Source organism: Lemur catta, chromosome 3, assembly GCF_020740605.2.
Source record: "Lemur catta isolate mLemCat1 chromosome 3, mLemCat1.pri, whole genome shotgun sequence".
NCBI lineage: Eukaryota > Metazoa > Chordata > Mammalia > Primates > Lemuridae > Lemur > Lemur catta.
In genome coordinates this window covers 114,008,335-114,149,523 of record NC_059130.1, presented here as the reverse complement: position 1 = coordinate 114,149,523, position 141,189 = coordinate 114,008,335, and the positions used below count along the sequence as shown (strand labels likewise).

General features: G+C 54.5%; 1 protein-coding gene across 4 annotated transcripts; it reads left to right on the top strand.

The window, feature by feature from the left end:
* Positions 1-31,411: 31,411 nt before the first annotated feature.
* On the top strand, positions 31,412-130,894 carry PAX7 (paired box 7). Of its 4 annotated transcripts, none has more exons than XM_045546477.1 (9): positions 32,058-32,219; positions 34,793-35,028; positions 35,608-35,737; positions 36,629-36,763; positions 85,006-85,205; positions 91,741-91,906; positions 93,636-93,838; positions 122,462-122,708; positions 130,665-130,894. In XM_045546477.1, the coding sequence occupies exons 1-9, from the start codon at positions 32,135-32,137 to the stop codon at positions 130,778-130,780; spliced, it is 1,518 nt and encodes a 505-aa protein (XP_045402433.1). In that variant the 5' UTR covers positions 32,058-32,134; the 3' UTR covers positions 130,781-130,894. The 4 variants fall into 4 exon arrangements, with proteins under 4 accessions (XP_045402432.1, XP_045402431.1, XP_045402433.1 ...); XM_045546478.1 differs by having other exon boundaries at positions 32,135-32,219; positions 36,635-36,763; positions 130,665-130,780; XM_045546476.1 differs by lacking the exon at positions 130,665-130,894 and having other exon boundaries at positions 31,412-32,219; positions 36,635-36,763; positions 122,462-122,963.
* Positions 130,895-141,189: the final 10,295 nt, after the last annotated feature.

Below are 141,189 nucleotides of genomic sequence, written 5' to 3'. Positions count from 1 at the left end.
TAATTTTTCTATTTTTAGTAGAGATGGGGGTCTCGAACTCCTGACCTCAAGCCATCCTCCCGCCTCGGCCTCCCAGAGTGCTAGGATTACAGGCGTGAGCCACCGCACCCGGACTTGTAATTTCTCATGTATCTTTTCAGAGTTTCTTCTGCATATCCATGCAAATAAAAATATAGATTCTTGGCCAGCCCCCTTTTGACACAAAATGTAAAATAGTAAACACACTTTCTCTTTTTTTTTTTTTCTTAACCGTGGTATTCTGTTGTGTAGATGGACCTTAATTAAATCAACTAGTCCCTTATTGCTGGCCATGGGTTGTTACTAACCATCTGCTATTGTAAGCAATGCTGTGATGAACAACCTTGTATACAGTTGTCATTTCACACGTGTGCAAGTATCTCTGTAGAGTAAATTCCCGCAAGGGAATGGCCAGGCCAGAGAGAACATGCATTTGAAATGTTGATGGATATCGCCAAGATACCCTGAGACATTGTCCAAGCCACGAAATAGGAGAATGTCTACTTCTCCCTCGGGCTCACCACCAGAGGTGTCATCTTACATGCAGATTTTTGCCAGTCAGGTAAGAGAAAATGACATGTGGCTGTAGTTCCAGGGAGCGTTGATATTACTATGAGTGAGCTGAATTTTTTTTCCTATGTCTAAGCATATTTGGCGTTCTTTTCTGTAAATTGTCTATTGTATCTTTGGCCCACTTTTCTGTTGGGTGGTTTGACTTTCTCATCAGACTCCACAGGTTCTTGAGGATGGAGATTAGCCCTTTGCCTCGGATATGAGTTGCAAGTATTTTCTCCTAGTTTGTCTTTTTTTTTTTTTTACTTTGCTCCTGATGGGATTTTTTTTTTTTTTTTTTTTTTTGGCATGTAGAATATCTTTTGTTCTAGAGAAACAAATTTATCAGGCAGGCATCATGGCACGTGCCTGTAGTCCCAGCTACTCGGGAGGCTGAGGCAGGAGGATCCCTTGAGCCCAGAAGTTCCAGGGCAGCCTGGGTGACCTAATGAGACCTTGTCTCAAAAGAAAAAGAAGTAAATTTATCAATCTTTTTTTAGTGTCTTTTAGATTTTTGAGTTATAATTAGAAAGTCCCCCCACTTTAAAGTCCAAAAAAAAATCTCTTCCATGTTTCCTTCTAAAGTGTTTAAATTTCATTTTCATACTTACATCTTTGATTCCTTTGTTATTTACTTTAGATACAAAGTAGGAGTCCGTATTCTTTCCCCAGGTGCCATCCAGTTCTCTCAGCACCGTTCATTGAATAATTCAGCATTTCTTTCTTGGTTTGGTATAGTAACCTTACCAAATACTAACTACCCATTTGAATGTAGGCCTAGTTCTGGGTTTTCTGTTTTATTTCATTATCTGCTTGAGAATTCATGAGTCAAAACCATATTGTTTTAATGATTGAAGCTGCATGTTATCACATGGCTGGTCCTTCTCCTGAGCACTCTCTTTTTCCAGAATTTTCCTGGCTTGGCTTACCAGTTAATTTTTCACATGAACTTTAGGATAAACATACTTTGTTCAACAAAAACTGTTGATGTTTTTATAAGAATCAAAGTATATTTATCAATTAGCTTAGTAGTAAAATGTCAGGGTGTTGAGTCTTCTTGAAATAGGATATATCTTTCCACTTGTTCACATCCTTTTGTCTTTTAGTGGTTTTGTTAATTAAAATATTTATTGCAATAGAACATATACACAGAAAAGTCACAAATCATTAAGGGTACGGCCAGATGGATTTTCACAAAGTGAACACCCTGGTGAAATTGCCACCCAGATTGAGAACTGGAACATGATCCGCACCCCAGAGACCCTCCTCATTCTCCTCGGCTTACTATTCCCGCTGCCCCAAAGAAACCACGCTCCCCACTTCTGTCATCATAGGTGTCGTGTGTGTTGAACATTATACTCTAAATCAAACTGTATGTGCTCTCTGGCGTCTGACTTCCCTCACTCAACACTATGCAAGAGTCACTCGCGCTGTCATGCACAGTGGCTCTTTGTCCATTTTCATTACTGTAGGGTTGTCAGAGTTTGAGTCTATCACAACATGGTTAAGTATCCTAGTTCTGACAGAAATTCGGGCTGTTAGGAAGAATGTTATAGTATCGGTAATACTACTGCTAATTAGGAATGGGAATTAATAATGGTAAATAATAGCATTAGGAATAGAACACTCTTGTCCATGTCTTTTGGTTCAAACATGTGCTCATTTCTGTCAAGTGCTCCCAGGCTGGGTCATATGGTACGCGTGTGGGAACTCGACAGATACTGCCAAATGGTTTTCTAAAATACTGGCATTCGTTTCCACTCCACCGAGTTGTCTGCTCAAATTCGTTCTTCCCTTCTTGCCTGGCCTATAGTGAGACTACACTTCCTTGGTTCCCTTGCATTTAGAAAGGTCACGTGATGCTGAGTCCTCAGCTTAGGCCCATGAATGAAGCCTGTGTGCCCCTTCCCTACTCCACAGTGTAGGGGTGCCCCTTCTCCACACTACCCCCTCTTCCCTCCCTCTGGAGCCCACAGTGACCCAGCATCAGCCATGCAAGCAAGGACAATGTCCTAGGGGAGGACAGAGAAACACGTCGGAAGGTATCCTGCTTCTTGAAGACCTCTTTGGGGCAGAACTGCCCCACCAACTAAGCAGCTCACCCCAAACTGCCTACGCCTGACAGAGTTAGACTTCTTTATTCTCCAAGCCATGTATCTTAGTGTCTGTTTGTTACAGGAGTTAGATCGTCCACCCTCAGTAATAGAGAAATTGGTGCCAGAAGTGAGGTACCAATATGTGACACTGTCTTAACAGCCAGGCAGTAGATGACGGTTACTAGTCACATTATGAAGATTTTCTATGTCCCTTATCTGCCATGTACTGAGGAAACTTCATTGAAGTGGGTTTCTCCTTGTACCTCAAGTAATTCCCCTTTATAAATGCACCCGTGTTGTTTAGAACATAGATGTCCCTAACTCTTATCTTCACTTGTGTATTCTAAAGTGCCTTTTTTGGTCTTATTAAATACTTTTTTCATCTAAACTCCACATTGTCTAATATTAAGATTATGATATATTAAGATTTTTTTTTTATAGAGATGGGGTCTCTGTATGTCGCCCAGGCTGGAGTGCAGTGACTATTCCCAGGCACAATCATAGTAGACCATAGCCTTGAACTCCTGACCTCAAGCGATCCTCCTGCCTCACCCTCCTGAGTAGCTGCGACTACAGGTGCATGCCACTGCACCTGTCTTGATATATTAAGATTTTTGTCTGCATTTGCCTAGTATGCCGTTGCCCAGCGTTCGTGTTCGACCACTGTGAATTACTTTGGTTTAGGGGTGCCTCTTGTAAAAAGCACTGACTTAGAGTTGGTTTTGTGATCCAATCTGAATTTTTTTCTTTTACTAAGCAAATTAAACCCATTTACATTTATTAACATTTCTACTATCTGTGTTCCGTCATATTATTTTATATGATTTTTCCTTTTTATGGGTTTTTTTTTAAAAAGTCTTTGACTATGTGGTTTGTTCTCTTTTTAAGTCGTTCTGCTACGTAAGGAGTTTGATAGTTTTGTTTATTATAATCACAGTATTCTTAGTCCACCCTCGCTCAGCAAATGCGAACATGAGGGTGTTCCTTTTCTTCTTGCCCGTCGCCCCCCCCAACACACCGAATTAGGCGCTAAAGTTGCCTTTCTAGCGCTTTCCTGTGTTCTGCCGCATGTGTGGATACGACTTTTTTTGATCTGGCAGCTTTGAATGATGTTCTTTGATTTCCAGCTGCTACAGATGAGGCACTTTGTAAATAAACTCTCCTTCCCGCTTCCTTCGCCCGGGCCTGCCCATTTTTCTCAGAAGTGTCATTTCCGACGCCATCAAGGCCGCCGGCAGCGCGCTCCCCTCTCCTCCTCGGCTCCCCGCACTGTGACAGCCTCAGCTCCACACTTAATCACCGCCGGCCGGCCGGTGCACCAGTCCGCTGTCAATCAAGTTCATCCTCTAGAAGTTTCCTCCGGAGAGACTCCCCGGGAACGACATGCATCGAGTTCTGCGCTGTTCAGAATTGCTGGTGGGTGGCGCTTTTGCTTAAAGGACAGCCGGGCTCGCTGCAAGATCCTGCGTCCCACGTCCCTTCCTCCATCGGATCTTGGTCGCTCTGCTCTCCCAGCTTACAGGGCCGCGGTGTCGCTGGCGACGGGTCCCTTTCTGTCACAGAGCGGGGAAAGAGTGAGGTAGCCCTGGCCCATGTGCAGGCGCCGCCTGCTGTTCTCGAGCTGTGCAAGAGACCCTGTCTCTTCGGGGTGACAGTCACGCCATTTCTACGCTCCCGCCGCCCTTCGCCCCACGTGGCCCCTACACCCACGGCGGCCGCTTTGGACCTTCCTCTGGAGTCTGCTTGTCCTGACTTCCAGCTTTGCGGTAGGTGGAGTCTGTAGGGGTCTTACCCACCTTTGGCGCGACATCCGGTGGGAGAAGACGACAACTGCCCTCGCGGCCTGCCGCGTTCCCGTCAGCGTCCCGCCGAGTCACTCCGCGCCGCCCTCGCATGACCGCGGCACCCCGGGCGCCACGGACAGAGGGGACAGACCTGCCTTCCCCGGGGGCCACCGCTTCCTTTTCGGAACCGGGACCAGGGAAGCCCCGAAAGCGGCCGCTGCCTCCCCTCCCACCGTCCCCCGGGAGGACACAAGGTCCTCCGTGTCCGCGCTTCCCGCAGCCGCAGATTCGACCAACTGCAGCTGGACGATATTCAAATGTTCAATAATAACACAATAAGTAGGATAATAAGGGATAATGCAAATTTTGAAATATAGTCCAACAACTATTCACATAGCATTTACATCGTGTTAGTGTTCTAAGTAATTAGAGATGATTGAAAGTATGCGGGAGAGTACGTGCAGGTCCCATGCGAACGCTACGCCGTGTTAGGTCCGGGGCTCGCCCCTCCGGAGTTTGGCGTCCCGGGAAGTCCCGGAAGCAATCCCTCTCGGATACCAAGGGCCGCCTACATTGTGAGTCTGGAGAAAGTAGAGTCGGCAAAGCGGGAGGACGGCGATGGAGGTTGCAGATTTGGCTAACGCAGACTTCCCGCCTAAGGGATGGTTGAGCCGAGAGCTGGCTGAATGGTGGGGGGCCGGCCATGGGGACACCTAGCGGAGGAACGTTCCAAGCAAAGGGAGCAGCAAGTGCAAAGGCCCTGGGGCAGGAGCGATGACAGCCTAAGGAACCACAGGAGGCCAGTGTGACTGGAGTGGACCCAGCGAGGGGCAGGTGAGGTCTGGAGGGTAGACCTGGGCAGGGAGGACCACCGTGGGCCACGATGCTCTCTTTGGCTCTACTCTAAATGTGTTGGAACTAGTGCAGGTTTTGAGCACTGGCGTGACCTAAGCCGACTTACTTTTAAAAGGACCATTCTAGAAGCCCCATGTAGAGAATAGAGTATCAGAAGACAGGAAGTAGAAACAGGGCCGGGCTCACATGAACAAGTTTCCTGACTTCCTGCGCAGCTGAGCTCTGCGAGCCTCGGGCCTCTGCCCTCACTGCTGTGATGGGATCTTGGCCGGGCCAAGCCCAGTGGCAGGAGGGGAAAAGGGGCCCGAGGACCAGCTGACCTCCCTAAGGGCAGGGACCCTATCTCCTCAGTCCCTCTTTCCCCACTGCAATATTTGCCCTCTAATGACCAGACAAGGAAGCCCCGACCATCAGGACCTTTGTGGGCGTGTGGGGTCCCCGGTGCAGCACCCCATCCATGGCAGGCAGCTCTGGGTCAGCCCGATTCCAGAAGAGAAAGGGGAGTTTGACCACCAGGTGGCAGCATTGCTCCGCCGAGAAGGCAGCCCCCAGCCTCCTGCGCTGGGAGTGTCCGCGACCCAGAAAGAAGAGACTTCACAGGAAGTCCCAGAGCCTCTCTTGGCCCTCGCTTTCACGGATGAGGATGGCAGTGATGAATATGGTGGCGATTCCGGGGGTTACAACACGATAAATACCTTTCACACCCATTGCTTCACGTGACCCTCACAGCAAATTCTGTGAGCCGCACAAGGGGACCTGCCAGTCCCTTTCACAGGTGACATGGAGACCTGAAGAGAGGACTGTAGCCGGCCTGAACCCCCCAGCGGCAGATCCCAGGCCTCCTGTCCCATCTTCCCGCGCCTTCCAGCGTCGGAAACAGCGGTGGTGAGGGCAGTGGAAGTGGAGAGGGGAAAGGTCACCTTTACCTGGGCCAGGTGACAAGCATTCCTGAGGGGGGGAGGAGAGGAGCATTGAGAGCATCACACACAGCTGGAGACCCTTTTAGGGGCCACTCGAACCGCGCCCCATCAGCTGGTGGAGGGGTGTCTAGAGTCAACCCACATGCAATAAAAATAGGATCAAGAGAGAAGGCAGTGGAGGAGGAATTGCACTTGCCACTGCCTGTCCTTACAAACTCTCCACTAACAGCATCATCATTATTTGTCAACACCCAAAAAAGAGGGCGTGGCTTCCTCTGTGCCTCCCCCATAGACCGAGTTAAACCCCCTTGTTGTAAGGCACCTCATAGCTCTCTGTTAGCACAGATCTAAGTGACACTCTCAGGTCACAACCAGAGCAAAATCTCATCCAAAAAGAAGCAGAACTGGGCTCTGTGTGCTCAGCATTGTTCCCTTGGCTCCCAGGATGGTGAGTGGCACATGGAAGGTGCCCCAAAACATGAATGAATGAATGCATGAATGTCCTGGCCTAATCTCGGAGCCTCCATGAGGTCCCTCCTCCCTCCAAGCTCTTCAGAGCCCACAGCAGACAGCAATCTGCTGCTGCTTCAGGGGCGACTGCCTTCCGTGAACCCGGAACTGAAGTTGGTTCCGTGTCCAAAGCTTCCTGGGGTGGGTTTGAGCCTGTCCCCCCAGCTGATGGGCAGACAGAGCAGAAGGGGGGTGACCCAGTGCGGCTGCCCCATCCCCACTCCCGGAGTCCTGCCCAGGCTGCGGGACGGAGGAGCCTGGAGCACCTTGCTCGTAAATTACGCTTCGGACAGTCTTCTGGGGAGCTGGGGGCCACGCTGGTGTGGAGCCAGGGCCGTCCACAGTCTCCCCGCAGGAAAAGTGGATCAAGGATAGATAGACAGGGCAGTGAAAGGGGAGGAGAGAGGGGGGTGGGGAGAGAGGGGAGAAGGACAGGGAAGGGGGAGAGAAAGGAAGGAGACAGAAGGCGGGGAGTGGGGCGCAACCCAAGGTGAAGAACAGAAGTCACAGAGAAGCATCACGGGAGACAGAGGGGTGGACGGAGGAACAGCTGAGACACCTGTCCAGGCAGGTCAGCCTGTGTGGCCCCCTCTTGCCCCTCACGTGTACTTTGCCAGTCCTGGGTGCTGAGGGGGGCGTGTTCACACCATCTGTCTCTCGAAGACAAGACTGATGGCCTCACTGGTCCTCACTACCAGGGGAGGAAGACTCTTCCCAACCAAGGCCCAGACTAGGGAAGATGTTTGCCCAAGGTCACCCAGCAAACCTGGCAGCAGATCCAAGGACTTCAGGACAGGAGGCTTGGGCCACTACTCAGGGATGTTCTTGGGTCCCCTTGTTGGAGCAGGAGACCTACTAATCCTTGAGGACAGGCATGCGGAGGACACACATCACACCTCCTCTGTTCCCACTGTGGCTGCACCATCTTGGTTCTCGCCCCTGAGACCCATCACCATCTCCCCACCAGACTGTGATGCTCCTGCGGAATGAGCTTTAGCCTCCAGGGGGAAGAAACGCTTAAACTTTAAGCCCTAAGATCGCAGAGGGGCACACTTCCCCAGCTGGGATGCAGCAAACCTGACTTCAGATCCCAGCTCCGCTACAGACTCACTGTGTGGCCTTGGGGTCTCCACAGGGTGTCTCTGGGCCATGCTTTCTCAGAGGAGAGTGGAGTGATGGTTCCTAAAAGAGTGTTCCAATTTTATAACAGTCCTGACCCCCACCCCCTTTGGAAGAAAGCCCAAGTAGGGTACACTGAGTGAGCACTGGCTTGGGAATCTGGGCCCTCCCTGTCCCAGTAGACATAGCTCACACCTCACTTCACAGGCTCCCTGGGGGCCAAGAGCACTGGTTAAAATGCAAGCGTGTCTCTCACCACTACTGCATATCAGCTTCCCCACACCAGTGTGGGTTAGGCTTCTCGACTGTGCCCATTGTACAGATGAGAAAAATGAGGCTTGGACAGATGTGATTTGCTGACGGTGACCCAGCTCAGAAGCAGCAGAGCAGGAGTCAGATGGGCGAAACAGCCCCAGCACATCCCTGCTCTACCCACAGTGCAGTGGCTGAACCGACATGGGAAGAAATTTGAGGTGGAGACATGGAGGATAATGGTCTCCCTGTATTAGCCTGGGCAACATAGCAAGACTCCATCTCCCCTCCCCCCCAAAAAAGGAAAGAAAGAAAAATATTGGTAGGGCATGGTGGTGTGCACCTATAGTCCCATTTACTCAGAGCCTAAGGCAGGAGGATCACTTGAGCCCAGGAGTTCAAGGCTGCAGTGATCACACCACTTCACTCCATCCTGGGTGACAGAGTGAGACCCTGTCTTTACAAAAAAAAAAAAAAAAAAGTTTTTGGAGACTCTAGGAAAGCCCTTGTCCCAAATCTCTATTGTGTAAAAAGATTTTTTGTACAGATGGGAAAACTGAGGCCCAGAGGAGGTTACATAGCTCTGGGCATCCTTTCTGCTTCATCCATGGGACTAGGGTTGCCAGAAAAAATATAGGACAATACTTGGGAAACATTTATACTAAAAAATTATTTATTATTTACCTGAAATTCACATTTAACTGGGCATTTTATTTGCTATATCTGTACTTCTATTTGCTCCATCTGGCTGCCCTCTCTGAGACCCCACTTCCCAGTCCCACCATCCTTTAGGATTAGAATAGGTGAGAATGCCAGGTGCGGTGGTGCACACCTATAATCCCAGCACTTTGGGAGGCTGAGGCAGGAGGATCACTTGAGGCCAAGAGTTTAAGGCTACAGTGAGCTATGATGATGCCACTGCACTGCAGCCTGGGTGACAGAGTGAGACCTTGTCTCAAAAATAAATAAATAAATAAAATAAGTGGGGATGACCCAAACCCTTCCTTCCTAACCTGAGCCATACTCACCTAGAATCCTGGGCCTTGCAAAGAACAAACATTTGAACAAAAACTTAGGAAACAATTATTTTCCATAAAGCATTGAAGCCGAGCCACCTCCACTGCACACCCCAACTCTCTGGGGTCGTAGGGAGGCCTCTGTTTTGGAGCAGCCGACGGCTCTTGGAATCAGTCGAGAACTTACTATGTGACCTCAAGAGAGCTCCTTCACCCTCTCGGCCTTAGTTTCCACATCGGTGAAATGGGAGCCAGTTCCTCCTTTCCCTGCATCCCTGGCCCGAGAGACCACAGCTCTGGAAGCATCTTCACACTCCTTGTCGTGTGCCTCTAGACACCCAGGCTTTGGGCTCTGCAAAGGCTTTATGTCCCATGCTCCGATGGGCAGGTGGGCTCTGAGGGGCGTGCTGACCGACTGTCATGCACACCCCGGGTATATGTGTCTCATGTCCCCAGCTCATCAGAATCCTCACTGATGCTAATTAAACATGGTCCATGAGCCAAGCCCACGTGAGGTGCTCTCTGTGAATGATCTGGTCTTGTCCCCACAACCACCTCGCCCCCACAAGCACCTCCATCATCCGAAGGCTCTGTGCTTCCCGGGCGTGCTGGCTGCCTCCCCTCCCCTGCAGGTCAGGAGGCTCCCGCGGCCAATGGTCCCGGCTGCTCCGTCCACTGCTGCATCCAGGGTGGAAAACAGGGCCCAGCACATAGCAGGCACTCAGGATCTGGCCGTGGAATAAGTGAATGAACAACACTGTGAGGCGAGCGCTGTTATTGTCCCCCTTTTACAGACGAAGAAACAGAGAGATGGAGTAAGTTGCCCAAGGTCACACAGTGAGTTCAACCCAGGAAGCCTGACTCCAGAGCCTGTCCTGTGTACCCACCACCCTTCCCAGTGGGCACGCAAAGAATAATCAAGGAACACATGAGTGAATGAACACATGAGTAAATGAATGCATGAGGGAATGAACGCATGAGTGAGCCCCTCCCTCTGTCACCCAGGTCCCTCAGGGGCAAGTAACCCCTACAAATCTGGGAGCAGACAGTCAACCTAAGACTTCGGATCTGGACGTCAGCTGCTCCTGGGACCCACTCAGAGACAGACATCGATGGCCCTGAGGCACACAGCATGTTGGCAGGAGGCCAGACATCTGTTCCGGGGGTCCCTGGCCTTTGAACCCAGCCCTGCCCCACTCTGAGACCACTGTGGGTTTGGGGCACAGCCGTGGCGGGGGTTAAACTCCAGGCCTGCTGCTGACCAGCTGGGTGACCTTAGGTAAGTCACGTGCCTCTCTGTGTCTCTCCTGTCGTGAAAGGGGAACACGGCTACCTGACCCGCAGGGCCGTTCTGAACACGGCAAAGTGAAATCGTGGACGAGCCCACCTGGAAAGCCAGCCCCTGCTCAGCGACACCACCATTCCCCTCCCAGCGCCGCCCCACAAGCACTCGCTGGGGCTGACAAACCCCAGAGCCAACCTGCCAACTCCGCCAAGGAATCGCGGGGAAGTAATTGAGGTTAATTCCTCAGCCTCTCGCACATACCACCCACCTCTCCTCCCAGCAGGCTGGGGAGGATTTATGAGTTAATGGCGGCATTGTCATGTAAAGGGCTTTGAGATCCTTGGAGAGAGAGCCCTGGGGATGTAGGAAGTATGAAATGGGAGGCATAATGGCATTAGCACCCAATTACTCCGGGCCGCAGCTAAAACTGAGAGCTGTCTTCCCCCAGCGACCCTTCCGCTCACCCCTGGAAGGACCAGGCTGGGGCAGGCAGGTGCTCTTGGCTCAACCCTGAGCCCTTCCAGCGTGCTGTGTGGCCTCAGGAAGCTCACAGACCCTCTCTGGGTATCTTGCCTCATTAGCTGTCCTGAGGGTGCCTGCTAATCAGCAGACCAATCGCGGGCACTCAGCCTCTGCCCCCACGTGGTAAGTGGCCCTGCCTGGGGTAGGTGAACCTCACACAGGTGTGGACTCAGAGAGGAAGCCAGGGGTCTCAGCTCCCAGCCTGAGTTCCTCCTCTGCCCCTCCTTTCAGCCCGAGCTCTCACTGCGGCCGGGACACACGGACAAATAGCTGTTAGAATCTTTGGTAGGAATAGCTCATGTGCTGCCGTCCCTGATACCTCCCACAGCAAAGCACTTAGTCCTGGCCACAGCTGTCTAAAGTAGCTGCTATGATTATCCCCAGTCTCTGGGAGGGGAAACTGAGGCCAGAGGGCGAGTCCTTGCCCTCCGTCCCACAGCTAGGAGCCAGGTGAGCCAGGGTTCGAATCTGGAAAGCCTCGCTCCAGACTTTCCCCAGACAAGTTCAGAAGAAGCCTTGGAAACGTCCCAACCTCCTTCCCCAGGTTCTCAGGCTCAGAGCTTCCCCACCCATCGGGTTCCCACTCCCTACTGATGACAGAACCGCGGCAAAGCGTCAGTGAGCACGGACCACACTCCAGGCTCCGTGCCGGGCACCACCTAACTCACAGCCCAGGACACGTGGTGTTCGCACCCCCATTTTACAGGCGAGGAATTTGAGGCATGGGGAGAAGAGATTTGCCCGAGGTCCCATAGCTACAATGTGACCACTGCACCCTCGACAGGGCCTCCTGATCCTTTCCCTGATTCCTTCGAGCACGTCTTGCCCTCCCCGTCTGCCTGCTCTGGCGTGTGTGCGCGAGAGGGTGTGTATTGCAGCTTCACCCCGACTTTGTCGGGCCATCGGGTCTGCCCTCATCACTGCTGGGTTCCCAGTGCCTGGAGCAGCGCCAGGCACACAGTAGGTGCTCACAGATGTTTATAAATAAGGGTTGGCAGGAAGTGTTTTGTCGGCTGAGGAGCCTTCTGCACGGGGCGAGAACCTTAGTCGTGAGCAGCCCGAGCTCTGGAGTGAGGGACGGGGCAGAGGCTGCTCAGAGACGGAGAACCAGCGCCAGGCCACGGCGCCATTGCACCCTAAGCCGCACGATTTCCTGGGCCAGACGTGCAGCCTGCCCCAGCTGGCACCACTGGCACCCATAGGAGGAACTCAGATCCCTCCTCCCGTCAGGCACTGGGGGGTCTCTGGGGCCCTCCTGGGTCCCAAGTCCTTGCTGCTGACCAGTGGGCTGCCCGTCCCCTTTGGAGCAATACAGCACTTCTGGACGTCTCTAAGGCCTCCTTCCCCGGAGGCTGCCGGCCTGCTCTGTCTTTTCCCAGGTCCTCATCTTCCTCCCCCAGCTCCCCTACCCCTCCCTGCCCGCCCACCCCCACACCGCCTTCTCCACCCATCAGAAGTTAATTCCTTGGAAACTTTCCGTGGGAGCAATTTCCACTTCTTATTACGCCCGCTGCGCCGGCCCAGCTCGGTGCTATCTGGCTCCGTACAGCAGGGAAGACGGTCTGACACTTGCCTGGAATAGCAGAGGTGACGGCGCGGGGGGGCCGGCTCCTGGGATTACGATAAGGGCTCGAGGGCCGCTTGGTATGCCAGCCCCGGCCGCATGCGCTGCCTTCCATATTGGGGTGATAAAGATGATTCTCCATGCTGGTCCCTATCTCCTATCAAGACCAAACATTCAAATGCAGCCCTGCGTTTTAGACTCCACACCACCCTGCAAGATACCACCTCCTCCAAAGGAAATGAAACCTTATGATTTGAAAGGAAAAAAAATTAATTGAAGTAGCCAGGTCATTCCCTCCCTATCGACTCCTGGATTTAATGAAAAAATGGAGACCGTTTTGAAGCCAGGTGTGCTTGTGGGGTGCAGAAAGAAAGAGAAGGGGACCAGGAGGTATTTATCTGGTCGGCTTTGAGAAAGCTCCGTGCAAACCATCCAGAGGGTCCCGGACAAGGGCACCCTCTCCCAACCCACTTGCAGGTGCCTTGGCCTCAAAGTTGTAAAATCCCAGCCTTGGAGGAAGACCTTGACCCAAAAGAGAGCTGCCCGGTTGGAAGGGGTCAGGGCGGAGGAGGGAGCGTAACTCCACTTCCCATCTTAATAAAATTTTACCAAAGGAGACCGAGGCTTCAGGAAGGTTTGGTTTCTTTTATTATTATTATTATTATTATTATTATTATTATTATTATTATTATTTTAGGGTTTCAGAATTGTTTCCTGGGTTCGGAGTCTGTCAGCAGAATATTTATTGTACTTTATGGTGCATTAGTAACGAGATTGTCTTCCGTTTGCACGGCCGACTTCAAACCCCCGTCTATCTGAAGGAGAGGGTATTAAGTAGGAGGATTCATTTTTTGCCAAAGTCAGCAGTTATGGCAGAGATGCCCCAACTCCCGGAACTCCGGCTGCCGAGGCGTCGCCCGTGGGGCCTGGGGAGGGGAGGGCAGGGGGAGCGGCCAGGCTTTCGGGCTCTGTGCCCCGGCTGGGCCTGGCACCACTGCCATCCTCATTCGTCTTGGCCGCTGCCGTCCACCCCCGTGCCCGCCCACCTGGCACCTCCTAAACTCTTCAGATGGATGCCCGGGGGGGCCCCCTGTGCAGTGGGGAGAGGCCCCCCTGCCTCGGTCTCCCCACCGCCAGCAGGCACCACACCCCAGCGTGGCCTCAGCACCAGCCACAAATTACAGCCCAGACAACGTGGATTGCTGGCCTGGCCGGCAGGAAAGGGGTGAGGGCCCCCACCCCCGGGGATGGGGAGGCGGCACCATCCCCCGCTCCTGTGGGAGCAAAGGGACAAAGGCCCGGAACAGAGAGGCTGGCTGCCCAGCCAGCTGCCCTGCCCAAGGCAGCTTCTCCTACAGGTTTTACAGGTCTGCCCCGGAGGCGGGCAGGAACGTGGCCACAAGCCATTAATTACAAATTGGTTCAGGGAGGGAAAGGCTGGAGAAGGGCTTTCCCCAGCCCAGCTCCAACTCCAGGAATTCCTGCTGCTTCCAGGATGGGACCCTCACGCGCCCCGCAGCAAGCTGGGGCTGGGGGCACGAGAGCCCAGTGTCCGCCTCTCTGGGTGTTCGCTGGCCGCCCCTTTCGGAGCCTCGCTTTGCCCCATCTGTCTACCACGGGGTTGGATCAGAGCATCTCTGGGGACATTCCTGATTCTGATGATAATAAAAATGAAAAGAGCTGCCACGTGCATTATCTCATCGAATTCTCTCAACAACACCGTGGGGTGGGTGCCGTTGTTATCCTCCCCATGCAGATGAGGGGACAGGAGAAGCGGGTGGAGTGGCCCCAGGGGAGGCGGAGAAGGCCTTGTCCTTGGGCAGGTAGCGGCAGTGCCTGGCCCGGTCCCGCCTGACTCCAAAGCCCTCCCCGTGATTCTCAGTATAACTGCCTCTGAGGATTCTGCATGTCAGGATTATACACTGATCTTCCAACTTTCCTCATCAACTAAAACTAAATAAAGAAATGTGTCTAGAATCTTAAAAACTTCGGGATAAGTTCCTGGACATCAGCAGTACCCTTTCCGTGCCTGTGCAGACATCGGCTGGAATACGGGAAAATCCAGGTCTCAGTCTTTATTCTAGGCGGTGGGGAGGGTGTGGGGAAGGTGGCCAAGCCCAGTTAACACCATGGAGGCACCACTGGCCACCATCTTCCCTCCTCGTCCAGGGCCCCCCATCCCACCAGGCCCAACTCTCCCCCTTCCGGACCACCCTCCAGAGCGGGCGTTCTCGACCTCGGCACCGTTGACATGGTGGGTGGGATAACTCTGTGTTGTGGGGTTGTCCCACGAGTTGTAGGTTGTCTAGCAGCATCCTTAGCTTCTACCCACTAGATGCCAGCAGCACCCCCAGCCCCTGTTGTGACAACAGTTTCCAGGTATTGCCAAGTGATCTCTGGAGGGGACAAAATCATCCCCCAGCTGAGAACCACTGCTCTAGCAAAGTATGGGGCCAGTGTACCCTGGTTCAAAGTCCCCTTCTGCCACTTAGAACCAGAGTACACTGGTTCATTTGTTGCATTTGGCAAGCCACTTAACCTCTCTAAAGTTCAGTCTCCTTGTCTGTAAAATGGGACCATAATGACACCCAAGGACACGCTCTGAGGATTCTGTCAGGCAAAGCCTGCGAGGTGCACACAAGGCCTTAGCACAGCACCTGGCAAAAGGAAGGAAGCCTGTGCTTAACCAGGGGGAATGGTCATGGGTTGGGAGCAGCATTAGTGTCACCCAGAGAAGACAAGCTCCGAAGACGGAAGCCACCAGAGCTGGGTCTGATGTCTTCTTGGATTGGGCACCACACAGGCTGAAATCTGTCTGCAGACTTTGAGACCCTGACTCTGAAGTCCCTGGTAGTCACATTGCCTCATCCTTTATCCAAAGAACTCACATCAAGGTTTGCTTCCTTTCATTAGATCATCGGTTCTCAACCAGGACATTTGGCAATGTCTGCAGACATTTTTGATTGTCACAACTGGAAGGAGGATTAAGGGGAGATGCTATTGGCATCCAATGGACAGAGCCCAGAGATGCTTCTAAACATCCTACAATTCACAAGACAGCCCCCAAAATAAAGACTTGCCCAACCCAACATATCAATGGTGCCCAGGATGAGAGATCCTGCATCAGATTGATTCAACCCCACTTTCTTTCCCTTTTTACCTTGGCCACCAGGAAGCTCAGAGCTAAATTATATACTCATCCACCATAGTTTCTCTCATCCTCAGTTTCTGATTCAACTTTTTCTCTCCCCAAGTCCCATCTTTAATTACTCTATATATTCTTCTTTTATCCTTCTTTCAATAGGCCTATAGGATTTTGGGGGTTTTTATAATCATGCTTTATTATTTTAGGGAGAAGATAGTATATCAAACAAAATCAAAACCAATCTCTGTTGCTTTTTTTTAGGTGATTTTTAATGTTTTTTATGGTTTGCAGAGGTTTTTTTTTTAATTATTTCATCTTCTCAACAGCCAAATACAGCTAGCAGGTGAGGAAACTGAGGCTGGGCCAGGAGATGCTGCAAGTGAACAATAAAGCTGGGACTTGCACACAAATGAAATGAAATGTCAGAGACTAAACAAATCATATTGACCTGCTTAGATGGACAACAGTAATAATTCTTAATGTATTCATCTGAATTAACCAATCACTCCCTACAGCAACATTGTTTAAACATAGCACCATTTCCTTTTTAAAGATAAGGAAACCCAACATTCCCAGCCATTGTGCATGACTGAGTTAGACAGCCTGGTCCAAAAGCCAGCGTGACTGACGCTGTGGCCGACACAGGCTGAGTTACCCAGATGACTGCCACATCTGAGGCTGCCCGCTCACTTTTCAGCAAGCCTCCTCATCACAGCGCTCCCTCCAGCAGGCTGCCGGACGGACTGCCAAGCCCCAAATGGCAGACACGGGGACATCCATACAGCAGATAGAAGGAGTAAAGCCACGAAAGGAACAAAATACTGATTCCCGCAATAACGCGGGAGAACATGAAAACATTACGCTGAACGAAAGAAGCCAGACGCTAAGGATACATACCGTATGGTCCCGTTTCTATGAAATAGCCGGAGTAGGCAAGTCTATAGAGACAGAAGGTAAATTAGTGGTTGCCTAGGGCTGGGGCAGGGGCAAGAACAGGGAGGGACCGCTGATGGGTGCGGGGGGCCTCACTTTTGGGCGTGACGACATTCTAGAACTAGAGAGAGGTGATGGTTGCACGACATCGTGAATGCACTAAATGCCACTGAAATGTCTACAGTGGATCAAATGGTGTATTTTATGATATGTGCATTTTACCACAATAAAAAATGTAAAATAAGAAGAAAGAAAAATAGGAAAGAAAGAACCTGACTGACTGCCCTCCCCCAGACCAGGAGAAAGTGTGAGCATCTTTCTCTTTCTTTTCATTCTATCTCTTTAATATTGGAGTATTGTTTGCACAACAAACCAACCACACACACCAAAAAAAAAAAAAAAAGAGGAAGAAAGGGAAAAAGAAACAAAAGCTAAACCGCTGAGCAGCTGAGGTCCTGCTGACGTGGTGCAGAGGCAACAGGTCAGAGCCGTGCCCTGATGGGTCTGTCAGAGGGTTATTTTGTCTACACAACACGGCACAGCTGGTTCAGAGTGCGGGTTTTTGTTTTCTTTTCCCTCGCCTTGACTGGCTGCTTTAACTTGGTGAATAAGCAATTTGAGAATGACTGGGGAAAAATAATATTTTTACTCAAGCCCAGGTTTCCAAATTGCCCAATTAACAGAAGAGGGGAAAGTCCTTTCTTTGAAGGATCTGGCCCCAGGCATTCGGAGCCAAAGTGAGTTTTGGTCCCACTCCAAGCGATGGGAAAATGACTTGACAGGAGGCCCACTGGGCCTCACCCCTCCCCAGGGCCGGGAGAGGTTTGTGTTTAACAGGTGCACTGGGGGTTCCTCACGGTGTTATTTATGCTGGGGGCAGGGGAAGCAACCTACAGAGATCTCGACCGGGACTGCGAATGAAACTGTGCTATAACCATACAACGGAACATTATGGAGCTATTAAATGTGCTGTCTGCAAAAATAAAAACTAAGGACAGGAGGAAATATTTTTGCATAAATTCGACTGAAATAGCACCTGAACCCACACTACGATTGCAAATGTAGGTACAGGGGACACAGTGGAGGCAAATACGTGAAAATGCAGGGGATATTCCATTCCGGCCTGGCTTTGTTCTGTACTACATACTTTGCAAAGAGCGAGTGATGCTTTTATAATCCAAAAACATTTTTGTTCAAATATTTTCAGGGAATATCAAGGACCAGCCTTCCCTTTGAAATGGCTTCCAGCTTGCAAATGGCCTAGACTCTTCTTTGCTCTACGCCTGTAACTGCAGCCGTGGTGGAGGAGATTTCGGATCACAGGCAGAGAAGCAGCTGGGCTGCGGGCTGCTCCTGGCCGCCTCCCAGAGACGCGGCCTCGGCAGAGACGGAGAGAAACCCAGCCCTGGAGAGGCGATGGGGAACGGGCTTTCTGGGGACACACAGCCTCCCACCAGGACTTCCTTCTCAGAGAGAACCCAAGGTCATTTCAGATGAGAGTTTCGGGAGCTCTCCCCGCGTCTCGAATCCTGCCTCTGCCCCCTGAATGGCTGTGTGTCCCTGTGCAAGTCATTCGAACCACTCCCCAGTAAAGAGAGAGAATTGTTCAGGGATGTCCAAATAAGCAAACCCTGGGACTCTGATCCCACCTGAGATGTTACCCCTGCATTCAGGCCACTCTGTCTGGCTGCTCAGTCCCCTGGACAGCCCTGCGAGGCAGACTCTGTCTACTGAAGAGGAAACAGGCTTCAGAGAGACTGAACCTCCTGCCCAAAGTCACACGGCTGGGAAGGGCAGAGCCGGGGTTGCCACCCAGATCCCTGGCCACAGAGCCCGAGCACTTCTGACTTCTTTCATGGTTAGTGTCCATGTTGTCCCTCTGACCACACAGGAGCTTGAAAATCAATAGCACATTTGGTTCAGTAAGCATTTGTGAAGAATCTGTAACAACAATTAATAATAATAATAGACATTTATTGTGCAACTAAGTGTCAGCCACTGCACCGAGTGCTTTTCATACACTACCTCATTTAACCCTTTCAGCAGTGCCCAAGAGGCAGGCGTGACTACTGTCCCCACTGTACAGATGAGCAAATGAACACATAGAGAAATTAACGGACTCACCCAATGTCACGCAGCTAGCGAGTCAGGGGGCTCTGACCCCAGGGGTGTCCGGTGTGTTTAAGATCATTAGCTCCATGGCTTGGAGGGTACAGTTGGTCTCTATGCAGGACCAGGGGTGCTGGATTCTAGAATGACTGTTCACCCCGGGGACTTTCAGCCGATAGGGCCACTGGAAATCTTGAACCCTGGCCGCTGCTGACAGCCGGGCGGCAATGCCCTGGCCCAGAGCACGGGTACATTGTCTCCCTTTACCCAGCTGTGGCCAGTGGCCAGCAGCCAGCTGTGGGGCGGGGGACACTGTGGCCCAGATGAAGATCAGTGAACATTATGCAGCTGTAGGAGACGAGGTGAAATACTCTTTTCCCTGCAGACCATGGAGGTGGCCCGTGGAGAAAGTGTAGGTGTCCTCTTCCCAGTCCTGGAGCTAGAGGCAACCGGCTCAGTCACCTTCGCCCTCCACCCCCCAACACACACACTCCTGCCGCAGGTTCAGAGGAACCAAAGCTTAGCACAGGAAGTGGAAGGCGGGGTTCAGGAGGGTCCCTCTCCCATCCCCACCCTTTGGGATTTACTTTTCACTCAAAGGGAAAATAAAGAATTTTATTTTAAAGGGCTTCCAGTTCATCCCAAGGAAGTACTGCTTTAATGTAGCTTTAACGTAACACATGGTGTCCATGAGTAGATGAAAAAACGTTTGACTTCCCAGTAAGTACATTTGAATAGCCCATATTTTGCGCTTCACAGCAATTCAGTATCAGTCGATGCTTTTTGCTAATGTATATCTCAGAGAACAAAGAAAACTAAAATATACTCTTTCTATCTGCATCAGCCCTTCCTTTCTGTGGACATCAGCCCACATCAGTCTTTAGGGCACACACACGTGCATGCATGCACACACAAACACACACACACACACATTCTCTCTTTACAACTCCATAGATTTCTTCCTAGAATGATTCAATATATAAAACACACCTCCATGAATCTTCTCAATAATGTCCAGCTCTGGAAATTCAGAACAGAAAAAAATGCTCAGGTTTCAAGTCAGGGCTGCAAGCTTAGGGACCATCTGGCGCCATAAGTAAAGAGAGGAGGACACTGAAACCCAGAGGGGACGTGACTTACCCAAGGTCATAGAGTGACTCTGTGCTGGAGCCCAGGTGGGTGCCCGGGCCCCCTGGCTCCTACGGCAGAACTGCCCAGAGAGGTGCAAGAATAAAAGTCATTGTCGAAATTGCAAGGAGACAAATACAACTTCTCCATCCCTGAGGAAGGCCAGTGCAGGGAATCTCTGCCGGCACATTTGCCACAAAAAGTTTTCAAAGACTTTCCTAACCTAATATATGTAAAGAAATCTTTGGAGAGTCATTCCCCATTAATCAGCTGTCAGCAGTGTTCTGGGGGAGGGGAGGGGAGTGGAGAATGGAAAACACTAACTCATTTCCCAGAGCCTGTCTTCAGGATTTCAAAAATGAGTTTAGCAGAGCCAGCCACTTTGGGGGCATCTGAGAAAATGAGAAATGCTTCTAGCACCCTCAAATACTCTAAACCTGCCTAATGGTCCCACTGATTTAGTGACGCTCCCACTTTAGCATGCACCGGAATCTTCTGGAACGCTTGTTAAAACATAGATTGCTGCCCCCACTCCCAACCACCCACTCAGAATTTCTGATTCAGTAGGTCTGGGGTGGGGCCTGAGGAGGTCTCACAATCCCCGGGGGATGCTGATGGTGCTGGTCTGTGGCCCACATTTTGAGAATCACTGTTTTATGCTATTGAAGCTGTTTGGATGGTTCAGACAAAAGGTGCAAAAACATCCTTATTGACCCAGGAGCAAAACACCATAGCAGTTGGGCATAGGACTCAAAGTGGAGCCGGCGTGGTTGGTATTGGTGTCCAGGAGGTGTGTGCTCCTGGGTGCTGCGTTGCAAATCACACCAGTGCCCCCAACTCCCCAAGAGGAAGGGGACAGGGAGCTGGCACAAGCGTCCACAGGAACATCCAGAGTGGCCACGAGTCTCTTATTTCTTTGCCTCAATACTAGGTTAGGGGACAACTAGTTGTTCAAGCCTGAACGTGGGTCCCACGTCAGTCTCCTTTCATTGTCATCATTTTCACATAGATGTTCTTATTTTGAAAAGTTATAATCCTCATTCAAAAATTTTACAAAAGGCTTGGAGGCGAAAAGAAGAAAATAAATGTCACCCACAACCTCACCCCTTAGCTGTCCTCACTCTCATCATATGGGAATACATTCTTCTGGCTTTATTTTCCTACACGTAAGTATAATTTTTTTTTTTAAAGTAGGGTGGTGCTGTTTGGGAAGTTGATTTTTTCACTCAATATTTCAGGAGCATTTTGCCAGGTCATTGGAAATTCCAAGAGGTTGTACAGTTCAGTTAAGAACACAGACCCTGCAGCCAGACTAGCTGAAGGCACGTTGGTACACAGCACCTACCTACTGGGAAGGGGACTTCAGACAAGTGACTTCACCCCTTAGTGCCTCAGTTTCTTTGCCAATATAATTGGGAAGCAAATATTAGTACTTATTTCGAACAGTTGTGAAGATTAATAGAGCTAATCTAGGGAAAGCATTTAGGTTGGCTGCTAGCATGGAGAAAAGAAATATTATACATTGTTACCTCTCGTTATGTGTTCTTGGAATGGTTCCAGACCATTCCATTAGATGGATGTTTCATAATACATTTGTCAATATCCTATTGTTGGAAATTTTTATTTTTTCCAATTATAAAAAACTACTGTGATGTACTTAAATCTCTGTACGTATGTGTGGTAGATTCCTAGACATACAAAGTGATAGGCCAAGGACGGTTCTAAACATTTCTAGAGCTTTTGAAACATACTTCCTAAGTTGCCCTTCAGAACGCCAGTACCAAGGTACACTGTGTGTAACAGTGGTAGTTTCCAGACCTCTCAGCAATCCTGATAGTATCATTTCCTCCTTCACGACTGCCACTTTGATGGATGAACATGGTATCTCACTGTTTTAATTTGCTTTTCTTAGATATCCAGTAAGACTGACAATGTTTCATATGCATCCAGCCCTCAAGTATGTCTTTCATAAACTGCCTGTCTATATCCTTCACCCAGAGGTTGTTCATCATCCTCATTGATTTGCAAGAGCTCTTTATATAGCAAAGATGTTAACGTTTTGCAGCAGAGATGTAGAAAGTGTTTTCTCCAATTTGTCATTCGCTGTCAGTTTAATTTTCGGTGGTTTCTTCCCCCTTGTGTTCGACTTTGTTCCCTCAGATCCATTTGGAAACTGGCCAGGGGAGCCACAGCCGCCTCCCCCTTGGCGTCTCCCCTGCCCAACTCCACCAGCCTGGGGCCCTTTTAAGCTTGAAGCCCAGGGCAGTCCCTTTGATTTATGCCCCCTACATAATGAAAAACCCCAGATTGGAAAGTGGTCTATCGGGTCTTTCCAGAAGTCTGAGATGACCCCAAATCCACTGGGCTCCTACCCCTGCTGACTGCCTCATAGGTCACAGGTCACAGGTCATCACGCCCCAGTGACCCCAAAAAGGGATAACTCAAGCCCCCTGGTGATAACAGTTGATGCCAGCCAACTGGCTTGGCTGCTTGTTCCTCTAAATTTCCCTAATAATTTTTGGTGGAATGTAGGTTATAGCCTAGGACTGAATGAGGAAAAATACTATTCAATTGAGGATAAGCGATAAGAACTACCCCTGACTGAGCCCTGCTAAGTGCCAGCCACTGTACGTGCACTATCTCTCCAGCTATCCCCACAAGCTAAGTGTTACTGTGCTCATGTCTTAAAAGAGGAAACGGAAGTTCAGAGAGGTTAAGTCACTTGCCCCAGGAAACCCAGCTCCCCAGGATTGAAACCAAGATTAAGGTTTAGCTCATTGGGTTTCAAAGCCCGCATCCTCTTGCTGAGTCCCACCCACTAGGGTTAACCCCTGACTTTGCCACGTGCTCATTCTGTGACACCAGAAAACCGCTTCACCACCCTAGTCCGCGGTATTCCTTCATCAGGGGTAACAACAGCTAGACTCCATCCCACACCGTATGGAGACAAGAATCCATTCTTTTTAAACATGGAAATGAAAACCCCATAAACTGTCAAGTGTTCAACAAAGGTACCAATAGCACCTTCTTAGATGAATTCACAGAATATAGCCATTTTTTACTTAAAACCTTACAACTTATATCACCCGCATATAACCAGATGTTTACATTTGTAGAATGGATCACCAATCCCTCTTCCCACCCTCACCATCACATTCATTCATTCATTCAACAAACGTTCACCATTTTTCAGGTGCTGGGGAGAAAGAGGACTGTGTCTGTGACCCGAGGAGCTCACGCTACCGCACACACGTGCACACATGTGTTCTCACCGCCACTGCGTGGTCCTGTTGAGCGTCTTTCTCATCCATGGCTTGGAACCTTGATTTTCCAAGGTCTCAGAAACACGGAATCCTTGAATTCACATGAAACCAGGTCCCTGATGAGCCCAGCCTTCCTGACACGTGGCAAATCTGCGTTCACCTGAGTCCCCGTACCTGGGGCTGCAGGCGAGGCAGGTGTGGCCCTGCCCTCCCAGGACCTGGCAGGGATCCACCCCCACATGGGCCCCAAAGAGCGTTCTGCAGAGGCACATACGACACCACTCGTGACCCAACTATATCTGCCCAGCAAAGTAGGGTCTTGTTCTCTTTTAAGCCAACACATTAACAAGGATAAATCTCAAAACCACTATGTCAAGCAAGACAAGCAAGTTTCAGAATGATGGCTATAGGATACTATTATATAAACTGTAAAAACTATATATTTTAATGTAAATAGGTAGTAAAATTATAAAAGCATACAACAGAAACTCACTCTCTCACAATTCCAAAGGTGAGAAGTTCTGAATTACAATCACTGGGCCGAAATCAGGGTGTTGGCAGGACGTGCCTTCCCTGGAGCCTCTGGGGAGACACCATTCCTTGCTTCTTCCCGCTTCTGGTGGCTGCTGGCATGCCTGGATTTATGGCCACATCACCACAGTCTCTGCCTCCATGGCCATGTCACCCTCTCCTCTTCTGTCTGTGTCAAATCTCCCTTTTCTTCTCTGCCCTGATGGCACTTGTGATTGCATTTGAGACCCACCCAGATAATCCAGCATAATTTCCCCCATCTCAAGATCTGTAATTTAGTCACACCCTCAAAAACCCTTTTTCATTTCAAGGTAACAGTTACACGTTCCAGGGATTAAGGCCTCATATCTTTGGGGGCCGTGACTCAGCCTGGGACAGCACGTATGGAAATGACAGACGCCAACTTCGTGTCTGGGGAGAGAAGAAAGAGAGTGAGGCAGGGAAGGGGTCTATGAGGGTGGCAACGGTATCAGTAAAGAGTTGATACATTTTAAATATGTATCGAAATAAATAAATAATAAATTTAAAAAAAAAAAAACTTCAGCCCTGCCACCTCCTAGCCGTGTGACCCTGGGCAATTCACTTCACGTCTCTGGACCTTAATCTCCTCCTCTGTACTATGAGGATACCGATGTCTACTTTGTGGATTTGTAGGAGGACTAAATAATATGATGTGTGTAACGTGCCTAGCAGAGTGCTCTGCTCCTTGTGAAGTAATGAGTCACCACAATTATTATTGTTGCTGCCTTTCTGAAAGTGAGAAGTATGTTCTACAATAGCCCCGTGGGCGCTCGCAGGACACACACACACCCACACACACACACACACACACACACGACCCTTCCTGAGCGAGAGAAATAAGTTTTTCTGCTCCGAGCCTGGTTTCTGAAACTCAGCATTGGCAGGGGGTGGGGTGCTCGGCGAGCCGTGTGCAACAATGGCAGGAGCGGGGGTTGGGGGGGCCCTTTGCAAAGGTACTTTTTGATCTGCTCTAACTGCCACTATAGAGAATTAGATGGAATTCATTTTTATGATGAAGGAATTAATGGTTATGGAGAGAATCGGGTTCAGGTGGAAGACTTGAATCCAAAGAAGGGAATAAAGCCTTGAAATTCAAATGAAAAATTATTATATAAGCATAAAGGAAACCTATTTTACACCTGTAAGACTAAATGTATAAATATGAACCAACTGCTCCCTCTGGGAAATGGGGATTGTGCTTTTAATTCACCTAGACAAATATGCAGTGCATTCTCCCTGCCACCTATACATGTCAATGAAGACCTGGCACCCGCCGGGGGCTCCTGGGTCCTCCCAGACTGGCCACCTCCTCCCTCAGGCTAAGCACCTTCCAGCCAGGCAAAAGCCCTTCTGGCCTCCCCAGAACCCTCAGAAAGCAGGAGAGCTACCCAAACTGCAAATTCCTTGAACAAGGTCATCTCAGAGGCTCCCTACCAACGTGAACATCTCTGATTCTACTGTCCCCCACCCCCAGCGGGACTCCCATGGCCATATATAAAACCTTATGGTCATTAGAATGTTTCCATTTCATTCATTCATCCAGTAACACCTTCTGAGCACCTACCATGTGCCGGTCTCTGTGCTCAGTTTTGGGGATCATCTCGTTTACAAAAAGAGAAACTGAGGCCTCAAGAGAAAAATATAGAAGCAAAAAAGAGCTTTGGAGTCTGGAGGCCTAAGTTAAAATCCTTTCCCTACTGCTGATAGCTGTTTGACCTCGGACCAGTCTGAGCCTCCCTGAGTCTCAGTTTCCTTCTCTGCCAAACAGAGGCACCGGTACCCACCACCGGGGGTAGTGCTCCGATTAGACAGGCTTGCCGCCAGCGGTGTGGCGCAGAGCAGGCATTCGGAAACGCTAGTCATGAATGTTGGTGCCCAAGGTCAAAGAGTGACAGGATCATTCAACTTCGCTCCATTTGAGCACTGCCTGCATTCTTCTAGACACGGAGCTCGGCCCTGGCATTGCAGAGACAAATACAAAAGTGTCCCCGGGGCTGACTCCCACGGGAGAGGAAAGCAAGAGAGCCAGCGGGCACTGAGTGCCAGCTGCAGACCAAGCACGTGGCTGGTGTTTTCCTCAACTCCCATCGCTGGTACTTAGGACAGCACAGATCAGCCATGTCCCGAGCTCCGTCGGAGCATCATTCACCACACATGGATGGCCGGTCACCCTCCGATGTGGGAGGGGCAAGGCTCCAGCTAACCTATAAGGAAACCTTAGCTCACAGGGCACACCAAGGTCCAATGTCACACAGTCAATCACTGCCACCGCAAGATTTAGGCCCAGGTCTTCCAGCCGTTTCCCAAGACCAGGTGTCCTGCTTGTGCTAAGATCATTCATTCACTCATTCATTCATTCACCCACTGGCCATTTATTGAGCACCTACTATGGCATTTAGGAGAGAGCAATGAATACATGCACAAGTACCCTTGCCTTTAGGGAGCTTCCATAAGCTGCCACCAAGTCCTTCGCTCCTGCACCCAGGAAAGGAAAGAGCCCTTCCCACTGAGTGAACCATGATAGAGGAGGGGGCTTCTTCCCAAGGAGAGGAGGAAGCAGGAGCCCTGGGGACCAAAGGAACCCAATTCCATCAGTTTCCTCTTAGCCACAAGCCAATCTGAGGTGGAGTACAGGCAGCGTTTGATCTTTTCATCCTCATTCCCATCCTACCCCACCCCCTAAAAAGCCTGGGGGCCTGGAGAGAAAGTCAGTCTGGGCTTGTGGACTTCCCTGGAACCTGTGCACAGCCCTGAGCTCCAGGCCAGCCGGCACTGGGCCCGCCACCCGCCTTTGATTTGTTTAATGAAAGTGCTTTGCCAATTGTGTAGATGCTCAGCTGTGATAAGGTAATTGTCCAAGGGTAAAGTCTACAACCCATTAATGTTGGACTCGGTGCAAATTGAACTTGGAGAAGTGATCTAAAGGGGCCAGAGAAGGTAGCCCAGCGCCATTCTGCCACTTGGTCTTTTGATCAGGCAGCCGGGAGCTTGGAAGAGGCCTCCCTCTGAGGCTCTCAAATGGTGCCAAGAAACAGGAATTCCCATCACACACACGCCGCCTCATATCTGCACACGAGCACAGGCACTCACGTGCACACACATGCACCCCTGCACACGAGTACCTAGGCGGGGACGCTCACATGCTCTTGCATACGCTTACACAGGTACACACATGCTCTCAGCCTCACACATACACACGATGCATTCCAGTACACACAGTCACCTTCTTCCCAGTCCACTCCCTTTAGGCCACTGGGGCCAGATTGGTCGGGAGGGGCATCCCCCTAGTCCTGAGAAGGCTCTTTTCCCACTCCAGAAATGGAAAGGAAAGAGAGATTACTAGTCACAGGCAGAGAGGAAAGGTTTTTACAGATAGATATTGGGACCACGCCGGCATCTCTGAGAGCCGGTGGGAAAGTGGTTAGCAGGAGAGGGAGACACAGGGCAGGAGGAGGAAGCAGAGGCCCAGCGGTCCAAGTGAGTGAGAGACGCATCTTGGCACATGTCTGGTGGTCCTCTCACTTCAGCCTCACTTGTCCTCATTTCCAGAACCTCAAGACAGGACCAGCAGGAGCAGGAGATAAGCAACGAGGAGGAAGAGGAAGAAATGAGGAAGAAACGAGAGAGGAGGAGGAAGAGAAGAGGAAGAAGAGGGAAGGAAAAAATGAGGAGGAGAAAGAAGAGGGGGGAAGAAGGAAGAAGAGGGAGAGAAGGAGGGAGGAGGCTCACCTGCGATCCTACTTAGCAGTAGGCCTGGGAGAGCCCTGGCTGTTGCCTTTACCTTGAGAACCAGAAGCCAACGCACACTATTTTATTCTACTGGGGAAAGTAAAGGTGTCAAGCAGCAAAGCATTTCGGTTCCCCTTTCCGTCCTATTCAGGACTGGGCAGATTATTTCAAGGTCACTCTCAGAAGAGCACTACTTCTTACAAGAAAAAAATAATAATAGAAGATTGGGGGAGTGGAGAAAAGGTGTTCTGTTCCAAGGGTGCCCCTTCAGATGTGGCGCTGGGGAATTGCGGCCTCCGGAACCTGGAGGGAGCCTCCAGAGAGTCCTTTGTTCATGGATATTTCATTTCTCTCCCCACCCCCACGGCTGCCCCCTCCTCTCTCATTATCAAACATTTGAAGACTGAATAATTCCATTTGTCGATGTCTTTGGCCTCTTCCAGCAGAGCAGAGCAGGCCAGAGCCTCTGAAAATGCAAAAGGCCCCTGCCGAAATCAAAACCCCTGGTTTTCAAGGTGGATTTATCACCCTTTAAAGGAAGATTTATTGGGTAATCGCTTTCAGAAAGTTCTCATTGCACAGGAGTCTGAAATAAAGAGCGTCCTCTCTCCTGAGCTGGGGGACAAGGGCACTGGCCACTTGGGGGCAGGGAGAAGGGAGCCCCATTGTGGCCTAAGTCTTACTCTTGCCATAAATTCACGGTCTGGGGAGGGGGCAGCCAGGGAGGCCAAGTTTCCCCAGCTGAACTCAACCTGGGCTCTCGCTTTGGTGCCTTGGGCCTATTTCTTTCTCTTCCATTTTATTGGGGTTTGGAGGGTTTGATTTGGAAACTTGGGAGGAAGAATTCCTATTAGCATTGTTGTTGCCCTTAAAAAGGGGGAAGTGGGGGGGTAACAGAGATTTAGACCAGACAGGGAGAGGTGGAGGTAGGGGACAATTGCCCAAGCCCACAGTGCTGGGAGACAGTGATTCTTGGGGGGTGGGGGGCTGGGCTGGGCCTGGAGGTGCACCCTCAGATCACGTGGAGGAAAAGGGTCCCTTCCCCAAGGTCTTTGGCCAAGCCCATCTGAACCAAAGGCTCTTCCCAGGGATTCAGGTCTGAGCTGCAGCCTGAGAGTAGTGGAGGCCCGTACATACCTCAGGAAACCATGGAGATGGGGGCGGCAGTGGGTGACAAGACAGAGTCCCAGAGAAAAGCCGCTGGGGGGAAGTCAGAAAGGCAAGGAGGAAAAGAGAAAGAGGGACTGTCTCCAACACAGATGGAGGGGGTCACAGGATAGACAGGGTTGGGGGGCAAAGAGAGACAAGACAGAAAAAGTGAGTGTGTGTGTGTGTGAGAGAGAGAGAGAGAGAGAGAGAGAGAGAGAGAGACTAGAGGGAAACTTCCCAGACCAAGCAGCCTAACACACACCATCAGACAGGAGCCCCTCCGAGCCTCTCGGCAGCGATTGGAGGTCTTCAGAGTTGATTAATGTCTGTACGGGGAGTGAATTTGGGGCAAGGGGGTAGCCAGGAGAAAAGCACAGAGGAGGAGAAATCCTCCCCCCCCCCGCCCCAGCTGCAGCCGCCTAAGCCCGCAGGTGAACCCCCCTTTCCCCTGCTGGATGTGAAATCGCCATTTCACCCGCCACACTTCTTAATTGTTGCAAAAATCATTTGTGAAATTGGTCTCCAACAGGCGAGAACGGCCACGCTCATTCCGACAGACAACCCCCCTCCCCTTCTTCCCCTACTGTGCCCGCCCTGCCGGGGCCCACGGAATCCCCAAGCTGCAAAAGCCAGGTTGGCTCGCTGGCCAGTGCGGGGCCTGGGGAGTCTGCTCCCAGTTTCTCGAGTGGACCCGCCGCTGGGAGGCTTTTGCAGTGGTGGAGGATGAGGGACCATGCCAAGGATGAGGCGGCCCAGGCACAGGGCGGTCTGGGGTTCTGAGGGTCCCCAGTGGCGGCTGGCTGACAAGGTGGTGGGCCCTGCACATGGGTGCCCGGCTGTGCACTCGCCCCACTCAGTTCAGAGACACACTGGCACAGAGGAGTGGAGCCTTCCAGCCTCCCGGAGCCCTGGCGGCCCGCAGGCCATTTCTCACCATTTCTCAACAGGGAAATTGACCAAAACACACACTCACACCTTCCCAAGCCCTGCTTACAGCTATGCCATGGCAACACGGACGTGACCCCACAACATAAACACAGACACAGACTCTCACTTAGATACACACCTTTACTCACACTGACCCCAACAGACCTACACATCAGCCCACCTGCACCTAGACGCACACAGACGCAGGGATAAGCCCACAGTCACACACAGGACGCCGGGCCATTTCACCAATACAGAGAAGAGCTGGGTAAAGCCTTCCAAGCAAGGAGGGAAATTAGTGATGAGTGAATGAATGAGCAATATATGGATATGTGTATGTTTACACATACAGAGGGAATATATATCCACCTCTGGAGGTTGAGGCAGGACAGTCCCCCCAACAAGACTGATGATGTGAAGGGGGTTACTTTCTTCCCTGGCTTTAAGCTTCGCCTCCCAATCTCCCTCCAGGGAGGGCCCCTGTAGCTCAGGCAGCCTGGCAGCCTGGCAGCCTGGCCGGGCAAGACACCCTGGTGCCGGCCTTTCCAATTCTGAAGCTACTCAGCCTCCCCATTCTCAGTGCTGGAGCCGCCATAAGGTGTGAGCTGAAGAAGTTTTTCAACAGGGCCCCAGTTCCCAGAAGGCCCCTCAAAAGTCTGATGAGCCCCTTGTGCTCGGAGAGAGGGGAGGCAAGGGGTTCTGTCCCATGCTGAGAGGGGCAAAGGTCACAGGTGAGAAGGGAGGAGGGTACACACTGGGGCCAGCCAGTGGAGAGCCCCCCAGGCTAAGATGAGGTTGACCCCACCGCCAGGAGAAGGCAGGCAGGGGTCGCGTTTGAGGGCTGGGTTTATTTTATTGTATTTTGCCTCCAGCTCTGGGCCGAGACGCTCTTTCCCCGGGGAGACAAAAGGCCTGCAGTTGTGGCGTCCTGCCCCGCTGGGAGGGCGTTTCGCCCCCAGGACACAGTGTCCTGAGGCTGGGGCTGCTGGTCACTCTGGCCTTCACAGGCAGAACTGTGGCCCTCTGATCTCCCCACCCCCACTGCCCACCATCTAATTGTAGTTTCCCCCAATCCACCTGCCAGGAGCTCAGAGCTGATGAGCCCAGAACAGGCTCCAGCCCTCCCATGTCCCACCTCTGTGGACCCCCAGATCCTCAACACCTCCCAGCTGTGCAGCCCTGGGGTACAGACTACTCGCTGGAAAGGGGTTCTGGATTTTGGCCTGAGGGACCGAAGAGGAGGAGTAGGGGGAGATATCTGGGAGGGGCGGGGCCTGGGAGCGGAGGCAAAGACACATCCCTGACACTTGGCAGACCCACTTTTCCAAGCGTTAGACCCGGATACAGTCACTCTGGGCATCTCAGAGCTGCTAGAGGGCGAGCAAGAACCCGACACCAGGGCTCTGACATTATTTCACAGAGAAAGTCATAACCGCTCCTTTGAAGTCGCCCCAGGCCGTGCTCCCGCGACCCCCACTCGCGGAGCTTCAGTGTGTGCGACGAGGAAGGAGAAGTGAAATACACCGGACTCTGACCCTGGGTGGCCGCAGAAAGGGCGAGAACCCAGAGAGGGGCCCGACGGACGCGGACAGTCCCAGAGAGCCGGGACGCCCAGCCCGCCGCGGGCGACCCAGGGCTGGGGACTCCGCGGATCCGGCCCATTCATCAAAGGGAGACACTTGGACAAAGTTGGCCCCCCGCCCCTTCTCCCCCGGCCCCCAGCTTCCCGGGCTCTGCTCCCTCTGTTTTCACTGACAGTTCAAATTCTCCCCCAAAACGAGGTCGAGCCGAGGATTAGAAAAAGGAAAAAAATATTCGTTGGCGATTTCTTTTCGTTACTGGTCCTCGCTGCCTTCCGCCCAGGCCCCCTTCCCTCCTCATGAATAAAAGAAAAGTCCGAACCTATCAGATCTCGTTCACTGCCTCCTCCTCCTCCTCCTCCTCCTCCTCCTCCTCCTCCTCCAGCTGCTGCTGCTGCAGTTGAACACTTTTGCACAACTTACCCAGCTAGTCACTCGCGCCCCCTCGCTTCTCCACTTCTCTTCCCCAACCCGGTCACCCCTGTCGCCTCTCACGTCCCGAAACCCGAGGCGGCACCTTCTTCCCTCCCGAGTCCCCTGGGGGCGGGGCGCGGGAGCCGGTGCGGGGAGCCACGAGTGCGGCCGGAGGAAGCGGGGGTGGAGAAGAGGGAGGGGGCGAGCGAGAGAATAAATATATAAATAAATACGGAAAAGAAATCCACTCCGCAGTCTCTCGGCTCGGAAACTTTGGCCCCGAGCGCGGCAGCGAGTCGCTCGCCCGTGCCAGGCCCGGGCCCCCGATTCCGGCCGCGTCCCCCCAGCCCCTCCACGGCCCGGCCTGGTCTCCCACTCGTGCCGGGGGCACGGGCCGCACAACTTCTCGCCCGGCCGAGCCGGCGGAGGCGGACTTGGGGTTGGACTGTTTGTTTGTTTGAACTTCCTCGTCGCCACCTTCCCTCCCCCCAACCTCCGCCCCCACCTCGCCCCCCTCCCCAGCTTCTGGACGCGTTCGACTGCAGCCGGGGGTGGGGGGTGGGGTAGGGAGAGTGTGCAGAGGGGAGGAGAAGAGGCTTAAAAAAAAAAAAAAAGGAGAGAAGAAGGAGAGAAAGAGATCGCAGCAGGGGTAAAGGGAGCGGACCAAAAGCGATTTTTGGCGACTTCGGATTCGTCCCCCGCGAGCGCAAGAATGGCGGCCCTTCCCGGCACGGTCCCGAGGATGATGCGGCCGGCTCCGGGGCAGAACTACCCGCGCACGGGATTTCCTCTGGAAGGTAAGAGCGCCCCGGCTCGCCTCGCTTCGCCTCCTGCGCCCGGAACTCGGGGTCCCGGGAGAGGTGGCAAGCTCCAGGGGGTGGCGGCGGCCGGCTGTAGCCAGGGGGATCCCCTTCCCATCTGGGTCCGAGTATGGGCGCGGGACTCAGGAAGTTTCTGGGACCGACACTTGTCCGTTTCTGCGTGGGTTTCACTGACCCGCGGCCTCGCTTCGCGGGTCGCGCATTGCCGGCCTTTACCCGCAGGGTGGAACTCAGGGTAGATTTTGCCTCCTAGTGAATTTCAGGTCCTAGTGAATTTCAGCTCTTTCCACTGTTTTCAGATACTTCTTCCCTGAGAGATTCTGGCCTCTCGGGGCTCGCCGGCTCTCGGCCTTCTGCTCGTGTTTTGAATTGTTCTTTCCACCCCTGACATGGTCTTCCAAACCCTTTTATTTTGAAATACCTGCAATGTGTGATAGTTTGTATGTCTAAACTACGAACGCTTTTCCGTTTCTTCCAAAGCGACACTCAAACCCTCCTGCTTTTCGGCCTGGACACAAACTAATTTGAAATAATAAATAGTAACGATTTTTTTCCCAAAAAACTTTTTACTCGGGCTTCCGAACTCTAGAAACCTCCGGGGAGAGAACCTCCGAACGGCGAGAGGGCACGGCAACGTGGAGACCCGAGGAACGTGTTCATTTTGTAACGTGTCCTTTCCTAAACGTCCAGCGCCCGGGACAGCGGAGAGGACGGGCGGCCAACGGGTTCCCCGCTGGAGAAAGGGCCGGGAGCGCACGGCCCAGACCCTTTCCTGCGTTTTTGTTCTGTTTTCTTTTTAAACTAGTGGAAGGCCTTCGACCTGTCACTGAGGGATCATTTGGCTTCTGAGGTTAGGTAGCCCAGGGTGTCAAAGAGAAGTAGAGACATGTGCGACTATTCTTTTTAATTACTCTTCTTGTAGTTGCATGAGTCCCTTGTGCGTGGGGAAGGGGAGAGCAGGCGGGGAGGGGGTGGGCGGGCAGGCAGCCTGCGATCCGAGGAGGGGGGCCCCTTGGGCAGCGAGACGGCGCCGGGTCCCTGAATTAGACAGAGGCGAAGAGAGCGGCTCCGTGATCAAGTGCGCGCGAGCAGCCACGCAGGCGGGAGGGCGCGCAAGCCCGGGGATTTGCCGTAGCACTCTCCTGTAGCGAATGCAAGTAAAACAGGCGGCCGAGGACGCGCGCGGATTAGAACAATATTTGCCCAACATGACGCAGAATACTGAGGAGAGCCGAGTGCCGGTCGCTAAAGAGGCTCTTGAATATAAAGTTGGGCGCTCAAGAGCTCTCCAGCGCTAATGGCATATCCCGCCACGGAGACCGAGTGACTCTGGCTTGGCGACGCATGATTTCTGATTAAATCCCAGGGTGGCTTCAGACACCTACTTTTACAAAGAGAGGTGGGGGGACCGGGAGAGGGAGGGAAGGGGCGGCAGGAACAGTTCAGCAGCCAAGCCTCTTCTTGCCTCCTCCCTTCCAATTATACTGTCAGCTCCTAGCACTCGGGCGGCTGTGAAATCATTCTAATCTTCCAGATCTCCGCAGCCGCTGAGTCCCCAAATTGGGGGGATCGAAGCTGGATTAGTGCACCGGGTGTCCCCCAACCTTCTGTGAGGAAAATGTGTAGACTTTGCATTAGGCGGCTGGGGCATTCTCTCCTCCCCAGCACACACCAGGGGTGCCTGTCTTCCTGGTTCCCAAAGTCACCCACACCCGGGACTCTGGCCCATCTGCGTGCCAGTGTCTCAGAGCCTGCAGGGACAGTTCGTGATTTCTGAGACCAAGTGAAGTATTTGATATAGGAGATGGTGGGCAATGGTGTGTCCCAAAATTGTCCTAAAACGAAACTAGAACTTTGAGAGTGGTTGCAAGTCAGGGGAGTCCCTTGAAGGACACCCAGGTACCCCCAGAGGCAGTGGCCAACAGTATTATGTCACCCGTCCCTGGGCTGTGTCTCAGCTGTCCTACCATAGGTAGCACAGCTCTGCCGCTCAGGCCAGAGCCGTAAGTGCTGGTAAGCGACCAGCCCTGTCTAGCCCCCAATAAAACGGATCAGTCTTAACCACTAGGAGTGTGGAACTGACCAGAAGGGCTGCACCTCACTGGTTATTGGCCTCTCTGAGAGGCAGGTAGACCTGTGGCCCAAGCTGTGGCCTAGGGGATGGAGAACCATCGATGCCAAAATCTCTAAGGCTCTGCCAGCCTGGTGGCTTTGCTCTCTGGCCTCTGTCTCTCTTGCTCCACTTCGCGGGGCATCCAGATCCTCCAGGTGGGGCCCTCATTCCTCCCAGTGGGGCAGGAGTTGGAGAATACAGCATCTGGGAGGACTCTTGCAGCCATGATCCCTCTCTCCATCTCTGCAGACCCTCCTTCGGTGTCATGACACTTGTTTCCCTGAACTACTGAAGCTCCAAATGTTAGGACATCAGAGATCCACTCTCAGAGATCTTGGGACTCAAACAAAATTGGAATCAGGGGGGTGCACTCTGTATCTCCTTCCCATCCTCATCCTGTGCCTCTCTCCTTCCCCCTCTCCCCTCCCTTCTCCAGTGTCCACTCCACTTGGCCAAGGCCGGGTCAATCAGCTTGGAGGGGTCTTCATCAACGGGCGACCCCTGCCTAACCACATCCGCCACAAGATAGTGGAGATGGCTCACCATGGCATACGGCCCTGTGTCATCTCTCGCCAGCTGCGTGTCTCCCATGGCTGTGTCTCCAAGATTCTCTGCCGCTACCAGGAGACTGGGTCCATCCGGCCTGGGGCCATCGGCGGCAGCAAGCCCAGAGTGAGTGTCTTTGCCACAGAGCCTGGCAGCTGACCTTCCCATGGTCTGGGGATCTTGGCTGTGGCCTCTCTTCCGACCCTGGGTCATCCAGGAGCACTGGGGTGTCTACATGCTCCCCATGGAAAGTACAGTGGAGGAGTGTCCCCTACTCCCAGACAGCCTCCCATTATTTTCCTATTACTCGAATATCTCAGGGATGAGGATAACTGAGGTCTAGGTTGTTCAAGACATTGAGGCTGTGAGCCTCCCTGGGCTGTCCCAACATCTGTCCCCAACTCCTTAACACCTTCTGTGATTAGGGCAAATCTTCTCTCAGCCTTGCCTGAAATAGGGAGAGAGGACTCTGGGGGTTCCAGTTAGGTTTATTTTACCTATCCCTGCCCCTGCCCCACACACAACTGTCTTCCTGGGAGCCAGGAACAGGTTTCTTGAAAGGATAAAGCCAATCTTGGGGGGGGGGGGGGGTTGGTGACCTGAGCCATCAGCCTGGCCTGGGACTCTTGGGAGGCTGGTATTAAAAGTATCTCCCTCCCCCCACCCCATCTTTCCATTGCTGCTCTCCCACCTCCACCTCTGAAGCAGGTGGCGACTCCGGATGTGGAGAAAAAGATCGAGGAGTACAAGAGGGAAAACCCAGGCATGTTCAGCTGGGAGATCCGGGACCGGCTGCTGAAGGACGGCCACTGTGACCGCAGCACCGTGCCCTCAGGTGAGAAGGCAGCTGAGCCAGCACAGCCTGGGGGTGGGGGGCTGGCCAGGGGGCTGGAGGTGGGGGAGAGAGGAGGAGAGATGGTGGTTGACAGGGAACTTGGAAAGAAGTTGGGACGAAAAGGGAACAAGAAGGCAAAGAGAGTTAGGGCATGACAGTGAGTCAAAACAGAAAGGAAAAAGATGGGCAGAGGAAAAGAAAAAGAAAGTTAGGAAAGAGTGGGGAAAGGAAGAGAGAAAGGCAGGCAGGAAGGAAGGAGCAAAAAAATTAACCTGGAAGGTTGGATGATAAAAGAAGCTCCCTTGGAGCTTTCTGGAAGAAATGTCCCAAATAGATGGGTTTTTTTTTTTTTGTCCTAGAAGGGTTGATGTCCATTCATTTCTGTCATCATTTCTGTTCTGTTGCTACCACCAGCCACAAATGGGTCCCACATGTGGAGGCCCCAAACCGTGCTGCCATGAGAGCAAAAGTGGCCCGGTGTGTGTGTGTGTGTGTGTGTGCAAGTGTGCATGTGCACTGAGGCATGCAGGGCCAGGGTGCACACCTGAGTGTGGGGGTGTCAGCAGCAGGGCAGTGGGTGTGGGTGTGAGTCTAGAGTATGCAGTAGTGTAAGGCACACCTGTGTGCAAGGATGTGTGTAGGAATGCACTAGGCGGGTGTCTCTGCCCCGTCTTACCACTTTGTGTCCCAGGTGCGACTCAGGCTTCCCTAACTGGGTGACTGAACTTGAGAAGGTGTAAATGCTTAAAAATGTCTGTGTGGGGGAAGGGGAGCGAATGAATGTATGAGTAAGGAAGCGGGAGGCTTCCCAGCTTTCTCCTAGGGTTCTGGGCGCCACCGCCGCCCCGACGCAACAACTTATACTCGCTCTTTTGCCTTTGAATTTCTGAGGTTTAGTGAGTTCGATTAGCCGCGTGCTCAGAATCAAGTTCGGGAAGAAAGAGGAGGACGACGAAGTGGATAAGAAGGAAGACGATGGAGAGAAGAAAGCCAAACACAGCATCGATGGCATCCTGGGTGACAAAGGTAGGGAAGTGCCCGGGGCCCGCGACGCCAGAGCGGGCGTTTCCCACGCTCCAGGTGCGGGCCAGCGGTTCACTCCTGCAGCCTGGGAAGGGCGGCCAGGATTCTACGGGAAGAACGCGCAGGCCGCGGCGGCGGGGAGCCTCCCGGGCCCGGGCAGGGTGCGGGGACCGGCGCCTCCTTCGCGCGGCAAAGCCGGGCGCGGACAACCGTGCATCCCCGGGGAGCGGGGCTGCGGGGTAGTGCGCCGCGCGCCGCGGACAGTGCCACCCCCGCGCGCGCCTGGTCTGCCCGAGTACTGCGGGGCGCGCGTCCTCCGGAGTTGGCGTTTTGGCTGCTGGTCCCGGCGTCGATCAATTATTTATAGGAAACTTGGCCTAGGGGGCGGGGGGGCGCGGAAGGAGGAGCCGGCCCGCGGCTCCCTAAATGAATTTGTTAACCAGACCCGCACACGCTCTCTAAACGGTCCCTTGAAACCCCGCCTGACAGTTGACTGACCGCTGCAATCAATAAAAATTAGCGCGGGCCGCCGCCTGACTCTCAGTCCCGCGTTGCCAGGGCGGAGCGGGGGGCAGAAGGGTGCCTTTCTCTTTGGTGTGCGCCGGCGGGGCAGGAGTTGAGGCCAAGTTCCCAGTTGCCTGGGGTCGTAGGATCCCAGTGGGGGAGAGACTCAAGCTCCGCACACCCTCTCCCCACCCTTGCCTGGCTTCCGCGCGCCGGCTGGAGTCTGAGCCCAGCACCAAGGTTTTTGTCGCGACCAGCTAAGGAAGGCGTTTATCTTTCAAGCGCCTGCACGCCCGGGGAAGGGGAGTGTGCTTTTGTTTCTTGACCGGGGGAAGTCTGGAGAGAAGGGAGGGAAAGTCCTTCCTCACGACCCCTTCCCCGCGCATTTCTCTTTGAGATTTGGTAAGTGTGCATTAAGTGGCGTCAGGGAGAGAAATAGAAATGGAAGACCCAGATCACAAAGGCTAGGGGGCACGGTGGAGAAAGCTCCCCCCGCCCCAAACACAGGCAGGGAGGCGGCAGGCTGAGAGAATGAGAAGGACAGGGGCACGGGAACCTGCACAAACGATGGCTTTGCAAAAAGTGGCAGAGTGCCCTGGAACCCGGAAGCTTGTGAAAAGCACATTTTGTCCCGGCCTCCTTCTGGGGGTCTCTCCTAGCACCCCTCTCCTCGCCTCCCCAGCGCTCCTAGCACAGGTCTCTCTTGAGTTCTCAGCAGTCCCTTTCAACCTTGAAGATGAACTTCACAGACAAAGCCGCTTCCAAAGACAACTGGGAATGGACGCCCAGCCCCCACAGGCCTGTTTGGAGGGAGAAGGACTGGGGGCCTCGCAGCCGGGTGCGAGAGCAGGCGGGAGCTGGGGAAGGGGCGGGCTATTGACATTCAGGGCCCCGAGTGGAACTGCAGTCCCGCTAGGGACAAAAGGGCGAGGGAAGAAAGGGAGCGAGCTGCGCCTGGCACCCCGCTGTGCCGGGCCTGCTGAGGGGCCTCGGGTCTGCAGCGGGAGGCAGCCCTGCACTGCCAAGCAGCCCCCGCCTTGGCAAGTGGGCCCAGAGCCCTAGGACACCTGGCGGGGAGGGAACCCAGTCCTTATTTCAGTTCCTACTGGAAAGAGACTAGTTGGACTTTTTTGGGAGGGGGCATAGAATTTGAATTGTCTTTCCTGGCGAATACTTACCAGACACCTCTTATGAGAGTTACCCCAGAGAGAAGCAGAAGGGGGTTTGGTTTTATTTGCAGAGACTTTAGGTGTGTGTGTACAGTGGAGCTCTGTCGCTAGGAAGCGTAAATAGGTAAATTTCCTCAGAAAGGGAGAAAGGAAAAGAAAGGAAAGGAAAGGAAGAGGATGGAAAGATGATGCAGTTTGGAGGATCCCTTTGACTCAAGGGAATTCAGGGGCCTCCAGTGCTGGCCTGGGCTTACAAAACCAGTTCACAGGCAGCTTTGCTGGATGGAGGTTTTCCCTGCTGCAGAACCAGGAAGGGCCAAGTCCCTGAGGGTTTAAAGAGGAGCCTGTGCCAGATGGGGGAGGCTGAGAACACAGGTGCTGAGTCTACAGAGGACTTGCAGACATGAAATGATCTCAGGCAGTGGGCCTGGTGTCCAGAAAGTCCCACAGTTTTTGAGTGACGGCGGGCGCTGGGCACTGTGTCTGTAAGGGCATGCATCCCTCCGCGTGGCTGTTCACCCATGGGGCCTTTGTATTCAAATGTCGTGGGTGTAGGTCTGTGCAAGTGGGCTTCGGCATGGGTGTGATATGTGATTGTAAGTGGGTGCGAATGGGCAGGATGGTGGTGCAGATGAGAAGGCCGTCTGTCCATCTGTGGACAAATCATACCGTTTTCCAATTTGAGTGCCTAGGCCAGTCCATGGTCACCCCAATGAATGCCCCTTCTCTCTCCCCAGACCCAGACACTAGTTTCATGGCCAAGTTAATGGTGAAAAGACCTACCAACCTCTACCCGAGTTGTCCAGGTCTGTGGGGGGGGGCAGATATGCTCCATGGGCAGAGCAGGGGAGAGGTGTGCACACCCACAACTTTGTTTTGGCTTCTTGCTCTTGAAAAATGCTTTCTCTGGGGTGGGGGGAAGTTGCCCCTCTCGTGGCGGGAAGCCGCCAAAGAAGGGGTTTAAGAGCTCTCCTCTTTAAGCGCTAAAGAGAGATCCCTCCCTGAGTCCGTTTTTTCCTATCGTCCGCTTGGCATTTAATAATGTTAAGACTTATTAGAGCTGGTAATGAAAACTGGGACTGCTGAATAGGAAACTGTGTTGGAGAGGGGTGTAATAGCTTCCAGGCATGGTAAGAAACTATTTATCCGCAATCAGTCCTCACTCTCAGAGTTTGAAGCACAAACGTTAAGTTGAAGGGTTTTAAAGCAGATTAAATTGAGCTTTTATTTCTGTGCACTTTCATCTCTGAACAGCTCACTCCTGCTCCCCTTGGGCTGATATTCATGAGGCTGTTCGTATTTTTTTTTTTTTTTGCTCTTATCCTTGTTAAGACTGAGTTATTAGGATTGTTGGTTGTGAGAAGTCTCAGACCGCTGCCGATAGAGGCTCCGACCATACTCTGCTCACCTGGAGAAGGGAAGTGGACAGTTCTGTGGTCCCATGCACTTGGACTCTCTCCTCTTCACCCCGTTCCCTGAGGATCAAGGGGTAGACAAGCCAGGGACCCAACTGAGAGAGGATTTGAGGAGGGACAGGAAAGGAAAAGATTCTCCCAGAATCTGAGCCCAGAGAGATTCCTGTGGGGAATTTGATAGGGAGTTGCGAAGGGTCAAACCATTGCTCTGTGGGAGCTAAGGGAGTGAGTGTGAAGAAAGAAGCAATAAAATAAATAACAACAGTAACAGTGGCAAACAATAACACCAAAGCCTCACGCATCTGCCAGTGTACACATTTAAGCCAAAACTGACCAGATCAGACACAGGGCTGAAGTTGGTCTCTAGGGTGGAAAGCCCACTGGGGTACAATTAATATGAAACATGGAAAAAAGTTACAAGAATTAGGAGAAGAGGTAGAGGAGATGGTGTTATCCTCTGGGGGGTGGGGTGAGAACCCCTGCGGGTGTCAGAGTCCAGCCAGGCCCGAGTATTTGCAGACTTCCTGGGTCTGACACCATCTGAGGTTGAGGGACCAGGAGGGTGTGTGAGGCAGATTTGTTTTTCTTTGCATTTCTTTTCCTGATTTATTTTTTAAAGCAGCAAACTTACAGGTGTGGAGTGGGAAATGACGGGGCAGGATCGGAAAGGAGGGGAGAGCCCGGAGTGTCGGTTTTAGACACTTGTAAAAGGAGGCGGGAAACAATTTAATTTGGCAGTGGCGATGGCTGCTAATGCGGTTTTCGGTCGTTCGCTACACTGGAGGAAGCTGTTTTGATTGTGTGTACAAGGACCTGCCAAATTTAATTAGGCTCCGGGGGAGCGAATGAATAGGGGAAGGGGGGCACAGCTCCGCTCAGCCCACACCGTTTTTTCGGCTTCACACCTGGAAGGGGCATTGTTTACCGGATCGGGCGAGAACCGGGCAGGGGAGGGGGCGGAGAGGGAGAGGGGCCTTGGGAGAGGGTGCGAGGGAGGGGACGAAGATAGTCCATTTATCAAGAAACAATCTGCATTGATTTAAACCAACAAGTTCCCTCCTCTGTAAATGTGTATTTAGAGAAAGGTAATTGACACTCCACCAAATCAAAGGATTACCCCGGGTTGGCAATCTAATCAAACAGAGTCCAGGCGGGATTTGAGGCTGTTCAGAGTGGGATCAGCTTCGCATAATGGGGGCTCGGAGGAAGATAGGAGGGTGTCAGGCAATTCCCCGGCTTTAGGCAGCGCTCGGCGGTGGATATTCAGCGAGACCAGAGGGAGAGAGGGAGGGGGCGCGAGGGGCTCCGCCGGGCCGGGGCGGTGGGGGATGGGGCGCGCGGAGAGGGGACACTCCCGGCGGAGGGGGCTCCCGGCGAGGGGGCGAGCCCACACTGGGCTGACAAGACTCCCCCTTTCTTCCCTCCATTCCCCCCGACCGAAGAAGAGAGAGGGGGAGGAGGGAGCTAGACTAACGAAGAACAACAATGAGGAGATAACTATTACAAAGGCAAACACTGGCGCTCGCGCGCTCGCAGCCCCAGAACCCGCGGTAAATAAACAAAGTCGGCAAACTGTTTGCCAGATAAACTCGTGCCTAAATCGAGTGTGACGAGCAAGGAGAGAAGAGACAGAAGGAGATAAGGTTGGAGGGGGAATGAACGAGCGTAATCTAATAGAAGACATTTAGAAAACAAACTTTAAACAAGGGAGAACAGGCGAGCGGAGGGTAATTATCCGCCCCAGCGAGCGGGGGAAGCCGTCGGAGGGCCGGGAGGAGGTGCGGGGAGGTGGGGGTTGGGGGCGGCGGAAGAGCCCTGTGTTTGGGGGAGTGCCTTTGGGACTCCGGGGGGGAACCAGGAGAGGGTCCCAGGGGTGCCCAAGGAAAGGGGCTTGGCTCGCAGATTGAGGTTCCCGCGCTGTCCGCCTCCCCGAACGCAGACGCGTCTAAACCGGGTGGGGACCCCGCTGCGAGGGCGCGCGGGCTTGTGTTCACCTCGGGGCACGTACCGCCACACACCGGCTGTTTCAAGGCGTTTGTACCTAAAAGACTAGTGTGCACGGCGCAGCGGCTAAAGGAATTAGATATTTACCAGTTTGAAATAAGCCTGGCTAAGAAGAAGAGAAGAGAGAGAGACATTGAAAAGATGAGGCTGGGGGAAGACTTCAAACGAATTCATCATTTGGAATGGTAGAGGGGAGATTTACCAGACAGTATTGGGAAGTTATTTAGATATTAATAACACATTTTCCTGAGGCGCGACCAAGGCAGCCATCTGCGCTGCTCTCGGAGCTATTTGGCTGGGTAAAATATGGGCGTCTCAAATGTTGGGAAGAGATAACGCAATCAGGCTAACCCTGGTCCTAAGTCTGCATCGCAGCGTTAAACCCGGATTAACCTACCCCCCAACTCCCGCCGCCCCCTCCCCTTGCACAGCTTTCCAAATTTTCAGTGGAATTTACATGGAAGGATTTAAAAGCACATATAACAGTAGCCTTAAAGCAGTAAGGTGATTATTTGGGCTTTTTTAAAAAAAATATGTCTTTCTGAAAATGATAGTTGTCACACACTACATTATATATAAATAATATTATATAAAAACATATAATTTTATATAGGGAGAGAGAGCTGAGCAAAGGGGATTTCCTTCCAGGTTCCCTTTTTGGAATTGTATTTTGCCATCATTCTGTCATTATCAGCAAAATTGATGAGGCTTCATTCTGTACAATGGGGTAAGGGCCCCTTAGGATATAAACAAGTAATGTACAAGGTCCTGGCTCTGGTCCTGGAAGCTCATGGTCTAAGGCCAGACAGAACTCAAAGCCCAGAAAAGACAATGCCCGGTGAGAGGAAGGTTCCTGCACAGAAGAGAGACCCCAAAGGGAAGGTTCTCCAGAGGCTCTGGGGCCTTGAAGACCCTGACTGAGGGGGGACACATTCCAGGAATTCCAGAAAAATAGCTGTTCTTCTCTCCCTCCCACTCCAGACTAATGGGGTAATTAGGAAACCCAGTTGAGTATGAGGATAAGGGTGGACTGGAAGATTGGGTACCACCTCAGTTTGTGCTGTCCTGGGCCTTGCCTCCTCTTTGCCCCTTCCCCCAATTCTGGCTGAAAGAGGAAAAGGTGGAAATGGGGTCAAGCTTCCTGACCTGCTCTGGAGCTATCGGCACGGCTGGGGTCGAGCAGGGGGAGGGAGGGAACTCGCCTTCCCAAATCGAATCAAGGCAGAACGGTGACCTAAGGGGGAAACTTCGCCATTAGTAGATAGATCTCTCCCAAACTTCAAACAAAGTGGGATGGGGGAGAGCGAGGCAGGGAAGGAGTCCGGAGAGAGCGCAGGGGGGACTACGAGCATGCGAAGGGGAGGGGCCTGGAGGAGGAAGAGAAGGGGTCGAGGGCAAAGGGGAGGTGGGGGCCAAAGGAAGGGGTGTGGGGAAGGGGGTGCGAAGGGAGGGAGGTCGGCTGCACTTGGAACTTCAGCCCCGGGGGAGAGGAAAACGTCTGCGGGAGGCAGTCTCAGGCGGGGTGAGGGGAAGTTGTGTGCGCCCCAAGTCCAGCTCCGAAGGGGCTCAAAGGGCATTCCGGGGCGCCGTAGGGGCGCGTGCCAGGCTCGCCGTTGGGCATCTGAGCCGAGTGAGGGTGGGTTGTGAGGGGCAGTGGGGCCGCTGCTAATGAATTGGCCCAGTTTCCCGGAGTCTGCGGTCCGCTGATGGACCTCTCCATGACTTGGTCTCTTGGATCCGGGTGGACACGGCGGGAGGGCTGGGAAGAGGCAGCGGAGACAGAGAGCCGCAGAGGTGGCACGAGAAGGTCTGAGAGGAGGAGAGCCTCGGCAGGGAGAGCGCGAGAAAATTCCGAGGGAGAGGGACGGGGCGCGGGAGAAGAGGACCTTGCGTAGAGAGTTTGAGGACGCTGAGAAACGCGGAGGGGCCGAGGCAGGCGCCGAGCAGCAGGAAGAAAGACAAAGAGAGGCAGAGTCGCCGAAAGGCTGGCCTCGGGACCCGCGGAGCAGGAGAGCCGGCGGGACGGAGACGCAGCCCGCGGGAGAGCGCGCGGAGAGGGCGAGCGCAGAGCCGGGCGGCGGCGAGGGGAAGGCGGGAGGCGGGCGGGCCGCCGCCGCCCTTTTGATCCTCCGCGGCTTCCCCTTATCAGAAGCGCTTTCGGTGACACCGGCACAAAGGCAGTTCATCACATTACAACGCGTCCCGGCGGCTCGCTGCGATCCCGCCGCTTAATTAGAGGCGAGCGAGCTGGGCCGGCAGGGCGGGAGGGAGGCCGACCCCGAGGCGGGGGCCGGGGCTCAGCACTCCGACCCGGGCGCTGGGAAGGGGCCAGCCCGCTCGCCCGGCGGTGTGCGGACGTGGAGCGAGGGGGCGGGGAGTCCCGATTCAAAGCGCGCAAAACAAACAGGCCAGCCCGGGTTTCGCTGCCCGGAGAGTAAAGCTCGCCGCCTTCCGGTTTAGCAGCTGCCCCTTCTAACTTCTTGTCTTTGGGAAGGGATGGCACGCAGGCCACTATCCGCACTCCAGGCTTCCGACGCTAAGGGTGAGGTCACAGCCCAAGGCGAGTAAGGCTTTGTGCTGCTCCGGGTCCAGTTCGCAGCCACCGGTTCCCACGGCTTAAGTGTTCCTCGATTCCCTCCTCCCACTGACCAGCTCTCCCTATCTCCATCCGAACCCAGGTGGGCGAGGCAGGAGGAATCCCAGAGGGGCAAAGTGTATTGTGGAAAGGGTTCTAGCTAGTGTCCGTCCAGCCCCCAACTCACTAGGGATGTGAATCTTGGACAACACAACCTCTCTGGGCCTCAGTTTCCCCCGATGAAAAAAATAGAGAATTTGACTAAGACAAGATTTTATCCTTTTGGGGCATCCTGGATCCCTTTGGGAATAGGATAAAATCCAAGCAGCAAGCAAACCAACCAACCAAACAAAAAAGCCCTGGCCATTCACACAAGTTTATGTTGGCGGAATTCTGCATACTGCACTACAGAGGAGTGTTTGGGCTTCTAGAGGCCACACCATGTCCAGAACCTCACATTTGCATGTTTCTTGCTGGCTCCACTGTTCTCCAGAGAGCTTCTGAGTCCAGGATCAGGGTGCCCAAAATGAGGATATGGGGAGGGCACTGCGAGCCTGCCCTCTGTCTGGCCCTTGCTGCTTCCTCCTTTCTCCAAAACGGAAGCAAGGGAGCCCACCCTTCCCTCCCCCAGCTTGGTTGTTGGAAGGGTCCTTTCTGGAGCATTTACACACCAAGATAAGCACACATGTTGTGCCCCTCTTTTCCCTGTACTGCCAAAAACGGAAATTTTCCTCTGGGGGTGAATGTGTGTGAATTTCTTTATTCATTCTGAACAAATTTTGCTGAGCACCTACTAGGTGCCAGGCATTGTGTTAAGTGCTGGGAATACCTGAGACATCAAGAAGGTCCCTGCCCTCATGGAGTTCTGAGCCAGGTGGTGAAGACGGAAAATAAACAAGGCCACAAATAAACAGATGTGTCTCAGGGTTTGTCATGGGCAGACCTGCATCTCCTGGTGGGCCTGCCTCTTTACAGAGATGCCTGTGTATGTGTGTGTGTGTGTGTGTGTGCACGCATGTGTGTGCAGGTCCGTGTGTGAGCACAACGCAGTGTGTGTTTGGGGCTGGGCTGAAGTTGGCAGGCAGCCCCCCAGCTGACCTCTGGAGTTGCAGGACTTGACCCACCGCCAACCACCCCCCCCCAGCCCTGTTGCATGGAAGGTTCCGAGAAAGAGGCAGAGGGAGGAGTGGCCCAGCCGCAGGACTCCAGAGCCTCTGGCCTTTACTTTGCTCTTTGTCTGACGCCTCAAAAAGACTGAAGATCAAAGAGGTCCCCCCAGGACCAAAAAAGGGGTGAGGCCGAGAAGTGGCTTGGAAAACTCCACCCTAAACTTTCCTGGGGTCCTTTCCGTGGGACCCAGGCTGGGTGAAGCTCCAGCCAAGTGGGTGGCATCCATCCTTTCCACAGGTTTCTCTAGGGTGCCAAGCCTCAGCGGGGGTCACAGCTGGAGACTACATTCAGGGCTGAGGGTTCGAACTCAGGCCGTGGGTCTTTAGGGGACTGGAGAAGGTGGAGAGAGGGCAGCATTCGGGGAAGTTCTGTGGGGTGTATGTGTGTTTGGGTGGGGTGTTGTGTATGCTTTTGCGTGGAGACTGTGGGTCTTGGATCAAGCCTCCTGGTCCCCTGGAAACTAGTCTCAACAGTCCGCACTGGCTTTATCTGGGCTGCATAGACATGAAAATCTGATTCAGACTCGAGCTCACCTCCAAGGAGACACTTAAGGAGTTGGCAGGGTTCAGGAAGAGTTCTAAGGAAGCTTCTGGAACTCTCGTGTTGCCAGTGGAAACCTACAGAAGCCTACAGCCTCTGTCTGCCGCGCTGTCTTGTAACCACGGACTCAACTCACAGGGAGGGTCCGCAGGGCGGCGGGGAATGGCACAGCCCCCACCCTCGACTTTGCATTATGCCCCCCAACGCCGCCCGCAATCTTCATCTTTACAGTTTTCTTTCTCGCCTGGAATCCTTGAGTTAGGATTCACCCTTCCAAAGGTTCCAAATTCTGGGAGAAAAAAGAAATTCCAGAGGGTGAGGGAGAGGGGCGCAGGTGGCAGAAACCCTTCCCTTCTGCTTTGCGACACCGCCCGCCCATGCCCCATCCTCCACTCTCCTCCCTCCTGCTGCCGCAAATACCAAAATGTAAAATGCCCGCCTCCTCCCACCTTGGCGATGCGGATAGATTCTGAATTTTTGCAGAATTCCGGCATTTGTGGGATTTGTTGGAGGTGCTCGGAGTGAACCCTGAGAAAAGAGGCTCTGGAACTTTCTTTAATAAATGGAACTGAACCTCCCTCCTTCCGGGGGGGGGTCGAGTTGCGTTCGGGTAGGGACTTTCCCTTCGATGGCGGTACAGGCGACACCAAGAGGTTCAGCTGGTGCGCTCATAGCTGCGCACCACGGCGATTGCAGCTGTAAAGGGCCCTTCGCTTCCCCCCACTCCCCAAAGACCCGGTCTTTTCTCGCTGCTGAGCTCTGGGTTTGAATCTGGGAGCGCATCCTCTGGCGCGGAGTCTTGCGTCAGTTACTTCCTGGGCCTGGGCCTCAGTTTCCCCACATGATTAGCAGGGCTCAGAGCCCCTCCCGGCCTCCGGGCAGGAGGAAATCAGTCAGGACACGGTCCTCGGGCCCCAGGCGGGGGAGCGGGAGGCTCCAGGGCTCCTCCTCCTCCTCCCCGGCCGCCCCCTCCCCGCCGCCCTCTCCGCGCGGTCCCCGCTCGCGCCTCAATGGCCACTTTAGAAATACAAACAACTTTAGAAATAAAGTAACCAAACCCCCGAAAGGGGCTTTGAAGGGGCGAATGCCTGGTGGCGCTTTACTATGGTGTGGGCCCAGGCCCCGGCCTAATCCCGCTTTCATTTCCACCGACGGCCGCGGGGGAAGCGCTCCCGGCCTCCCGGCCCCTCAGGAGGCTGATTAGGCCACAAAGAGCCCCCATTATCCCGAGAAGAAAACCGGGGGGCGGCGCGGGGCGGCGCGGCGCGGGGGGAGCGGCCCGCCCGCGCCCGGGCTATTGACTTAGTGGATGAAGTCAAGAGCCAGCACGCCGGGAGCCGGCGGGGGAGGGGCGGGGGCCGAACAAAACAGGACGCACAAAACCCACAACAAAACCCGCGCCCCGGCGAGGGGAACCCAGGCCTGGGTGGAGGGCGCCGTCTGCAGAGCTCCGGCGGGGTCCACTGTCCCCGCCGGCCCACGGAGCGGGGGAGCCGAGAGCTGGCCCCGCGGCCCCGCCGCCTGGACTCGGTGGCTTCCTTGGGGGGGGGGGGAGGAGAAAGTTACAGCCCGTGCAGCAGTCGTGTCTGTCGCTAAGTGCTGCGTGGCTTGGGCACGCGGCTCTGCCTCTCAGGCCGTCCCTCTTCCTCCTTTGTGAACCAGGGCAGCGGGGTACAGAGGTCTCCGAAAGTCACCCCCGCCGTGGGCGCCTACAGATCTGCCATCAGCGAGGTCTGGTGGGGCAGGGACCGCTCCCCCGAGATGCTGTCTCAGGAGGGGGTGCCTGAATTGGGGAGGGAAGGGGAGCAGGGGGTTGAAAGAGAAAGAGGACCTGGATCTGAAAGGTCTGAGTGACTTTGAGCGATGTACTCTGAGACCCTCAGTGTCCTCTTCTGCAAAACTGGCCCATGGATGTCACATAAAGAGCGCAGGACAAGTTGGGCGACTGGATAGATGTTCCTCCCCAATCCCCTCCTGCCCCCTCTTTTCCTCCGAGGACTCTTTCAATCTGGCAGCCACTCCCCTGTGATTGTGAAGTAATGGGAGCCTTGAGATAAATGGGACTGTAGATCCACAAGTGATCACCAACTGTGGGTGGGGGCAGGTGCTCAGCCAGGTGCCGGGGAGGAGTCTCCCTCCTTATGGAAAATCTGAGACAGGACACAGGAGCCTGTCTGTGGGCAGCTGCTCACCCAGCAAACGGGAATGAGGGAAGACACAGAAACACACAGAGCCAGTCCCTGGAGCCCAGCAGACATTGTTCCTTGTGTAGAGGGACTTTCCCCCCTGGTGGCTTCTGTCCCCTCCCAGGCAGAGGTTGGGCAGCCTTGGTTGGCAGGGTGGGGAGGTTGGGGTGACTACTATTTGGTGACTGACACAGGAGACTTGACACAGACTTCCAGCCTCCCCCTCACTGGCCCCAATCACATTCCCTCCCCAATCAGAGCTGTCCCCCCACCCCCAGCAATCTCCCAGAAATGGGGTGGGTGTAGGCCCCAGCTAAAATGACTTGGAAATACATTGAAGGCATGTGGGGTTTTCATCCGTGCACTCCACAACTCTTTATTATCCCCTGGTTTGTGCGGGCCATGCTGGAGGGGACACTCCAGAGTCCAGGGCATATCCTAGACTCATCAAAGGCTGAGTTAAGGAGTTAGGACTTATTCTAAGGGCAACAAGAGTCATGTAGGAGATTTCAGCAGGGCAGTGATGGACTGAGCAGAGAATGTACTAGAAGGTGTGGAGAGACCAGCTAGGAGGTTAGTGCTGTGGCACAGGAGCCACAGTGAGTGGAGACAAGTCTGGGAGAAGGGTGGCCGGGGATGGAGAGGCAGTGGGAAGCTGCCCGAGCCAAGACTCTTTCCCACCTGATGCTCAGGTGTGCCGAGCCCACAACTGGCTACTGGATCCATCAGTCAAGGGACCTGGCCGAGATCACAAGGGTGGAGTCAGACTTGAACAGGCCTTAGAGGTCATCTGGCCATTTTACAGATGGCAAAGCTGAGGTCCAGAGGCAGTGACATGAGTGAGCCAAAGGAGAAAGAGGTGGCCCTGGTCTGCCGGCAGGTGCGCTGGTAGAGGAGCAAAACAAACTGGTGGCAGTCTTGCTTCCAGGAACTAGGAAGGTATGGAGTGAGGACATCCATGGGAAATGGGTCCTTTGTCCCAGCCCTGCAGTCCATCAGCCTTTGTGTTTAATACGATACATGCTTTGCAGTTCCATTCACAGAGGGGGAAACTGAGGCACAGAAAGTTGATCAGCCCAAGGAAGTAGGGGGAGGCGGGTTCTCTTCAAATAGGGTCTGCAGGACTCTGATGCCTTTGCCCTAAGGGGCCTGGAGGGCACCAATCCAGCTGCTCTTCTTGCCCCATCTGGACAATTGTACCCTCTCCCATTCTTTGTGAACGCCAGATCCTCAGGCCCAGGGGAGACTGTGGCTCAAGCCAGTGCCCCCCACTACCACCCTCACACCCAGCACTCATGAGCACCTGCTGGGATCCTGAGACCTGCTAGATGCCACAAATTTGGTTCTCTGAAGGGTCAGTCTATTCCTCATCCTGGGAAAAATCCTTTCAACAGCAAAGGAAAATAAAGCCCCAGGGAAAATAATCACTAATTGTGGCTGGGGTTGGACTTCAGATCCTCATGTAAATGGCCCCATGTGGAGGCCGTAGGCTTAGCACTAACTGCTGTGTGATTCTGGATAAGCCACTTCTTTCCCTGGTCCTTAGTCCCTTTGTCTGAACAGTGACAAGGGAGGACCAGCCTAGTGGTTTTCAAACTGTTGCAAGGGGGCTTGGGATTCTGAGCAGAAGCTTTGGGGATGACTCTTCGAGCTGTGTACTCTGGGCATGTGTGCATTGGAGGGGATGAAGGGGACAACCAGCCTGTTCCCCACTGACAGAGGAAACTCCAGTGAGGCTTTGTTCCAGGGAGGAGCAGGGCCACCTCTCATCCAAGGCGATCTGCAGGAGGGTGAGAGAAGCTCTGTGTACTCCTAGAATCAGAGCCCCCAGGCTGTGGTTATTGGTCTTCAGAGATAAGGTGATACTGCTTATCTGGTGACAAATGATTCCCCTCCTCTTCTATTGCCCTGATTAGGGAACTTTCTCTCCTGGCTGGGAGGTCACTTTGGAAGAACAGGCAGGGCTGGTCTCCAGACACTGGAACCTCCCCCTAGAGTCCCTGATCAGCTTGCTGTGTGACCAGGGGAGGCAGTTACCCTCTCTGTGCTTCACTGGGGGGCCTGGTGGAGTGGCTGGGTTGCAACGCCATCCTTGGATGGTGCTAGAAAGAGGATTCAATGCAGAATGTGGGATATGGCCTACCCGTGGGCCAGTAGGGCAGAGGGCTGTGCCCCAGAGTCACCCAGGTGCTTTTGCAAAACACAAACACCTGGGCACTTTCTCAGTTTGAGACATCTGAGGGCAGTGGCTTTGGCATAATCTGGCCAGGTCATTCTGATGGCCACCCCAGTGAGAGTCACTGGTCTAGTGCAATATCCTGTTCTACAGGTAGAGAAACTGAGGCCCAGAGAGGGGAAGGGACTTGTTACTTGTTGCACAGCAAATGGAGAGCAGACTCAGAATGGGGACCCAGTCCCCACATTGTTAAGGATGGAGCATTCTTCCAAAGTCACTGGGTCCCTCACCTTTTATTACTGTCACCTGCCCCTGCTAAGGGTCTGATCGGCCAGGGCACCATGCTGGGAACAATGAGGCTGGCAAGACACAACCTCTGACCCATCCTGCTGTTCCCAACTTCTGCCTGTGCCACTGGTGGTCTCCCAGACATTCACTTTTATTTCAGCCCTGGGCCCTGAACCCTTATATCTCAAGGCAGCTGCCGTGCACAGCATCAGTGACACCCAGGCTCCACCCTCCTGGGTGTCCCCTGGCAAGCGGCTTCCCCTCTCTCAGCCTTAGCTTTCTCATCCGGCCAATGGGAGCAAATGAATTAAAACACAGAAAAGATGCCTGGCACGTAGGAAGTCCATGATAAAAATAAAAGACCTGAAAGTAACTTGTGCAGAATAGATGATCTGTAAAGGTTTGTAACATGAGAATCTCCCCAGTCACAGGCACGTTGTTTCATCAGGGGCTCTAAAACGGATATGCATATATTTTTATATGTTTTTGAAAGATTACTGCAAAAGTAGTATGTACTTGAAAATTTTCAAATCATGAAAAAGTATATAAAACAAAAATTAAGAATCCTTCTCTATCCCCAGCAATAACTTTGTTGAGTTTGGGGGCATAGCTGTCTAGATTCATATAGCTATAGCTGTATCTGCTTCTATCTATCTAGATGTAGATGTGTATTTAAAGGAAAGTGACATCACAACTTAGCTTGAGGACTATAGGGGTTTCAGGGGGTGACCATGAACCCCAGAACTGAATTCTCAATAGTGGGTATGTGTACGTTTGCATTTCCCTGGAGAGGGATCCTGAGTCTTCCAGAGCTCAGGGTCCCCCAAAGGTTAAGCATCCCGAATTAGAAGATTTGCAGGTGTTTGTCCTCCCAGAGCCCGCCCTCCCCCCAGCCTCCCTCCCGGCCCCTCGGTGCCTCCCCCTCCTCCCCGTGCACCTGCTTAGGCTTCCGGCCTCCTCTGCTTCAAAGCAGCAGGCTGGGTTTTACCTGCCGGCCTCGGAGAAAAGCAGCCCGGTTTGAAAGGGGAAGTGGCATTTCAGGCACTTAATTAGACCCAGGACAAGAATGGAGGCTGGCTCTCGGGTCAGGCCAGGGGGGATTGTTGGCGGATTAACACCCAGGTAAACCCATCAAGGCTCACCGGCCCCCTGGCAGGAGGCGGCAGGAGACTCCTGGGCAGGGGAAAGGCTGGGCCGCTGGGCCCACAGCCCCAGAATCACATTCCGGAGGGGGGCGGTAGGGGTGTGTGCAGGGGGGGAGCGGGAGGGCCAAGGGCTGCCTCCACCTGTAACCTCAGCTGTCCTCCTTCCCCTCCCCCCCCAAGGTGGAGTTAGAACTACCATTTTATTCCACAGCAAAATGTGTTGAGCACCCACTGTGCGCCAGGCTCTGCTCCTGGGAGGACAGCTGGGAGCAGCACAAGGCCTGGCTGCGCAGGGCCCCCGCGCTGGGGGAAGTCAGACAATGAGCACGTGCACCCAGGAGGAGAGATTTCAGAAGGTGGGCAAGGGTTTGAAAAATATACAGCAGAATCCACATAGACCACCAGGGAGGCCTGCCCCAGGAGTGATGTTTGACCTCAGACCTCCATGGCTGGAAAGAGGTAGCCACGTTGAAAACATCTACTAATTAGGACAATAGGCAGTTGAGAGTGTTAGCTCATCAAATCCTCCCAAGAACTCCTTGAAGGAGAGACTATTAAGCCCATTTATAGATGCAGAAACAGAGGCACAGAGAGGTGCCTCGGCTGTCTGGGCGTAGACAGACAGGAACGTCTCACTGGAAGCGTGTGCTGTCCACCTGCCTACCTCTTGCTGCGTGCCAGGAGTTGTGCCAGGTGCTTTGTACACCTCATCTCACTTAAGCCCCCAGCCCTGCCCTGTGAGTATCCATTATCCCAATTTTGCAGATGAAAACACAGCTCAGAGAGGTTCATTCGGTTGTCTAGAGTCACACAGCAAGCACAGTGGTAGAGCCAGTAATTGAATCCAGGAGCCAAAAACTCTCCCTGCTAGGACCCTGGCTGTTTTACAGGCATCTGACTTTGGAATGCCCTCAGCTAATTCACAGGGTCCTTTGTCCCTGGCGAGTGGCTTTCCCTGTCTCCTTCAGGGGAAAGGATTCGTCCTTCAGGGAAGATGCATCAAATCAGGATTTGCTGATGTTTTTTCTCTAATGGGGTTCCTGGTCCACATTTTGACTTTTGTTTGTCTTTGGTGGTTGGTGTAGCTGTGGGTGTGTCCTTGTCCTATGAAATATGCTGACTGAGAATGTGTTCGGGGCTGTGTGGTTGTGTGGATAGGAGCGAGCAGCTGTCGGTGCTGAGGGGGGATGCATTCAGGGGTGTCGCCGCGGAAAGAGGGATACCCGGACCCACGTGACTTTGTCAACCCCACTGTATCCAGGTACAGGTCAGTGGGTTTGTCTGTGGCTCTGAAGGTACTTGGCCCCATTTTATGGGTAGGAAACCGAGGCTTAAAGAGGTCAGGTCGCCTGCCCTAAGTCTTAGAGCTAGGAAGTGGCTGAGCCAGGGAGGGGAGCCAGGGCTGCCTTCAGAGCCCAGCCTCTTTTCCCTGCTCCCCAGGAAAGGTTTAAGTGACAACAAAAGGTTTAAATGCCAGCGTGCGGCGACTCCGGCATCAGTCACGGGGCCTGGCGGACGTGTGTGCGGTCACATGCATGTCCCCCTCCTCTGGCGTGTCAGCTCCAGCCCATTCCCCGGGCCCCCAGCCCAGCCCTGCCGCACGAGGGCCTTTCTTTCTCGGGATTGCAAATGAGCCAAAGATGAACGCCCGCAGCTGGCCGTAGCCCGGAACAATGGTGAGACCTGGGAAGTGCAGAAATCGCCAGAGGAGCACAGCAGCCCTGTCGGAGAGGCTGTGCAGAGTCTGCCCCTTAGAATCAGAGTGACCCAGCCCCTGTCCCCTCCCCCCACCCACCGTTTCCATGCTCCTTGCTGGAAGGATGAACAGTCTGTAAAGAAATTCTCACTAGAAAGGACCCTTTGCACAAGTCCACCACCTTAGACCAGAGATGGGGGGTGGAGTTAAAGAAGGGGAGACACACCCCCTCCCAGGGGGAAATATCCAATAAATAATCTCATGAGAGAGAGAGAGAGAGAGGGTGGGGGCTGGAATTCCAGCCGGTTGCCACGACCCAGCCTGAGATGTGTGAGCTCCAGGACTGCTCTCCATGGCGGGCAACAAAACACAACATTTCAGGCAAACCCCACGCCCACGGATGCATTGCCTTTCTCCTGCCTAAGTCTCTGCTCACCCACTTCCTCCTGGTGAGTGGCAAGGGTGGCAGATGGCCCCTGAGAGCTCCACAGGCTACCCAAGCTAGGAGACGAAAAAGAACAACATTGAGCTTGTGCTGCTAATTTGCAAGGCTGTAATAATTAGAGATGAACTGACCGCGTTCGTGTCCAGCGGGGATGTAGCTCTGAAAAGCAAACTTGGAATTGTGCGGGATTTACCATGACGGGCACGGCCCCTTTAATCCTCACAACGCTGTGAATGGCACAGGTCTGACTAATCCCATTTTACAGATGAGGGAACTGAGGCTCAGGGAGGTAAAGTCACTTGCCCAAGATCACAGGGCTACAGACGGAGGCAGAAGTGGCGTTTGAGTCTGGGCCTCTCGGGCTGTGGGCCCAGGACTCCTCTCACCCCTGGGTGGCTCAGGAGGGGCTGATCAGAGGGGCACTAATCTTGCTGGCACGTGTCTGCAAGGCCACAGTGGCAGTAGTAGCTCCCAGGCCAGAACCACATATGTGCTCCTTTAACTTGGGCATAATTATTACTGTCTAATTTTAACTCTGCTATGTTGTCTGGAGCTGGTCAGGTTTGCGCAAACTCTTTCACAATTCTTCTCACTATTGCAAAAAATAAAGAACACTATTTTAAACGATGATGACGACAACATAACTCCCTCGCAGCGGCCGTAAACCAGGCTCCCCTGGTCCCAGCTTCCACGATCAGAAACAAGGGCTGCGGCGGGTCCCAGCGCATGATTGTGGAGCTTAGAAATGCAGGTGGCAAGTCCCCTCCGTAGATGAAGCCACTTAATTACCACGCAATCAATATGCAAACAAGTGCCAAACTGGGTTTGAATCAAATTTCTCATCAGGGACCCGGTTGTGGGGGAGAGTCTAGCCAGGGTGGGCTGGCAGGGAGGGGGCTGCAGGATGAAGAGATGGGGATGGGGGCAGCTCCGGCTGGGACCCAGGCACCTGAGGGCTGCTCAGAGGCCCCCCTGGAGTCCCCCGTGTCTGGTGTGGGGCCCTGCTCCCATTGAGGAGAGCCAGGGTCCACGGCTCCAGGCCGCAGTCGGTGGGAGGGTTTCCAGGCCTGTCAGCTGAAGTCTGGCGGCCTCCACTAATTCATTTGACTCGGAAATCTCAACTTGACCAGGTCCCCCCTCCCTTCTTTAAAACAAACTCATTAAACTTGTCAACACTCATTAGGCCTGTAAAACATTGAACTAGAGCCACTGGGAGACTAAGAGAGGGTGTGTGTGTGTGTGTGTGTGTGTGTGTGTGTGTGTGTGTCTGGGAGCTGCACTCGGAAGCTAAACCAGGCCCTGAGAGACCCATCTCTGAGGCTTGGCAGGGGCAGAAGTCACATTCGTTTGTTCATCTGCTTCCTTCCTTCCTGCATCTGCATTTTACCAAAGGGGATGGAAGTACTGGCTCCGGGGGTCGGGGGGTGGGGGGATGTTGGACTCAAGTTTGAATCTGGCTTTGTTCCTAGCTATCTGATGCGGCCCCTTCCTTATCCTTCTCTGGGTCTCAGTTTACCCCATCTGTAATATGGGTATCAGAGAAACGAGACCCACCTCCGTGGGCCGATGGGAAACTACTGCTTATAAAGCACCTAAAACAATGCCTGGTGCCTTTTCAGAGCGCAATGACTGGTAGCTGTCGTTATTGCCGCTGTGATTAATAATTTAAAATGTAAGAGGCTTCTTAGTTTAGAACTTTGAAAATTGGACTTGGTCAGACTCGAGTTTGAACCTCAGCTTCCTGGGGTGAGATGCTAGATCAGAGGCCGTTTCTCTGAGTCTCAGTTTCCCCAAGTAAAATGAATAAAATAAAACGTATTTGAGAAACCAGCATTGCGCTGAGAAGTGAGTTAAATGCAGAATCGAAGCCAAGGGGGCGTCAGGCACTGTGGGAACAGTGGGAACACGCTTTCTTCTTTGTTCCTCCCCTCCCCGCTCAACCCGCTCCTCCACCCCGCAGCCATACGGCACGGAATTGGGGGGCTGCCTGGGTGCCATTCCTCTAGTGAGGTCCTAGGGGTGTGTCTTCTTACAACCCCACCCTGAGCTGAGGAGGACACAGGCTTCCAGGACTGAAACCCCACCCCAGCCTAAGGGTGGAGGTCCTGGTGGTCTTCGCAGCAGAAGCCTCATTTAGAGAAGGAAAAACTGCCCCATCCTCCCACCCCACATAAAAAACTCCTCCAGTTTTAAAAAATTCCCTGATGGGAACCCAAATGATCCCAGATCTAGAAAGAGAAGCTGGAGGAAGGGATCCTGCCTGCTGTCGCTGTCTAAGCCACACTTTCCTCCTAGGAAACCCCTCCCCGCAGCCCGACTCTCGCTAGGAACCTGACCGCCCTGCCCTGCCACGCTGCCAACCACCGCTCCCGTGGGCCCAGGACACGTAGCTGGAGGCGGACTTCAGGGGCCGATGAATAGCGGTTTTGTCTGGGTTCCCTTTTAGGATCTGCGACTGTAGTTGTGGCGTGTTCTTTTTCCCTTTAAAGCGGGGTGTCTACAGCCTCTCTTTCTCTCTCCCCTTCCCCTTCTTATTGAAAATGCCCCCTTTAAAAAAAAAGACGCCAGCCTTCTGCTATTTTTCTTCTCTCTCTGAAAATGAGAACATCAGCTATTGAAGCGGATTGATGAACTCTTCCCAAAAGTTTATTAAGGGAAGGTTAGACAAAGGCCCCGAGGCCGGCAGGCAACCGAGCAGCCAGTATATATACTGGGCCCTTTTGTCCCCCCAGGGCCGACGCATGAATACCTCTCAATGGCCCTCTTTAGAGTGACAAGATCAAGCCAGACAACGGCTTGTTAAAAGGAACTGCGAGCTGTTTCTCTTTCTCCAGCCCAAAGCTCCGTCCCAACTTCTCCTGCATTAATGTACATCTGCAGCGGGAGGAATAATCGGCTGGAATTCTGTCGTTTTGTGTGGGTTTTTCTTTTTTCTTAAATACACCCTTGCTCCTCCTCTTCCCTGCCCCCACCTGCCCCTCCCCCCTTCTGCCCTCCCCTTCCCCCCACAGGGGTCCCGGAGCCATATGTTGCGGAGCACAGCCTGCCTGTGTCTGCCAGGGACCCCAGGGTGGGTATTTCTGGAGAGGGACGAGAGAATGGGGTCTGGAGCCCCTGTCCCTTCTGGTCCATCTTCGTAATAACTCCTGTTACTGAAACTTACTGTGGGGGGCTGGAGCAGGGACCTAAGTGCACCATCACCTCCGAGGACTTTTATATCAAGGTAGGGGTGATTTGCCCCCAAGTTATGGAAGGGAAATCAAGGCAAGGGAGGCATCTTTCTCAAGGAAACATCTGGGATGAAACTCCAAGCCTGGCTGACTCTTGGGGCCTTTCCCTGTTTTTTAGCTGCTGCATTTGGAACAGGAGTTGAAGCCAAAAGCACATCGTAGCCTCAATTATAAGGTGCGGATGGGCTGGCTGTGGCTTGGTCCGCTCAGAGAGAGGGAGGTTGTCTTGTAGAAGCGTGACCCCTGGGACACATGGCCAGGCAAGGCTGCGGGAGATCTGGGTGGGGTTGACATGAAGGAGCGATGTTGCCTTGGGAGAATCCTTTCTTTATTGTCAATCAATGCTAAGGGACAAGCCAGAGTTATGCAAAACTCCACAATTCTCTTCAACTGGGCTGGGGAGTGTGTGTGTGTGTGTGTGTGTGTGTGTGTGTGTGTGCATGCAAGCAGGTATGTGAACACGAGCACGTGTGTGCACTGAAGATTCACCGTCCTAGTGAGTTTCGTTCTGTTTCCATCTCACGTGCCAGATTAGTGCCAGTACAATGCTGTATGCAGAGTAGGTGCTCAATAAATGCTCACTAAATCTAGAACTTTCCTGAGACACATGAGTGATGAAGGGGAGGGGGCAGCCTCTGCTGAGGGTTGAAGGCCAACCCTTCCCTCCCCTCTCCTCCCTTCTACTCCTCTCCTCTGTCTCCCAGCCCTATATGTCTTATTTGGGTGCTACTGAGGAGCCTGAAAAAGGAGCACCCCTAGAGGTCCCAGCTGGAGAACCCTCACTTCCAAATGCCTCCCTCCTGGCAAAGGGGGGTTCTGCTCACCTTCCCCAGTGGGTTTTTCCCCCAGGGAAAGAGACAGTGGAAGGGAAGGGGCCTTAGGCAAGTAGCCAAGTGGAAGGAAAATCGCTCTTGCTGGGGAGGTAGGAGCCCTGCCTCTGAAACCTGGGACTTGCCTGGCTTTAGCACTGACAGTCCCATATCCCAGAACAGCCCTCAGTCCCGGGAACACTGGACACTGGGACAGTTGGTCATCGTCCTCACGCAGCATAGGGACCAGTCTGTGAGGCCCATTGGGCTCAATGTATCGCCTGTCACATGCGATAATATCAACCTCACCCCAGCCTCCTTAAGGGCTGGGCAGGAAGGGAGAGTGATTGCAAAACGACTTGGAAAAGCAAGGCACTACCCTTGGATAGTCTGCCCTTCGTGGGGAAGCACAGATGTTGGAGGTCAGAGTCCATCCCTGCCCATGGGTAGGACTGGAGCTCAGTGGCTGCAGCCCGGGAGTCTTCCCCTTCCCGGTCCCCCAACTCTCCCAGGTTGGAGCCTCTGTCAGGGAAGGGCCACTAGGGCAGGGCCCATCTCTGATCTGGGAGCTTGGCTCTGACTTAGACCAACTCAGGTTCAAGTCCCGGCTCTGCCACTTGCCAGCCCGGTGCCTTTGGCCAAGCGGGTGACACTCCTTAAATCCAACTCTGCCCAGAACAAAGCCGGCCTCCAACAAATGTCACATTCCTCCTTCGTTTCTGCTCTGCTCTTCCCGCAGACCCTTATTTTTTTTCTGGCTTAAGGACAGAATCAGCAGGGAAGGAAACGGGGAAGCCAGATGCCAAGTCCAGGGAGACCAGGAGGGGAGCGGGGCTTGGGGGGTGGAGGGAAGGTTGTCGTGGAATCATAACTTAAGAAATCCGCCTCCCCGCCCTCCCCTCAAGATAAGAGTCGATATTTCATGGATGATTCCAGTCGAACTTCCCCCAAGGAAAGGCTGTGACCTCTGACCCCTGTAACCTGTATTTACCATGTTCAAAAGCCCCTAGTAGCCCCAGAGAGCTGACCTGAGCTGGGACCAAGGCACCAGGGCCAGCAGGGCCATAAACAAGCCCAGCTCCTTGGGCTCAGGAATCCTGAGTGAAAAAACAGAAGGGAGCAGAGGTGGGGCGGTGCTGGCATGCGGCCAGAGGGGTGGGGAGAGCGGGGGAGGGCAGGGGGCTGGAGGATGAGCTAGGAGAGAAGCAGCAGCCGACCCACCAAGTAAGAGGCTATTTCCTCTCCCTGACCCTCAGTTTTCTCACCTGTAGAATGGAGCTAAACTACTTCCCTCGTAGGGTTTTTGTAAGGATTGGGTGAAATGATGTGGGTGGAAGAGCTCCCGGGGGCTGGCTGGACAGTGCCTGAGGGGAAAGAGGAAAACCTGTGACAAAGCTGGGGGCACAGAATGGGGAGGGGGCAGTAGTGCGAGAATTTCAATAGTTGACACTCGGTTGTCAGCGGATGGATACATCTTTGCTGAGCGCTAACTAAACGCTGGGCACTGGGCCGAAACAGGGAACCACGTGGATCCATCCTACCCTCAGAGGCCCCCTGTTTGGTGGGGGGACAGGCAGGCAACCCCCCCATTCAGTATGAGAGTTGCCCTGGGGCTGGGGCACAGTGGGTATGTGAGTTTCAGGCTTTGGCCTCCAGGAGGTGAATGAATTTGTCTTTATGTTTTCAAACTCACATTTCCTGTACATCTTTCCGGAAACTTTCTGGTTTCCACTCCCACCCACAACCACTGCCCACCCCAAACTTGCCTTCGGTGTGTCCCCATCTCTTGGGTCAGACTAATTCTCTTGGTGGGAAGGCAGAGTCTGAGAGAGGTGGCCTTTCCCAGCTGTCCTGTAGGAACTATCTGGAAGCTGGCATCAGGCTGGGCTCCCAGCCCAACTCAGCCTCTGCCTGCTCTGTAACCTCAGGCAAGAAATGACCTCTGGGAGACTCAGTCTTCTCATCTGTAAAATAGGGCTGATGACACCCACCTCATAGCGTTGGAGAAAGCCATGTGCCATGCCTGGTGCATAGTAGGTGCTCAGAGAGCCCATGCTGGCTTCCTGGCTGCACACAAGGGCCAGGGCTCCCTCTGGCCAGGCCTGGCCTTTGAAGCTTAGTGCAGCTCCTTATTTGGCAATTAATTACCCGGAGACAATGGAGCGCAGCCCTGCCCTCTGCTCTAGCCTTCAAGTGGCAGGGGGTGGGAGGAGGGCGCTGGGAAGGGGGAGGTTAAGCGTCTGCCTATTTGTTTATGGGCACAGGAACCTTTATTGGTTTTACACTGCAGCCTGTTCTGAAATCAAAGAACATTTCCAGGGAGGGGTGGAAGCCAGCCACTTGGAGCTGGGAGAGCAGCTTTATTTATCTTTTGCTTCCCTCCCTCCCATTGCATGCACCCTGATCTTTGCCTGCTCCAGTGTCCTTAGAGGTCTGCCCTGGGCCTGGACAGCAGGGGCTGGTGCTGCACTGGGGAGAGGGTGGGCACTCAGGGGCCAAGGAAGCAGCCTCTCCTGGCAGCCTGGGAGGAGAAGGAGCTTTGGTTTCCCAAGGCCTGAGGTGAGCACTTCTGAAGCACGTGGCCCAGGTCTTGGCCAAGTCACTCCTAATCTCTGAGCTTGGGTGATCCTGTCTTTGAGACAGGCCTTAAACTGACCCTGCCCCCACAATCTCGAAGGATGCACCCAGTAGTGCTTGTTGTTGTCATCGTGTCAGGTACCTTTATGCAGTATTGGAGTTTGCACTTGCTCCTTTGTTCCTTCTTCAGTTTGTGCATCATTCCTTCCTTCCTTCCTTCCTTCATTAATTCAATCACTCTTCCTCGCCTCCTGTGAGTGACCCCACAGCTTCAGTTCAGACTTCTGCTTGGAATGAGAAAAAGAGAAAGCTGGTCTCTAACATCCAAAAAACATTTTATTAGTTCTTTCTACTGAAGGAATGACATGCTTATTGTGGGAAAAAACTTCAGACAGCAGAAGACTATAGAAAGTATAAAGTTTGTCATCCTCTGCGTCCTCCTTCCCAGAGTTAAATGTCATGAATAACTCAGGAGTCTGGTCTTCTAGATGTTTCTTTGCAGAGAGATGTGCGCATCTGATCGTGTGTCTGTTATGACAAAGTGGGATTGTGCAACAGATACTGTTCTAGATTTAATCAGTTAATATTGTGTCAAGGACATCACTTTCTGGAGGCTGGTACAAGAGGCTGCTTCCTCCTCGACACCTGCCAGCGCCACTGGGTTTTATCAATTGTTTTTGTCACCCTCCATCTGATGGGTGATAACTAAAGTGCCTGCCCTGGGGTTCATGCTCACCTGTTATCTCAGGGAGCCATTGCTGTCCCCATTTTATAGATGATAAGACTGAGGGCCGGAGAAGCAGATTGATTTCTTCAGGTCTCCTGCTAAAAAGTAGCAGAGCTGGAACTTGAATTTGAATTGGAGTCTGACCCTAGTCCTCTGGACTATTCCGGGGCATGCAGAGGATTTGGCCCCATCCTGAGCTCCGAGGATGGACTCCAGGTAGGAACGGTCATGCAGCCTGTGGCGGGAGATGCCTGGTGCCGACATTCCCCCACAGGCCAGGAACGGTTGTGACTTTGGCACCGCCTTGACGTTCAGGCCAGCTGCTAGCACCCATCCGAGGTAGCTCCCTGGTCCCACGGCCTTCCGTTTTCCCTCCTAGTCAGAGAGCAGAGAGGAGAAGGGGGGCTTAGAAAGGCTGACCCCACCCACTGGCACTAAGACAGTGGGAGCCCGGGGCTGCAGTCCCCTTTCCCAGACAGGGTCTGGAAACTCACAGCTCCCCCAGGTCCTGGCGCTCAGGTTGGGATTTGGAGCTGACAAAAGCTTCTCCTACACACCCTCCTCAGATGTCAGCTCTGGAAGCATCGAGTCTGACCCTGTCACTTTCACGGATGGAGGGGCAGGGGCCCCAGAAAGGTTAAGTGACTTGCCCAAGGTCACACAGCTAATTAGTGGCAGGGCTGGGACAGATTCCGTCTTGCTGGAAAGATGAGCCGGTTCCTCTGAGGCCGTGGCGACCTCTCTCCTGGCCCCCTCGCAGCCTGTGGCCACATCTGGGTTTTCCCTTCCCGACTGTTGAAAGTCTTCCAAACCCAGAAGAGGCCAAGAGGCAGAACAAATGGGAGCTGGTGACCTGGAAGAGGGGAGACCCAGCCTGGGTTGGGGGCAGAGGAGAGGAGCTGCCCTGTGGAAGTCCAGTTACCGAGTTGTCGCCTCTCAGCTGGCCAGCACTTTACAGTTTGTGGAGCTCACCCCAAGCTGTGACCCTCACAACCCTCTGGGAAGTAGCCTTGTCACCCGTATTTACACATGGGGTAACTGAGGTTCAAAGGGTGACATCAGTTGCTCAGAGTCACACAGTAGGTGATGAAATGGCAGCTCTGGGGTAGGGTGGCGAGGCTTTGGGACCATCTAGTTCTGCCCTCCCATTTTACAGATAAGGAAGGTGAGGCCCAAGGAGGGGAGCAGGTGCTCCCTGTTCTAGGACCCATTTCCCTAGATGTAGGCTGTCCCCCTGGACATGTGACGGTGAACCCCAGATCCCTGGGGAATCAGGAGGATTTGTTACCTTTGCCAGGGAACGTGCTTTTTGACAGGGCCCAGCCGGAGATGCCACGCTCGGTTCCAGTGATTCCGAACATGGCAGTGTGGTGTGGTGGCTGAGCTCCTAGGCGCTGGAGTCAGCTGGGCCTGAGTTCCAATCCTGACTTTGCTGTGTGTCCTCAGGACAATGGCATCCTCTCTCTTTGCCTCAGTTTCCTCATGTGCAATGTAGCGTCCCACCGTAGGGTGGCGGGGTGGCAGGAAGCACGCACACAGCTTCGCAGGAGCCTGGTCACAGCGAGAGCTCAACAAGTGTTAGCATCTTATTTATTTATTTAATTAATTTCCGTAGACGGAGTCTCGCTCTGTCACTCCAGCCAGAGTGCAGTGGCATCATCATAGCTCACTGTACCCCCCAACTCCTGGGCTCAAGCGATCCTCCCACCTCAGCCTCCCGGAGTGCTGGGATTACTGGCACCAGCCACCGAGCCCAGCCCTTATTATTTTTTTTATCAGGGCCGACTGAGAGGGATCAAGAGTGTCCCAGCTCTCAACCTCAGTGGCCTTGACAACACACCCATGGCACTTGTCCTTCTCAGGTCTCTGCCAGCCATGCAAGGTGAGGAATGAGGTGGGCTTGTGCCTGGAGCTAGAGAGATGCCACATGGGCCGGCTTGGGTGTCCCTCAGCTGCCGAAATGGTGACACTTTCCCGTAGCAGGAAGAAAGAAAGGTAGCTCATTTGCACCGCCTTTCCCCAGGGCTGTGCCAGTTCAACTCATCTTGTTTCAAAACGATCATTTAATTTGGAAGAGGAAAAACTAACTCTGCAGTTCAAGGGTGAAGGCCAACTCCAAACCTCGGGTCTACCCCCGTCCCCCCACCCCGCCCCACCCCACACAGTAGCCTGGTTGTGGTCTAGGGCAGGCCCCAAGCTTGCTCTGGCCTGTGGTGGTCTAATGGGCCCTCCAAAAAAGTTGTTAGGGCTGGAGGTGGCATACTGTCTGCCACGAGCCCCAGAAAGACTAGTGCACAGGTGAGCACCCTGCAAGTGCCGAGGGCTCCCCCACAGCTGCCCGGTAACATCCTCACAGGGGCCCAGGGCCCCTGTCGGAGTAAAGGCAGTGCCAGCAGCGACTGTAGGGAAAGGGTTGCGGTGGGGGAAGGATTGGTGGGGCCTACAGGGCCAGTGGGGGAGGCATCTGGCCAATCACGGAGCCCAGACACCACCCCATTCCCTGGCAAAGTCCTTGGGGGGTTCAAGCCTTCACCCAGGTGGCGTATGGCAGAGTTCCACCTGAAGACAGGCTTTCAAAGTCAATTATTTGAAACTGAGGAAGCCAAGGCCTCACGGGCCTCTCAGCATTCTCAGAGCAAACAAGCTTTTGGCAAGTTCAGAGAAAAGGAAGCAGGATTGAATTTCGCCTCCGACTCACCTGGGGAAAAATTCAGACCGCTGAATGGTGGTGGGGGCATCAGGGAATTTGGCTGTAGTTAGGCTGAGGGGGGTGGGGCTCCTTTGGGGTCATAGGGAAAGGGCCCTGAGACATTCTACAGCTTCCCCATAGCAACTGATTCTAGAGCTTAGGACTACCCAGGTTGGACAGTTCTTCCTTTGGTCTGACTTCATTCCCTCCTGCTGCAGATCAAAAGATCTGGCTCACCCTGGCTCACCAGCTGAGCTCAGGAGTCTGGTTCAAGTCCTGACCCTACCACAGCAGCTGTGTGTGCTGTCAGACAAGCTGCTTTGCCTCTCTGTGCCTTTCCTCATCTGTAAAATGGGGGAAAATAATGCCCACTGCAGAGGTTCTTGGTCAGGTGTGAAATCCCACAGGAAGGAAGGGGTGGAGAGAAGTTTGTTCGGTGGCTGGGCTTTGCCTACACCCTTCAGAGAGTCACAGAGGAAGGCAGGAAGCCCTGAGTTTGCAGCAGCCCCAGAAAGAGAGACCTTTTCCCAAGAAGCCAGAGCCTCCTACAACAATGGGGTGCCAGGAGGACAAATCTCAGAGGTGGGATCTGGAGGGTGCAGCGGGAGGGCTTGAGATTAAACGTAAGGAAATACACCCTGTTAGTCCTGTTAGTCTCTACGAGTCGTGAGCTCCTGTGGGTGGGGAAAAGGATTTGTTTGGGAGCGGAGATTTGAGGACCATTGGAAAGAACTCTGTGGACGTGGTAGAGGCAGGGGACTGGTGTAAGTGACCCCCCCGGGCTACTCCCCGGAGCTCTGGCCCACCTGCCCACTTTGGCTGGGATCCCCGCCCCCACGCCAGTCTAAGCAGCACCAGGGCTTAGGGAAGGTCCAATCTTGGCTCTTCTCTTCCCCCAGCCAAGGCCAGTGGGACACACACCCTCTCCCCAGGTCCACAACCACCCGCCCCGCAGACCCGCCCCCTAATCATGGTGCCTCCAGAACTGAACAGAAGATGGGGAAATAAATGCTGAGTGACTCCCAGGAGTCCTAGAGCAGCGATTCTCAGCCTGAGGTGCATGTGAAATTCATGGGAGGGAGCTTTAAAAATCTGTGCCCAAGCTGCACCCCAGACTAATGAAACCGAAGTGAGGTGGAGGGGCAGTGCTTTTCTGAAGCTCCTCAGGCGATTCCAGTGAGCAGACCGGGCTGAGAACCTCGGACTCAGGCTTAGAGCTCTGAATGTTTCAGTCACATGGATGCCAGAGCCACACCCTCTAAGCCTCAGTGTCCTTGCCTGCACAACACAGCCACCCTCAGGATCATCTCATAGAGCTCTAAGGTGAATTAGAAGGGAAACCAGTGTGGGAAAGTTCCTGGCACCTAGTAGGTGCTCATTAAATGCTTGTTAAACATAATAATGGCTCTCATTTTGGAGCACCCACCTGGTGCCAGGTACTTTGCGGACATTTACATAAACTTTTCTCTGGACCCAAATAATTCCTGGGATTGGCACATCTTTCCCCAAGAGGAGGGCTGCCTTTGTCCTGGTTTTGGGCAGGCGGGCGTGTCTGGAAGCCCTGGAGCGGGACCCTGGCTGGTTCTTGTTTGGACACATCTTAGGTAACCTTCGGCAAACAGTGACTCAGCCGCCTTGGCTGGAGATGAGGCCCTTCCCAGGCCAGGGCGGGCTTCCTCAGGTTTCTTCCTGCAACATGTCAGGGCCCACGAGGATGTGGTAAGCACCTGTGTCAGTTTTCCTCAGGGGCCCTTGGGAGGGATTGGGGGCCCGGGGACAGGGGTCTCTCCTTTCACTTTCTTAGACACTTGCTTTCCCCGAGTGTTCGTCTGCCCCCTGGATGCTGGAGCTTAGAGAAGCTAAGTGAGCAGCCCAATGACACCAGGACTCAAACCCCAGCTCTCAGTCCGTAAAGCCATATCCTGCTGACAGCTTCTGGTGCCATGTGGCAGGGGAGGGCCAGGAACAATGCAAGGCATCTTTAGAGGCCCAAATCAGTGGCCTTAGTACTTAATATAGTGGCCATACTGGTGGCATCCTCAGCAGATCTGCTGTCAGCCACCCCTCCACCCCTTGCTGACACACTCCAAAAGTGTCTGGGGGTCTCTGGGACTAGATAGGGAGCTTGGGGACCAGTCCCAGCTCTCTCTGACCTGCTGTGTGGCTTCTACCAAGTCACATTCTCTGTCTGGGCTCACTTTTCTCATCTGTAAGATGATGAGCTGGAACTAAATTATCTCTCAGGTCGTTCCCAGCTTGAACTGATTCTCTTGATACAGAAAGGGGGTCTCAGGGTCCTGAGGCCAAGTCCACGTGGGGAAGCTGTCCCCAACTGGAAGGCTGGTGCCTGCCACAAACTCAACCCAATGCTCTGCAGCTTGGAAGCTTTGAGAGGTGGAGGGTAGCTTAGCCTCTCCCAGCCTTGGCTTCTTTATCTGTCGTAGTTGCAATGTTATCGCAACATTGTTGCAATCCTTAAATGAGCTAATCCATGAAAAGCCCTTAACAGGGCTGGGATATAGGAAGAGCTTCCTGCGAGCTGTAATTGTCACTGATAAGGATTTCTCTGCATTTTAGAGCCCTCGCCTATGAAATAGTACCTGCCTGGTGGAACCACTGCAAGGATTGACTGAGGCAATTGCCTGTATCTTGGTGCCTGGCAAAGGATTCTGGTTATTGTAAAATCAATTATTTGCACGGGTGTGGCTTCGTCTCCTGTTTCCACCCCCACTGTGAGATGGGCAGTAAAAGCAGAGAGGAGTGGGGCAGTGTGTTGGGGGTGGTGGTGGCTTCTGGTTGCCCTGCTCAGGGTGCCAAAGACAATCTGTTCCACCCGTCCTAAGTGCCCAGGCCCAGGAGACCTGTCTGTGCCCCTTCCTGCCCTCTCAGCCCCTGGCTGTGGCCACGCGGTCCTAGCCCAGGCCTTGTTCTCCAGCAAGCAACCCCCATCCGCTTGCTTCCCCCCGGGCCAGAGCTCCCAACCTCTAATTCATGAAACCTGTTGACTCGGGGCCCAGACCTGCAGCCCCCTCGGGCATCCATCTGTCTGTCAGTCCATGCGCCACCCGGGGAAACCTTGATGGTCTGGCTCCAAGGCTTGCAGAGTGGGTGCCAGCCGGCCGGCAGGGCTGCAGGCCATGCAGACGACAGCCCAGGCCCGTGTGACACCCTGCACCTGGCTCCTGTCCCACCAGGCACCACTTAAGAGGACGTAGCCTTACATGTGGGGGGCGGGGGCAGGGCTGGGGATGCCTTCAGAAATGGAAATGGGACCCATTTGTTTATAATTTACTCCCTGACACTTAACGGGAAACCGATGGGACCAATAAAGGCTCAGAACTCACCCAACTCCTGCCTCAAACGTGCTGGAGCCTGTCCAGTTCTCCGGAGGCAAATGCATCTCAGAGTGGAGCACAGAGCTGTGCCCCCCACCCCACGCCGCTCGCCCTCCGCGCTGAACTTCTGAAAGACCCTCTCACTGTTCCCAAGAGCGGTGGGGGCTGCCAGCCTTTCGAGCTGTCGGGCAGGAAGGCAGCGGGCCCTGCTTTCGAGGTAGACAGAGGCCAAGGAAGTGATGTGGGAAAGGACTAGAATATTCTGGGCACAAGGTAGCGAAGAGTGGGGCCCGGTGATGGAGGAGAAATCCAGTTTTCAATTTTCCTCAAGAGAAAAATGAGTGCATGAGAGACAGAATAATCTTCCAGCGTGCAGGCCATAAGTGAAACCTCCTTGAGACATTGTGAGTTATTAAAGAGGAGGAAAGAAAAGAAATGGTAAAATCAGGTTGCCTTTAGCAGAACGGTACAATGCACTTTTATTTCCAGGGGAATCTAATTAGACGGCAGGCGGCTGAGCCTGGGAGGGGAGGAAAGCCGAGTGTGGGGCCCGGTGGGAGGAGGGTGTGAGGGTCACCGTCGGGCCCTGGGAGGACGACCTCGGAGGGACACTTTCCCTCCCAGCATCTTGGACGCTCAGCAGGCCTGGATTCAAATCCTGACTCTTGTCTGTGCCTTATGTCTCTGGGTTGGAGGCTTAACCTGAACCTCTGTTTCTTCATTTTAAAATGGGAATAATAAAATCCTTTGCTGGGGTAGCTGGCAGGGTGAAATGAGGGAATGTGTGAGCAGGGCCTGGCGCATGCTGAGCACTCAGTGAGGGTTTGTTTCTGTCCTTCCTCGGGCGCCAAGTTGACCAGCCCGACCTCCAACACTCACAGCTCCCTCATCCCAGGCACCCTTGCAACCCCCTCACTTCCAGAATCGCCCTTCCCCCCATTCACCACTGCCCCTCTGAACCCAGACACCAGCTCCCCTGGCCTCCTGGTATCCCAGGCTCAGCCTCTGAGGCCGCCACACTATCCCCCTGCCCCCCATCTCCTACAGGATATATAAGATTCTTATAAAGAAAGATCAACTCTTTTGTTCCAAAATATATCACAAAAAATAAGCATGCTTGGAATTGTAAGCACACACGCAAGCACACGGGCCGTGCACCACCCCCAGCAGAACCCCGGCTGGCGGGAGACATGCATCCTTCCACAGCGACTTCACAAAGCACAGGATCCAGCACCTTCTCCCAATGTGCATCCATGTCTCAGATGCTACCCCCCTGCCTGACCAAATGCATCCCCCTGGCCGCGGAGCACTGGTCTTTTAAGCAGCCTGGACCAGGGCTATTTGGAGCAAGCACAGTGTGGCATTGTTGGTCTGTTGGGGGCAGATAAAGGAGGTGGAAGCAGCAGCATTGGCAGGTGCACGTCCGACAGTTTCCAAGGCCTTCTCACCTCTCTCCCCCAGTGCAAGAGCAGACGACTGGCAAAGGGGTGTGTATTGTGAGTTCTGACTCCTGAGGGACCTGGGTTCAAGTCCTGACACAGCCACATATAGCTGTGTGACCTTGGGTAAGTCAGTGCCCCTCTCTGAGTCTCTTCCTTAGAGCTGGTTCAATATCAGTGCCTGCTAGCTCTGAGTGCTTGGGATCATGCCAATTTTGCATGCAGAGCTTCGTACCTGGCACAAGGAAAGAGCTTTCTAGATGCCCGTTGTCACTGCTTTACTCCCATGGACAGGACCCCTTGTTCTTCAGAACGGGGAAGCCCAAACCCCCATCGTCCACCCCCAAGAATCTAGAAGCATGTTCTTTGCCCTTGGAGAACCAGTGCGTTCCCAGATGGTACCGCCTCCCAGCTGTTTTGATGGAACTAACCTATGGCTGGCCACATTTGGGGAAAATATCATTATTTAGTTTATCAAGATTCAGTAAACTGGGCTCAGAGCAATAATTGCCCCAGGGTGCGAATAACAGATTTTATTTTTATTGATCAAAAAAATTTTTTTATCAAAAACACATCAAACTAGAAAACGTGTAAGCAGCAGGATCAAATTGGATTTTAACTCCTTTAAAAAGTGGCTTCTGCCAGCACCCGTTCCAAAGATGTCTGACTCTTTGCAGCAAGGCGCTCGAAGTCACGTGGACGAGGGGGTCCATGGGCAGTGGAGGTTGTCTTGTGGCCATCGAGACACCACATTTGCATTTGGGGAGCCCTGAGTGGCTCAAACATCTGGGTGCAGATGGGGGAATTCAGTGGAGTACCCGCATGTTGGTTTAGAGTGTCAATCCTCCGGACCTCTTGCAAGTGTTCAGCTGGCTAGCTGGGGCTTTCAGCGTAGGGCCAGGTGTCTGGTGTTGCATAAATACATCTCTAATGAAATTATTGTGCAAGAGGAGCCTAACATACTCATCAACAATCACGTTGCCTAGAAGAGCAAACTGTTGTAGGCCATTTGGAACATTGCAAGTTATTGCACAAATCTGGGTATGTAGGAGAGGCAGTTCATTCATTCATTCATTCATTCATTCACTCATTCGACGAATGTGTGTTGAACACTTACCAGGGGCCAGGCCCTCTTCTGGGCATTGCGTATAAAGCAATGAACAAAACAGATAAAAATCTCTGTCCTCATGGAGCCGAAACCTGGCCTCTCCAAATCATTCAAGCTGGGAGGAGGCAGGTGTCAGGTGGGGTCCCTGACTTCAGCTTTGTGAAGGTCACTGTCCAAATACTGTGACAGCTCTTTCCCCTTGCAGACACCAGTGATGCATCTGATTGCTGAACACCAAGGGAAGGATGGTTGGGACAGGGAAAGGGGCCTAGGGAAAGGGCCAGGGTGGAGAGAAGGGGTGAAAGAGGTGAGTGCAGAGCCCGGGGCAGATGGGGAGGCAGGGTGGGCCTCCAGCAAGGGCTGCAGGCTTCCCAGGCTGTATCTGCCAAGACCCTCTGCAGCAAGTTGCAGGAGCAGAGAAGGAAGTTCACCCTCGAGGCTCGCACCCTGGCTGGAGCCACCTTGGCCTGAACCCCCACCCCACGTGAAAAAGATCCAGGGCTTTGGAGCCCTGAGGAGCTTAGGGCTTGGCATTCCGTCTCCAGCCCTCTGTCCATTCTGATAAAAAGCAGAGAGTTGTATGTTCTCCCTGGGTTCTGGTTCCCGGCTCACAGAGCAGCATGGTTTTGTTTGTTTGCTGATGCTGGTTTTCTCTGCCTTGCTGTACAACAGTGGTTCCCAGAGTGCGGCTCCCACAGCCGAGACAGCAGCAGCACCTGGGAACTTGTAGGAAATGCGACTTCTTAGGCTCCACCCTCTGAGTCAGAAACTCCCTTGGGGGGCCCGGCCATTGGTGTTTTAGCAAGCCCTTCAAGTGATTCTGATGCCACCAAAGCTTGAGAGCACTGGTCTGAGGATGCTGGGTGGCGGCTTGCTTTACTTAAAATGCATTCATGGGCTTTGGTGTCTGACCCACCTGGGTTTCAACGGAGACTTTGCCGCTCAGTACCCGAGCGAGTCTCTGCATCTTTCTGAGCATTTATCAAAGATTACCGGCCCCTTAAGATGCTCGTGAGGACTCTGTGAAAGGACCTAAGGCATGTTGACTTCTTGGCACATAGTGGCCCCTCCAGGAACAGTAACGCCCTTCTCTCCTCTCTTACTGTATCGCCTGGTGGACGTGAACCGTGAAAAGATGCTGTAGGTGTTCAACAGGCATGTGTTGATCACCTTTGAAAAACCAACTTTACCAACTCTGAAAGCAACAGAATCACCACATCTTGGACTCACAGAATCTTATGATGTTAGAGCCAAAAAGGGACTATTTAGCCCCACCCCACCTTACAGGTGAGGGAACAGAGGCTCAGCGAGGCCATGCACCTGGCTCAGGTGACACAGCATGCCAGAGCCCTCTCTCCTCCCCTGACCCCCTTCTGACCACACAGGCTGCCCCCTCCACTTTCCGTCCTGGCCTTGGAGTTGCTTTGCAGAGACTCCCAGCCACGGAGCCCGACTGAGCCCCTGGCTGCTTTTTGCAAACAGCTCTTGAAGCCAGAGGTCACGTCGGTCTGTTTTTCTGCTGTCGCTCTCATAGCTAGCCCAGAACGTGGCCCATAACCGTGTCAACACTGATGTGTTGAGTGGATGAATTACTAATAATATCTTGAAGGTGTGGCCCCAAGTTCAAGTCTTTCTTTCACTTCTCCTCTTGGGGGTTTCTCCAGGGGTAGGAGCCTGGGTGGGGGGAGAGGCTGCAGGCCCGGGGGTCCTGCCCTGACGGGGGCAGGGGATGGCCCTCACGCAGCCACCCTCTGCCCACCAGCGTCCCAGCATGGGGACCTGGCTCCAAGCCGGGGTCTGCTCGGGACTAAGTTTTCCAGGGCTGGGGCGTCCGCCTGACATAATACGTAACAGTAATTAAGAAATAAGCCGCCTCGCCCAGCTTCACAGCAATCATTTGGCTAAGTAACTACCATGGTCCAGTGCCTCAAAAATCACCATTAGAGTACGCTCCTTATGGCCATAAAATTTCTCGTTTTCTGCCTTTCACCAGCCTCCCCCTGCAATCTTCGCCTTGCTTTATTTATACATTCGTCCTCAAACAATGGCAATAAACTCTTTCCCAGAGTGTTGCAAATCAGAAATTTGTCCACATTTTTCCACCACCTTCCACTGTGGACCTGCTCTGCCTGGGAACGGCCCGGCCGGGCCAGCTGGAGAGGGCTGGGCTGCGGTAGATTGATGGGGGCACGACAGGATGGGGCTGCTGGGGAGAGAGGGTGGGGAGGGGGCAGCAGGAGAATGTGCCATGAAAGGCCTCTCGCTGCCCAGCGACCAGCCGGAGACACCAGGGGCCCAGCACTGGCTGGGGGAGGAGGGGAGGGGAGAGGAGGGGAGGGGAAGGATAAGCCTTCACCACCCAGGGCTTGGGGGCTACTGGGAAGCAGGGCCGGCCCCAGGCTGAGTGGGAGGGTGATGAAATCAGTCATTCCCCCCCTCCCCCCCAGGAAGCAGATGGTCTCAGAGTGTCCTGCAGCCCATACTGCACACCCACCTAGAATCCTAGTCCCTTCTGGAACTCCCCACTACCCCCATCAGTCAATGATGCTTTCTCCAGCAACAGGCATTTACCGAAAGCCAGCCCAACTGTGTGCCAGGTGCCGTACTGGGCTCTGGAGGGGAGGTAATGAATAAATCGGTTGTAGCCCAGCCCCTCTGCTCAGCGTTGTTCTTAGAGACACAGGAGGACGCCTTGGTTTTAGGACGGGGAAAATGGGGCTCAAAGAGGGGTTTAGACTTACCAGTGGCCACGCAGCAAGTCGGGAGTAAAGTCAGGGACAAACTCCAGGGTTCCAGTCTGGAGCCCCGGGGCTTCCTCACCAGCCCACAGGCTCCCTGGGACCCCTGCTCTGAGCAAGGCAATAGTGCTCTTATCCAGGTGGAGTACTGGTCCCTGCAGCTGATCTGGGGGTGCTTCTGCAGGGGCTGTTTGCATTTTAAATCTGGAGGCAGCAATTGGTGGAGAAATAACTAAAGGTGACAACTTTGGTGTTGGTGTCTCCGGAGAGGTGAAGTCTGTTCCGTTCAGTGGGCTTCTAGGAGGGAGGCACAGCCTCCACTAAAGCACCTTGCCCCAGTGGTGGGCAGCGTCCAGCTTGTGTCCCCCACGGTTCTGCCTGACTTTGTCATCGGTGCGCTTGGATCAGCGGGCAGCGTGCCCATCTTCCAGAGAGCGGTTTTCTGTGATGGTGGCGAGATCCTGAGACATCCACTGGTTCCTGTGCAGCGGACATTAATTGCTGGAGCTTTTATCAGTGTTGGCTGCGAGGCACCCTGAGGTGCTTAGTAAATACCTGTTGGGGCGCACGCTTCTCTGTGCACCTTGCTAGGAAGCAGAATGTTAGATTTCAGAGTTTTCTAGGAGGCCTATTTAATGAAAGATAGAAGTGGGGGTAGATGAGAAACCAGATGGCTAGAAATAATTCCTGAGGGAAAAGAAACAAGCACAGAGTCCTGGGAGAGAAGCTACGACTTTGGGGAAGCTTAGGTCAGTTATCTTTGTTGTGTCTGTGATGACTAAGGCCCACAGTTTCTTTATTTAACTGATGGCTGCAGTTCCTATAAGGCCCACAGTCTCTTTATTTAACTGATGGCTGCAGTTCCTATTAGAGACTGTTGTTAAGAACATTATGGAATGACAGGAGCTGCAGAGCTGTTCCCAGTCACCCTGCCCTGGGGTAACACCCAGGATAATAGAAGAAATATAGTTCCTGTCCTCAAGGAAGTCCCAGTCTTATCGTGAAAGCACAGTATCTACTCTGGGATATCCCCAGCTCGGTGAAGAGACTGAGTTCCCACCCTTCAAAAGTTCAAATAAACCTCTTACACCTGGATTATGAGGTGTATTGGTAAACAGAACAAACCCACTCAAAGCTATTATTAGTCTCCAGCAGGACATGATACCAAGGGCTGAAGGGGTGACACCGGCAGCAAATGCCACCAGGATTCAAGGAGAGTTCTCTAGGTGTGGCAGTCATGGAGGGCTTCCTGGACTAGGTGGACTTCAAGTCCAGATCAGGAGGATGGGACAGTTAGACCGTAGGAGCTAGTGTGAGGGCATCGTCCCAGGCCACAGGCTGGTACAAAGGCCTGGAAGTGGCCCTGCAGGGCAGTGCATGTTGGAGCCAGTGCAGGGGGACCTGGGATGTCAGGCTCACAAGTGTCACCCCGATGGTTAAAAGGGCACTGCTGGGGCCAGCTGCCTGGGCTTAATCGTCATTCTGCCATTGAGTTACTTAACCCCTTTGAGCCTCAGTTTTCTCAACTATAAAATGGGACTAATGGTAATACTTACCTCTTAGGGCTGTAGAGCGGTGCCGTGAGCCACTAGAGGAAAGGCACGTAGTAAGATCAAAACACACCAGCACCTATTTTCCTGTGTATTCTCTGGTGGCCTCCACGTTCAGCCCTGCTGGAGGAGGCTGCCTGTGATCACAGAGCCCAGTCTGCAGGGCACAGGGAGCCCCAGATTGGAGCCCTTCCTCATGCCTCAGCCCAGGGAGTTAGATGGAGGAGGGAGGCAACGGCCAGGAGTCCCGAAGCCGTTTCCCATCTCCGCCTCCTCTGACGACTTCCCACCGGCTGCCTGCAGCCTGCCTGCCTCCCAGGGCTCCAGCACGGGGGGGAGAGGGGGAGAAGAAGGGTCCGGGCGAGCTTGGCTTCTCAGGCATATGGTCCTTTCACAGTCATTTGTGGGGCGTGGACGGGTGGTGGGGCTGCCTCTTCCCCACCACGCGGGGCAGCTTCATCTGGCCACTGGGGCCCCAGCTGCTGCTGTTTCCTCTCTGCTGATTTTGAGGCCTCTCCCCAGGCCTCCGCTGCCCCAGCTTCCTGGGGGTCTGTCTCCCCGCTTGGCCGCTTTGTTCTGCCAGCGCTGTGTGCAGTGGAATCACTTACCTGAGACGCCCACCCCTCCTCTCTGTAGGCACCACTTGCATCCGGGACGGAGCCTGGGGGAGGGATGTGGGTCTGTGAGCCTGGCCGGGTTTGTGTTGTGCAAAGCCTCCACCTCTACCGTAGGAGACTAAGGAAGCGATGACAAAAGAGTGTTCATTCATTCAATCATTTGTTCATTCATTCATTCACACGTGCCTTTGTTCCTCGCCTTTGTGTTTTGTGCCAGGCAAATGTGCTTGCCCCGGGGGGATACGGAGGTAAAATAAACCCTCACAGCATGAGGGTGCCAATAACAACAGTAATCATAATAACAGCTAACACTATTGGGCACTGACGGTATACCAGGCACTGTTCTAAACTCTTTTCTTGCAGTAATTAGTTTAATTGTCGTGCGCGACAACTCTACGAGGTTGGTACTATTATTTTCCTCATTTTACAGATGAGGAAATTAAGGCCCAGAGAAATGAAGGAACTTTTCTACGTTAGTATGGGGCTGGGATCGTTGTTTCAAGGTGCCACTGTGGGTGTCTCGGGGTCCTGTCCTTGGACCTGCAGTGACACCCTGGGAGCAGGCAGAAACGGCAGCTCTTATTCCCAGTGGACGGACAGGGAAATGGAGATTCCAAGAGGTCAAGTGACATGCTCAAGGTCACACAGCAGGTCAGGGACTGAGCCCAGAGTGCCAGCTCCCCAGCTGCCAGGCTCCTGTTCTGAAGGAGAGGGGAGACTGGGCCTGGGAGAGGCGGCCGGCAGGCGTGGTCGGCCCGCGTGCTCCGCCACCCTCAAGTCTGGGAGCCTCACCCCCCACCCCACCATTCTTCTCCCTTGCCCTCTTCCTTTCTGACTCCCATCGCCATCCCCCTGTAGAAACAGCCAGAACGATCAGGAGTCAAGTAGCACACCCAGCATCCACGGCTGGGGGGAGGCAGACCCGGGGCTCAAACCCAGGTGGGTCTGACCCCTCGGCCTCCGCTCCCCCCACCTCTCCCCCGATCAGCTGGTGGCTGCCGCGGCCACGCCCTGCAGGACAGGACCAGGTAGGCAAGGCCCTCTCGGAGCAGGCGGGGACCTGCTGTGTGGACAAAGCAGCATGTTTACCGTGTCTGACTGTGATATGCGCTGGGGAAGGGTCGGGAGGGGATCCCCTTACTGTGCGTATTTTACACATGTGGGGTCCACAGAATCCAGGGAAACCGAGCCTGGGGCCTGCAGCCCTGTCCTTGGGCTGGCCAGCTGCGATCCGCAGGAGCTCGCCAGGCCGAGAGGGGTGTGGGAGGGCGCTCTGGGCGGAGGGCACGTGCAAAGGGCTGTCGCTGGGGGAGAAGGCGGGGCTGGAGTGCGGGGAGAAGGTGAGGACAGACTCGGGGAGCCAGAGTGTGGGGTGGCGTCCGAGCTAACACGGATTCTGAAAGTCCCAATCTCCTGGCCTCGGACCTGGGCACCACTGGTGCCCTCCGTGCTTGTTAAGTGACTCAGGTGAGTAAGTGATAGAAACAAGCCAAGGAAATAGTGAATGGAAACTGTGAGTCATTTCACAACAGTCTTAAAGCCACAGGAAGAATGTAAAGGGAGGATGTAAAGGGAGGCTCGGAGGCAGCTCCTCTCCTCGTGGGCTTGTTCTGTCTCTGAGCTGCTGGCCCGCCTTCTCCCTGCTGCCCCACAGCCGCCGCCCTGCCCCAAACTCCACATGGGCTGCGTGTAACACCAACATGTTAAAGATGCCACGTTGGAAGGGCCCTCATGACATCCTCAGCCTCCAGCTCTTGCCTTCAGGCAAGCCAGCCTTCGTTTTGAACTCTCTGTACCCAGGAAGTCTTCCCTGACGAAGCGCCCTCCGCTCAGATGGTTCCCACCCTCTACACCCCTCTCTTCTATCCTACCTGTGACTTACGCACGATTCACAGCTCAGTGTAGAAGAAAGAGCTCTGGATCCGTCGTGAGAAAACATGGCTCTGAATTCTGGCCGTGCAACCACACAGTACCGCTTCCAGCAGTACTGCTTCCTCCTTCCCAGGCAGGCCCCTTCCTGGCAGGAGTGTATAAACAGTGCCCTCTGGCGCCTAAGAACAGCACCACGCTGTTAGCGCAGAGCCACCATCAGACATCGCACACGGGCCCCCCACTTTGTGTGCAAATTATCTACCTAGCATTCAGAATTTTAAAAAACTCAGGTTGATGGGGTTAGATGGGACTTCCTGGAGAAGGAAAAGTTTTGTCAAGTTTTGTGAACAAGGCGAGAGTTCCAACTCTGGCTTTCCTAAAGACACCCCTCCCTGCCTCTGCTCCCTGAGGTGGGAGAGCGACATCGGGCCTGTCGGCTTCTCTCAGTCACCGAGATGCCAGGCATCCAGTGCACAGAACCTCCTCAGCCTCACGCCGCCCGGGGCTCCCGACCCCAGAAGGCCTCTCTCACTCGGGGAAGCATGAGGACGCTGGCCAGGGGGGCTGAGGCCTGTGCTCTGGCTCTGGGCCCGCGGGGTCCTGCAGACATCAGCATGGAGGGGCCTCCCCTCCGCCAGTTGTTGGGCCCCGTGGAGGGAGGAGCCCGGTCACACTGTCAGGAATTCCCTTTGAGAAGAAGCAAGAAGCGTCCTGCTGGACCCACCCTTGTCTTCCTCACAGTGAAGAAGGGGGCAGAGCTCCAGCCCCCAAAACCCCACGTTTGCATCCTGGCCCTGCCAGCTTCTGGTGGGTGGTCCTGGGCAAGTCGCTGAGACGCTGAGCCTTGGTTGCCTCCTCTGGGGCGGCAACTCTGCCTCGTAGCCTTGGCCAAAGGTGGGAGATGGGGGACACCCCAGACACCCTGCAGCCCCCAAGACATCTCAGCTCCTCTGGGCCACGTGGGGAGGGGAGAGCGGGTGGGGCTGCAGGGCCACCAGGGCAAGCAGGGACTGGGGAGTTGATGGAGACCCCGTAGGTCAAGGATGGGTCTCAGGGGGCTCGTACAGACCCTCCTGCCTGCTCCTGAACCCCTCACTCACCACCTTCTCCACCTGGCCCCGCACCCCTGCCCGGCTGCCTGGATGTGGCAGGGCACCCAACGGAGGGCCCTGCTTATGGGACAGGGTGTGTGTTGGAGGGAGCTGTCAGATACAGCCAGGAATGAGAGCAGGGTGGGCTGGTCAGCTCGGGGCTCCATCTGGGACCCAGCCTTCCCTCCACCCCTCTCCCCTGCACCCCCAGAGCAGGGCTGGGTCGATTTCACCTTTGAACTCCCAGGCACCGGGGACAGAATGGGTGCCCAGGACATGTCTGAAATGAATTGAGCAGGGACAGTTTTGCTCTGCCCCAGCAATGAGAACACAGAGGTGAGCATCTCAGACCCAGATGGAGGAGGATGCCACCGGGGGGGACCTACCCGTCCCCAGCACTGTTTTATGTGCCTTAAGATACGAACTCATTTCATCATCCATTCATCCCATAAATATCTGGGTGCCCACTTGGTGCCAAGCACTGGAGATTAAGCAGTGAACAAAAAGACAGAGGAGAACACATCCTTGTGGAGTGTGCGGTGGGGACGGGGGCTGTTGGGGACAGATGACAAAGCAGAATGTTTAGCGTGTGTGACTGTGATATGTGCTATGGAATCCAGTTGGGAGGGGCTCCCCTTACTGTGCATATTTTACACATGTGGGCTGCACAGAGTCCAGGGAAACCCAGCCTGGAGCTGTGCCCCCCAGTGTCCTCTCCTTGGGCTGGCCAGCTGCGATCCGCAGGAGCTCGCCGGGCCGAGAGGGGTGTGGGAGGGCGCTCTGTGCGGAGGGCCCGGCCAGTGCACAGGGCTGTCCCTGGGGGAGAAGGCGGGGCTGGGGTGCGGGGAGATGGTGAGGACAGACTCGGGGAGCCAGAGTGTGGGGTGGCGTCCGAGCTAACACGGATTCTGAAGGTCCCAGTCTCCGGCCTCAGAGCTGGGCTGGCTGCACATGAGGCGTGAAGGGAGAGAAGAGGGAATTAGACCGCGCTGGCTGGGCGGTGGTGCCCAGCGCTGAGACGGGCACCCAGGAGGACCGTGGGCAGAGGAGGTGGCCGGGAGTGGGACGCTTCCTGCTCTCGTTGGCCCCCAGGGAGATTTAACTCAGAGTCCGACCCCTGCCTCTGGGCCCAGTCCCCATCACCCTGCCCTTGTGTGCGGTCCGGCTCCCGCAGCCACGACCGCTGGAGTCCCACGCACAGCGCACAGCGCAGGTTCCAGCTGAGCAGTTTGCACGGAGGGGCCGGGAGGGCGCCTGCCACGGCCCGGCTGGCCAGGCCCCCAGCTGAGCTGTAAATGACTTTTCCATTTTCCGAGACCTGCGCCCAGGCCTGTTTGGTATTCAGGGACGCCCAGCCCACACTCGCCAGCTCTCAGCTCTGCCCGAATTACTTGATTAAAACGCATATCAACTATTATGTGATTCGTTTCTCTGCCGCTGCTCCACGCCGGGGCCTATGTTAAACTGTAATGAAGGCTGGGCTGGGAGGCAGGTGACGGGAGCGGGGAGCCCAGAGGCAGGGGTGGGAGGTGTCTGTGGGTCGGGGGCAGGGTGAGAGGACCCCAAACCTCAGGGCCACGGCTGGCATCCACTGGTGGAGACTGACACGGGATTGGAGATGGGCAGCTCTCTCCTCCCTTCTGTGAGGTGCGTAGGTCCAGCAATTGTGACCACCTTGTCTCAAGGCTTTTCCTCCTTCGAAAGAGGGAGGAGGGACAGGTTGGAGATGGAGAAGCCATGCTGGTTTTCAGGATCAGAAATGGAATTTTCCGTCACCCGGGAGCTTGCTGTAGCCAGGTCGGCTCTCGCCAGGCTGGGAGTCCCGAGTCCTGGGTTTTCTTCCCAGCCTTGCTGCCCTGGGGAACTCCACTGAACGTCGGTAAAATGGGGACGATACTGCCTGCCTGACCCTCCAAGGTTGTTGGGAGAGACCGTGTTGGGACAATGAGAGGGCTGTAAACTGTAGAGTGCTGTGCACAAGGGCAGGGGACGACTGTGGTAGTGCATCAGAGCTCAGAGGGAACTTTGTGATGGTTCTGCCCAGCTCTGTTCGTTCCAGCTTTGCTGAGTACCTGCTGTGTGCCAGGCGCAGTCCCTGCTGCCCTCAAGATCTCCCAGCGCAGTGAGACCCACGGACCCATAAACATGCAAGTTCAGTGTCTCCTGATGAGCTTTGAGACCCTCCCTCCAGGGAGGGGCGGTGAAGTCCCCTGGACGGGCCCAGGAAGCCTTGCTGGGGGAGGCGACCCAGCAGAGGAAGCTGGTGCCCAGGGGCACAGAGGCAGCTCAGCCCGGCTCACTCGCTCAAGGAAGCCTGGCGTGGCTTGATGGGAGCTGTGTGGCATGGCGGGGTGAGTCGGGGCACGTGGACCAGGCCGATGGTGGTGGGGCCTTGCTGGCACGGCCAAGGCTTCCTGGCACACCCTGCAGTCCTCGATGGCTTCCAGGGCTCAGGGGCTGTGCAAGGAGGCTTCAAAGGGCAGGCAGAGGCGGGGGGAGATGATGAGAGCTGCCCCCAGCAGCCTTCCTTCCACACCAGCAGCCTGGCCAGGGCTGGACTCTGCCCTGAGCGGAGCTCGCTCCTGCCCACCCCAGAGTTTTGACAAACAGGCGGCTCCCAGCACCCCTCCTGCCACCCCTCGTCCTGTCCTCGGGCTGCTCTGCGGCTTCTGTGAGTCACGCAGCTGTCTTGGTGTTTTGCGCCTGTCCTGTGCCTCAGTTCATCTGGAAGCAGTTTCCTACATCGGGCTGGGAAACCCCGGCACAGGAGTGTCACCTCCTCCATCGGATTGGGGGCTTCCCAAAGCAGAGGCTGCTTCTCCCCCATAAGATTGGGAGGGCTCTAGGGTGGGGGCTGCAATTCCTCCTGGCTCTGTAAGGGCCTCCCCACATCCCCAAGCAGAGACAGAGAGAGGGTCCCTCCCTGTGTCCCTCTCTCTCGGGGCTACCTTCAGACCAGCACCCGGCTCCGTCCCATCCCCCGGGACCAGTCTGTCCGACAGCTGCTGGAGAACGGGAGGACATGAGCTGGCCAGGAGCTGCTCCCCCACTGCCCAGCCCAAGCCTGGCTCCGTTTAATGAATGTGCTCCCATGTCCGCCCTCCCCTGACCCCTCCTTGTGCCGGCTGCGCAGGCTTCACCGACCAGCTTTCGGCTCAGGGTGGACTCAGCCCCAGCCGGCAGGGCCTCTCTGCGGCCAACTCCACCTAATCCTGTCAGTTAATTTAACTCTGAGGCTAAAGGGTTCCCTGGGGGGGTGGGGAGGGGAAAGGGCACCCCAAGCAGGTAGGAGGTACAGGAAACTGGAGCGAGAGTGGCGTGGTGGCATCAGGGCTCTTTGCACCCCTCCCCACGCTGCTTTGGCCCTGTGCCCCACCCCCTCCTGTCATCATCGCTGTCATCATCATCATCATCATCAACATAATAGTAATCATTCATGTGCCCTTTAATTTCAAATTACTCTCACAGTCTTTATTTTATTCTATTCTCAAAGCCATCCAGTGAGGCAGGCAGGGATATGTTATTGTCCCCATCTTTACAGCTGAGAAAACCGAGGTCCAGAGAGGGGAAGTGACTTGGCCAAGGCCACACAGTGAGGGATAGAACCCAGAATCCAGGTCTCAGGCTCCCCAGACACGGACAAGGCCCCTGCAATGGGGGTCTCTTCCCCCGCACTGGGCCCAGGGGGTCAGTGGCAGCTCTTTTTCAGGGGGCTGAAGTCACAAACAGACTGCAATCCTGTTCCCCTGAGATCTGCCTGGATCTCGTGGGCAGAGGACAGAGCCTTGCTCTCCTGACTCGGCGTCCCGGGGTTGTTATGGCAACACACAGCATCCCAGAGGACCAGTGCAGATCCTTCAGACAACAGAGACCATGGGCCCCGCTTTGCCTCCCAGCCTGGGCTCCTGTCTGGCCATGTCTCTGGACCCGGAACTCCGAGGTGAGTCCAGAAAGCTGCAGGTGATTTGGAGGACAGAGGGACCAGATAGGGCTGGCAAGGGTGCTGAGGCCGGGGGCTTGGCGATAGAATTTTCTCTCTCAGCAGACGTAAAACAAGTGTTGATCATTTGCTAACCACATTCACAATTTTGGTCATAACCCTATAGCCTCCCCTATTATTCCTTAATATTTCACTTTGTACAAAAGCGCCTTTAAAAACCTAATGCAAGGAGACTAATCCTCTTATAAATGGAAAATAAGCATCATTTTCTGTAAATAGATAGGAGACATAAAAACACGCAATGCCGTTACATTCTACCTAGGGACTGCTAAGCGTGGGAGGCCCCGAGCTTGGGGCCTGCCCTGCCTTTTTTAAGAAGCGAGGACAGCTGTGATGATGAGGGTCTCCAACAGTGCCACGTGCAGCTACGTACATTTGAATTCAAATTAAATACAATTTAAAAGGAAGTTCTTCAGTTGCACCAGGCAATTTTCAAGTGCTCAATACCACATGTGGCTAGTAATGCCATGTTGAACAGCATGAATCTAGAACATTCCCAACATCATGGAAAGGTCTAGTGGGCAGCACTGCTCTAGAACTCCACTGAGACTCATGCCTCCACCATCAGTCTGGGCTTCTCCCCGGGCAGTGACTGTGTCTGCCCCCCTCTGACTTCATAGTTCTGAGGACAATCTTGGCACATAGGTCTCACTCCCATAACCCTGGTCCCCCCTGCCACTCAGCCCCTGCCTGAGCTCGAGTGTCCTTGCTGGAGGGACCGAGCCTGTGCCCCCTTCCCAGCCTCCTTCCCTGCCTGCCAGCGCCTGCTTCCTCCTCCTGAGGCCCCAAGGGGCTCACTCTCCTCACCATCAGAAAACTGAGGTTATGCAGTGAATTTCAGGAACTGAATCCTTGGGACGAGTTGCATTTGGCTCTGAGCACCAGACAAGCTGGGGAAGCAGCCCCAGATGCCAGCTCTGCCCACCATGGTCTCTCAGTGACTGGGGGGCTGGGCAGCTGGCAGCGCCAGCTGGGAAAAGGCAGAGGAGGGGTTGGATCTGACCCCAGGTCCTGTCTTAGGGATGAGGCAGGCCACCATGAAGAGACGACTCCCTTGCCATTGGTCCCCTTGCTGTGGGGTGTGGTGTCTCAACTGGGGACAGCCTGGCAGTGGCCAGTAAAAAGCAGGGATGACTTCCCAATGGACAATGTAGCAGGGTTGGAAGGAAGGGGGCCGGGGGCAGAGGGGCATTGCCCAAGAGTGGGTGACCCTCCAGGCGTATGACCTCCCACACTCCCAGTCCACCCGCCAGGCTCAGGGCTGTGGATGCAGCGCCATGATGGAATCACCCTTCATGCCTTTCGACACGCCCGGCCTTTGCACTTGCTCTTCCCTCTGCCAGCAGTGCCTTTCCCTTCACCTCCACTTGACATCTACGAGACTGTATTAGTTTTTGTTTTTACTGAGTGGGGGGAGGGGTTGTCCCTAGTGGGAGGGGCCTAGATCTAGTCACATAACCAACCCTTGAAGCAACTGAGGACAGGCATGACTTTGCATTGGCGGAATGGGTGGGGCGGGCGGGGAATCTGAGTGCGTTTCACATTGCCTTGCTGTGACTCAGTTTCTCCTATCTGTCGTATGGGCACATGGTGTGGCTCTTCCAGCTCGACTCAGGCTGAGTGCTCCAAGCACAGGGAACAGTCCTGCCCTGTCCTCCACATACCTAGCCCAGCCAGGCACACAGCAGGTGCTCGACAAATGCTTTGGGGAAAGAATGACAAAAAATCAGAAGTGCTTTCCGGAGTATCAGTGATGGAGAGGAAGGGATGGGGGAGGGGAAATGAAATGAAGGCAGAAGGGAGAAGGGAGGAAGCAGGCGTGGTGGGCGGACGATAACCTCTGAGCATCTGCTCTTTTGTTTCTCCCTTCCTTTCTGCTGCCTTTTCTCCACGCTGCCCACAGTTCTCCTGGGGCTGCTCAGGGTGTGGCTTCAACGCCCTGGCTGGGGGGCTCCCTGCTAGCACCCCCTCTGCTGGGCCAGAGATGGGCAGGAGGCACAGGATGGAGGGGGCAAGAGCCAGGTCAGTCCCCAGAGTCTCAGCTGAGGAGCTTGCGCAGCCCCTTCCTGCACCCTCCAGGCCGGCTGACAGCCCCAGCTGAGCCAGGGAAGTGGGCTGGCTGCAGCCTCCTGAGCTCTCCGTGCCCGGGAAGCAAAAGGCCTTCACCCAGCTCCAGGCTGCAGGTTAGAAACTGGTGGGGGTGACGGGGCCTTGTCCCTGACCGAGGTCATCCAGGTGGGCTCCTCCAGCCTGGGAGGTCGCCCAGAGATCCTGGAACATCCCAGGAAGGGCTGGTTTGTGGGAGTCATGTCGTCCAAACCCTTCATGTTACAAGTGGGGAAACTGAGGCCCAGGGAGGGGAAGTAGCCTTCCTAGGGTCACAGGCATGTAGGAGCAGAGCCAGGCCTGGAATCTGAGTTTCCCGACTGCCAGGTCTGGCCGCACACGCTCGCTCCCTCTTTCCTTCCTTTCTTCCTGCCTGCCTCCTTTCCTTAGCTTTTGCAATATTTCCCCCAAATGCAGTAACATTTTTGTTTAAATAATCACTGTTTCAAACATACTAAAATACAAACAAGCGTAAAGGAGAAAACAAAAGTCCTGCCACCGTGGAGGTTAACATTTGTTATGTTTGGGACACAGGGATCCGCAATGTGTCACGTGTGCTTTCTCTAAAGGTGAGAGTCATCTTCGCATGCTGGTTTGTATCTTAAAGTCAGGTTTACTGAGGTATAGTCGACGTGCAGTAAAATTCTCCCTTTTTTAGTGAGAATATAGTTCTGTGAATTTTGACAAATGTATTTGACTGTGAAAACACCCCCTGAGTCTGTGTCACAGGCATTCTGCTTTGTCAGTGGAAATAACCTAAGGGCCCAACTCTAGGGGATTGGTTTTATTTTTTTAAAGGGAATCATTTTGCTAGAAAGCATTTAACCAGTGCCCCAGGGCTGGGCATGCAGGTGGCTGCTCACCCCTCGCTCTGATGAACGATGCTAGAACGAACGTCCTCCTTCCTCGTGCTTGGGAGGGGCCTGGTCCTCAGTGCAGTGACGGGTCCAAAGGTGGGCACGAGTGTGCTCCTGTGCCCCCCAGGCCCCAGCACCCTCCATCTCTCTAAGCCCCCGCCCCCTCCCTCCCTCTCCTCCCACGCAGGGAACAGGCTGGACGAGGGCTCGGATGTGGAGTCGGAACCCGACCTCCCGCTGAAGCGCAAGCAGCGCCGCAGCCGGACCACGTTCACGGCCGAGCAGCTGGAGGAGCTGGAGAAGGCCTTCGAGCGGACTCACTACCCGGACATCTACACCCGCGAGGAGCTGGCGCAGAGGACCAAGCTGACCGAGGCGCGTGTGCAGGTGAGGAGGCGCCCGGGGTGTTCACGCTGCAGGTGTGTTCCAGAGACTGAGATTAAGATCAGGGTGGCCGGGGTCAGTGAGTTTAATGACCCCTGGGAGGTTCCAACAGGTGGTCCAGGGACCATGTGGACAAGTGACGCCAGCAGCAGTTGATGCAGAGTTAGTGGGCAGCAAGTGTTGGTGAACTGACTGAGTGGGGGACAGCTCAAGGGGGAGAGAGAGAGGGAGAGAAGAAGAGGGAGAGGGAGGGAGGGCAGGAGAGGGAGAGAGAAAGAGAGGGAGAGACAGAGGGAGGAAGGACGGAAGGAAAGAAGGGAGGGAGGGCATTAGTTCAGCCAGAAGAGAGGTTCAGGGAGTATAAAAATCTTCTGATCTCCGATGAGGGGATGAAGCCTAGCTCCCTCAGATGGGTAATGAGCTTCCCGTTGTGGGAGGCATGCAAACAGTGGGCAGGCATGCTCCTGTAGGTTAGAGCATCGGGCAGGGTGGGCAGACCAAAGACCTTGAACATCCCCTCCACGGCCTCAGTGAGTGGGAAGGGAGAGTGGAGAGAGAGCTACGGCCTGCTGGGGCACAAAGGACTGCCCCCACCCTGCCATGGGGGAGCCCCATTGCCTCCCCTCCCCGGGCCGAGCTCTCAGATTCCACAGGGCCTGCAGTCCTCCGAGTGCAGGAGGGTCTCCGCGGGCCTGGCTGGAGAGGGTGGAGGCTGGGCAGGGGCAGGAAGAGGTGGGACAGGTCGGGATGAACAGCTCCTGGCTGTCCTTTCCATGGACGAGGGAGGCAGGTCTGCAGAGCGGCTGCCCCAAACCGATCTGGGGGCACTTCCCTCCCAGAGGAGCCAGCCTACATCGGGCACCCGCTCGGTGCCAGCTGCAGTGCTCGGGCTTCTCACATGTGATCTGGTGGAAGCTCAGACCCCCTGTTGGGTCGGTACCACCCCCCACCCCACGCCACAGGTGCAGAAGCTGAAGCTCAGGGAAGTGACGTGCCCAGGGACGCGAGCTGGACGGTGGCTGAGCTGGGCTGGTGGCCACCAAAGCCCACATCCTCTCCACCCCGGGGAAGGAACAAGTTGACTCAGAACCTAGGATTTGAGAGCAATAGGGACAATCCTGGAAGCAAACTGGAGTCTCTCCACACCCCGGGAACCAGTGGACACCCGTCCCCAGAGTGGGGGGCCCTTTGCTGCCCTTGAGGGAGACCCCAAGGGGCAGGCGGCAGCAGCCAGCTCAGCTCACTGCCTCCCCTCCTCTCCGAGGCGACATCCGAGCCTGGCCCAGCTCCGGGCCCCCCACCCCATCCTCCTGCAGCTGTTCTGGGCACATTCCTGGGCGCTTTCTCATCCCACGTCTGGCGGCCCCTGAAGTCTGGCCGCTCCTTGTAAAATTTCCTGGCTGTCAGGGCAGTGCTTTTATTGGCCCAGGGGACCCAGAAACAGGTGTCACTCAAGGTCCAAGGAGGGAGGGGTCTGGGAAGGGAGACGTGGGCCAGAGCCCAGGCAGACCCAGGGTGAGCCCGGGCCTGCCTCCCGCAGTGGGTGATGCCCTGCCACAACGTGGGCTTCCCTGGCACAGGGACGAGTCTCTCTCCTCATGCTAGGAGCTCCCCTGGGCAGGGCAGGGCCTCCCCCATTAGGCCAGGACCTCCCCCGGGGCAGGGCAGGGTCTCCCCACCTTAGCCTGAGAGCTTTCTCAGTAGAAGAGAGAACAAAAAATGTTGAGTTTGTTAAGAATGAACAAAGGCTGACCCAAAGAATTAAGAACCTTTAGCCAGGGGAAGAGGAAGCCTGAAGGACGTGGCTGCTCTGAGAGTCCCTGAGCCACCAGGGCCAAGGGGGAGCATCTCGAGTCCAGTGTACAGGTCTGCAGGAAGACAGCTCAGGACTGAGAGCCTCTGGTCCCTGCCTCTGGTCAGCTGTGTCACCTTCAACAGGTCACCTTCCTGTCCTAAGACCTAGTTTCCTACCTGTAAATAAGGAGATGGAATTTGACGATCACCATGACCCTTAAAGTTGTAGTGTCCTTGCTTATTGACATTCATGGATGCCTGGTAAGGTGATGAGGTCTCCATTACTGGAAGGGTTCAAGCAAAAGCACAATGTGCAGTTGATTAGGACCCCAAGCAAGAGGATTCCTGCTGTGGATTTGGGGCAGGGACCTCAAAGTCCCCTGAGCACTGCTTAGACGGTCTGGCTTTATACTTTTGTGGTCTCTAATTCTAAGAGTTCATGGTCCTGGGATTTTGTGGTCCTGACATCTCATCCCAGTGGCCCGGGGAGGTGGGCGGGTTGGGGGAGTGGTTCAGGGTGGGCTCGGAGCGCAGGTGTGGATTCCACTCCATCACTCACCCTCTGCACCCTCGGCCCCCTCACCTGCAGAGTGGAGATGATAATAATAGGATCTACCTTGTTCTGAGGATAAAATGATTACATGCAGAAAGAAAAAAACGTTAGGAAGTACCTGGCACACAGAAGTGCCAAAATAGGGGCCATTATTATGAAAACTCCACCTGTCCTTGGCAGCTCCAAACCTGGCCACCCTTGCAGCCCCAGGTTCATTCATCTGGCAGGTGTTTATTGAGGACTTACTATGTGCCAGGCGCTGTTCTAAGCACTGGGGATTCGGTGGGCAAAACCCCTGCTGTCCTGAAGCTGGTGTCTAATAAACCCGTGAGCAGGTAAACAGTATGTCAGGTGGGGATCAGGTAACCACCCCCCTCTGGCTCCCTCCAGCCCTGCTCCCCCACAGGGGAGCCTCCCCTGGAAGCCTGCTGGGCGTTACGGGGTGCCTGTGACACCCCAGCCTTGGCCAGCAGAAAGCCAGCCCCACGTGGAGGGTAGGGAAGAGGTGTCAGGTAGGAGAACCCATGCCTGGGGGCCCACGACTCCTTTCTCTGGAGGAATTTCCGTTTTTGAACAGCTGGCGGCCCTACCCCAGCCTCGCGTTTATCTTCCTTAGAGGTGAACAGACCCACTGTGTCCTGAGGGCCACAACCCTGCGCCTGTTGTTTCTTCTAGAAACAAAGGCCTCAGGGCTGGCAGGTCCCGAGGTCACCCATGGCATCTCCCACGACTGCCTGTGAAAACATCCCCATCCTTCAGCTGATCCGTGCCAAGGGACTAGTGTCGTCCGGCACCTCTTTGTGTCCTCGCCCTAATGCAGAGCCCTGCAGTTTGCACCAGAGGGACCTGCTAACTAACCACCGACACTGAACCTTTGAATCCCACTAGGTGGCATTTATGGCACATTTCTTACGTGCCGGGCACGATGCTTACCACTCTACATACCTTGTCTTTACCCATCCTCACCATAACCCTAGGAGGCAGGTGTGACTTTTCTCTCCATTTTGCAGATGAGAAAACTGAGATTTAGCTAAGGGAAGCCTAAAGACACAGTTAGTAAGGGACTGTGTTGGAACTTGAACCCAAGTCTGTCTGCTCATGTTCTTTTCCTCCGTGCTACGTTAAGAGAAGGACCAGGTGAAATAGCTCAGTAAACAGCTGGCACCAATGGTGCCCTGATCCCAGGGCTGGTGTTGAAAGAAGGATCAAGAATGAATAACGAAACCCAGCCCCTGCTTCCAAAGAACTCAACCCTGATCGGGGGTTCTGGGTGGGGTGCTGAGGCTGCCACTGTCCCTCTTGGAGCCTCTATTTCCCCATCCGTAAGTGGGCAGCTTGCTCCAGATGCCGGCAAAGAGCCCTCCTGCCCAGCCACCTCTGGGTCTCCAGCAGGGTAACAGTTGCACATGGCCAGTGCTGTTCCAGGCACTTTGCTTGTATTGAATACTAGCTCGTTTGAGGGCCAGAACCACCTGGGAGGTGGGTGTAATCAGCCCCATAAGGGATAACAGAATTTTCCCATCTTAGCCAGGAGTTAGAGGCAGGATTCAAACCCAGGCAGTTGGCTCCAGAGTCCCTGCTGTCACCCATCATGTCACATTTAGTGAGAAGGGAGGTGCTTGCTGGGATGAAGGCAGCCCTGGGAAACAGGATAACAAAAGAAGAAGAGGTGAGAGAATTGGCAGCAGTAGCATGCCATCTCCTCTAGGAAGTCCCCCTGGATTCTGAGAAGTGAAGCTGGAAGCCCTTCCTCTGACGTCCATAGAGAACATTGCACATCACCCGTCTGAGCTCACTGTGCTGCAAAGCAGCTGTCACATGCCCAGGCAGCTTGAGGGCTGGGACTATGTCCCGTCCACCTCTCTGTCCTCAGTCTCTTGCTTGGCACAGAGAAGAGTCCCAGTAAAGGTCTGAGATGAGGAGGAGGTGAAGAGGTAGGGAGGAGTAGGAAGAGGCAGGGAAGGGAGGGAAGGAGGAATATTGCCTGCAACTCTCGCCAGCGCTCTTGAGGGAAAAGATAACCCACACTAGGGAGCAGCTGCCACGCAGCTTACGCCATTCTCTGACCCACTCCAGGATTTTTGCCACATTTGCATATTGTCTATACTATTATTTACTTTGTAATGTAATCAGCATGTTTTAAAATAAAAGTGCGCATCCCACCTGTAAAGAAAAGGCAACTGTGAAAAACATGCACAAGAGAAAACCAAACAGCGTGATTAAATGTCACCTGCAAAGTCCTCTGCTGTTCCAGAGGGAGGTTAGCAAGTGTTCAAAGGTGCTAAGGATGCGTTAGCAGCAAGCTGAGACCTTCCCTTCGCCAGCCCAGCAGGCCGGGGGGGGGGAATGACTTTCTCACCTGTGGGCAGGGTGATTTCATGTCTGTATCACTCAGCATCCGGGTTTCTCTCCAAGCAGTGCTAGGGGAGGCCCACTCTTTGGGAAGCACTGAATTAGTATAGAGACCCCCGCCCCCGCCCCCAGGAGGCTGGGAGCAGAGCTGGAGACAGTGCCCCTTCCTCACCGGGCTCGGGCACCCCCAGTCTGACCAGCCAGCCTCCCCCCTGCCCAGGAGCCCTGGGGGAGCCCTCAGGCCTGCGGGGGAGAAGCCAGGACTTTGGGTCTATCTGGGAGCCAGTCTCTTCCATCTCCTTCCTCTGGGAAACCGAAGTCAGAGCCGGCTGCTCTGCTCATCCCGCTGGGAAAGCGGACGCTGCTTTTCCCACCCAGGAAAGACCTTTAGAAAAGACAAATGACACCAGGGGCACGTGAGCCCCCTCCGCCCACTTCAGACTGCCCCCCCACCTCCGCCCCCATCTCAGCAGATGTGCTCCAGAGGGGTGGGGAGGCTTGGGTGATCTGGTGTCAGGTTGGGGCCTTCATCCCACCAGCAGGGGACCCCACCTGAGCCTTGTGGCCCCAGCACAGACACCTCAGAGCCATCCCTGCCTTCCCTTGTTCATTCATTCATTCATTCATCATTTACTCAATCACTCATTCAACAAGTCTTTATTGAGTACTGACTGAGCACTTTGCAGTGAGCAAGGAATACACAGTCTCTACCCTGGGGGGCTGAGGCCTGAGGACAAGACACAAATAAACAGTCCCTGCTCCTGTGAGGGGCACAGCAGGAGGCCCCCCCCAAGGCAGGAACCTACCTGAATTGCCCTAGACGCAGCCATTAGGGGGTCTGAGTCAGGCGAGGAGGCATTTGAGCTGAGCTCTGAAGGCCAAGGAGCCAGCTGCAGTAAGAGTGTTTGGGTGAGAGGGAACAGCATGTGCAAAGCACAAGGGTGGAAAAGAGCCCCCTCAAAGCAGCCCCTGCCTGCACCCTCATCCTCCTCCTTCTCTGGGCTGTCCCAGGGAACTTGCAAATCCAGAGAAGCATGCCCTACAAAGTCTGACTGATTTATGTTTTAAACCTCAGATCCATCACAGACTAGCTGTGTGGCCTTGGGCAAACTATCTGACCTCTCTGAGCCTTGGTTTAACCCCCCCTTCTGTAAAATGGGAGTGGGCAGACATGTGAAGCACCAGCCCAGTGCTTGGGGGAAAGGGAGACTCAGCGATGGTGGCTTGTTTCCCACTAGTGATTGATAAATCCCTGTGCGTGTGCGTGTGTGCATGTGTGCATGTGTGTGCGCACAACTCCTGTTTCAAGGGGGCCCAGGCTGTGTAAGTGAAGTATGGCCTCAGTCTCCAGACAGAGAACCAGCTTACACCGCTGAGCGTGGTGGGGGCGGGTTGTAGATGTGTGGCTTCCTCATGGGGGGCTTCCTGGAGGAGGTGTTCTGGAACAAGGATGGTCAGGCAGGTCAGGCAGCCCTCAGGGAAGGAGCAGCTGCAGTGGGAAAGAGCATTGGACTGAGAGCCACACAGACCTGGCTGGGCCACCAACTCACTGTGGCCCATAGACAAGCCACCTGCTTTCTCTGGGACTCAGTTTCCTCATCTTTAAAATGGGGATAATGATAAGAAGTCCCCTCACTGGGGGTCGTGAGGACAGAATCCGATTGTGCCTATAAAGTCACTCTGCAAACTGTCCCATGTTGTGCGAAGCTGGGGTTTCCTTCCGTGGAGGAGGATGCTGGCTGGATCGGAGCACGAAGGCTTGAGGGACGGTCCCAGCTATGTTGCGGCTCTGCCAGGATCCAGGCCAAGGATTCTTCATTCTCTGCTCTCACCCCCCAGGTGTGGTTCAGTAACCGCCGCGCCCGCTGGCGTAAGCAGGCAGGAGCCAACCAGCTGGCGGCGTTCAACCACCTCCTGCCGGGAGGCTTCCCGCCCACTGGCATGCCCACGCTGTCCCCCTACCAGCTGCCGGACTCCACCTACCCCACCACCACCATCTCCCAAGGTAAGTGACCCAGCCCCGCCCTGGCACCGCCGCAGCCGCCCTTCCGCCCTCCCCTCACCCCTTTCATTCTTTCTCTCCTGTCACTTCCAAGGGCTACTCTTACTTTCATGCGGGCGGACTATTAAGACAAAAAAGACACAGTCCTGCCAATGGGCCAGCTGGGGTCAGCAAGGCCCCCGTGCACCTGCTCAGAACCCAGCTTCCCAGGGGCAAGTGCATGCGGATCTCGTGGGGGTCTCGTTAAAACGCTGGTCTGGGTGGGCCCGGGATTCTGCATTTCTGACAAGCTCCCGGGTGATGCCCAGGCTGCTGGGCCTTGGACCATGCTTTGAGCAGTGAGGACCTGGGGCACCTGCAGGGGGGTGCAGAGCAGAGCAGCTTTGGAGGGAGAGAATATTCCCCAAGGGCTTTGGGACCATGTGGAGCCACAGTCTTTGCTTTCTTTTAAATGAGAGTGGTATGAGTGAGTGACTGTGTGTGTGTGCGTGTGGTGTGCTGGGAGAATATCGGGATAATTTTTTTTTTAGATTATATTGGCCTCTAATTCATGCCAATAAAAATTTACAAAGGGGCTTAAATAATTTTCCAGGACCTCACTTCCTTGCCCACCTCTCTCAAAAGATCCATTTTCAGAGATGGATGAAAGTCGGCCTCCTTCAAGGACCGGAGGAAGCTTCCTCTGAGAGCTGCCCCCCTCAGGGGGAAGGGTCAAACCCCCTCGTTCCCCTCTGCCCTGGGCTGGGCTGCGCGGGGCCAGGCCCCCGAGGTCCACCTGGGAAGGAGGCATCACTTGGGCCCAGCCTGAAGCGTCAGATTCCCTTCTGGCCTTGGAAAGGGGTGGGCAGAGGGAGGAGGGTGAGTGGGTGGGAGAGGCTAGGGGGTCAGAGGGGCCTTGGGAGGGGAAGGAGCTCAAGGCTCCCATCACTTGGGGCCCAGAAGAGATGGTGAGCTCCGTAGGGGAGAAGGGTTCCCACCCACGCTCCCAGGACCCCACCCCATTCTGCCACCCCACCCCCACCCCAGCACACACCAGAATCCCACTACGTGACATCTGCCGCATGCCACCATCTCTTAAAGGAAGGCAGCTGCAGTTCTGGAGGCCGAGGAGAGAGAGAACACACACACCCCAACCCCGCTGTGATTCTTAATAAGGAGTTGAACCAGTGCCGAGGACGGCAGGGCCCCAGCCCCTGGAAGGCTGCACAGAGGGGCCCCCATGGAGCAGAATAGCAGCCCAGCGGCGAGGAGCAGAAACGGCCCCCGAGTCAGGCCGTCCAAACCCTGGTCCCACCACCCACCAGCCTGGCCATCCTGTGCCCCAACCCCATCGAGCCTCAGTCTCTTCATCTGTAAAATGGGAACCACATTCTTGCTTCACACCTTCAACAGCAACTGTAAAAGCACCTGGTGTTGGCTGATGCTAACAAAACGGGAGAGGCCTGCGTAGACTGACAGAGTCCCCAGTAAGGTCCGACTTTCAGTCCAGCTGACACCTATTGAGCACCTACTGTGTGCCGAGCAGTGAGCAACAGGGCCCAGGATGTTGGTTGGCTGTCAGTCAAGGCCCGGCCAGGCCCCAGTGCCTTGCCCAGGAGCCAGCTTGTCTCCCCCCAAGCAGGGTGAGAAGGTGGTCGCTCCCCTCCAAGGGACGGAGGCTGGGAGGAGGAGGCTCACGGCTTCCTCCAGGGTGAGGCCACTCGCTCAGGACCTCCCTTGGGTCTCTCCACAGATGGGGGCAGCACCGTGCACCGGCCCCAGCCCCTGCCGCCGTCCACCATGCACCAGGGGGGGCTGGCCGCGGCCGCCGCAGCCGCCGACACCAGCTCTGCCTACGGCGCTCGCCACAGCTTCTCCAGCTACTCCGACAGCTTCATGAACCCGGCGGCGCCCTCCAACCACATGAACCCGGTCAGCAACGGCCTGTCTCCTCAGGTAGGCGCCCCCGGCCTCGCGCCCAGGGTCCCCTGGATAGACGCCAACCAGCCCGGCCAGGGAGGGCTCCGGGGGACCCAGGGTGGCCCTCCACTGGGGAAGACAGGTGTCACTGGGAATCCACTGGTCTCCAGGAAACCGCTGGCTGCTGGGTACCTGAGACAGTGGAGGTGGGAGGTGGGGGTGCCCCTTCCACCTCCACTTTCGGTGTCTGGGATCCACTGCCCTGGGTTTATGCTCCTGAAGCTGCAGGCCTGGATGTGCAGAAAGGGTTCCCTACTTCCTGCCACCCAGAAACAGAGATCGTGGACGGGCTCTTGGCCCAACAGCCACGCAGAGCTTATGAAACAGGCCCGCGATCCACCTCATGACCGTTCGGTCCGTCAGAGTCAGGCGTGTTCCGACAGTGCATCGGTGGAAGCCGTGCACCGTTTCCCGGAGGAGGCTGACTGTGGTTGGGGTTTTGCTCTAGAACCGGGAGTCCTGCCTGGATTCCACCCTGTGCTCCCGGCCTTTCACCAGGAGTGGCCAGTTTGAGAAAGGCAGGACCGTGTCCTGTGGGTGCAGAGAACTGCAGATGGGGTTCTGGACCAGGACCTGATTGGGTCTTGGGAACTCCGTGCATGCGTGTGATTGGTTGCTGGTTAAGTCACTCGTTGCCTGATGGCACCGTGAAAAGTCAAAGGACCTGCCTTGGATGAAGTCAGAAAGACAGCGCTGGGGCTTATGCTGGTTACCGGTGGGTTTGCGTCTTGGCGATGCTAGAAGTCCCGGTGAATTTGAGGCACGGATGAGCTCGTTTTTGTAGCTGCAGCAGGCTCCCAAATATCCATGGGGAAAGGAGTTAAATCCAAGACTGGTTTGACCCTGCCTGCAGCCTTCTGAGACACCCCTTCCTCGCATGCGTGGTGAGAATACGCTGCATGCGACGATGCAAACTGCTCTGAACAGCTGTGGTGTGGTACAACAGTGAAGGCTCTGGGGTGGGTTTAAACCCCACCTCCGCTGCTCAGGGTGTTCTCCGGCAAGTTAGCATCTGTGAGCCTCATTTTATCCCCCATTAAGCAGAGAGTCTCCCACTAACCTCGTGGCAAGGGGTGTTTGTCCCATTCAATGTGCTAACAGGTCAAAGCGCCTAACCCGGAGCCTGGCACAGAGACAGGCACCAGGTGATATTAGCTCTCCTGCCCTGCTATTGCCAGGACCATGTAATTAATATAGGAATCCTGTTACCTAAAGAAAAAGCAGTTAAAGCGGGTCAGCAAATGACATCCTGTGGGCCACACCCACCTAGCTACCTGTTTGTGTAGAGAAAGTTTATTGGAACACACCTGTCCCTCCATGTATGGCTGCCTCTGAGCTACAGCAGCAGAGTTGAGTAGTTCCAAAAGAGACCATGTGGCCCACAAAGACTAAACTATTTACTATCTGGCCCATGCAGAAAAGAAATCTCCAACTCCTGGTCTAAAATATTCCCAAGAATGTTAATTCTCTGCTTGTCTGGGCTCCTTGCTGTTTGCCTCCATTAATTTGTGTAGTTGAGGGTGAGTTGCATTTTAGTTCCACCATTTACTTGTAGGGAAAACCTCGAGCAAATTCCTTTTCCTCTCTATGCCTTGATTTTCTCATCCATGAAATGGAGATAATACCAGCACTTACCACTGAGGATTTAATGAGATGATCCACCAAAAGCACTTAGCTCAGGCCTGGCACAGAGTGAGTGCCTAGAGCTCCCAGTGGTGAGGCACCAAACCCTCTTGGGGCCCCCATTATAGGGGTGATGCCAGAGCCCCGGCACTGGTCCTCACCGGACCACCCCACTCTCTTGCTTGTATCCCAGGTGAAAAAAACCCTACACATGCAATACAGCCTGTAGGCAAAAATATTTTCCCAACGACACCTAATTGACCTCTTTGGGGTTCAAGGTCATGCGGCCATCTGGTTAGTGCTGAGGGCTAACTGGCCAGGCTGGCCTTCCAGAGCTGAGACAGGAGACAGACAGAATAGGATCTCCAAGCTGGCTGGGTGAGGATGCTCGCTGCGGACACCCCAGGCTTCCACACCCAAAGAAGTGGTCCAAGCCTGGCCTGGGGGTACGAGTTGGGAGGAGCATCCTCAGAAAGCTGAGGAGGGTCTTTGAGACTGTGCGGGCCAACCTCTTACTTTTCAGACAGGGGCTCCAGAACGCACGAGCAGGGGCAGGGCTGAGGGTCCTCCCCAGCCCACCCCTGTCTCATTGTGGGCTGAGGTTTAGCCCCAAAGCAGGACTTCTGTCACATGGCAGAGGAGAACCTAGCAAATAAGGGGCCTCAGGCCTGCAGAATATGGGGGCTGGGATTCAAGGGGATGGAGGGGGAAGAGGAGGAGAAACCGACCCAGGGGTGTGAGCAGTCAGATTTGGGGGGCTCTTCCCCATGGTTAGGAAACTTCGGAGTTGGATGTCGAGTTCTCCACCCTTGCCTGGAAGTTCCTGAGTTGGACCCTCATCCCTCCGCCCAGCCCAGGGTTTCCCTGAAACTAAAAGCAAGAGACCCTCGGGAGGCCCCCCTACCCCATTCCTCACGAGAGGCTGACATGATGAATCGGGAGGACCTCAGAGGCTCTCCCGGAGGTTCCCACCAAAGGTGTGAAGACAGATGGAGGGTCTGACAGGGGCAGAGGGGACCAGGAGGTGAGCAGCTGCCGGAGCAGGGCAGAAGCGGGGGCAGCGGGGGCAGGCGTGTGTGCTTCCGTGCGTGAGAGCCTGGGGCTGAGGGTCAGGCAGGGTGCGGGGGGAGGGAGGGTGCCTCTGGGTGTCTATGGGAGCCCCCGGCATTGCCACGCTCCCACTCCGGCTCTGCTCCTCCTCTGTGTGGGCAGGAGGACCCGCCATCTTCAGCACATCTCTGTGGTCTTGGGAGGTGCCGGGCCAGGGGTTCTCCGTGAGTCGGGATCTGTGGGGAGATGACCCGTAGGGACAGATCCGCTTCCAACGTCCTCTCCCCGCAACAAAAGTGGTTTCTCTGCAGCTCACCCGGGCAAGCAGGAGAGGACAGGCTTTCCACCTGGGCTGTGGGGTTGGCATGCCATCCCTTTACACAGGACAGCAGGCCCCCGACACGTCACCCAGATGGCTTTGGCTCTCGAAACTCGAAGGTGTTTTGTTCTTACAGAAGGCACTGGGGGGTGAGGTTGGGGCCGTAGTGAGCACCTGGACAGACGGGGACAAGCAGGCCACTGGCCGGCGTGTGGCCGCCGTGGGGAGACCTGCTTCCCACTGGGTTGACCCAAGTCCCTTGTCTCAGACCCAGCCGGGCAGTGGGGGCCACAGAGCCCCGGGAACTCCGTGGAGAGACTGCGGGCAGCATTGTGCAGAAAAGCGGTTTACTCAGCTCAGCTCTGCTTGTCCCCCGGCTCTGAGGGGGTGACTAACATAACAGGCGTTCATGGAGTGCCTCCTGTGTGCCGGGCGCTGCTCTAGTCACTTGGGATAAACCAGGGAACATAGACAGGAAGCCCCCCACCCTGCTGGAACTGACAGTACAACGGGGCAGACAGAATAGACGTAGTTAAAAAGCAGGTCGTGCGGCATGTTTAATACCAATGTTGACAGGGACAGGTAAACTTTCTGCAGCTCCTAGGACATTCACACCCTGTTCTGAGTGTTTCACGTACATTAATCCACTTAGAGGGTAGAGCCAGGATTCAAACCCGTGTCTCTAGAGCTCGAGGTCTTAATCACGCACTTTGTCTTCCCCATGCTCAGAATCGCCCACGCCTGCTCTTTTTAGAGTTTGGCTGGCAGTGAGAAGAAATCGTCTAGGGAGGCCGGCCCCTTCAGCTTGGTGGAGGAAAGAGCTTGTTCAACCCATGAGCTGGATGAGAAAACTGAGGCCAACGACCTCGGGTTAGAGACCAGAAGGCAGAGCTGAGTTTTACAGGCAAAAGCCTTTCAAGAGGTTCAGACACCGCTGAGGGTTGGTTCCCGCATCGTCCCCCGAGCCCTCAGAGCTCCAGATGTATATGGTTAGGGATGAGGCACATGCATGTCGTCCGTCCCTGGCTCTGTGCCCTGCCCTTCCTGAGAGGTGCAGGGAACAGGCATCCTGCCCATGAGACCTCATTCCTGAGGAGTCCAGGGTTAGGGCACCCACACCCCAGCCCACTCTCTCCCCTGCGCTCCAGGCTGAGGGCCAGTTACTTGGGAAGTGACTCTTAGAAAACAGCTAGGACAAAAGGAACCTTTTGTAACGTGAATGACATTGAGTCCTCTGGTAGCTACAGATCCACCCCTTCATACCAGCCCCGCAGGCTCGATCTCAGGGGTCCTGGGCAGAGACGGGAAGGAAGACACCAGGCTGGCCCTTAGGGATCCCCAGTCTGATGGGGAGACAGCCCGTGTCCCAGGAGCTCACAGTCTGATGGGGGTGACAAACCCCTCGTCCTCAGATGCCCCGGTCTGGTGGCAGAAGCACAGCCCTCTCTCGGAGCGTCCTCAGTGTGATGCGGAGACAGGCATCGGACAGTCACAGCTGCAGCTCCCACCAGCCAGGAATCAGGGGAAAGTTCTGCTGTTTCCAGGGTCCTTGGGCTGGAGGGTACAGGCGGGATGTCCTGCTGGGGGCTTCCTCAGGGCCTGCGTGGGGTGTCCCGAGTGGAGGAAGCTGTGCTTGTCTCCCGACCACTTTCAGATACCAGCTTTATCAGAGGACCCGGTTTCCCCAAATTTTGCCAAAGTCACCCTGTTGGGTCAGTGGCACCCTTGACTGGGGGTCTGCGTTGTGGGAGGGGACTTTCTGTCTTGCCGCCGTTCCTGTGCTCCTTCACGATGTCCTGTGTTCACCATCCCCTTTGGGAGCTTAGAACAGAGGAACCCACAAAAGGGACTTACAAACTCACAGTTTGTTCTCTTAAGTGCTCAGTTAACCACCCGACAGGATCCCAGCCAACTGAGCCTTTCTGTCCCCTCCCACCTCCTGCCGCTCCTCTCTCCTATCTCCTGTGCGTTTAACAACTAGAGTGACAGTGCATTGTCAGAGCGACAGCGCACGTGGGGTTCGAGCTGGGACAGGGCTGGATGCTGCACCTGCCGTCACTTACCAAATCCTGGCAGCTGTCTTGCGACTCTCGTTTTGCAGCAAGGAAACCCTCGCTGTGCAGGGCGTGCATCCAGCCAATCAGCTCACACGCACGTGTGGAAAGCGGCAGAGCTCGGACCCCAGCAGTCCGGCCCCCCGGCCCACTGCGCAGTGGTGCCATCTGCCCTTGGAGGTTGGTCCAGTACAGGGAAGTCAAGGTCCAAGGTCATAGGGGCAATTAACAGCAGAGCCACATTCACAGTCCCCAGCCCCAAACACCAAGCTGCCTCTTCCTCCTGAGATCAGTGGAAGAAAGCTCAAGGCTTTACTTTGATTATTTATGAATGGCGCCCCCGAATGCATCTTAACAGCAGGTGCCCAATGCTACCTGCCTAGCATCACCTGAGGCCTCCGGGGAGCCGACCCAGCAAGGAAAGACATTCCATCACCAGAACACCTGCTGGTTGCCAGCTCCCTTAGAAGCACATTGCCCATTTGAAGTCATTCCAAGCCCACAGCTTGGGGCAACAGGCTCAGAGAGGTTTAGTAACTTGCCGAAGGCCACAGAGCTGCTGAGTGGTGGAGATGAGGCCCCACCTCAGATCTGCCTGACCGTGAACCTAACCACCCCTTGACCCTCAGCAAGACAAGACCAGGACAGTTCGCTTGTTAGGGTACTGAGCTGTGCCCCTCACTCGGTGGGCTTTGGAGGCTCCCTTTGCCTCTGTCTCCTTGCACTTCATCTCTGGGTCCCCCGCCCCTTCACTGGCGACACTGCGTTTATAATAAGCATTTAAAATGAGTCTTGCTGGACCAGGGACGAGGAAGGAGGAGGAGTGAGAGATTTGTAGGCAGGAAGATGGGGAGGGGGATTGTGGGGTGTTAAATAGCCCAGAATTTTAAAAAAACTGATGCAAATCACTGGTAGGAGAGAAAATTATGTGCAATTACGCCCTGATATTGGAAGGTTTTGCCGAGCCCAGGCAACAAGATCTCATTAACAAGCAGAAAATAAGATTGAAATGGTGTGTAAAAGAGCTGAAAAATGAATTTGAATGCTGCGTTTGTCCACAATTACCCCCTCCTTCACACATATTTTATTGCAATTTTTTTATTATTCTTAATCTCTCCATTCCTCAAAGCAGATTGGGGACATCCTGGCATTACCGGGGCGTCGGGAGGAGGTGTGGAGGATTTCCTGCCCCCCTGAAAGGAGACCCTTCTCGCGCACGTTTTCCAAGGTTGGGTTTTGGAGGGATCAGAATTCATTTCTCCGGCTTAGCGGGTTGTAGGAACATGGGGCTTTAACCCCAGCCGCGAGCTCCTCTGCGCCCCGCCCCGCCCTTCCTTCTCTTCCCTTCCAGGCCGGCTCTCCGGCCGTCTGGCTTCCTTCCCATTGCCTTCTCAGGGTCTCTTGCAGGCTGTCCCCTTCTTGGGAGGCCTCTCCCTCAGGCCCCAGAGTGGGAGGAAGCCCTGGGTGAGAGAAACTGCTCGGCCTCTACTACTGGCAGCTCCGAGTTGGAGTTCTGGTTCTGCCACTTACGAAATTGCTATGTGCCACTGGGGCAGCTTGCTTAACCTCTCTGGACTTCATTTTCCTCATCTGAAAGCCAGGGTGGTAATCCCTATCTCTCAGGGGCCGCTGTAAGGACTAAGGGAAAATTTGAATAAAGTGCCTGGCACATAGTAGGTGCTTAATAGGTGTGCATTCTCCACGCCCCCTCCACCTGTGCCCTGGCCTCTGCCTCTACCTTCCTGCAGTCCCTTCTGCTCCCTTTCCTTCCTGTCCTCTCTCCTCTACCCGCTGCAAGTGGCTGGAAAATGCCTGAGTTGGTCTCCCACCCAGGGCAGTGTAGAGTGCTCTGCTAGCTTCCGTCTGGGGGAGAAGGGGAGCTGGGTGTGGGTAGCACCCCTCCTGCAGAAAGCAGGGAAGGCTTTCCCGGCTCCCCCTGGGGCCCCTGGGGAAGGATGAGTTGGATGGAGTGTTTGACTCAAGCTGGAAGGACATGGGCTGAATGGTTTTTCCCAGAACTAGGGAGAAGCTAACTGAGTCATGCGCCCTCCACACACACCCACACACCCATTTCTCATGGTGACGCTGTGGGGTCGGGGGTCAGTTTGTGGAAAGGGCCAGGAGTCTGTGGTCGGATTGTCTTGGACCTGAAGCTGATGACATTTCTCAGTGTCTGCCCTCCCCACCTGGCTTTCTACACCGAGTAATAGCCCTGCTCCCAGAGACCCCTCAAGCCACATCTGCCAGCCCCTTGTCACAGCCCTGATCAGGGTGACAACTGGGGGACGTGGCTGCTGTCCATTCCGCTCATTAGGCGTCCCTCACACCCCCAGGGCCCTTTCCCTTTTCTCCTGGCCAGGCCAGTGCCAGGGCAGGGAGGAGCCACAAGGCTCAGAGAACCAGCCCTGGTGGATGGTCAGAGGTGTGGACCGATGGTCACCTTTAGTCCCAGGCCCTGGGCATCCTAGAGCCCGTCCAGCCCCTGGCGGCACAGACCCTGCCAGGATCCTGCTCTCACATCCAGCTCTGCCTTTGTCCACGGTTAACCTACCTCAGTGGGAAAAGCTGAGTTATTTCCCCCGGCGGCTCCTCACCAAACAAAACCACCTGCTCCCGTCAGTCTCAGGCCCAGCTCCAGGAGCGAGGGCGAGGCCTGAGCAGAACTGTCCCCTGTGAAAACAGACCCGTGTTTACGGCTCTGCTTTTCTCACCCCTTTTTCCTGGGTGGAGAGGAGCGAGGGAGCAGGGGAGAGGCAGGAAAACCCCCCTGGAGAGAAAGGCAGGACCGGGAACTTTCTGGACTGCTGGTGAGGGGGGTGAATCATGCCTGTGCGTAGGCTCTGCTGGGAATGGGGGGGTCTGGCTTACTGCCTGGCTTTCAGGGTGACATTGGGGTATTTTTTGTCATTGAGGGAGAAGTAGAGACTTGACCGTGGCCTCTTCTCCTTTCTTAGAGGACTGAGTGGGATTCTGGGGTGATGTGGGGTCTTGAGCCCACCTCCCGGAGTCTGAACAAGAGCTGGGCTAAGGGTTGCCTTCAAGGGCCACTCTGGGCCTCTTTCGTGCCCACCAGTGAAACCTTTGCATCAATCTGAACTCCACACCTTGAGATGGTGGGGGCAGGAGCGGACCTCTGCCCCTTTGCACAGGCAGAATAAAGGCCTGGCATAAGCAAGTGGGGGAGGGGAAAGCAGCCTGGTTGGAAGATCTAGATGCTTCCGTACACCGCTGTTGTCGGCAGCCATGGTCTTCAGTAGGACCACAGGCAACGTGGCAATACTCAGTGCATGATGATTTATTTTGGTGACACACATAACTCGGTGTCTGGCACATAGTAGGCCACCAACAACTGTTGGTCAACCCCCAGGGACCCTGCAGGCCTGGTGAGACGCGGCTGTGGCTGTTCCCAAGAGGATTTTGAGGCAGCTGATCATTTGGTTTGAATGTCATTGCATATGATTGCCTTCAAATTCATTTCTCTAGCTCCCCTGATTAACATAGCACGCAGGCAGGCTCAAAAAAAAATATGCATGGCCGTCTCTGTGCTCATATTCAGGGAGAGACCGTACCGTCCCCCTCAAAGAGCAGTTGGAGAATTGACTGTTGACAATTTAGTGTGATTTCTGGTCAGACAGAAAGGGAGGGCACGGTTTGCAAAGGCTTCCTACAGGATGAGCCCCAAAAGGAAGATAAGATTTGCTCGGGATAAATAAAAGAAGGAGCAGGAGGTTGGTGCAGACCCGACAGCAGCAAATGAGATGGCAAATACCCAAACAGCCGCTGATTCAGATGCGTGAGGGACACAGTGGAATGATCGTGCAGACCAGGGTTCAAATTCTGGCTCTACTTGTTTGCTATGTGCTCATAAGCAAGTTATGTGAGCTCTCTGAGCCTCAGCCTTCTCATCTATAAAGTGGGCCTATACCGCTTACCTTGCAGGGTTATAAGAATTAAATGAGACTATTCATGTGAAACACCCGGTGCCATGCCTAGCATACAGTAAGAGCTTAAGAAGTGACAATTCTCCCCTCTCTGCTTCTCCTCGCCCTGGACAGAAATTGAACTACTGAGAGGTCTTCCTGGGTTTCTCTGCCCGGGCCATTTCCTTTCTTGGACTGGAGGTCCAGTCCCACCCAGGCGAGGAGATCTGACCCACTGTGTGATCTTGGTAGATGCCTCCTCATGCAGAACCTCAGTTTCCCCATCTGTGCAGTGAAAGAGATGGACCAATTGCTAGCAAAGAGTCAGTGATGTGTGGGTGGGGCTGGCCCACCTCTGGGTCCTGCAGCCTGCACCTCCTTCCCGCCCTCCAGGGGCCCCAGCCTGGGTTTAGCCTCCAGAGCTGCCTGGCTTGGTGGGAAAGAATGCAAATAGCGGATTTGTCCTTCTTTCTGATTAACATGGGAGCTCGGGACGGGAGAGTCAGGCAGACAGAGGGAAAGAAAATGAGGGAGATTAGCAATTAATACGGCACGCAGATGTGGAGTTTCGCAGGCCTGTCCCTGGGGTCCCCAGTAGGAGGGAGGCCGCCCGGATAGCTGAGCAACCAGACCTGGGCAAGCAGGCAAGACCCCAGGTAGGAGAGGCAGGGTCCCCAGAAGGCCATGCTCTCCTCTGCCTCCCAGCCTTTGCATCTGCTGCTCCCCCCAGGCTGGGACACTTCCACCAGCCTGTCACCATCTTCACCCACCCTACTTATTCTTCAAGACTTGGCCCCTCACCCACTCATGGTGGGTTAGCTTCCCCGATTTTATCAGGATATTAAAAGTACCTGTATTACTAGGCAAATATTATTAAATAACAATAATTAAATTTTTTGAGCACTTACCACAGGCCAGATGCCGTGCTAAGCCCACTACCTGGATTATCTCATTTAATCTTTATAACACCCTCCTGGGGAGGCCCTAGAATTATTCCCATCCCAGAAACGTGGGCACAGAGCACTGAGCAGTTGAAATCATCAGTCTGGGAGAAGTTGCTAACAAGCGGCAGGGTCTGGACTTGGACCCGGCCTGCCTGGCCCCAGACTTGAACCGTGCTCTTACCTGTGCTTGTCACGACAGTGGTCTGTGTCCCCATTCCCTGGTGAGGTCTTTGAGGGCCCCAAAGTGGGGCTTTGATCTCGGCCATTCCCAGCGTTCTTGTAAGAGGCGGGAGAGCAGAGGGGTTAAGATGCAGGCCGGAATCTCTGTGCCTAGGCCCTAGTCCCCAGCACTGTCTCTCTCTACCTGTGTGACTTTAGACAGATTCTTCCCTGACTCAGTTTCCCCCTCTGTAAGGTGGGGCTCATAATGGTTCCCATCTTACAGAGCTAGCCTGAGGAGTAAGCGTGTTCATCTAGGCAGGGCATGTGGAGCAGCACCTGGTACCATACCAGGTGGCTATTTGCAGATGGGGCCTCTGGGGCCCTAACAGGTACCGTGATGGGCGAAGGTGACAGGGAGTGAGTGCAGGGCCAGGACCCAGACCTCCTGCAGGTCGGCGTTAATCTTCCCCCACCCCCAACCTTTGCAGCCTCTTCTAGGCTCAGTTGCCATCTTCTTTCCTGCCCCCTCTCTCGGATCCAGCCCTGCCCCCACCCGCCCAGGGCTCCCCTTCTCTCTGGACCCTCCCACTGCCCCTTCTCTCTCCTCTTCGCTCTGGCCAGCTGTGAACACATTTCTCCAACACCTTTGTTAGAGGGGACAGGTGTTCTGGCCACCCTGGGGACTTCTGTGGAGGGCGTGGCTGACAGGGAGCTAAGGGCAGAGGAGGCTCCTCCCCGTGGGCTTCTGAGAACCCCGGAGACCTGGGCCAGGGTCCCCAGTACCTTGCTGGAGCCCTTTGGAAGGGCAGCCCTGAGTGCCAGCCCCATTCCTGTGACCTTGGCCCAGTCACCCCCACCCTGGCCTCTGCCGCTTCTGTGTGATGAGGACCAGCACTTTCATGGGGAGTGGACAGCTTCCACCCCCCGACCCCGCCCCTGCCCACTTTCCTTGTCCTCCAGCCATTCCTGCCTCCCCATCCTCAGCCCAGAACTTTCTCTTGAGCTCAGTGGATGGGAATTCACCTCTGATTTTTGCACACTCCCTGTGCTCCCCGTTTCTCTCCTCTCCCCATTTCCTTCCTCCTACTCCCCCTTTCTCCCCTCACCCCATTTGCACCACCCGCTGGGACACACTCTCCCTGTCCCCCTCCCTCCGCAGCCCAGGTCCGCTGTCCCCTCCCCCTCCTTTCAGACCCTTCTCCCTCCTTCCCTCTCCTGCATGTCCAGTCCTCGCCCTCCCTCCCTAATCCCGCTCATTCTCCTCCACCTCTCCCTCACTCCCGGCTCCCCCCACACCTCCTCTCCCTGTGTCGGCAGCCCCGCCCCCCCTTTCCGAATTCCTCCGTCTGGGACCAGCCAGCTCGCCCCGTGGGCTCTGAGGCTGGGCGGGCGCGGTTCGAGGGGCCGACCGGCCGCGCGGGGTGGGCGTCGGGGTGGGGGGGATCGGGTCGGGAACCGCGGCCGCCCCTCCCCGCCTGTCCCCCTCCCTCCTGTCCCCCTCCCCTCTGCGCGCCGCCGCCGCTGCCGCCGCCACCGCGCCTTTGATCCATGGCCCGAGGCCGCCTGACAGTGGAAAATGCGGGGAGACAAAACCACTCAGTCAAAGTGATTCCCAACAACTGTCTCCCCGAGATAAGGACGCCCTCGGGCTCGGCGGCCTGCTTAATTCCCGCTGCCCGGCCTGGGATCCGGGAGCAGCAGCGAGCCCCGCGCCCCCGACCGCCGGCCGCATGTCCGGTCCGGGCTGTCCCTGTCCCCGCCGTCGCAGTCTCCGTGAGACCCGCCTGGGATCGGGAGGCCGGCCAGCCCTGCGCCAGCTCAGGGGAGAGGCTGCGAGGCTCCCTCGGGACCGCCCGGTTCCCATCATTCATCCTGTCCCCTCGGCCAGTTCCCGCCAGTTCCCTCTGCCAGAGCATCCTCAACCTCCCCCTCTTCACTTACCTGGTTCGCCTTCCTGGTCTCAACTCAGAGGTCACTTCCCTGACCCCGGCCTGGTGACCACAGTGCCTTATACACACTCCCCAACTCCCCAGGGTAGCAGTTTGCCTCTGATGTCTCACTTTTGGGGTACTGCCCTTTCCCCCTAAAGCAAGGACCACCAGGCTGTCTGTTGGCCTGTGTCCCCCACACAGGGCCTGTGTCACCCGCACAGGGGCCCAATAAACAGCTGTAGGCATCACTGGGCACTCTGAGCGTCTAATCTGTGCCTGGTCCTAAGCGCTGTGGATACCACATGGGCTAAACCTCGCCTCTGCTTTCAAGAACCTTCCAGTTAGCCCAGAAGGACAAAGCAAGCACACAGGTCTGAAGAGGGAAGGGTGCCATGACCAAGCTGGGAGGGTCTGTGGCCTGTGACCCCCTTTTACCACGGGCCTGACTAGGCTGGACAGACCACCTGAAGGCCTGGCTTTGCACTCTGACCATGGTCCTTGGCCAGCTAGGGTTCCAAGCGGAGATTCAAGAGGGACAAGAGACCAGATTATGCAAAGTGAGGCCAAAAGGGGGCCCTTAGGATGCCCTCCTGAGCTTCCACGGGGCTGCCAGGGACAGGGAGAGCCAGCGTGTTGGGACGATGGCAGGAGGCACATGTCACGGGAGGCAGGACTCAGCTCAAGACTGAATGGCTGTCCACAGGCAGAGCTGGCCAGGGGTGGAGGGGTGGCCTTGGGAAGCAGTGAGCTCCCCATCTCTGGTGGGGGGCAGGGATGCAGGCAGGGTCCAGAACACAGTGGTTCCCAAACCCATGCCTCGGAATGACCTGGGATGCCTGTTCAAAATCTCAATTCTCAGGATCCTCCCTGAGAGGTCATTACAGTAGGTCCATAGTGGAGGAACCTGTGTTTTACAAAAGGCACTGTCCCAGGCAGCCGGTCCTATGCCTGGCACATCCAAAGCATGGGATTAGCAGGTTTCACGTTGTGAACCTCCCCACGTGGAGCTCGAGGCCCTGTCCAACACCTCCCTGGCCTGGCATGCCCGGGGGTCTCCATGCACCCTGACAGCATCAGCTCCTTGACCCTCCCTTTCTTTAGAAAGCAACTTTGGGGAGGGTCTGTTTGAGTTGGGAACTGAAATCCCCCTCCCCAGCAATCTCAGAGACAGAAGGCACCATAGATATAAATAGTTTCCCAATTACAGATGCCCACTTTCACTGCCCGGGGAGGCTCTGGAGTTAGCGCGGCTTTCCGGAGGGCACAGTGGGCGTGGGCATGGCCTGATGGTGTAGACGGTTGATTTGCAGCATTTGCAGTAGACTCTGCCTCTGCTCCCAGTGGCTTGGGAGACCTCTGCTTCGACACAAAGCCCTGGGAAATTGTTTCAAGCATCCAAAACAGAGGCAGCCTGTGTGGGTGAACGAGCACTGGACGAGGAGCCTGGAGACCTGGGAGAGGTGTGAGGGAGCCCCACCCTGCCTGGCCCCTGTTCTCCATCCTGCTGTTCGAGGGGGGGGAGCAGATGGCAGGGGCTGTGGGGGGCTGGCAGAGAGTGTGAGGGCTCAGAACTCAACTCCCCGGGCCCTGGGGACTTCGGGTCAGAGCTGGCCCAAGGCCAAATGAATGTGACCTCTCACCAGACTGGGGGTCTCTGACCAGCGGCATCGGAGGATTAAGGTCCCGTGAGGGCCCTGGCAAGTGTCTTATCACAAAGGGGACACATCCAGGCTGAAATTGAGACATGATGCCCAGGGGCAGAAGTTCCGTAGCCTCCCCTGCAAGGGGCTCCCTTCCCTCCTCGGCCATAGATAATGCCCTTCCCCAACCCCCAACTCCCCGCATCCTTCCCTGAGCCCCCCGGGTTCTGACTCCAGTCCCAGCCAACTCCATTATCCGTCTGTAGGTTCCTGGGGTAAAGCAGCTGTCCCAAATGGGGTCATACATTGCCCTGACACCCAAAGAGGTGGGGCTGCACTCCCAGCATGGTTACTGTTAATAGCAGTAGCAACACACCCCATTGGTGTGGGCTCAGCAGTTGGCTATGCGCCTCTGCTCCCACTAGCTCTGTGATCTTCACTGAGGCCCGAGGGCTTGGAATCAGTGTGCCCCCTTCTGCAGACTCAGAGATGAAGTTCAAGGTCAGCAGCAAGAGGCAATGCTGGAACCCCAAACCCAAGCCTGTCCAGAGACTGAACACTCTCTTCCAAGCTTGGCTGCCAGAACAGGCAGGGGCTAGACCAGACGCTTGCTTCCCTGGCTGTGGTCTGCACTCCAGCAAGATCCCCCAGGGAATTCACGAGCATGTGAGCATTTGAGAAGCTCTTGCCCCTCACGCCCTCCCCTCCTCCCAGCTCTCACGTGCCCCATAAGCCCCCTGCAGTGACTCAGAGTGAACCACCCTGGGTGGCAGAGGACAGAGAAAGGAGGGGGCCTGGGAGGGAACCCAAAGTCCCTCAGAGGCCAGAGGAAGAGGCAGGGGAACGAGGGAGGTGGGCAGAGGGCTCCTCCAGCCCTGCGGTCCTGTACCATGCTGACAACCAGCTGGTCCCGGTACGGACCTGGCACCGTGGCGTGGTGGCGTGGTGGCTCAACCCTGGACACACTAAGCTCCTGGACTGATTTGGGAGGTGTCTTCTGCAGGAGGGGGGTGGGGGGTGGCAGAGAGGCAAGGAAATGGTCAGAGAGACCCGCAGGCCCATGGAGAGCCAGGGCACGAGGAGAGAGAGAGAAGGGAGGGGGGTCCAGAGACACACACGGGGGCAGCGAAAGGGAGGGATGGGGAGAGCGGTGGAGGTGGAAGGGGAGAGAGAGTCGCAGAGAGGCATATAGGTGGTGGTGGGGGGAGAGAGAGGGAGCCCCAGAGAATGAGAGGACAGAGCAGGAGAAGACAGGAGACCAAGTGTGGAGCCATCCAGAGGCCACAGACAGGCACAGGGCAGGGAGAGAAACAGGGAGAGGTCAGGAGTAAAGGGGCCAGTGTGATGGAGAGTCGGACCCCACAGTGGCAGAGGCAGGGAGCTGCGGCAGGAGGAGGGACCCCCAAGCCTAGGGGGGCAGGTGCAGAGAGAGGCTTGAGGGCTCAGAGGAGAGGGACACACAGACTCAGCTCCGCAGTCAGACGAACGAAACCCAAGTTCAAACTCCAGGCCCACCGCCTCCTCTGTGCAGCCTCGGATCCTGCCATCCAGGGTGGCAGGAGCACCAGGATTGTCTCTTTATCTCCAGCACAGTGACCTGCCACCGCCAGCTTCGCTCCGAGCTCACTCCAGCCCCGTTTCCCACTCCCAGCCCAGGTGTCCGTGGCAAGGACCTTTGCCCAGGAAGGGGAGCTGCCCGGGGCCTGAACCCCAGATGCCCTGGCCCCCCAGTGTGGCGGTGGTTGGTCCCACAGCCCCCAGAGCCTGGGGTGAGAAGTCCTGCCCTTTGGCCAAGTGTTTCCCTTTAGTTCCAGATGCCACCCTGACAGGTGCTCCCCTGTGATTAATGTCCCTAGACCTGGGACCAGCCCCTCCTCCCCAAGCCAGAGCTGGCGGTGGGTGGACAGCACAGGGACTGAGCCTTCCAGAAGCCCGGCATCCTCCTGGTCCCTCCCTCTCCCTGGCCCTTCTCCAACCACCAGGAGCAGAGAGCAGTCCCCTCCTCACGGACACCCTCAGAGGAGCCAGTTGTGCGTGGCTGACTTTTCCTTCCAGCCTCTGTTTCCCTGGCTCTGCAATGGTGTTCGTAGCCCTGCTGCCGTGGTTAGGAGGCTGTGTCAGCAAAGCGCCCGGAGCTCACTGGGGCAAAGCAGAGAGGCTGCTGGGGGCCTCTGGGGACCCCACACAACGCTGACACCAGAGTGGCTAATGGTGGGCACCGGGGCACTGACACCGTTGCCCCGCCGGTGATGCAGGGAGCTGGGCCTGACAGTTGTTAGAGCGCGTACGGTAACACGCAGGCTTTAGCAACTTCAGTTCCCTGTACAGAGTGGCAGAGGAGCAGACTGTGGATAGTTGGAAGTAGAACCAGGATTAGGGGCCTTGGCACGCTTGGGGGACTGCTGTCAGGGTCGGGGACCATGGCTGGAGTTCGAATTGGTCGTGTTGAATTGGACAGTAGTATCCAAGTTGGGGGCAACCGTTACCAGCTGTGTGATCTTCAGCAAGTGACTTGACCTCTCTGGGCCTCAGTTTCCTCATCTATAAAATGTGGAGGACACGGGGCTGTACCTACTTCCCAGGGTGGTCGTGGGGAGCAAATGGGTTAACACACTGCAGTGCTCAGAACGCTGCCCGCCGGAGTAGGCACGAAAGGAACATTAGCTAGGACTATGAACGGCTACACTTGGGGGTGTGGTCGGCACCAGGGGCGTGCAGTGGGCTTGTGATCAGAGCAGGGGCACAGGCTGGAGTGTAGGATGGGGCTGGGGCTTCCATCCGGTTCCTTTCCCCACCTCGCCCCACCCCTCCCTGTGTCACCCGCGGCATCGCCTTCCCGGCCCTGCAGCGCCAGTGAGAAAGCCGCTATCTCCTCCCCATCTCTCTGGGCCTGGGGACGGAAATGAGACAACATCTCTGCGCCGCTGTCCCTGGCTCTTGTTTGTTTGGTACGTCGATGCCGTGGGCACGTTTTTGCTAATTTTGTGGCTGCCTTTATCAAACGGGGATTCACGGGCGCTTTATCCTCGATAAGTGGATTAGTCGATGAGCTAAACAAGAAGGTGCGGGACGCGGGGCTGCTCCGGAGAAGATATTTGTCTTGCAAAGAATGGAGCCTGCGTTCCCTGCCCCGTGCGGGGCGTCGGAGTAGCTGGAAGGGCCGTCTGTGCTCCTTCTCCCGGGGCTGGGGGAGCCCTCACTTGCCAGAACTTTCTACAGCGCACTCAGGGAGCGGGAGGGAGGTTGGGTCTGGGAGTAAGAGTCCTGGGTCCATCTGGGGAGAGGAGAGTGGAACTCAGCATTGAATCCAGGTGAACGGTCGGTCCAAATGGGCTCATTCTGAGCTGTGCCGCCTCCCCGAGCCGCGGCTTCCTCCTCTCTGTCTTCTGTCTTCGTCTTTCCTCTCCTTCCTGCCCTTCACCGCCTGGTTGTTTCCTTTCTTTGTCCCTCAGTCCCCTCCAAGGGCCTTTCGCTAAGTGCTGTGAGTTCAGACATGGGCAAGACCTGGTCTCTGCTCTTGCAGACTTCACAGTGCAGTTGAACAAAACCAAGCCAACAAATTAAGGGGCCCCCAAACGTGGCAGCAAAGGGTGATTCTGGCTGGAAACCCTAGAATGTCTCCAGCTGCTTCCTTAGCCTCCATGAGGTCCAAGGAATGGCCATCTGGTGCTCTCAGGGCTCCTCAAACTTCTCTTCAAAGCACCCCTGGTAATAGTTGAGTGTGTCCCCCACCCTGAGGCCCTGGGGGTGGGGTGTACCACAGAGTTCCACGACTTTGACATGCACGTGCATTTTGCATGCCTTGCCACTGCAGAGCCATGCAGGCTGGGTCACAGCAATGTGGTAAGTTGGCCTCGCTTCAGGTTGACTCCTCTCCAGGAAGCTGCGCCGTGTTTGGCGTGTGACCTTGCAAGGCACGTCACGGCCAGCTGAGGTTGGGACTGAGTGGGGAGGTGAAGATGACTGAGACGTGTGAAGTCTGGGTGACCAAAGGGTGAGGCATCGCAGACAAACAGGAAAGGCAGGAGGAGGGCCGGGGTGAAGCGTGGCTCCTTGGAGGTCAAGACCAGGAGGCAGCCACAGGGCGCCCAGGATAGAGGTCAGGGCTGAAGTGCGGATTTCAGAGGCATCTCTGCAGAGACCTAGAGATGGGATAAGACGAGCAGGGAGAAAGGAACAAGGCTGGGGGGCGCTTGGTCCAGCTGTTCCCCCACAACTGGGTGAGAGCGTGGTGGGGTGGGGAGACCCAAGTGTTATCTTTTTCCCTTTCATTTTTGACATCGGTAGCCAGGATCTTGGCGTCCCTGCTCTGTTCTGCAGCAAGAATGTGGCTGAGGGGGCGAGGGGGAGCAGAGACTCTAAGAAGGACAGAAAAGACTGGAGCATTCGGGTCCCCAGCTGGTCCTTAGCAGCCGCTGTCCTCCCCGAGCTGCCTCCAGCTGAGTGTGATTTTGCTATTTATTTACATGTAATTATTGCTATGAGGTGCAGATATTAACGCTGTCAAGAGCAATTTGCTCTGACATTTTTCACTCGCTCACTGTCTCCACCACTTTCGATGGGGCCCAGGGCTCTCCCGGCTCTGGCCGCTGCGCGCTCGGTGGCCTGGCCGGGAACCACCCAGCCGGCAAGGAGTGGCGTCAGCGAGCTCACCCGGCTCCTCTGCAAACTCATTAAGCTTTGAAATTGAATTTGGTCGGGGAGAGGGCTGGCTGGGCCCGCTCCACCGGCCTGGGCTGGCTCAGGGCCTCCCTGCTCTGCCTTCCACAGAGGAAACTGGGCAGGGGCTGAGCTTGCTGGGGCACAGGCTGGTGGCAGAGGCTGGCAGAGGCAGCTGGGTAAGGCAGGGGAGGGTCATTGTCAGAGAGGCAAGACACACACAGCCACCCTGGGCACAGCCAGGACAGCCACAGTGTGGGGGCGGGTCTGGCAGCTCAAACTCTCACAGCCCCATTACCTGGTCACCCCATAAGAAAGCCAGGTGGCCCTCACTTTGAGGACACTATTGCAATCGACAGCTGTACCCCCTTAACAAAGAGCGTTTCCTATGTATCCAGGGAAGCATGTTCACGGTCCCACAGAGGATGGCACCAGGGGGTAGGAAGAAGCGCTGAGCTGGCCCTGCAGCAAGGCCCGTATTAGATGCTAGAAAGAGACTCAGCTTCCGATTTATACCTTCTGAGTTCAAATCCCAGCCCTCCCACTTGCTAACAGGGTAGGCTTGGGCAAACTATTTAGCTTCCTAAATAATTTATAATTATTATAGTAATTATTTAAAAAGCCTCACTTTCCTGATCTTTAAAATGGAACAGCCACTTTTCATTATACCCACATGTCATTGAATCCAAGATGATTTGCTGCCAGCCCTTTCGTGATCCGATCAGAAGGTGTCAACCAGCACCTTTCACACAGCTGCGAGGCCACATCGCCACAGCGAGGCACCCGCGAACGTAAGACGCATTCTGATTTCAGAAAGATCAAAATGCACATCTTCAAACTGGTGTCCTTCTCAGGTTGTGGTAGTGCTCCCTGAACATAGTAGGCGCCTGGCACGTAGTAGGTGCTTAATAACTGAAGGCTACAATCATTTTTTCACATGAGCCTCTCCATAACCAGGGGCCATTTTATAAATCAGGAGACCCAGGCTCATTCATTCATTCATCCTGCTGAAGGGACTTTGCTCCTGGGAGTGGGCCAGCGGGACTGGAGCTGTCATGGCCTGAGTCCCTAACGCATTGTGATACGTGCCAGCTTGTCTGCCCAGGTACTAACGAGGCCTCCCTGCCACTGCTCAGTCCCTGCCATGGCCAATCTGCGTCCTCGTCCCTACCAATTACCGAGGGGGAGCCCCCCCCCATGCCAGAGGGGCCCAAGAGCCCAGGCCTCCTCTTCTCCCAACCTGGGCTGGGGCCGGAGTCAAGGAGCCCCCCCATCCCTCCCCCTCCTCCCCTAAGCTCGGCCAATTAGGCCTCTGACACCTGGAGCCACTGACAAACTGTTTCTGTCACTTGCTCTCTGTCTTTCATTAGGGCCGCAGAGGAGGGGGAGCCGGGCAGGGAGGGGGAGGAGATGGGATCGTTCATGCTTAGTAAGGCCAGATACATTAATTACAAAACGGCCATTTGCCGCGTGAAAGTGTGCTAATTAAATTTATGCAATCATTATCTTTAAATAGTCATATCTTTCCCGGAGATCAGCCCCTTCCCCCCCAACCCCACCGCCACTCTGAGCAGTTGCTCTAATCCCCGGCTGCCTGTCTTATCGCGCCATCAGAGATGGTCTCTGGATCCCACTGCACCGTGTCAGCGCCAGCACCCGCCAGGGCCCAGAGCCCTCGGACCCGTCCTGGCACTGGTACCCCCAGACTCAGGCCAACCCAAGGACCCACCCAGGGAGGGGGGCCAAAGCCTCCATCTCGTGTTTCCAGATATTTGAAGGCTGACATCTTGTAGACCCAACATTGGAAATATGTGTGTGCACATGCGTGTGTGTGTGTGTGTGTGTGTGTATGTGTGTGTGTGTGTGTGTCTTTGACTTCTTGGGCAATGCGTGGGAAGCTGTTCTGTTCCTCCCTCCACCCCCACCCCACCTCCAGACAGTCCTTAACCGGAAGTCTCCAAGGACCCCTGGGGTGGGGAGGGGGCCATGTGGAATCCATGGGGTTGGAGGGGGCTCGTAAGTATGTGACAAGACCCCGCAATGTGTTCTTTTTATTCTACCAACTCTATGCCAGGCCCTGCGCTGGGGACAGAAAGATAAATTCATTCATTCATTCATTCGTGGATTTGCTCACTCAGCAAATGTTGGCTGGACACTGCGTGCCGGGCACTTGGAGTGGGCCACCAAGTCGGCCCCTAAGCAGCTCGTGGCCCAGTCCAGGCACATCAGGGCCACAAGAGAATGACAGACAGGGCAGGGCCAGTCTGTACCCGGGAGGGTGGAGGCTTAATAGGACTGGAAGTCTCTGCTGGGTAAGGCTTAGACACAGCGACGTCTCAGCCTCTTGACACTCAGCCTATTGGAGTCTCTCCCTCCACACGCCAGAAGGTTCTCACCAAAGTCTCAACAGAATCCCTCCTGCTGCAGTTTCACACATTACTCCCTCCGCCTCTCAAACAGCTTCCTCCTGAGTCTGAGTCTGACGTGTTGAACCGGGACGAGAACCCTACAGGGTTGAGGGTGGGCAGTGCCCACCCATGTCAGAGATGGTGGTCAGTGACCCCATGTTCACCACGTACCCTCAGGGCTTCTGAGGTCCCCGAACTGCACTCTCTACTCTTGGCGAGGGGCAAACAGGACACACACCTCACACACACTCACATGCACATACACACAACATGCTCACATGTACACAGAATAGTCCCATGTGCACACACAAGTACACACTACTCACACATGCACACATACAGAACTCACGCATGCACACACAAATTCTAACACATGTGCATACAATACTCCCATGCACATATGATACACAGGCACACACAAATGCATACTGTACTCACACATCACACGAGGACTCACTGCACACATGCAAAACTCCCACACACAGAACCCCCCTGTATGTAAGCATGCAGGCACACACACGGCACTCACACACGTACACACTCAATACTCACGCATGCACACACTCACTGAGTCGATGCTCACATAATGAGTGACCCTGAGCCGTGCACTGTAAATGAAGACCAGCCAGGCACGAATCAAGAGCATTAGACTAGAAGTCAGGGTCAAGTGTTCTTGCCCCGGTCCTGCCACTTGTCCTCTAGATGATTCTGGGTGAGCCCCTAAGCCTCGGTTTCCTCATCTGAAAAATAGGGTAACGATGCTTCATAGAGCAGTTCTGAGGTTTGTCAACTGGAAGGTGCTGCGTGTGTGCAAGAGAATGCGGCAGCCAGGCCTGGAAAAGCCTCCATGGAAGGCTGGGGGTGACAAGTGAGACAGGGAGTCCGGCTGGCTTGGGGGAGGAGAAGGGAGGAGGGGAGGGAGTCTGCTGGTTGTGCAGGGCTGTGGTGTGGAGGGTGAGGGATGCGAGGACATAAGCAAAGAAGGAAGAAGAAGGGGGAGGCAGAGGACAGGGAGACCTTCAGGAAATCTTGTTTGGAAGCTCCAAGTCAGCACCCGAAGCCCATTACTGCTGTCCACAGGGGGCAGGGAGAGGGAAGGGGGCCCAGATCCTCTTAGCGGAGAATTGCGAGGAAGAGAGCGGGAACGCCGGGGTGGCCAGCCGCCTGGGTGGGTGATTTCTCGCTTGCACTAATCCCAGCGTGGGGCTGGGGACAGGCAGTGGATCGGCGGGGACGCATGTGCGATGTGTGTCTGGGTGTCCATTGGAGGGTGGAGGAGGGTGGAGGTGGGCACACAGGTTTGCGTGAGAGAGCTGGCCAAGGTGTGCTTGAGAGGCAGTGTTAGGTGTGAATGCGTGTGTGCCTGACTCTGTTGTGTGTGTGCAAGGCATGTAGATGGTTTGTGGCCCAGCGGTGTGTGTGCATGCAGTTTTTCATGGATGTCATTCCTCGTGTGTTCGTGTTGGCCTGTCTGCACAATGTGTGCACATGCAGTGTGAGCGTCTATGTGTCGGTGTGTGTTTTGTGTGCATCTATGTCTTTGCCTGCAGGAGTGTGGATGTATAGTCATGTTATGTGCATGTAACCGTAATAGTTATGGTTCTCACACTTGGCTGCCCGTTAGAAACACCTGGGGAGCTTTAGCAAGCTGGATCCCCAGACCCCAGGGTGAGTCCAGTGGACAGCCAAGACACAGAGCCAGGGGTGGAGCGGACAAAGCCAGTGCAGCGGTCCTGTCCCTCCTCCCCAGCCCTCGGCTTGCCCTGGGGGGGTCTGCCTGGGCACAGACATGGACTCCAGGGCAGGCTGCGAGCTGGGCTGCCCCAGGTCATCCCTCAGCCTGGGGACAGTTCTTGGTCCATAAAAACACGCTTCATACAATTCAGAGAAACATTGCTTTCCATTCCTGGTAAGCCGTGCCATGACTACGGAACAGATTGCCCCCCAAATATCACCCCCTCAGCCCTTGTGCAAGTCGAGGGGATGAATTAACAAGACAACCAGGGCTGGAGTTGGACCTGAGGCTCGGAGCTAAAAGTGCTCTGTGTGCTAAGCCAGTGGGTCCTTTTGGAGCCAAACCCAGGACAGAGGTGTTGGGGGGCAGGAGAGAGTGGCAGTAAGCCCTGGGGTGAGCTGTACTGCCATTACTTTGCTGTGAGACTCACGTAAGTCACTCCTCTTTGAGCCTGTTTCCCCATCTATGAAAATTCAGCAATCTCCAAGTTGCCTCCCAGGTTTCATGTGCATATTAGGTATGTTTACATGTTAAGTGTGTGTGTGTGTGTGTGTGTGTGTGTAAGTGTGTTGGATGAGTCTAAGAAAGTAGGTGAGCAAACGTAAGGGCTTATCGTGCCGGCTAATTGGAGCTTTAATCAAACGCTGTTTGTGCGTCCAGACACGATGTTTTCAGTTGCTCACGGTCCTGGCTTCGAGTGTGTCCGTGCAGTGAGGGGTGGGCAGCTCTGTTGTGCAGTATGTGGATTCCAGGCACGGCTGGGTTTAGACTGGGACACCTCACAGGTTTGCCACGAGGGCCTGACGTCCTTGGATGCCACCGGCTGTCTGTAGATGAGCACATTCACGCCAGAGTGGGGTGTGACTTGTCAAAGTGACACACACCTGAATTCCTTTCCCAAGTGCAGGCCCCAGCTTCTGCATGTTCTAAGGTAGCAGAGCAATTCTTCATTCAGAAAGCGCCTACTGGGTGTCAGCCCCCGTGGGAAAAAGATGACAACAGATACAGCCCCTGAGCAGCAGGAGTTCCTGAGTCTGCTCTCCAGCGACCGTTCCAATTATTTCCATCTCAGGCTGGGTCCCTAAGCCCGCTCCTCCAACCCGCCTCTTCCCTTCTAATCCAGGTAGTGCGGGGAGCGGAGGGGGAGGCGGAGAGCCAGCATTCACAGGGAACAAGCGATGCACCAGGCACTGTCTTTAACATTCCACATGAATTTACTCATTTAGTCATCACGGTGCCTCTACAGGTAGCCGCCATCATCATCGTTCCCATTACACAGATGAGAAAACTGAGGCACAGAAAGGTTAAAGAGATCACCCAGGGCCACAGTCAGCCAGCGCAGCATAGATGCTAATGCAGATATTCTGGCCCCCACGCTGCGGAGAAACCCCTCCGAGCACTCACTGGCCCTGGCCCACGGAACTGCTGTTCCTCTGGGGCCTCAGGGTCCCCTGACCCCAGCAGTGCGGAGGTGGGGCTCTGTGACCTGCAGCTGAGGCCAGGCCCTGTCCTACCTCCAGGGTACCCCAACCCCCACGTCCTGACCTCTGTTCTCCGGCCCCTGCCTGCCTCTCCCCTCTGCACCCCACTGCAGCACCCCCCCACGCACAGCAGACCCTGCCACGGAGCCTGATGATGGCGATCGCCCCTTCTAATTGCAGCCGCGCTCCCAAAGCCACGTTCGGTTATCACAGAGGGTGCAGATCTTGCAGCTCAGCCTCCTCGGTCCCAGGCCCTCGGGGCCAGCTCAGGAACGGAGGGAATTAATTACATTTTTCCCATCCCCTTCTTTTAAAGTAGGGGAGCGCGCCGTCGCGTCCCGGGGGAGGGGGAAGCAGAGGCTGTGGAAGGGGGGCCCCCACCCCCAAACCGGCAAGGCTCTCCCCAGCGGGCGGGAGGGAGGGTGAGCTGGCCCTTATTGATTTAGTCTGGTCGAGGCTGGGACTGATTTGGAGCAGCGAGGGGAAGGGGTTGGGGGCCGGGTGGGGGCCGGGGCTGGGTGGGGGTGCGGGGAGGAGAGGAGAGGAGGGGTGGCTGTCAGTCAGCCTGACGGACAGCCCTGAGATTTGCCTTCAGATAAAACCTTACAGATGTGGAGGTCGGTATTGATTTTGAGTTAGTAACGGTAACGTACCAAGAAGTAATACATTAGTGAAAGCAAGGTCACCGGGAAAAAGGAAAACCCACCCGGGGAGAGGTCCCTGCATTCTTGAGGGGGGTGGATTACCGCATCAGACCGGGACTTCCTCAAGTTCAAAAGTTTGCAGGCCCCAGACCTCGGCTGGGCCCCTCGCCGTGGACGGCTTCCCGCTTCTGCAGGCACAGAGGGACCCCCGGAGGTCCTGGAGAAGCCGGGGGCCGGCGAGGGCCACGTAGGCCTGAGGACTCTGCGCGGTGGGGTTGCCAGTGGCTCCCTGTGCTCTCTCCGGCACAGCCTGCTGCAGGGCTGGGACACCTGGGTGCAAATCCCAGCTCTGCCACTTACCAGCTGTGTGACCTCAGGTAAGACTTTTCACTTTCTGGTGCCTCAGTTTCCCCATCCGCAGAATGGGTGTAGTAATAGCCCATCTGCTCAAGGCATCAGTGAAGTGACCCACGTAACTCAGGGCTAGGGACTTCCTCAGCAAGGGTCCTCCCCTCCCACCTCTCTCCAGTTGGGTCCTGCCCTGCCTGGAGACAGGGGGTTGGATGAAATGGAAGCCCTTTGATCCACAGGCCTCCAGGGAGAGAGTGAGCGATGCTGCCATCCGCCGTTCACACCTACCCCAGATGTGGATTCGATTTGATGTTCCAGGGCAAATCCCATTGAGCAAATCCCATTACAGTAAAAGCCGCCTGGGCCAGAGCTGTTTCTGAGCTGTCTGTTAACTGCCAGGGTCCAGGGACTCCTGAGCCACTGGGCACCGTGCAAGCCCCTTCCAGAAAGAACTGCAGGAGGCCTTGCAGCTCCCAGGATTTTTACTCTTGGCATTGACCTTCTTGCTCTTTCTTAAACCTGCTGGGCATGTCTCAAAGCTCTGCGCCCTTGGTCCCAGGCACCTCAGGGCCTTTGCACTTGCTGACTCCCCTGCCTGGAAAGCTCTTCTGCCACACCTTCCCAGGGCTGTTCTTTTTGATCTTGCTCGATATCACCTCTTTGAGCAGGGCTTGCCTGACCACCCCACGAACTCCCTTATCTTTCCTCCATTGCATTTGTCAGTATCAGAAATTATGTTGTCTATTCGCTCACTTGTTTGTTGTCAGCTTCCGTCACTAGACCGACAGCTCCAGGAGGGCAGAGGAGGGGCATTGTTCACTGCTGTACCCCGGTGCCTGGCTCAGAGTCTGGCACATAATAGGCACTCAATAAATGCTTATTCAGTGAACATGCATGAATTCAACAGAGCTTTTCCAAGCCCGGGGCATGTAGCAGGCTCAGTGTGGGCACTGGGTCTACAGAGCCCCATCCTCTCCCCAGAGAGCTCACAGCCCAGCCCTGTCTCCAGCCTGGCACATAGTAGTGAGGTATTTGTTGAATGAATAAATGAACGAAAGCAGGGTATCTTCAGGAAACAGCGTGTTGTTTGGTAGAGCTGGGAGGAAAAGCGCAAGGTATGAAGGGGTGGGAGGAGTTGGGACAGGCAGGTGGAGATCACGTCACCAGAAGCCTTTCCTGGGAGGTCCTGAGGGGCCACTGATGATTCTTGAGTGGTATCTCGGATTGGTGGCAGTTCTGCGTGGGTCTCTGTCTCACAGGGTGCGTCCTGGGTCCGTGCACAGCTCTCAGCCTGTCCCGAGCCCCCTCGTGCTCTCCCTAAGCACACCCCATTCCTCCCTCCCATCGTCCCTTCTGCACCTCGGGGACCTCGGGGACGTGCGTCTTGGGGAAGCATCAAACTGGGCTCTCACCAGGGCCGAGTCTCCACCCGCACAGTCGTCCTCCTGCGTGAAGGGAACCGGGGCCCCTGTGTTCCCTGAGCTCGGAGGCCATCCTTGGGGCCCAGGCCTCCTTTGAGGGGCAGCACAGGGGGTGGGTAGAGTAGGGTCCAGATTGGGAAGCTGACAGCCCAGGGCAGCGTGAGATGCCTGAGTTGGCCTCGGGATCCTGGTCCCCCCGCAGATCCCCCAGCTGAGGAGATCCCATTGTGACCATCAGAAAGCAAACACAGCCCTGTCCCTCGCACCCACCCCCGGCACCTGCTGCTGTCCCTGCCACGGCAGACCTGGAGACCCCGCGCCCTGAAACAGCGGGGCTGCCAAAGTGGCCCAGACGCTGCGCCTCCTGCTTCCCGCCTCCCGGAAGACTCCCTCTCTCCTTCTTGCACACCCATCCCGGTGTGTCTCTGCATCTTCACGGGGCTGACACACCATTGCGTCCCACCTAAATCCCGCCCGCTGCAGCACAGATGAAGGCCAGCGATGGGCAGCCCCGCCTGCCAGCCCTGGACGCAGCTCTGCGAGGGGCGGGAGGAGGGAAAGGACAGAGGAGGAGGCCCCCCAGGGCTGAGGGGCGTGTGCTGGGGGCATAGAGGGAAGACTCCGGCAGAGGCTGTGCTTGGAGGGAGGGGTCCCACCCCACTCACCCCCCACCTGTCGTGCTACTGCTGGTCCCTGGGGTGACAGCCTCTAAGGGTCAGATGCCTGAACTCATCCCTCAGTGGCAATCTGGCGTTTCTCAGGCCAGCCAGGGCTGGGTGTACTGCTCACGTGCAGACCTGCAGCGAGATCTAGAGAAGCCACGGTCCTTTGTGGGCCTCAGTTTTTCCGTATGAGGAATGGGCATCCTAGCTCTGCCCCCCACGTCTCTGCAGGGTTTTGGATTGGGAGAGTCAGATGGGTTAACTGCTAAGGGACAGCCCCCAGGGCTACACAGCCAGTAAGTGGAGGAGCTCAGTGTCTGTCCTTGGCCAGAGGAATCCATGTCTATGCCGTCACCCATGGCCCTGCCCTTATGCCTGTGGCAGGGACAAATCACATGGAAAGGTAAAATCTTCAGGTGTCTAGTCGGCAAAAAGGCTTGAACGCCCACACCCTGTGTTCTCCCCGCAGGAAGGGAGTCAGAAAGCACAGTGATGTGCCCGGTGGGATTGCCACGTATTCTTCAGCTCGGCGCTGGGCAGATTCCCAGCAACGCTGTCCCCACCTCACACTCAGGGTCTTCCTCCCATAAGGGTGGCGTCGCCAGGAGGTCACTGGGGTCCTGGGCCCTGCAGGTCAGGCTCACGAGGACCAGCCTCATGACTCCGTGTCCTGATGGTCTTTGCTGGCTGCCTCCCAACCGGACCTGGGCCTTCCCCCTCCCCTCCCCACATCGAGGGCAGGGACCGTGGCTCTTTCTCCTCTGAAGTCCCCGGGGCCCTCGGCCCTCACCTTGGGGGCCGGAATCACCACCCATGCACGTTTGTTGAATGAATAAGTGAACACCCCAGTGTCTCAATACCAGGTTCTTTAGGCTGAGTTTTTAGAGATAAGCCTCACCCTGTCAGTCTGAGTTGCCAGCGCGGACGGGGGGCGGTTCCTGTCGCTGCCCCGGGCCAAGCAGGGAAGCCGGTGATGGTCACAGACATCGGAGAGCTGGCAGCATCAAAGCAAGTTGCCTGGGAGGCTGTTCGAAAGCACTGGCGTGTACCGCGGTGTCGTAGATGCAGGAAGCTCAACGTCCCGAGAAATCGAGAGTGGAGCGAGCCTAGCGCCGGAACAGGGTGAAGCCAGACGGATCGCAGCCCTGCTCTGACGCGTGTGCTGGGAGACGGGGGCCTCCCAGTGTGTTGGGGGAGGCACCGTTCTCTGACCTGGCAGGGCTTCCTGACTGACGGGAGAGGCATGGTTAGCTAGTCAGTTCGTGCGTGCATTCATTCAGAAAACAAGGCCAGGGTGCTCCTCAGAGCCCGGCCCTGGGGACAGAGAGGGGAGAAGGGCCCGGCTGCGCCCCTGGAGAGCTCAGCCAGGGGCAGCTCCCTGGCTCGGGACTCGAGTAGGAGAAACACCGAGGACCAGTCATCATCTCACGCACGAGGCGCACAGACCAGGGAAACCGAGGACCTCAGAGCTGCGGGGACCTCAAGGGAACACCTCCAGCAAAGGCCTGAGCAGGGCCAGGCGGGCACGGTCCCCACGTGCGCTCGTGTCCTCGGGCCCGTCCTCCGGGCTGGCACTGATGGTCTCTCCCCCGCAGGTGATGAGCATCTTGAGCAACCCCAGCGCCGTGCCCCCGCAGCCGCAGGCCGACTTCTCCATCTCCCCGCTGCACGGTGGCCTGGACTCAGCCGCCTCCATCTCGGCCAGCTGCAGCCAGCGGGCCGACTCCATCAAGCCGGGGGACAGCCTGCCCACCTCCCAGTCCTACTGCCCGCCCACCTACAGCACCACCGGCTACAGCGTGGACCCCGTGGCTGGCTATCAGTACGGCCAGTACGGCCAGAGTGAGTGCCCAGGACCGCGGGTGGCCCCCATCCCTGTCCCCACTCTGAGGGCCTCCTGTTTACGTGTAGAGAGCTGCAAGGTGGTGTTGGGGTGGGGGTGCCCATTTCACAGCTGGGGATATCGAGGTCCAGCAAGGAGGAACGGTTGACCTAAAATGATACCGAACTGGGCATCAAAGCCAGGTCATCTCCTGGCCAGGTCCCTGCCTCTGCACTTGTGCTCCAAAAGAAACATAATAGAAGCCACAAATGTCATTTAACACTTTTTAGTTGCCACATTTTAAAACTAAGAAGAAACAGGTGGAATTGTTTTTACTAACATATTTTATTTAACCCAATATATCCAAAAGATGATCATTTCAACATGCAATCCATATACAATTATTAATATTTTACATTTTCCTTTTCATGCCATGTCTTTGACATCTAGTGTGTATTTTACACTTACAGCCCATTTTAATTCAGACACTAAGTCTTCATCAGAAATGCTCAATCTGTATTTAGATTTCATAAAATTTGTAATTGAGAAGGTAGATATATACACCCAAGTTGTTCCAAATATGCTTATAAGTTTTCCAACCGCTAAATAACTAAAGTGAAGATCGGTTTTTAACTTTAAATTAGGTAAAATTAAATCAACTTTTGAGATCTAGTTCTGAAGTTGTTTGAACCACAGTTCAAGTACTCAATTGATGGCCACGTGTGCTGGCGGCCGGCGGCCGTGTTGGACAACCCAGTGTGAGGCCTTGCCCCTTTCCGCCCCTGGGTACGGGGAAAGATGTATTCTGAGCTCTATCCTCCACCCACACCCTCAGCCTGCCTTGGTTTCCCCAAGCTCTGTGATGCTCTGTCACCCACCCCAGCTGTTAACCTCGTTGGCACTTTGTCTTGAGGTGGGGACAACAGACCCTCAGACCAAAGGCTAGAAAAGGCAGGGCTGGCCACAGCCTCCAGCCACCGATGGGGCCAGCAGCAGGGCAGCCCAGACAGGACAGGGAGCCAGAGGTCACCAGCTTCCCCTCCTGCCCCACCTCCCTGCAAAGGCCTCACCTGCTGGTGTCAAACTAATCAGAAGGGCGTGTGGCCAGAAGGTGAGGCCCCAAAGCCCAAGGGCATCCTCTCCCCCAGCAGAGGCCCTGGCCCAGCCTCGGTGACCTCTGCTTCCTGCCCACCCCCCAACCCACTCCTCCTCACATGGCCTTGGCCTCCACGGCCAAATGAGGGCCAGCTGTGTCAGCCTCCACCTCCCAGCTGTGTTCACGGTCCCTTCCTGTGTATGTGCATGTTTGCATATGTGTATGTGCACGTGTGTACATGGGTGCTTGTGAATACATGAGTCAAGGATGTGTTATGATTTGTGTGTGTGCATGTGATGCATCTGAGTATTTCGGCATCCATGTGCTATTTCACCAATCTTTGCATACAGGTAAGTACATGTAAGTGGGCACGTGTGGGTATATGTGTATATGACTGTTCACTTGTGTGTATATAAATGAGCATATTGTGCATACGTAATGTGTGGCAAACACACACATGCACACATATGTGAACACATGTGTCTGTAATATACACACCCATTTAAATGTGCATTCAGGTGTGTACATATGGATATGTGTGTCTATGTATGTGCGTGTGTGTTTGGCATATGTATGTAAATGCAATATGTGGACATGTATAATGACCATGTGTGCAAGCGTATAGGTGTATGTGAGTGTGCAAATATGTGTGTCTATCTGTACATGTGTATAGATATGCATTCAGGCATGTACATATACTTGAGTGTGTCTGTGACTGTGTGTTTGGAGTACATGTGTGGACATGTGTACTATGTGTGTACTGTGTAAACAGGGATGTGTGTTTGGGCCTGTGCATAGGTGTGGCTGTGTGCACATGTGTGTGTACGTATGTCTGGGTGTGTGCATGCGGTGTGTCTGTATGGAGAACCGTGAGTGTGTGCGTGGGGGTACACATGCATGTTTGAGAGCAGAGTGCACACACATTTCTAGAGGCGCCCAGGGCGACCCCCTGGCCCAGCCCGTGTTGTCGGGCACGGGGCGGGACACACATGCTCTTGATAAAGCTTTAGCGCAGCCTCAGCGGCAGCCCTGGCCTGGGGCAGGCGTTAGTCACAGCCGAGCCTGGTGCCCTGCTCCAGGGGCGCCTGCCCAATTCGGAAATAAAATTAACCCCAAAGTCAGTATGGGGGCGGCAGGGGAGGGGATCAAAAAGGAAGGGGCCTAGGAGGCGAGAAAGGAGTGTTTGTTCCCCCTTTGCCCGAGCAATTTCCTCCCCCCACTCCATTCTTCTCTTTCCCTCCTCCTCCTTCGTCTCCCTCCTCCTCCTCTCACTCCCTTCCAGCTCCCTCCCTGCTCCCCTGGCTCCTTGGGGACAGCTCAGAGCTCCTCCTGGGCCACATTCTCCAGCTCTACTCAAAGGGATTCCCAGCACGACCCCACCCCACAGAGGTTCTTGGGTTGGGCTAGGAGGGACCAGAAAGAAAATCTGCTCCTCTGCCACCAGTCAGTGTGGGCAGGACACACTCCTGCCTCTCTGAGCCTCGGTCTTCCCATCTATGAAATGGGGGCCACAGATTAGACACAGTCATCTCAAAGTGTTTCCATGGCGCCATCTCCCTCACCTTTTGACATTCTGAGGCAGCCCAGGGACACGTCATCTTTCCATTAACCAAATGCCCCACGTCCATGGGCAACTGAATACACCTGTGGCTGGGCTGTCACAATGAGTGTGCAGGAGTACACTCAGGTCCACCAGTCATCCCTGCACGTCTGTCCTGTGCACGAGTGGCAGAGGGCACTGGGCGAAATCCACATTCGTCACTCATGTAATTCTCACAGCTATTTGTCCCCAGGTTACAGATGCAAAAACTAGGCTCAGAGAGGCCAGGTGGCTTTTCCAAAGTCCCACACCAAGGCAACGGTGGGCTCCAAGTCTCCTAACTTCAAACCACAGACTTGTGTAAGCCACTCAGCAACGGTCCACACCTAAACCACCCTCATGTAGATTCATGTTCACAGCTTCACACACACCTGCACATGGACAGACACACACACAGAGAGACAGGTTTATACATGAGTAGTCACTAATGTGTGCATACACACGGCTTTCATGTAAGCATACAAAATGTGCGTGAAGGAGGAACACCTGTTTATTGAGCATCTACTATGAGTCTGGCGTTTCATGCTCACAGCCACCCTGTGCAGTTCACACGGTTACTCCCATTGGACAGCGGAGGAAATGGGATCTCAGAGAGGCCATTTGCCTGAGGTCACCCAGAAGTCCCCATCCGCGTGTGCACAGCCACACCTACAACCCATCCCTGCAGGTGTGCGTGGAGCGAGCGTGCACGTGGGCCCAACTCTTAGACTCTAGAATCCTCGTCCTCTCCCTGGGCCTCTCATCTTCCCAGGGACACCTCTACACCTTCTTTTGCTGCCCTGGCCATTGTCCGTCCATCTGTCTCTCTCTCCTGGTCCCTGGAGGGGACGGGGCAGGGGCCAGAGATGGGGCACTCAGCAGATTAATATGGCCCTGGTGTTCCCGGAGGCCAAGGCTGTGCTAATGACGGGGCTGATAGAACGCAGAAGTGTGAAAAGAATTTTAATAGATATGACAAGTCTAATAAGAATTTGTGTCTAGAAGGGTCCTCCTCTGGGGCCGCGGGCTGATGAGGCGCTGACGGCTGAGATTTGTTTACGGGTTGGCATCTCCGCCACATCTCCTGCCAACTCCCGATTAATCTAATTTGAGGCGTTTGGAGCCCAGGCGCGGGCGAGAGGCAGAGGAGGAGAGACGTGGAGAGACAGAGGGACAGGGAGGGCCACCGACAGAGGCCATAATGAGAAATGTCACAGCCCTGCCCTCGCTGGCCCCTCGGCTCCACCCTAGGGAGCGGCAGGCCGGCCGGGTGCCCTTGAAGTTGGCTGGGTCGTCAATAAAGTTTAGTTTCCTGGTGTTTCCTTGGCCACCTCGGTAGGGTCTGGGCAAGCACCTACTGTGTGCCGGGCCACAGGCTGGCAGCTGGGAGGGGCTAAGGAGGAGGAGACACACCGAGTGGCCAGAGGCACAGGCAGGACCAGTGTGGGCTCCTCCGTGCCATGCACTGTGCCTGGCTCTGGGCCAGCAGTCTTTCTGTGCCTCAGTTTCCACATTTGTAGAGGAACAATCATACTTCAAGCATGGGGCTAGTGAAAGAATTAAATGAGATCGTGCCTGCCGAGCACATAGTGAGTGCTCAATACGTGAGAGCGCCCACTTTGCTGTTGTCATGATTGCCACTCAAAGGCAGCTAAAGGTAGAAAAGAACTACCATAGACCCAGCGACCCCACTGCCGGGTGTCTGTCTGAAGGCAAGGAAATCAGTACGGCGAAGGGACACCTGCAGCCCGGTGTTTACTGCAGGGCCGCTCACGACAGCCTGGGTGTGGAATCAACCTAAGTGTCCGTCAACCAACGAAGGGATAAAGAAAATGTAGTACATATACACAGTGGAATACTATTCGGCCATAAAAAGGATAAAATCCTGCCATTTGCGGCAACGCGGATGGACCCAGAGGTCATTATGCTAAGTGAAATAAGCTAGGCACAAAAAGATAAATATTGCACATTGTCGCTCCTGCGTGAGAGCTAACAAAGTTAATCGCGTGGAGATACAGTGTAGGATGATGGTTGCCAGAGGCTGGGGAGGGTGTGGGGGAGGGTGAAGAGAGGTCAGTCGGTCGGTGGCTATAAACATACGGTTACTTAGAAGGTATCAATTCTAGTGTTCAGGAGCAGAGCGGGGCGACTGTAGTTAGCAACAATGTGTTGTGGGTTGCACAGCAGCTAGAAGAGAGAACTTGAAATCTTCCCAACACATAGAAACGGTAAATACCCGCGGTGATGGATGCCGCAGATACCTGACTCGATCATTACACGTTCTATGCATGTAGCAAAACATCACGTGTACCCCATAAATACGCACAAATAATATGTATCCATTTTTTTTAAAAGCCGGAGCTCTCACTCCACCCACAAGAACAGCTCGGAGGTTGGTGTGGAAGAGGGAGAGGAGGGCAGCAGCCACTGACGCAGGCAGGGTCCCCTGACTTGGCTACTGCCTGCAGTAGAAAAGGGGACCCGTGCAGGATTGGGGTGCAGAGTGCCCCGTATGCTCTGAAGTGCCGTGCTCGTACTGGCGGTTACTGTCTCAGAGGCTGCCGGGGGAAGTCTGTAGGGGCGGCTAGGAGCTGGTGTCAGACTGCTGGGGTTTGAATCCGGGCTCCACAATTTATGAGCCATGTGATCTTTGGAGTTATGCAATCCCTGCAAGGTGCGGATGGCAACTGCCAGCCTCACAGGGTTGTGAGAATTAAATGAAATGAGCACAAGGTGCTTACAGCACCCGGCGTAGAGCAAGCTCAGGGTCAACACCAGCTCCTCCTCCCACTCCTGTTACCTCTCTGAGAATGAGCCTTCCTGGCCGGGTGGACCCTGGACCCCAGGTGAGACGGGCCTCAGGTAGCAGAAATGGTGTGGCCAGGGGGGCAGGGTCCCCCCAAGGCCAGAGATGGGAATGCTCACACACCCTCACCCAGGGAAGGGGCAGAGTTAAGGCAGGGCAAGGCTGACCACTGCCACCTCTGCTCTACCCGCAGGGAGCCTGGAGGCCGAGGGACTTCAGAGGAAGGGTGCAGCCCCAGGACTCAGCTCAGGCCCTGTGCAGACTTAACTTTCCTCTCATCACTCACCCCAGAGCCTGGCAAGCTGAGCAGCACAGGGTTCAGATGCTCCAAAGAGACCCCAGGGTATTTGCACATCCTTTAGGAATCTAGAGGGCCAAGCCCCTGAGCGCTCTGTGCCACCAACTTAAAGAATATTTGCTAATTTGATCCTCACAACAGCAGCCCTTACGAGGCTCGAATCTACTCTCCCCACTTTATAGACAAGGAAGTAGACCCAGAGAGGTAAAGTGATGTGCCCAAAGCCACGTGAGCAGGGGGTAGCTGGGACTGCAGACCACCTCATTTGCTGTGCCTTTCTCTCTTGTTCCCATCAAAGGCCACATGTGCTCACTGAAGCCCGAGCCGGGTCTCCCGCTGCTGTGGAGCCCGCAATGTGCCAGGCACAGCACTAGCGAACCACCTTATATGCATTTTCTCATTTAACCTTCTCAACAACTCTGCCACCTAAGTGCTGTGACTATCCCCATTTTACAGACAAGGAAACTGAGGCTGGAGAGGTGAGGTAGTGTGCCTGAAATCACACGCTAACAGTTGGCAGGTGCAGGATTTCAGCCTCGGTTATTTGAGCTACTAGGCAGTACAGCCTGCCATGGCCCTGCGATTGGCACTGCATACCTTGCCCCCCTGGCCTCCCCCTCAGCTGCGCCCATCGCCTTCTACCTCCAACCGCCTGCCCGAGGCAGGAGCCTCCAACCTTAGGGCAGCACAGAGAGCCTTACAAGGCTCCCTGGGGGGCAGGTGACAGAGCAGATGTCACCCGGGCGAGGCTCATAATTTCCAGTGCAGTGCTCTTCCTGTCGTCCTCTCACTCCTGGGTCCCCAGATCCCAGGGGGGCGGGTTGGCCACAGCCACAGATCCTGGCTTGGGGGGCAGCGTCCCTGTGCCTTAGAAGGCCTCGGCCACATGTCAGTCAAATCGTTTGGTCAGGGCTGATTTCTGCTGTAGCCTCAGACAGGCACAGTTAGCACAGTCAAGACAGAGCACACGTGCCCGCAGGCCAGGGGTCGCCCCCACAAATACACACGTACAGAGACGTGGACCTGGCTCCGGTGGAACTCACCTGCGCACAGTGCCTGCATGTGCTCAGGCGTCCCCACCAGTCATCTACTCACAACAGTGCGCACGGCTTACACACGTATGTGCCTGCGTGCGTGTGCAAGCATGGCTCTGTGTGAACATCCCTGTGCGTGCCCATTACGGCTGCCGGGGATTCCTGTCTGCAGTGTTTGCACACACAGGTGTGCACCACTCACACGCACACACACGCTCAGACACTCATCTGTCTCCTCTGGCTGACCAGAACTGACAGTGCTGTGGGTCTCCACTCCCTCCCTCTGCACGGACCCCTCAGCTCACCCGCAGAAGCTGCTCTGGCTTTAGAGCAAGGGTCCAGCCTTGCCTCATCCATGGACTGGGCTCAGGGCCCAGACATGGCAGAAGGGCCTCCCTTCATCATTACCTGGTCTCAGTGGGACTCCCTGGGCCTCCCCCATAACAGGGATATGTAGAGGGTTTGTTGGAAAGTGGGATTAATTCTTCACACAGCCACATGGACACCCTTCTGTTCCTCCTTACGGAACCCACAAGAGAGCCAGGCACACAATAGTGTTAAGTAAATGCTTGCTGAATGCTTGGAGAGGAGGTGAGAGAAAGAGCTTCCTGAAGAGATGGATGGATGGATGGGTGGATGGATGGATGGGTGGGTGGATGGATGGATGGGTGGATGGGTGGATGGGTGGATGGATGGATTGGTGGATGGGTGGATGGATGGATGGATGGATTGGTGGATGGGTGGATGGATGGGTGGGTGGATGGATGGATGGATGGGTGGATGGGTGGATGGATGGATGGATGGATGGATGGATGGATGGGTGGATGGGTGGATGGATGGATGGATGGATGGATGGATGGGTGGATGGGTGGATGGATGGATGGATGGATGGATTGGTGGATGGGTGGATGGGTGGGTGGATGGATGGATGGATGGATGGATGGGTGGATGGGTGGATGGATGGATGGATGGATGGATGGATGGGTGGATGGGTGGATGGATGGATGGGTGGATGGATAGGTGGATGGAAGAACAGATGGCTAGATGGACAGAGGGTAGATGGAAGGAGGAGTGGATGAATGGATGGATGGACAGATGTGGGTTGTAAAAGGAAGTGTAAACAAAAAGAACCTCAATGTCTAAGAGTTTCTCTTTTATTCCAGCTGCTGTTGATTACCTGGCCAAAAACGTGAGCCTCTCCACACAGCGGCGCATGAAGCTTGGGGAACACTCCGCTGTGCTGGGACTCCTGCCTGTGGAAACTGGCCAGGCCTACTAGGGCCCCTGGGGCGACTTGCCCCAGCCCACGTCCCAGCCCAACCCGTACTGACCCCTGAGCTCCCAGCCTCAGTCCTCTCATCCCCCTGGGGTCCCAGGAGGCCCAAAAAGAAGCCCCTCCCCTTCTCACACCTGCCCTCCGGAGGTGGACATCCAGCCTGTCGTTCACCTGTGGCATCCAGAGTAATGCCCTGGAGTCTGCCCTTCACCGCCTCCCCAGGAGCGTTTCTGGCCAGCCTGCGGTCCTCCCCCACCAAGTCCTGTTGTGGCATCAGTGCCATCTCAGGCAGGGAGATTGAGGCTCACCTGAACAGAGCACCTTGGGCACCAGAGGAGGATGGTGCCTGAGCCGAGGTCCTGGAGCCCTTTGGACCTGACTCCAGTGGGTGCCCTGGCCAGAGGTGGAGGCTCACCTGGCTGCTCTCAGCTGGAAGTACTGGGAGCCGGCCCTCCACGTGGATCTCTGGCTCTCTGGCCCCTTCCTCCTCTGCACACTGTGAGTCTTGCAGAGGGGATCCTGGCCCTGGGGTCTTCCCAGGGGAGTCAGCAGGGCAACAGTCTCACCGCCACCCAGGAATTCAGAGGACTTCAGGACCCTCCCCACACACCTCTGCTGAGTGTAGGGGGGAATCTGGCCCAGGCAGGGAGACTAGGAAGCCCAAGAAGAGCCATACCCAGGGGCATGGCCACGTGGGTGCAGGGCTTGTCAGCCACAGCAGGCCCAGGGTACAAGGACCCAACTCAGGCATCTGGAAGCAGGGCTTGGAGACGGAAGCCCAGGGTCCCACCTTGCCCCAAATCTGAGGACTGGAGAGCCTGCAGAACACCTCAGGCTCCTGTTAGCAGGATGGGGTGAGATGGGAAGGGGTTAAAGTCATGAGGAGACTTGAGTACAGAGCATCAGGCAGGCCCAGAGGGGCTTTCGTACCAGGACCCCTCGCTGGCAAGCCTTTGATGCCCAAGGCTTCAGCCCTCTGCCTGCACTTCCATACCCCGGGGAGTGTAGATTTCACACAAAGCCTCCCCCAGAGACCCGCCCCCTGCCGGCCATGCCCAGTCCTCCATGGACTTCCTGTGAGCCCCTTTAAGCTGCTGGGGGTACAGAGAGCTTCCTCTGGAGATTTGGAGGAGGGTTTTCTTGTCCCACAGACAGGACTACAGAGTCCCCTTGGCATTTTAGTGGGGGCATGTCACTGTCCGACCCAGAGTGTCATCTTTCAGAGTTGACTCACTCTTGGCCTATTCCGGCACAGCTGGGCTGGAGCAGATGTGGCCATTTTTCAAGCTGCCACCCCTGGGCAGAGGAAGACGCCAAAGGCTCCAGAGAAGAGGGAAATGGCACCTTCCTTGAGCACTCCAGTGGCTTCCTCAAGTTCCATCCTCCTTTAGGAGCTGGGGCCGTGGGGGGGATGAGTCAAGCCCCCGGTTACTCTGCCTTTCGGGACTTTTCACCACCTTCACTATTTATCACAATTACGTTCATCTTCGAGTCGCTGTCATTGCGATCCACACGCAGATCACCTTTGTCAGGTGCTGCTGGGTACAAGGTACTTGGGATGGGAGACACAGCACTGAATTCACAAATGTGGGACCAAATTGCTTCTCCCCACTTGGTATACGAGGCACCTCTTTGCTCAATGCATGCCTCCCGCCCTCAGCCGACAGCACATTCCTCGAGGGCAGGGCTGCTGCTTGGGGAGTCAACCTGAGTTCTGCTCCCTGTAGGGAGCTGGGTTGGCAAGATGCTAGGACATTTGCCTGCATGGATGTCACTTCTGTGACAAATGCCCACCTGCTTTCTCATCTTTGGACTTGGTAATATCAAGCCTGTCCTGCACCACAGTCAGGGTGGCCATTGTGGCTCTGGTTTAGAGAAACCCGTTAATAATTGGGGATAAACACATTCTTTGGTAGCAGCAGACACCCAGACACATGTGACCCAGCTAAACAAGGTTTCAACTGGAGCATCCACCGTGGGAGACCTTTGGTTCTTCAAGCTCTGGACAAAAAGGAGGACCATGGTGACGTGGTGACTCAGTCCTTGCCTTTGTAGCTGTCCCAGCAGAAAGCAGCTCTTACTGAAGACCAACCACATTCTTCATGCACATTCCTTCAATGATCAATCCTTTCCCCTGGAGGCCTGGCTCAGAAAGTGTCTGAGCCTCTTTATACCCTATGTGACTCAGGAGTGGGGGGGTCTCCGGCAGGCACGTGACATCAAAACTGCCCAGCCCCACCTCCAGGAGGTGACATTCCAAGGCTAGGACCAATCCCAAATATCTGCCCTCTATGGGGAAATGGAACCCCCCCTGCTTGGGAATAAACCAATGATTTCTCATTCCGTCCACCATCTCTGAAGTTCTCCCAAGCCACCATCTTGGTAGAAAATGGGACTTATTCCCCAAGAGGCCACACCCCCCCTCAGAAAGAGGCCCCTGACCCCAACAGATTTTCCCTAAAACCCCATGTATTAATGTGTCTAGCCAACTCGGTCTATAAAATTCCGCCTTGTGTTGTCAACTCTCAACTTCACCGGAGAGATGACATTGGCCAAGAGGCACAAGGCCTCCATGTCTTTGGGGCTGGCCACAGCCCAAGGAAGAAGGCCCGAATTCCAGTGGCCAGGCCGGCCCAGAACAGCCCCTACCCACCCCTGTAAATAGAGTCCGTAGTGAAATAAGAGATGCTTCTTCCAACTTATCACAAGTAGCTGTTGGTTCTCTCTACGGGGGGCCCTCTTCTGAGCTCATTGTACATTAGTTGGAAATGTGGTGATGTGCTGTTCGTTTATAGGAAGCTGACTTTTTATAAATACATATATATATATACTAAAAAAGGAGAGAAAACCCCACAGTGTGTGTCGTGCTAGTGCCAGGGACCATCTGTAGGGATCTATCTTCATAACGTGTGTTTCAGATGATGCATTCCAGCCTCTGTTGTGTTCTTTCATTTCTCTTGCTTTGTTCTTTCATTTGGTGTTTCTCTCTTGCTATGAAAAAAAGAAGTGATGTGTAAGAACCAAGCTATGCTTTTATAACTTGTTTTTTACTTAGTTTACCTTTGCCATCCTTTTGCCAGAGGAGCATGAGAGAGCAGAGGAAACAGGTGACTAGGGGAGTAGGAGGGAAGGAGAGAATGAGGAGAGAGGTTTGCCCAGAAGAAAAATGAAAAGGTCAGACTTCCAGTCTGCCTGTGGCTTGGGAACCTGGGACCTGTCCTGGGTTCCAGACTTGGACCAATAATTTAGGTGGAGCTGGCGAAGCATTGCAAGATTTGGATCCTGGAACTCAGTGAAATTCCATGATTGCCCAACTAAAAAGACATTTTCTGGGGCCTCTCTCAGGTTGATGTTCTCATGAAGCTCCCGAAGGTGTCCCTCACTCTTGGGTGCTTTTTGGGGGTACGCCGGTCTCCTCTCCTCCCCTCCCACAGAGCCACCAAACCCAGACCAAATGGGGGCACTCCAGCCGCCAACTTGAGATGCTCCGAAACGTCTGTATATGTGATGCTTCTTCTGTCAACCCTGACACGGCCAATCCGCGACCGGGGCAAGATCTGCACCGTCCTCTAGATCATTCCTTCTTCCTAGGAACCGCAACTTGGTTGCTTCCGTGTTTGACTCACAGCCATTTCCCTCCATGCGGAAGTGAGTCGGGTGTGCGTGAGGGTGTGAGCGGGGTGTGTGTGTGCGGGCGTGAGGTGTGTGTTTAAATATAATCGCACCATAATTTATTCAGCTATATGGAGTAGTAGACTAGAAAGAGAAACTGGTATTTGCTTTAACTACCTGCTGCTTGTAAGCGCTTCCTCTGTAACTCAGGCGTAACTGTTATACATTAAAAGAAATTAAAAGCATTTCGAAGGTTTCGTGTACTCAATTGATCATCATTACGCGGCTGCCCCAGAAGGGACTGGGGGGTGTCTGAGAAGGCTTTTGACCTAAATTAGAGGATCAGGATAGGAACTGGGTTTCCCTTGTGCCCCACTGGGTTCCACAGTGCCAAGTAGCTTCTAGGCATGTAGTCAATGCCTAATCAATATTTAATCAATGGATGCTGTTGCTTACGCGTCCGTCTGAGCTCATAGGATCAGCACCGTGTTAGAGAATGAAACTTCAGTGGTGTTTAGAGAAACTTCAGTTGTCCTCACTGGGACAAACTTTTCCTGCTGCTGAGCTCAGAACCCTCTGTGGCTGTCTCCCGGGACATAGGATTTGGGAGGCGGAAGAGAGCTCGGAAGTTTCCATGTGACCTTGGAAGAATATTAGGATTCTTGCGCAAGTGAATTATTTTTTTTCTGTTTTTTTTTAGAGACAGGGTCTCTCTGTGTTCCCCAGGCTAGAGTGCAGTGGCTGTTCACAGGTGTGATCATGGTGCACCCCAGCCTCGAACTCCTGGGCTCAAGCAATTCTCCTGCCTCAGTCTCCCGAGTAGCTGGAACTACAGGCACTCGCCACTGTGCCCAGCTCTTTTTGAATTATTGATGGAGAGAGAAATCTGTAAGGGAGTGAAGGAAGCAAGAAAGGACAAGGGAAGAAGCTAAGAAAAGAGGTGGTTTTCACCACCTTCAGCTTTAACCTGATGCCACGGGGAGCCCCGGAATGTGGGTGGCAACACCAAGGTAGTCCCACCTTGAGGCCAGGGGGCTGCCCTTTTATACCACTGCCATCCTTTTGCCAGAGGAGCATGAGAGAGCAGAGGAAACAGGTGACTAGGGGAGTAGGAGGGAAGGAGAGAATGAGGAGAGAGGTTTGCCCAGAAGAAAAATGAAAAGGTCAGACTTCCAGTCTGCCTGTGGCTTGGGAACCTGGGACCTGTCCTGGATTCCAGACTTGGTGGTATATCATTGGCTGCTGGCCGTCCCAGGGATGTGGGAGGATGGGTGACGTGTAAGTGATGTATAAAATCAAGCATCTCTAATTAAAGTGGCTCTTCTGGGCTGAGGGCAGTCCCCTGGAGAAAGGCACAGCGAGGAGCCCTTAGCAGCCACGTGCACATCAGTCAGTTTAGGGGACAGGTGCATTGGCCCAGTAAAGAGGACAGCAATGTCCACTCCACGTATGTTCCCCAGTGCAGAACCTAGGTGCCCGCGTCATTCCAGGGTGCTGGTTTCCTTGGGTGACCTTCTGAACAGGAAGGGGAGGATGGTTGAAATCGAACATGAAGAATTGACAGGTGGTTCCTGTTGACCTGCGTGCATCCAACCTGGCCAAGTTCTTCAGGGCAGGACCTGGAGGAAGGTTGGGTCTTCCCGGGGTCTGAGACCGATCAGAAGCTAACCCCAGCATCCTCCTCCACACAGAGTCCCTGCAGTGTGACGAGCTTGGTACCAGCCCCCTGTGGAATCCAGACAGCCGTGTCAGACCCAGTGCTCCAACCATGTCCCCACCCCACGTCTGCCCCCACGACCCCAGCCCCAGCCAGGCACTCTCTCATTCAGTGAGTCAGGAAGGCACAGGGAGGTTCCGCTCTGTATCCGACTCACTGGGTACTGAGATGATTTTCTTCTTCTCTTGGGCTCTATTTCCACATAATTTTAGAAAGCAGCCTGATGCCCTCTAAGGATCTTCTGTGACAGTACATTGCGCCAAAGGCTTGTCTTTGCGGGCAGCCCAGAGAGCGCCCAGATGGCTTGGAGCTGCCCAGTGCTGGGGAGGCTGGGAGGGCAGCTCAAAGTGCAAGGTACCAAGTGTGCAATGCCAAGCAGCTCCCACACGCAGACTGCCCTTGGGGACCCACCTTAGGGAGCTTTCCTAGGAGTCTCCCCCAACTGTTCACATCCCATAATCTGCCCAGGCACATGATTGCCCAGAATGAAATCAGGTTTCTGCGTGTGAAGGAAAGGAGAAGACCAATATTGGACAGACAAGTGTATCAGTCAGCGATTGCCACAGTGACGCTGCGTAACATAGCAGTCCCTCTTCCTGGTTTCATCGGTCGTGCACACCTTATGGTGGATGAGTTTCACAGCCTTTCACAGCCTTGGGCAATATTTACCAGTGAGAGGAAGAGGCTCATTAGACACAGACTAATGGAGCCACTGAAGTGAGAGGGACACACAGGACAGAGAGGCTGGATGCAATCCTGCCTGCTGCAGAGCTGAGTCCAGAATATCTGGTGTCCCTGAGAGTGCAGCTTCCAGAGCCCCCCCTCCCCTCCCCAGGCTGCCACCGACTCACTCTGAACAGTCATTTTCCTGCTCCCAACATGGAAACCGCTATTGAGCTATTGAGGGGAGCGGGGACCTGTTTCCCAGAGGCAGCCAGGGAGTGTGTCCAGAGCTCCAGTCACCTCTGCTCTCTCCCCTGGGAAGAATCAAAAAGTGCTCCCTCAGGTAAAGCCCCACCCTGGGTCCGAGGGACCCTCTGAGTGACCCCGAGTAAGTAAAGTCACTTCCCCTCAGCTGTCCCACACTTGAAATGGAAGTAAAGTCTGTCCCACTGTATCAGGATAGAATATGGTAACCAACAGCCCCAAATCTTGGTGGCTTAAAGCACCAAAGGTTTGTTATTTTCTCGTTCATATTCCGTCCACTACTCACCACAGTGAGGCCGAGAGGATGGGCACCATCTCGAGCCTGCTGGCTGAAGGTACTGGAAGGAAAGACAGAGACGGTGAATCGCGTACTGGCTCCTAAAGCTTCTACCCAAAGCACAGGACACTTCTGCTCATGCTCCCCTGGCCAGAGCAAGGCACGTGGCCACACTGAACTTCAGGGGACCAGGGACACACAACTTACCCAGTGCCTGGGAGATGGCAAGGGGACATTGGGGATGGCACTCAGGATTGCCACACCCCCACCCCGAGGGTCTTCAGGAGGATCTGGAGTGGAAGCAAACACATTTCCTAAGCACCTTTAAGAGGGCAGACTCTGAAGTCAAACAACCTACGTCCCAATCCTGACGACACCACTGGAAAATCTCGTGCAAGTGGTCTAAGCTTCTCTGAGGACTCAGTCTCCTCATCGTTTATAAAACTGGCATAATGATGGCACCAGCCTCCAAGTTGGTTGTGAGTATTAAATGAGGTCACAGAATATGGAAAATAACCTAATTTTCTTTAGCCCTGTGTACCACGCACTTATATGGTCATAGGATATTTTACTGTAGGAATGCTTAACATTACAGGGAAGTACCTGGAGCTTCCTGGCAGCAAATAGAAAATGGGAAACCTGGTGAGTCACACAAGTACTAATGTCAATGAGGAAGTAAGAATCTAGCTAAGGGAAGGTTCAAACATTATAAGTAATTTGTTCCTAGCATCTTCCTAAAGAGGATATTCTGTGATATAATAAATAACAACTCCAGAATAAAATTGTAAAGTATATAAAGATGTGTTGTGAGGGATTATTTCCCTTAATGATCTTCTGTATAGGTTGAGAGCGATTTAGTAAAAGTCACCCTAATGGCAGGTGAGGAGACATGAGAAGAGGGTATAAGCGAGACACAGAGTTCCTTGATGACTTCATTTGATCCAGAGATCATTTGAGAATATCTAAAGAAGGAGGGTAATCCCATCAAGAAAATCACAATTAGCGTGACTTTTAAAAACTGGGCTTTTGATAAATATTGAATGGCAAATAACTAGACAACATATACTCCAGAAAATTTCTAGAGTATAATTCTATAGACACTTAAGAGTTCTTTTTAATAGACAGCATTACTGGAATCTGACAATTTCTGTCTTTTAAGGTCTATATTCAGACCTTTTACATTTAATGTAATATGTAATGTAGTTGGATTTAGGTCTACAATTTTATTATTTTTCTGTTTGTAATCTCTTTTTGTTTGTTTGTTTCTCCATTCCCTTTGTGTTTCCTTCTTTTGGATTATTTTAATATATTTTAGTGTTCCATTTTAGTTTATCTATTGGATTTTTGGCTAGATCTCTCTACACTACTTTTTAGCAATTGATCTAGGGATTACAACGTACATATCTAACTTTTCACAGTCTACTTAAAGTTAATATTTTACTTATAAATAAAAATAAAACATAGAAGCTTTACAACACTTAAGGTTATAGTTGTCCTGTGTATTAAATGTATATACACTGAACCCTGTCAGACAATGTTATACTTAACAATCATATATTTTAAAGAATGCAAGAGGAGAAAAATAGTCTATATTTACCCAGATATCTAACATTTCGGTTCCTCTTTATTTTTGAAGTTCCAAGCTTCCCTCTGGTTTCAGTTCCTTTCAGTGAGAAGAACAAACTTTCAGGGCATTTCTTAATAGCAGAGTGAAGAATTGGAACCCATTATTCGGGAAATTTAACCAGGATGTCTGCTGATTAAGAATTCTCTTAGCTTTCCCTCATCCAAGAATATTTTTCTTTTGCCTTCATTTCTGAAAGATATTTTTGCTGAATAAAGAATTCTGGGTTGATAGTTATTTTCTTTTAGAAAAGATGTTCCAATGTCTTCTAGCCTCTATGGTTTCTGATGAAATATCCACCATTATTTGAACTGTTGTTCCTTCTTATGTAACATATATTGTTTCTCTAACTGCTTTAAAGATTTCTCTCGAGCTGGGCATGGTAATTCATGCCCATAATCTCAGCACTTTGGGAGGCAGAGGCAAGAGGATCACTTGAGCCCAGGAGTTTGAGGTTGCAGTGAGCTATGATCATGCCACTACATTCCAGACTGGGCAAAAGGGTGAGACTCTCTCTAAAAAATTAATTAATTAATTAATTAAACAAATTTTTTTTAAAATAAAATTTCTCTTTATCTTTGGTTTGCAGAAGTTTGATTAGGTTGTGTCTGGGCATGGTTTTCTTTGGAATTATCTTCTTTGGGACCTACTGAATTTCTTGAATCTGTATATTTATGTTTTTTTTCACTAAGTTTGGGAAATTTTCAGCCATTATTTTTTAAAAATATTTTTTCCATATTCATCTCTTACTCTTCCTATTCACGGATTTAATGACAGAAATGTTACAGCTTTTCTTATTGTCCCACAAGTCTCTGAGGCTCTGTTCATTTTTTAAAATCTTTTTTTCTCTTCTCTTCAGATTAGATAATTTCTCTTGATCTGTCCTCAAGTTCAATGACTCTTTTCTTTGTTATCTCTGTGCTGCTTTTATATTTATCCAATGATTTTTAAAAAAAAAATTATGATGTTTGTTTTAATTATAAAATTTGTACTTGGTTCTTTTTTATAGCTTCTCTTTCTCTGGTAAGAATTTCTGTCTTTCATTCATTTCAAGGATGTATACCTTTATTTCATGGGGGATGATTATAACAGCTGCATTACAGTCTTTGATGCTTCCAACATCTGGATCATCTCAGGGTCAGCATCTGTTGATTGTCTTTTCCCTTGAGAATTAACTTAGAGTTTCCTGGTTCTTGTTATATCAAGTAACTTTGGACGTTTTGAATATTTTGTTGTGAGAATCCTCTGGAAAATGGGATATTTGTTAGTTCATTTTGTTTGGTTATTGTTTTAATTTAGCAGGCCATCAACTTATTTAGATTCAGATCATAAAATCAGTCTTGCCTTCCATGAATGGTATTTCAACTTCAGTCCGGTTTTCAAAGCCTATGCTGTTTGCTAGGCTGTTTGGGTCGGTCCCACCCAGTTGTTAACATCATACTTTAGAAGCGTTTTTTATCATCATTCAGTTCTCAAATCCTTTCCTTTCTTAAAAAAAAAAAAAGGTGTATTCCATGCATGCACCACTTTCAGATGAGCTTGGAACTTATGTCAATTCATACACAGAATTAGAGATTCCCCTTCTCCATCCTTCTCCTCTTAGAGGTTTTCTTCTCACCCTCTGGCTCCCAGGGGTCCCCTTTTCTGGTCCCTCTGGCCATAAAAATGGGATTCTCTTAGTGTTTTAGCCTCCCATGCTGTGCACACAACTGCACGTAACTGGGTCTGCCCTCAGGAAGAAGTCAAAGAGATAAAAGAGATTTTTAAAGACTCTAATCATGAAAAGATTTACTATTTGTCTCATGTACTTAGAAAAATAAGAAAAAGAAAACTCTGGATTCTTCCCACACTTTTCACAAAACAGGGGCCCCTTTGCATGACCCTTCAAACTCTCCATAAACTGCCCACTGACTCCAGCCTTCTGCGCCATCTTGGTCCCCCAGTTTTGCAGGCAGTCCTAAAAACAAAACGGAAGACTTTTCTTTCTCTGTAGATAAGAGGTCCAAGATCCAGGTGGGAATCAGGAGCTGAATCCAGGGGTGGCTGAGAAAGAACATGGTTGTTGTGCCAGGCTGAACTGAATAATGATGTTGTGTGTCTCATCTGTTTGAATGGTTGTAAAACAACTGTTTTACATCTCAGACGAACACTTTCCTCAGAGCCTGGCCCATGCTAGGTCCTCTCCAAGGCGGTTCTGAAATAGCTTATTTGGGCAGAGACAAGTAGAAAACTTTGGTGGCACGTGAGAGGGGCTC

What these genes read in the sequence shown, in the direction of transcription:
- PAX7 (XM_045546475.1), top strand. Translation starts at nt 32,135, where the DNA reads ATGGCGGCCCTTCCCGGCACGGTCCCGAGGATGATGCGGCCGGCTCCG. An exon ending in TGGCATCCTGGGTGACAAAG is followed by an intron (nt 36,764 to 85,005) that starts GTAGGGAAGTGC and finishes CCTCCCACGCAG; the next exon opens with GGAACAGGCTGGACGAGGGC. An exon ending in GCAACGGCCTGTCTCCTCAG is followed by an intron (nt 93,839 to 122,461) that starts GTAGGCGCCCCC and finishes TCTCCCCCGCAG; the next exon opens with GTGATGAGCATCTTGAGCAA.